This window comes from Lynx canadensis, chromosome B1, assembly GCF_007474595.2.
Source record: "Lynx canadensis isolate LIC74 chromosome B1, mLynCan4.pri.v2, whole genome shotgun sequence".
Classification (NCBI taxonomy): Eukaryota; Metazoa; Chordata; class Mammalia; order Carnivora; family Felidae; genus Lynx; species Lynx canadensis.
Window position 1 is genome coordinate 133,978,225 of NC_044306.2, and position 121,896 is coordinate 134,100,120.

Below are 121,896 nucleotides of genomic sequence, written 5' to 3' on the forward strand. Positions count from 1 at the left end.
ACCTCTCTGCCCTTCCTATCGTCTTCTGTGGGCCTCTTGTCTATACTTGGCTCCAGAAAGTCCGTTCTGCTAGTCTTCTGGCAGTTTTCTGGGTTATTTAGGCCGATGTGGGTGGAATCTAAGCGATCAGCAGGACACGTGGTGAGCCCAGCGTCCTCCTACACCACCATCTTCTGAACCTCTCCTCCAAGGGGCATACATTTTTAGTCGTCTTTAGCACTACTTGACTTTTAGTATATGTGTATATATCAACTATTTTTAAGTAAATTGTCTTTAAACATTTGTTTATTTTGAGAAAGAGAGAGAGAGTGAGGGAGGGGCAGAGAGAGAGAATCCCAAGCAGTCTCCACTCAGGGCTCAATCCCATGAGATCATGACCTGAGCTGAAATCAAGAGTCAGACCCTGAACCCACTGAGCCACCCAGGCACCCCTTAAGTAAACTGTTTTTAAAATGACAGACTCCTGCTGTAGACATTGGGTGCTTTAGATTATTGAGAGAAACCAAGATTTTATCTTGACTTTATAATCTGTACTTCCAGGAGATGATCAGTCTTTACACGGACTCCTTTCACTTTCCTTTGGATATCAGTGGTTTCCGGTTGATTCATTAAACTCCTTGCAGACAGCTCCACCAAAAGGGAGCAAATGAAGCTGCCATCTAAAGGCCTATGCTGGAATGCAAGCATATTGACAATGTCCTTGAGTTGTTGTTTCTAGGTTTAATATACATGGAAGAATAATTTTTAGAGACGCTATTTTTTCCCTCTTCTCCTCCCTATTTTGGGTAGACAAATGTTTAGTATTACCTTGCCTTGGGATTTTTCCAAATGTCATCAAAAGTAGCATGCATCCTCAAAAATTTCACTAGAACTTTTAAATAAAATCCAGGAGAGTAATTTTACACTTACAAAAAAATATTTTATATGCCAGGACAATTTATTAAAACATTATATTTTATTATCTAAAAATAATAATAACTCCACTCCCCGTTTTGGGGATAAAGATTATTTTCCCATGCTTTGCTCAAGTCTTTATAAAAACATTACCTAAGCCTAATCCTTTAAGTTTTCACTGAAAATGTAGTGGGGAGTTCAAGTGAAATTAACAGATTGAAACATAAACTTACAACTATTCCTTTTCATAATTTCTCAAAAATGGCAATTAGGGAACCTTTAAAAAGTATAAAGTGACAGGATTTTTTTTTTTAAAGACTACAACAGAGAAGAGAATGTAGAAAGCAGATGGAGGAGTGGTAAATAACTTAGGAGAACAGAGAAAGCTGAAGCCTAACCCCCCAGAGGGATAAACCAAAAAGAAGCAAACTAATCTTCTTGGCACCTAAGTTTTAAGTAAATTAAAGTGAAAAAAGCAAACAAGCATGATATCCTCAAGATTTAAGATACATATAAGATATCAGATATTTCTAGAACAAGAAAAATGTGCTATTTTATAAAAGGAACATTTTGAAAACAAAAGGGGTAACTTGGAAGTTAAATATATTATGGACATTAGAAATGCCAAAAAAGGGGGGGAGCGGGTCAGGTTAGAAGATAAAGTGAAGGAAATTTCACAGAAATTAAAATAAATACAAAGAGATTTAAAATAAAAGGAAAGACAGATAAGAAAACCCATGCACCTGGGTGGCTCAGTCGATTAAGCATCTGACTTCAGCTCAGGTCATGATCTCCAGTTTGTGAGTTAGAGCCCTGCGTCAGGCTCTGTGCTGACAGCTCAGAGCCTATAGCCTGCTTTGGATTCTGTGTCTTCCTCTCTCTATGCCCCTCCCCCACTCATGCTCTGTGTCTCTCTTTCTCTCAAAAATAAACATTTAAAAAAAGAAAAGAAAGAAAGAAAACAAGAAAACCAGAGGAGTTCTAGAGAACAGAAGAAAGAGAGGAAGAAAATTAACAAAGAACTATCACCAAAAAATTCTCCTATTCATTTAGTCATGAATTCACTTATTCACTTTTTAGTGAGTACCTAATATGTGCCAGACCCTGTACTAAGTGATGAGAATTCAGCAGTAAACAATAAAGCAGTTAATTTCCTGACGTCATGGAACTTTCTCGGAAATGAAGGTTATAACTCTTTAGATAAAAAGAGCCCACTGAATACCATTGGCAATAAATTTTAAAATATTGGCAATAAAGCACATCGTCATGAATTTTCAGAACACCAGGGTGACGAAAACCTCCTAAAATCTTCCAGAAAGAGAAGACTTTATATTTAAAAAATCTTGTGAATGAAAAAAATCGGCTTATTAATTCATACAAGAAGCTAGAAGACGATGGGATGATGTCTTCACAATACCAGAAGAAATTATATTCTACCAAGAATTAAATTCCCAGCCAAACTATTAATCAACGTGAGGATAGAATATAGTCATCTTCAAACATTCCAAGTTTTCAAAACTTTTATCTTTATCATGTATCTCTTATTGGGAAGCTACTTAGAAGAGATTCTCTACACAATGGAAAGTTAACTAAAGAAGATGAAGGATCTAGGAAACAGGGAGTCCAACACAAGAGAGGCAAAGGAAGTTCCAGAATGACAGTTGTGCATCAGACCTAGAGAGAAACCAATCCCAATTGGAACAAAAGACCAGGGAGATCCAAGGGGTGGCTGTTTGCAGAAAGAGCAAGAGTAAGAGAGAAAGGGCTTGTGGGGCACAGATAGCTTACTTGATACATATGTGTGACTTAAGAGGACATTTATCCTACGGGCGCCTGGATGGCTCAGTCGGTTAAGCGGCGGACTTCGGCTCAGGTCATGATCTTGCAGTCCGTGAGTTCGAGCCCGTGTTGGGCTCTGTGCTGACAGCTCAGAGCCTGGAGCCTGCTTCGGATTCTGTGTCTCCCTCTCTCTCTGACCCTCCCTTGTTCATGCTCTGTCTCTCTCTGTCTCAAAAATAAATAAACATTAGAAAAAAATTTTTAAAAAAAGAGGACATTTATCCTATTATCAAACATTATGAATAAATGAATAAAGAATGGGTGAATAAGAAAAGAATAAACCAGGGGCACCTTGGTGGTTAAGCGCTGACATCGAGGAGTCTGCTTGGGATTCTCTCCCTCCGTCTCTCTCTGCCCCTCCCCTGCCCATGTGTGTGCTCTCTTTCTCCCTCTCTCTCTCAAAATAAATTTAAAAACTTTTAAAAAAGAATAAGCTAAAAACAAAAAAGGTAAGTTGTTGAGGTGTAAGATAACTAATTTGTAGAAAGCAATTAAGAATAGGTAAAATTGACAGCTCAGAGCCTGGAGCCTGCTTCAGATTCTGTATCTCTCTCTCCCTCCCCCTCCCCTGCTCATGCTGTGCCTCTCTCCGTCTCTCGAAAATAAATAAATGTTAAAAAAAAAAAAAAAGAATATGTAAAATTGGAGGGGCACCTGAGTGCTTCAGTGGCGGAGTCAGTTGAGCGGCTCAGGTCATGATCTTGAGGTTCATGAGTTCAAGCCCCATGTCGGGCATTGTGCTAACAGCTCAGAGCCTGGAGCCTGCTTCGGATTTTGTGTTTCCCTCTCTCTCTGCTCCTCCCTTGCTCATGCTCTGTCCCTCTCTCTCTCCCTCTCTCTCTCAAAAATAAATTTTAAAACATTAAAAAAAAGTATGTGAAATTGGAGAAAAAATAGTAGGGTGAACTTGATATTTATCAGGAAATAAATACCTGACAGCCAGTTAAAAATAAGTAAATGATTTTTTTTCTTTGTTTCCATTGCCTCAGGAGACATATCTAGAAAAATGTTGTGATGGCCATTGTCAGAGACATTACTGGCTCTGCTCTTTTCTAGGATTTTTATGGTTTCAGGTCTTACCTTTAAATCCTTAATCCATTTTGAGTTTATTTTTGTGCATGGTGTAAGAAAGTGGTCCAGTTTCATTCTTTTGCATGTGGCTGTTCAGTATTCCTAACTCCATTTGTTGAAGGGACTGTCTTTTTCCCATTGCATATCCTTGCCTGTTCTGTATTGGGACTACATCAAAATAAAAAGCTTATGCACAGCAAATGAAATTGTCAACAAAACTAAAAGACGACCTACAAAATGGGAGAAGATATTTACAAACAACATACCCAATAAAGGGTTAGCATCCAAAATAAATAAAGAACTTACAACTCAACACCCAAAAAACAAATAATCCAGTTAAAAAATGGGCAGAAGACATGAATATGTATCTCTCCAAAGAAGACAAAGATGGCTAACAGACACATGAAAGGATGTTTGACATCACTAACCATCAGGGAAATGCAAATCAAAACTACAATGATATATCACCTCACACCTCTCAGAATGGCTAAAATAAGAAACATAAGAAACAACAAGTGTTGGTAAGGATGTGGAGAAAAAGGAACACTTGTACTCTGTTAGTGGGAATACCAACTAGTACAGGCAACTCTGGAAGGGAGTATGAAGTTTCCTTTAAAAAATTAAAAATATAACTACCCTAAGATTCAGTAATTACATTACTGGATATTTACCAAAAAAATACAAAAACATTAATTCAAAGGGATAAATGCACCCCTATGTTTATAGCAGCTTTATTTACAGTAGCTAACATGGAAGCAGCCTAAGTGTCCATTGACTGATGAATGGATAAGGAAGATGTGAGATAGATATAGATAGATATAGATACAGATATAGATATAGATATAGAGATTGAGATATAGATATATAGATATACATATCACAAGGATTAAGAGTACACTTACCTTTTTTTTTATTTTTTTCAATGTTTAGAAACATAACTTTTATTTTTGAGAGCAACAGAGTGTGAGCAGCTTAGGGGCAGAGAGAGAGGAAAACACAGAATCCAAAGCAGGCTCCAGGCTCTGAGCTGTCAGCACGGAGCCCAATGCAGGGCTTGAACTCACAAACTGTGAGATCATGACCTGAGCCGAAGTCAGGTGCTTAACCGACTGAGCCACCCAGGGGCCCCTAAGAGTACATTTATCTTGATGAGCACTGAGTACCATATGGAATTGTTGAATCACTATATTGTATACCTGAAACTAATATAACACAGTATGTTAACTACTGAAGTTAAAAGTCAAACAAAAGAAACAAACAAAAAAGCATCTTCATAGATTCACATAGATCAGTAGGGATGGTTATGGTAGTGAGGACAGGAGAGGAGGCAGACTTGGGCTTTTTGTTTGTTTGTTTTGTTTTGTTTTGTTTTGTTTTTCTGGTAATTCCAATAGGTTACACATCTTGGGGTCAGTTTCTATTAACTCCTGTTTTTCTTGATTTTGTGTTCACTCTTTTCCACTTCTTGGCATGTCTAGAAATCTTTTTGTTTTGTGTAGAACATTGTGAATAACACACTGTTTACAATTGTTTTAATAAGTAAATGTTTCTTCTGGTGAGAAGGGTGATGGTTGGATGAGTGTGGCAGAGGATGTCGCTTTTCATTACAAGCCTTGCTAAAATCTGGGGGCACCTGGGTGGCTCAGTCGGTTAAGCGTCTGACTCTTAAATTTCAGCTCAGGTCATGATCTCATGGTTCATGAGATTGAGCCCTGTGTCAAGCTCTGTGCTGACAGTATGGAGCCTACTTAGGATTCTCTTTCTCCCTCTCTCTCTCTGCCCCTCCCTGGCCCATGCTCAGTCTCTATCTCTCTCTCTCCCAAAATAAATGAATAAACTTAGAAAAAAATCTGAGTACGTGTATTTAAATTAAATTATAAGAAAGGCAGATGGTTAAAAATTGACACTACTTGGAGCAGTATCAAACAGTATATAATAAAATGAAAAATGATGACTTTATAAATCTGTTTTATTTAACATATTTTTAAAGAGTGGTCTATTCTGGCTAGTGCAGGTCCTCTCTGAATCCGAAGAAAGAGCAAAGTAATTAGTCATCCATGAAAATAAGTCCTGGTCCATGACCCTGGAACAAAGAGAAATTAGGTAACTACACTTATCGTGTGAGCATTGCATAATGTATAGAATTATTGAATCACTCACTGTGCTGTGCTCCTGAACCTAATATAACATTATAGGTCAACTATAGTTCAATAGTAAAAAAATATATTTTTAATCAGGAAAGGCCTAAAGCAATTTAGGCAGTGGGTCAACAATGGATCATTAAATAGGCACAAGCTTCTGATCTGCCTTCCATTCACCATTTCTCATTTTTCATAGAAGCCATGTTTGTAAGGAACACTGAGTCATTTTGCAGCCTGATTATATGCATATTCTCCTTTCTTCTGAAAAGGGAAGTGGTATACAATTCTCAGTGTCAAAAGAAGAAAGAGGGAACAATGTTAAATATTTGTAAAGTATTATAAACAGAATAAAACTGGAAAAGAAAGGGAGAGCACAAGTGCATTGAATGAAATTTTATAACTTGGCTATTTTTATTATTATATAAACCTTGGGCAAAGACTCTGAAGTCTCAGCTGGGATGGATTTAATACTGAACCAGGAAAATAGCTCTGTAAATTCTCCAAGCACTTAAAATTTTTAAAAAGTTGGGGCACCTGGGTGGCTCAGTGGGTTAAGCTTCTGACTTCAGCTCAGGTCATGATCTTATAGTCTGTGAGTTTGAGCCCCACGTCGGGTTCTGTGCTGACAGCTCAGAACCTACAGCCTGCTTCAGATTCTGTGTCTCCCTCTCTCTCTGCCCCTCCCCTGCTCTCTCTCCCTCTCTCTCTCTCAAAAATACATAAACATTAAAAAATATTTTTAAATAAACATTTAAAAAATTAAAATTTTTAAAAAAGTATTCTTTAAATTCCTTCATGTAAGTTTTAACTAAATAAGTAAAATGCAGAGATTCCCCAAGAAAGAGAAATAATGGAATAAACAAAAGGATGAAACCTCCTATCCTCCCCTCAATGATTGATGATACATAATGTGAAAAAAAGGCATTTCCTTATAATCCATTCTTGGTCAAATACTCCATTAATAGTTTGTTCTCCCCATCACCTACTAATATCATGCTTAATGATGTATATCAAATGGACTGGAGACTGTATAGCACATAAGGGAAAACAGCAACAATGATTAAGTAGCCCTTCACCTCCCTTCTTCCTTTCATTCTTCCTCTAACTTTTCCTTCTTCTTTTCAAACAGTCTGTTTAAATAGGGACAAGTAGATAAGCAGAATAAGGAGAATGGCAAGGGACAAGGGTACGGAGGATCTCAGCTTTACTTTTGGCAGCAATATAGAGAAATCGGGTAATTACAATAGCAGCGATTCTGCATCACATTAGAGTCTTAAGGAAAAGTGATAAAATAGAAAGCATTATCAAATCAACAATATCTGGGTCAAAGGTGAAGTATTCCTCTATCTATGGAGCCTGTAAAAATTATTCCAGCTGGTGCTACTTGAAGCTATTTGGCAAAACAAACTAAAAAAAAAAAAAATAGACCACAAAAGTAAAGATGAAATATTACCTCCTCCTCCAAATGTGGCACTAAGTAGTTCTGGCCATAGCATGACCTTTCCAAATCTATTTTCCTAGTGCATTGAAGTGGAAAAATTGAATTCACCAGAATTCCCTTCAGGGAGAGGGCTGTATTAGTACAGAAGACAAGCTTTGTCAAACCTGCGTATGTTGGAAGCTGAGAAATTGAGAGTGTCTGAGTGTGGGTAGAATGCCCTATGGAGGACAAGGGGATGAATTTTGTGGTGGTTTCAGGAAAGGAAGAGAGAGAGGCAGAGAGGTGGTAGAAGGTGGATAATAGAAGCCACAATGTGACAGCTCTTTAGGACTACCAACCCATTCTTCTTGCAGATCTACAGGAAAAAAATCATGGCAGGCTTGAGGTTAGTGAGTAGGAAATGGTGAATGTACAGATTTCATCTCCAGGGTGTCGTGGGGGCTGATCAGAGATGTATCCAAAGGAAAGAGGAATTAGTAAAGGCAGAGGAAAGCATGAGGAATCAAGAGGACATCAGACCCTCACAAGCCATGATATTAGGGTTTTGAATCAAGTTTAGCCAACTCTTTGAAGGACCACGTGCCCAAAGGACATACAGGTAACCAGTTATTTGTTTGTGAACTGAGAAAAGAGACAGAGCAGATTAAACAAAAGCATTTATTTGCATCAATACTTACTGCATATCAGAATTGCAATTCAGGGAGCATAAACATGAGTATAAACCCAAATTGTGTCCCCACAGGGAACAAAAATCAAGGGTTTTAAAAGATGAAAGGGAATGCTCGTACAATTGTTTACAAAGAATTTTGACTGATGTTGTCAGCAGAAAAATTAACCTTGGCTGAATATAATCGGTTGGTAAGGCTATCACTAAGCAAAGCAGCAAGTTGCAGGTGCTTTTGCAGAGTCTTTGGAATATTTGCAGCTTGGCCTAGTTCAAAAATTCATGGTTCCATCTGCTCAGGACACGCACAAGGCCCACTTCCTTGATGGTCTCCTGGGGAGCTCCATTTTAAAACCCCTTGACATAAGTGACTCCATTTCATTTTACCTTTCACAGTTTTATTTTGTGGTTTTTGTTTTTCAACTTTTCCAGGCTGCTTTGAATGAAGGTAGAAAGTCCAGTTTGATCTCAGATGAAATCATTTTAGAACCAGGCACGCCCCTCACAGTTACTGCCAAACTGTTAGACTCATGTGGAGGAAGGGGGCATGAGCTGTAAGAGCCTTTGGAATTCAAACTGTGTCACAGGGGAATTAAGGAGACTGCTGGGGTAGTGATTACAGACTGGGATGGGGGGTATTGAGAGTTACGGGAGGTGCAATTTAAGAGAATATTTCAGACAGAGGCCCAGGCATACCCAGTGAAGTATGAGCTTCCTGGAATGCAAAAATCCAAGAAAGTCTTGATGACCTGGGGGGCTGGATGTTGATATCCCCCACCCTAGCCCTTATCCTACTTTACCTACCTAAAAAGGATTTTCAAAAGACTGAATGGCTTCTGTGGAGACGGTGATCAAGCAGATACAGGGAACCCTCCTCTAGACTCCAGTTATTAGAGACAATTTGAAAGAGGGCAAGGATAGGACAGGAGGACTTGGAGTTATAAGCCAAACGTACCACTGACACAAAGAAAAAATGGCTATTAATGTAAAATGAGCAAGGTCCAGCACTGGGCAAAGGCATCAGTGCATTTATATTGGTGACAAAATGCTTGCCAGACCTCAAGAAAAAATTGCTACAAGTCATACGTCAATTTTGAGGCTATTGCAAAATGCAAATTTGGAAAGATCTCTCTATATATGTGAATATTCAAAGGACTTTTGCATGAAAGATGCAACAAGGTGGCAGGGAACACAATTTGGAAAACAGGACCAGTTGGAAGACATTGCTCTAATAGTGATTTAAGCAAAAAAATATTATAAAAAGTCAAGTTCAAGGATCTCCTTCTCTCCCTCACCCAGGGTGAAAAGGTATACCACTTCAGATTCGGGAGTGCTGTAGAGGTAACTTAGTCCCCTTTGTTCACTCTGGTCCCTTAAATAGCTGATTATACATCCACATATTATACTCTCTCTAATCAGGAAATGGTGTTCCCATATACAAGCCATTCACCTAAGAAACCCCACATCTTCCTAGCTTTGATTATTGGCTCTCTCTGCATATTCAGCAAACTGCATATGTTCTTACTCCTGGTATCTCCTCTGGTACTCTGTGCTAGCACCAGGATCTTGCTTAATTTGTACAGTTCCCTGGAAGAAGCAGCAATTATTATCTTAGGTGGGGATTCCACATCCTTGCCCCTGGACCCAAGATATAAAGAGAGGGCGTCCAGATGAAAATCAATATTTATGGCCTTAAAGCCCCAAATAACAACATTAAATAAACATAAGCAATATGCAAAATATAACAAGTCTTTCTCCAAGGTTCCAACACCTGAAAAAATAAAAATCCAAGGAATACACCTAAAACAAAAACACTAGCTACAAAATATTCTAGAATATTCTCAACCTGTGTCTGGCAAGTGCAATTACTTGAATCCCAGCCTCTTCTAATTTTTTTTCTGTCCTTGAAACAGTTTCAAGATCATTTCCAAAAGGGCCCTGCTATGGCAGGCCAGATGAAAAAAAAAAAAAAAAAAAGAATAAGGAAGCTGCCTTCTTAATGCAAATTACAAAATTGCTATACTTGAATCAGCTGAAGAGCAATGATCTGAAAATGTCCTGATTTGCCTGACAGTTTTATCATATAGAGGAAGTGACTAGGGGAATTGCTACTCTGTGGCAAACTCTAACCAGTAAACAAGCCTTTGCTGGTGAAGTGGAAATGACTAGAATCTCAGGAGAGGGGTGCCTGGGTGGCTCAGTCAGTTAAGCAGCCAACTCTTGATTTCAGCTCAGCTCACGATCTCATGGTCAGTGGTTGGAGCACTGCATCAGGCTCTGCACTGACAGAGTGCAAGCTGCTTGGGATTCTCTCTCCCTCTCTCTCTCTCTCTCTCTCTCTCTCTCTTCCCCTCATCTGCTCGTGCTCTCTCTGTCTCTCTCAAAATAAATAAATAAACATTAAAAAAAAAAAAAGAATCTCTGGGGCGCCTGGGTGGCTCAGTCGGTTAAGCAGCCGACTTCAGCTCAGGTCATGATCTCGCAGTCTGTGAGTTCGAGCCCCGCATCGGGCTCTGTGCTGACTGCTCAGAGCCTGGAGCCTGTTTCAGATTCTGTGTCTCCCTCTCTCACTGACCCTCCCCCGTTCATGCTCTGTCTCTCTCTGTCTCAAAAATAAATAAACGTTAAAAAAAAATTTAAAAAAAAAAAGAATCTCAGGAGAAAGGTATATGTCAGTTAGAATTGGAAATATTTAGCATGAAGAAGCAGATAGTCATGAAGCACACAATTGCTACCTTCACGTACTTGAAAAGCATCCATGTGGAAGAGAGACTTAGATTATTTTATTTATCCCTAAGAAGTAGAACCAAGTCCAATGAATAGAAACTACAGGGTAATAGATTTCAGTTATTATAAAAAAAATAACTTTCAAATATATTCAGTTCTACTTAAAGATTTGATAACTATAAATATCAGAGCCACCTTTTGCGGGAGGGGTTGTTTTGTTTTTAATCTCATATTATACAAAAGTAGAGAAGGTTACTATTAAAGGTGGGGAGTTCTCTGTTGCTGGGGGTGTCAAAGCCATGGCTAGAAGGTCAGAATTGGTCCTACAAGCATTGGGAAGAATATGAATTAGATATTGCTACATAACAAACCACTCCAAAGTTTAACGGCTTAAAACAAACCTATTTAAATCTGGGGGTCAATACTTCGAGGTAATTTAGCTGGATAATTCTCCTGATCTTGGCTTAGTTCAGTCATGTGTCTACAACTGATGGGTCAACTGGCAACTGGTACGTTCATCCTGAAGCAGGCTAGCTTCCCACTGCAGAGAGGAAGTTCCCAACAGAGTAAGAGGAAGTGTGCTAAGCACTGGCACATCATCACTGCACCCTATTGGCCAAAGCAAGACACAAGGCCAACAGAGATCCAAGGAGTGGGGAAAGAGACTTCGTCTCTTCATGGTGGCAGGGGGGTGGGGGGGGGGGTCGATAAAAAGTCATATTGGAGGGGCGCCTGGGTGGCTCAGTCGGTTAAGCGTCTGACTTCAGCTCAGGTCACGATCTCGCAGTCCGTGAGTTCAAGCCCCGCGTCGGGCTCTGTGCTGACTGCTCAGAGCCTGGAGCCTGTTTCAGATTCTGTGTCTCCCTCTCTCTCTCTCCCTCCCCTGTTCATGCTCTGTCTCTCTCTGTCTCAAAAATAAATAAACGTTAAAAAAAATTTTTTAATTAAAAAAAAAGTCATATTGGAAAGGGCTGAGGTACAGGGAGGAATGAAGGATTGTTGTCCTCTTTGCTATCTTGTACAGAAAGTTACTCAAGGATGTTTAGTAGAGGAATAATGTAATCAAATGGACATTCTAGAATGATCACCCTAACAGTGTATTGAGAGGCATTGCTTTAATCCCTCAAATTATACTACAGAAAACACACAAGTTATATACAGTCATCACTTTGCATGGTTCTGATATGCACAAAATTCAGTTATCATAAGTTTAAGTTAAATAGCACTATCCCTCAAGGATGCAGTTGAAATCTCTGTTATCAGGGTATAGTAACTGCATGATTATATAAGGTATCAACTTCCCTGCTTTTCCTCGGTCCACAAATCACTGTGTAAATAACAGCTGCATATCATGATCAGTGACTAATCACATCACTGTTTTCAAAGTCTGTTAGTGATTGATCACTGCACATCTGTAATTCAATTCACAGATAACAAAGGATGTAGTTGCAGATGCTTCTTGTCTCTCAGTGATAAACCCACATGACATTTTATGAAAACAGATCATTGAAAGAGGGAATTGGCCAAGAAAAATGGAAGTACAGGAAAGAAACAAAAAGTAGTAACACTAGATGTAACATAGTAACACTAGATGAAATAGCTGACCATGGGACTGGTGACATTACATATGCAGCCAGAAGAACTTAACAAAGGCAAACTTATGAACATAAAGCAGGAAAGTAGTGACTAAAAGGATAAAAATGTCCCAGGGGATGGCAACAGCAAAAAAAAACTTTGCATTAAAGCAACTCTTGGGGCGCGTGGCTAGCTTAGTCAGTTAAGCATCCAACTTTGCCTCAAGGTCGTGATCTCATGGTTTGTGAGTTTGAACCCACATGGGGCTCTCTGCTGAGTGTAAGGAGCCTGCTTCAAAACCTCTGTCCCCCTTTCTCTCTGCCCCTCTCCCACCTGTTCTCTCTCTCTCTCATTGTGTGTGTGTGCGTGTGTGTGTGTGTGTGTGTCTCTCAAAAATAAATTAAAAAAAAAATTAAATAAATAAAATAAAGCAACTCTCAGAGCTATTTTACAACACTAAAAGCACAAGGGATAAAATGTTAGAAACTGATTCAAACTTAGGAGTATAATGGGGCGCCTGGGTGGCTCAGTCGGTTAGGCATCCAACTTCAGCTCAGGTCATGATCTTGCAGTCCATGAGTTCAAGTTCTGCGTCAGGCTCTGTGCTGACAGCTCAGAGCCTGGAGCCTGCTTTAGATTCTGTGTCTTCCTCTGCTCACCCTCTGTCTCTTTCTCAAAAATAAATAAAGACAAACAAAAAAGAAATTAAAAAAAAAAAAAAGGAGTATGAGAATTAGCCAAAGCAGAAAAAGGATGCTAGCTCCACATCATAAATTATACGATGAGAAGGCAAGTGTTATTCAAACTACTTGGGATAATTGTTTTACAAATAAACATTTTAATTCTCAATCGAAGGTTTTAAATTATTTAATTATTTATTACTAAACAAATATTACTTTTACTATTCTTTTTTCTTTTTGTTATACATTTATAACCAACGATAATTATTTATTTATTACTAAACAAATATTAGTTTTACTATTCTTTTTTCTTTTTCTTATACATTTATAACCAACAATAAGACAGTTTTTAATGTTTTGACAAAGGGTCGCAGGACAACTGTAATTCTTCCCATTGATTATTAAGATTGCTTGGCATGGTTCCAGTTTGCATAGTCATTTTTATGGTCCCATAGTAGTGTGTAAACAGAGGACCGCCTGTACGGGAAACTTTCAAATCAGGCAATGAGATTGTTATTTACAGTTACCTGGTTTGGAATTGCTTTGGGAGTAGCAACTCTGTAATTAATAAGTAAATAAAACATTAGTTGTTAGGGAAACAAATTGAGTTTTAATCAGCAAAAATATTTTTAATTAGAACTAATACGATGGCTTAAAAAAAAAGATTAAACTGCTTTAAGATCTAGTGAACTACTTCAGAAGGAAAACTGGGGATATGTTTTTCCCTAAACATTACTTCAGAGACAGCAATAATGATGCATGATGAACAGCAAGTAGACCTTTATCAAGAATAAAAGCTTTCTGTTTCAAAATAAAAATCTGTTACAACATCATCAAAAATGAAAGCCTCCAATTCTTTGAAAGCTGCCAGTGTTCGGGGGGCTGGGGGCTTACTACCAATCTTGGGAACAGCATACTCTGTACTGGTCCCTCTGATCATCTGAGCTAGAGGAATAAACAAAAACACCTCAAAAGCCAATTCTTCCATTGCTTTCCTATACCCTTGGTCTGTCTGGTCCCAAAATGCCAGTTGTGAAAGCATTAAGGGTGAACACCAAATTGTGTGTCCAACAAACCAAGTTCATGCACCAAAAAGGGTTTTAAAAAGATAAGTGTTTAAATCATAGCTCTCTTCCCTCCACAATACAATGGATAAAAATACATATCGCTTTTGAGAAAAGGAAGAAGAAAAGAGACAGGGAAAATGCAAACATGGGCCGTGGGTAAGTTACAGGTATTTCTTCTGAGACTCTCTTCATACTAAATTACCCTAGCAATCTAAACATGCATTTGTTTTAAGGTATTAAGAAAACGGCCATATTTATTTATTGAACAAGTGCCTACTGTGTGCCAGGCACTGTCCTATGCACCTTATGAATATTCACTCAGAATTATCCCACTTTAGAGAAAGAAACTAAGGTACAGAGAGGCTAAGTAACTTGCCCAATATTCCAGCAAAGCTGGAATTTGAAACCAGGCAGACCGGTCAAACAGTCTGTGCTGTTTTTCACTGTACTATGACAGACATATCAATGCTTTCCACCCAGAAGTTTAGTTTGCTGTGTTTTTATTTTACTTTTCAGATCCCTCCTATTGACTTCTGCTTGTTCTGTGGAAACTTGGAAAGCATTATCCTCTTTACCCATGTATAGGAACTTGCACCTGATTCAGGATCTATGATTTTCATTCTGTGAACTTTCAATGAGATCAGATTCTACATAGAGCAGACATGTGCCTCTGTTTCTTAAACAAAGGCAGGACTATTTTTATAAAGTGATAGTCTTTGAATAAATAGTTATAGCTACTCAGCTCTAGTGTTAATATGTATCAGGCAACGTGCTAAGCACATTTATGCACAGTTCCTTCTGTGCGTTACATAATAACTCTAGAGGTAAGCACCCGTATAATGCCTATTTTAATAGATCAGAAAACAAGGTTAAAGAAGTTAAGTAAGGTTCTAGGGTGCCACCTGGGTGGGTGCACGAGAGTCCCTGATTCCAGCTCAGGCCTGTGTACTGGGTAGTGAGGAAGAGCAGGACTGGAGTTCAGGGACCTGGGCTGGAGTCCTGGCTCTATTACTACCTCACTTTGTTGCTGTCGGCTTCAGTTTTCTATTTCAGGAAATGGCCACCGTTCTCCATGCCCTTCCTTCCAAAACAGGTGGTGGTTATAAAGGCACGAAAGCTCTTCAGAAGTCGCAGTCTGCAGGCAGAGCCCCCCGCCTTAATTTTCACCCATGGGTGGCTGAGACCAGCAGAGGCTTCAGGGATCACCCTGGTTCGGAGCACAGCCCAGAAGGGCAGGTGTGTAATCACTTTGGATGGAGCTAAGGAGGGCCCTACTCATCTACCTCTTGACCAGAATTAAGGACCCTCACGTCTGAGTCCTGACTTTACAGAAGCTATGTTTGGAAGTAAGGAGTCCTTAGACCTGAGGAGGAGTGAACCTGGGTTCCCATAGCCACTCACCTGGGCCCATGGCTTTCCTTCTTTGGGTCCCGACATTTCTGAGCTGTAAGGTAAGAGTTTAGGACTTGAACCCAAAGTGTGGTTCTCAGCATTCCTAAGGCCTCCACCATTCATCTGAGAGGAGGAGCAACAAAGTGACATTCTGTTCCTTTATCTACTTACCTTTCTAAATTATAAAAGTAACACAGTGACATTTTGATTTTTTTTTTTCAACGTTTATTTATTTTTGGGACAGAGAGAGACAGAGCATGAACGGGGGAGGGGCAGAGAGAGAGGGAGACACAGAATCGGAAACAGGCTCCAGGCTCTGAGCCATCAGCCCAGAGCCCGACGCGGGGCTCGAACTCACGGACGGCGAGATCGTGACCTGGCTGAAGTCGGACGCTTAACCGACTGCGCCACCCAGGCGCCCCAGTCATTAATATTTCTTACCTAATCCAGAACATTTCTCAGAAAAAAACATAACACTTTACAAACACCTTGCCCGAGTCTTCCTGAAAACCCCTAATAGTGCTGACTTTTCCAAAATAACTATTTTTCAAAGTGCCTGGGTGGATCAGTCAGTTAAGCATCCAACTTCTGCTCAGGTCATGAACTCACAGTTCGTGGGTTCTAGCCCCATGTTGGGCTCTGTGCTGACAGCTCAGAGCCTGAAGCTTGCCTCAGATTCTGTATCTCCCTCTCTCTCAGTGCCCCCACACCCCACTCATGCTCTCTCTCTCTCTCTCTCTCTCTCTCTCTCTCTTTCTCTCAAAAATAAACATTAAAAAATTCAAAATAATTATTTTTCAGAACCTAGACAGCCTTCACGGTGTTCAACAATCCCAGCCAATGTTCCTACCACAGTTTTTTCATTGTCTCTGTCTTTCTCTATTTCCTATTATCAGTGAAGAAAGAGAACACTTTAAAATATGGCACATATCCTTTCAAACACCATTTCCTTGAAAAAGGAATATAAAGAGAAAGCAACAGGAAACAGTGTGTGCTAAATTGATTTTAGACCCAATACCTGATGTTTTCCAAGATGGATTAACTTATAATTTGGAGACCATTCTACATGCTTATTTACAACTTGGCTATTTTATTGTAAATTATTTATTTAATATTTATTTATTTATTTTTATGTTTTTATTTATTTTTGAGAGAGAGAGAGAGACTGAGTGTGAGCAGAGGAAGGGCACAGAGAGAGGGAGACACAGAATCTGAAGCAGGCTCCAGGCTCTGAGCTGTCAGCACAGAGCCCAACGTGGGGCTTGAACTCGTGAACTGAAAGATCATGCCTTGAGCTGAAGTCAGACACTTAACTGACTGAGCCACCCAGGCGCCTCTATAAATAATTTAAATGACTCTCATATTGATATCTTTCTTTTTCTAAGTTATCTTATTTTATTTTTTTCAGGATCCTAGTGTTCCCGAACAATTACCATGATTTAATGGCAGGCGGAGGAGGATAAGAGTTGCCATTTCACTTTATTCCCTCTTCAGTTACAAATGCCCCTCTTCCTACCAAACACACACACACACACACAACACACACACACGCACACACATACACATATACACACACACAGAAAAGTAAAAGCCCCATTCATTTTGGAAGAATGTGTTCAGTTATGATCTTTTTACATGAACTTTACCTGTTCCATTGGGAATCTATCAAAATACATTTAAGAAAATATAAAAGAAACCTGATTTAAAATGGGATGTTTTATTATATTTCAAATTAACCATAAGGCATCTATTTACTAATTAATCAATCCTTAATTCTCAAATTTTCCTCTGGGATAACTCCTTTTCATTTCTCCCGTAACCCCACCTTGGTCCCATTTAAAAATTTTTTGAATATTCAATAAAATATGTTTTTAAGTAATAAGGAATTTCCTCCATTTTTTAGGTGTTGGACATATTACCTGAAACTGGATTCACCTCTTATGATCTAGCCAAAAAACGCAACCAGGCCAAAGAATATAAAAGGTAAGGAGAGTGTTAGGGATGTTTCCCAAAGCAGTGTCTGTTTGAACAACAAAACTGGGTAAATTTTAGGCTACGGGTGCATACATATTCATGACTGGGCTGGAGCAATGGGGAGCTCAGCACGGAATTGAGGCATCATCAGTTCTCTGGCTCCAGTTAGTTCGGTATCTAAGTGCTCAATGGGGGTTCAGCCCTGCAAAGTTAGCACAAGAATGTGAGTCAGCTCAATCTTTACTTTTGAATAAGCACTGAGAGTTTTACCACTGATTTATTGTCTCAGGTTATCTCCTGGCATGATAATGGCTGTTTGCTCTTACATTCTTTTGTTCTTTTAAAATCATTGACTACTGAGGTCTATTCTGCAATTTCATCATACCCCAGCAAGTTCTGCAAGAAGTGTGCTTTGGACAAGTAGTGCCAGTCAGGCATAGGTCACAAGATGGCTATGGGCCTAACATGACTTTTCTTATGTCAGAAAGCTATGTCTCACCTTTCTTTTTCTGGGAATCCCTAACTCTTTCTGCCTGAAGACAGAGGGGTGTAAGAGCTAAGCACGTAATTTTCCCCTTCAAAGCCATGGGTCAAGCCTGCAAGGAGGATAGAAAAAGAAGCAAGATTCATATAGAATTTAAGAATGAAGCATTAAGCTGGAGTGAACTGAGTACTATTAACTAGAATAGGTAGAGACTAGATGAGGTAACACAGGAAGCTTCTTTGCCCTCACACAGCAGTGAGAAGGCAACAGGAAAGTCTCCGTCAGCATTCATTTACACAAAGCCACAGATAACATCCCTTTCTTTTTTTTATATTTTTATTTATTCTTCAGATAGAGAGAGACGGAATGCAAGTCCCGGAGGGGCAGAGAGCAACAGAGACACAGAATGCAAAGCAGGCTTCCAGCTCCGAGCTGTCAGCACACAGCCCGATGCAGGGCTCGAACTCACAAACGGTGAGATCATGACCTGAGCTGCAGTCAGAGGTTTAACCGACTGAGCTACCCAGGCGCCCTCATAACAGCCCTTTCCGATGCATTTCCTCCAGCCTTCACTGGCCTAGGGTGTCTAAATCAGGTGTTTTTGCTTGCATAATCTAAAAGTAGAATGAAAGGTTGAAGAATTTTTCTACACATCTCTAAAAAGCACATACAATGTGGTATCATCGTTCTCAGAGCTCATTCCTATAGTGAAATGCCCACGTGCATAAAAGGAAAGCAGCTGCCCCCTTTGTAACCAGTACCAAAGAAAAAGTGCACTTTGCCGTCTTTATTACAGCCGCCATCCGTCTTCATGCATCACTCCCTAAAGCTCTAGCATTACAGGGAGTTTCTGCTAATGCTAGATTGAACTGTTTAATGGGTGGAAGAATTAAACAAAAACAAAAACAAAAGAGCCATCACAAACTGCAAATTAAGGGATCAGCAAAACCCCTGCTGGTTTAAAAATCCCATTCGACCTTGCCAATACACTAATTAATATAATAAAACACACAAAGATCTTGCTTAAAATTAAGCTAGCAGGCTGCCCACGGCTTGCTGCCCACTCTCTGAGCAAGCATCTGCTTAGAATGTAACCAATTGTCTCCTTGGGAGGTTAAAGGAAGGGAGGGGAAAATGGCTTTGGCAGAGTCTAACAGTTAACTATGCCCTTTTTGAAAATAGAATTCTTACCCTGTTTTTAATGCCAAGCACATACAATGTCAAGTAAATTGGTCTCAATACAAAACATGACAGAACTGCAGCGAGTGCATGAAAGCACTACTATTTACATTAACAAAAATAATAGAAAAATATATATATAATCTCATAATGTTACCCAGTATTTGAAAATTTTCTTCTTGGGGCGCCTGGGTGGCTCAGTCGGTTGAGCTTCCGACTTCGGCTCGGGTCATGATCTCACAGTCTGTGAGTTCGAGCCCCGAGTCGGGCTCTGTGCTGACAGCTCAGAGCCCGGAACCTGTTTCGGATTCTGTGTCTCCCACTCTCTCTGACCCTCCTCCATTCATGCTCTGTCTCTCTCTGTCTCAAAAATAAATAAAATAAACATTAAAAAAAATTTTTTTAAAAAAAGAAAATTTTCTTCTTTCCAACTTTCAGCGTTCTCTTATGCCTAGAACAGAGCTTGGTACATGTGAATATGTATTTAAGAACTCTAGTAAAAAACCATACACCTGTTGATGTTTCACAGACATTGTTAATGTTAGTGATGCAGTGTTAGTTCTTGATGTCCAAACTCAGAAGCCAAACATCTTGTTTTGCTTTGTTCAATCACTACTCATTATGCCCATCACTGTTCCAGGCACAATAAACAATATTTAAAAAAAAAAAAAATTAAAGCTTCCAGGGGCACCTGGGTGGCTTAGTTGGTTAAGTGTCTAGCTCTTGATTTCAGCTCAGGTCATGATCTCAGAGTTCATGGGATCAAGCCCCTGTCAGCGTGGAGCCTGGTTGGGATTCTCTCTCTCCCTCTCTGCCCCTCCCCCACTCTCTCTCATACATACACACACAGTCTCTCTCTTTCTCTCAAATAAATATATATATATATATATATTTTTTTTTTTTTTTTAATTAAAGCTTCCAGGGCATCTGGTTAGCTCAGTTACTTAAGCATCTGACTCTTGATCTCAGCTCGTGTCTTGATCTCAGGGTTGTGATTTCAAATCCCATGTTAGGCTCCACACTGGATGCGAAGACTACTCTAAAAAAAAATTTTTTTTAATTTAAACCTGCCTTAAGCTGTTTCGGTCTGCAAGAAAAAAATGCACAAATAGGAAAAGTTAAATAACAGTACAGAGAAATAAGAACTGAGTGACTCATAACCAGGAGTAAACTGCTATATTTCTCTTACTGTTCCTTTTTTAAAAAATTTTTTTTCATGTTTATTTATTTTAGAGAGAGACAGACAGACAGACAGAGTGCGAGTGGGGAGGGACAGAGAAAAAGGGAGACATAGAATCCAAAGCAGGCTCCAAGCTGTCAGCACAGAGCCCAACGTGGGGCTCAAACCCACGAACCGTGAGATGGTGACCTGAGTCAAAGTCGGATGCTCAACCGACTGAGCCACCCAGAGGCCCCAGCACATTTTTTGAAAATTTACCTTTTACACCATTAAATTACCTTATCATCTTTGACCTGAGCTGAAGTCAGACATTTAACGGAGCCACCCACGTGCTCCTCTCTTACCGTTTCTTATGCCATTTATTAAATATCTTCTGCATGCTAGACACTGTAGTAAGCCACGTACCTATGTGATTTCATTGAGTTCTCACTGCTTTGCTTCAGAGTAGGTTTTATAATCCCTAGTTTTATAGAAAAGAAAATAGATACTCAGAGAGATTACTCAAGGTAATAGTAAAACACGGAGTTTAGGATTCCAGATGTCTTACCTCAAAGATTATACCTTTCCAAGATGTCATGCTGTCTCCTATTTTTAAAACTTGTAAAGTACATTTGTGCCCCTTCTCAGAGCTACAGAGGTATTTAGGAATGGTATAATAAATTGCCATGTACTCATCGTCCATCATCAGTAACTATCTCCTTGTAGCCAATCCTGTTTTATATATACTTGCACACCCCTCACCCTACTCATTACATTATTTTGAAGAAATCCCAGATACCATGTTATTTCTTTTTTTTAATTTTTTAAAATGTTTATTTATTTATTTTGAGAGACAGAGAGTGCATGCGAGCAGGAGAGGGGCAGAGAGAGAGAGAGAGAGAGAGAGAGAGAATCCTAAACAGGCTTCACACTGTCAGCACAGATCCCGACTTGGGGCTTGAACCCATGAACCATGAAATCATAACCTGAGCCAAAACCAAGAGTCAGACACGTAAACAACTGAGCCATGCAGGCACCCCAGATACCATGTTATTTCACCTGGATTTTAGTGTATCTCCAAAGACAAGGGCTTTTGTAAAGAAAAATCTATAGGGGCACCTGGGTGGCTCAGTTGGTTAAGTGCCCAACTTTGGCTCAGGTCATGCATGATCTCATGGTCCATGGGTTCTAACCCCGCAAAAGCCCAGAGCCTGGAACCTACTTCAGATTCTATGTCTCCTTCTCTCTCTGCCCCTCCCCTGCTCACGCTGCCTCTCTCTCAAAAATAAACATGAAAAAAATTTTTAAAAATCTATAATCACAATACCATTATTACACCTAAAAAATTAACTAGAATTCTTTCTTTTTTGTGGGGGGGAGAGAGACAGAGCATGAAGTTGGACGCCCAACCGACTGAGCTACCCAGGCGCCCCTTAATTAACAAGAATTCTTAATCCAAATATCCAATACATGTTCAAGTTACTCCTCTTGCCTCATAATTTTTTTATGGTTGTTTAGTTCAATTCAGAATCCAACTAGAATTCACACATTGCATGTGGCTTCTAGGTCTCTTAAGTTTCTTGAAACTTAGAGTTCTCCCTTGAACACTTTCTTTCTTGGTAGTCTGTTATTGAAAAAACCGAAAGTAGGAGACAGGCTCAGATATGCAAGCATCTAAAGGGTTTTATAGGCCATTGTGAGAACTTCAGGTTTTAAGTGCAATGGAAGGTCATTAGGAAAATAAAATGTGATCTCAATTTTTTCTAGCCTCATTCTCATGTGGACAATGGATTATGTAGTGGGCAGGAGTAGAAACAGGCAGAGTCATTGCCATCTCCAGCATTAGATACTGCCCTTAATCTTGTGTCCCTCAGCTATGACTTCACATGAAGATTTTCCTGTTTTCAAGATTATCAGTGACTACACTGGATGTAGACATTTCCTACCAAACAGTTCTATTTGGGACAGGGGACAACTTTCTTTTGGGGATTCTTGATAATTAACATGAATGAACATACAGCAGATTAATCTTGGCATGGCAGAGAATAAGCCCTCACTTGCTCTGAAGTGCTCCCCTCTGTGCAGAGACAAAGTGGACCTTGGCGAGACTTGCCAGTATGAACTAAACCCCACTGTTAGCAGCAGCTTGTAGCACAAGCCTCACTGAGCCTGCTGGAGTTGGCAGCGTTAAAAGAAACTCGGCCCTTGTTAATTATCAGAGCTAAATGCCCCATTCGGGTTTTTCCAGCTTCTACTTCAAAATAAAGTGAATATTTCTAATTCTCAAAGATTTAAAAAAACACACCTTTCAGAAAGAATTAATATGAAAGCTTTTGGGTTTGCATGCTGCCAATAATATTGAAATGTAAGTGCCAGGAACGGACCTTTCCTAAACCGGGGTAATTAAATAATAAATTATTTTATTCTTCTCTTTTAAAAGATTAAATTTCCCCAGGGCACCTGGTTGGCTCAGTCGGTTGGGCATCTGACTTTGGCTCAGGTCATGATCTGTAGTTGGTGAGTTCAAGCCCTGCATGGGGCTGACTGCTGTCACCATGGCGCCTGCTTGGGATCCTCTGTTCCCCTCTCTCTCGGTCCCTCCCCCACTTGCATGCTCTTTCTCTCTCAAAAATAAATAAACCTTAAAAAAAAAAAAAAAAAGATTAGGGGCCCCTGGGTGGCTTAGACTGTTAAGCTTCCGACTTCAGCTCAGGTCATGATCCAACGGTTAGAGCCCCGCTTCAGGCTCTGTACTGGCACCTTGGGGCCTGGAGCCTGCTTCAGATTCTGTGTCTCCCTCTCTCTGCCCCTTCCCCACTCATACTCTGACTCTCTCTCTCTCTAAAAATAATAAATAAACATTAAAAAAATTTCAAGGATTAAATTTCCCAATATTCTCTAGAAGGCACAATAATTTTTGTCACTATGAATTGTTTTTTATAAGTTACTTCCTGTTTACCAGTTCCTTTGGAACTCTGTTGCATAGTCACAGTGACAACCCAAAGGAATGTCCTGGTTGAACGTACTTCATGTCAGACTGCTTAGGTTTGAATCCCAGCTCTGCCTCTTAATTGTGTAACCTTCCCGAGATACTTAATCTCTCTGAGTTCAGGTTTTCTCCTCTAAAAAGTGGAGATGGTAATAGGAATGTGTCATAGGCTTGTACTGAGGACAAATGGGTTAATATCTATAATGGATTTTGAATACTAAAAATAGTGCTATAATATTTAGTGCTATATTATTATTATTAGCTACCTCCAAAGATTTAAAATGTTGTTGAGGTTATGATTCTTTCTTTCTTTCTTTCTTTCTTTCTTTCTTTCTTTGTGTTTAATTTTTTAAGTACATAGTTCAATGGATTTTGGTATATTCATAAAATTGTACAGCCGTCACCACTATAATTCCAGAGCATTTTCATCATTGCAAAAATAGATTTGTACATTACCAGTCACTCCCCACTCTCTGGCAACTGCTCATCTACTTTTGGATACTATGGGTTTGCCTGTTATGGATATTATACATAAATGGAATCATAGACTACATGGCCTTTTGTGTCTGATTTGTTTTTTTTTTTAATTTTAAGGATTTTTTTTTTTAATTTTTAAAATTTTTTGAGAGAGAGAAAGAGTGTGCCAGTGGGGGAGAGGGGCAGAGGAAGAGAGAGAGACAATAATAAGTAGCCTCCACACTCAGTGTGGAGCCCGATGTCGGGGTTCCCATGACCTGGGGATCATGACCCAAGCTGAATTCAAGAGATGGAGGCTCAACTGACTGAGCTACCCAGGTGCCCTAAGGTCTGACTTCTTTCACTTACTATAGTATTTTCAAGGTTCATCCATGTTGTAGCATGTATCACCAGTACTGCATTTCTTTTTGTGGCTGAATAATACTCCATTGTATGGACATACCACATTTTGTTTATCCTTTCATCAGTGGATGGACATTTACATTGTTTCCACTTCAGGGCTATTATGAATAATGCTGCTATGGATATTCATACACAAATTTTTGTACGGACATAAGTTTTCGGTTCTCTGTGGTAGATACTTAGGAATGAAATAGCTGTGTCACGTAATAAGTCTACTTTTAACTTTTTTGAGGAACTGCCAAAATGTTTTCCAAGGTGAGCACATCATTCTGTATTCCCACCAACAGTATATGAGGATTCCAATTTCTCCTGTTCCTCATCAGCACTCATTATTGTTTGCCTTTTTTAGCATAGTCATCCTAATGGGTGTGAAGTGGTATCTCACTTTGGTCTTGATTTGCAATTCTACTAATCACTAATCATGTTAAACATCTTTTCATGTGCTTATTGGCCATTTGTGTATCTTCTTTAGAGAAATGCTTACTCAAGTCCTTTGCCCATTTTAAAATTGAGATGTAAATATTCTTTATACATTCTGGTTACATGTATCTAATCAAGTATATACTTTGCATATATTTTTCCCAAGTGAGTTGTCATTTCACTTTCTTGATAGTGTCCTTTGAAGCACAAAAGTTCTTATTGTTGAGGAAGCCCACTTAAGAATTTTTAATTTTAATCTTTTATTATTTGTGCTTTTGATACCATATTTAGAAACCATCGCCCAATCCAAAGCCACAAAGGTTTATGCCTAGGTTTTCTTCTAAGAGTTTTATAGTTTAGCTTTTACATTTAGGTCTTTGATCCATTTTGAGTTAATTTTTGTATATGGTGTAAGACAGGGATCCAAACTCATTCTTTCGCATCCTGGCTAGTATGTCTATCCATCTAGCAGTACTACACTGTCTTGATTACCACACCTTTATAGTAAGTTTGAAATTGGGAAGTATAAATCCTTCAACTTTGTTCTTCTTTTTAAGATTGTTTTGGCTACTCTGTGTGCTTTGTATTTCCATGTGAATTTTAGGATCAGCTTGTTAATTTCTGCAAAAAAAAAAAGAACAGTTCGGATTATGTTGAATTTCTGGATTAATTTGGGAAGTATTGACATATTAATGATATTAAATCTTCCAACCTATGACCATGAGATGACTTTCTATTTATTTAGGTCTCCTTTTGTTTTATTCAACAACGTTTTATGGTTTTCAGTGTACGAGTCTTATATTTCTTTTGATGTTATTATAAATGGAATTATTTTCTTAATTTCATTTTCAGATTATTCATTGCTAGTGTATAGAAATACAGCTAATTTTTGTGTATTGATCTTATACCCTGCAAACTTACTGAACTCATGTATTAGCTCTAATAGTTTTGTGTGTGTGTAGATTCCTTTGGATATTCTATATATAAAATTCTGTTATCCATGGATAAAGTGACTTTTACTTCTAGCTTTCCAATTTGAGTGCATTTTATTTCTTTTTCTTGGTTAATTACCCTGGTAAACCTCCAGTACAGTGTTGAATAGAAATGGCAGGAGGGAGCATCCTTGTCTTGTTCATGATCTTAAGGGAAAGTTTTTAGTCTTCCACAGTTAAGTATGATGTTTAGCTGTGAGTTTTTCACAGATATTCTTTGTCAGGATGAGGAGGTTCTCTTCTATTTCCAGTTTGTTGTGTGTTTTTTATTATAAAATGTTGTTGGGTTCTCTCAAGTGTTTTTTTCTGCATCTATTGAAATGATCATGTAGGTTTTTTCCCCCTTTCAGTCTTTAATATGATATATTAAATTGATTGATTTTTCATAGGTTGAACTGTACTTGCATTCCTGAGATAAATCCCACTTAGTTGTGGTGTACGATCTTTTAAATGTGATGCTAGATTCAGTTCACCAGTACTTTGTTGCAGATTTTTGCATCTGTGTTCATAAAGAATATTGATCTATAGTTTTCTTGTGATGTCTTTGTTGGTAATGGAATAATGCTAACTTCACAGAATGAGCTGGGAAATTGGGACAGCTATAGGAATCTGTTCATTCATGTAGGTTATCTAGACCTTCAGTTGACATTTAATTGTTTACAGTATTCCATTGTAATCCTTTTTGTTTCTTTAAGTTGGTAGTAATTACCCTATTTCCACTTGTGATTTTAGTAATTTCAGTCTTCCTTCTTTTCTTCTTCATCAGTCTTGCTAAATCTACCCTTTTGCTACTATTTTTCAAAAAAAAACCCTTTAGGTTTCCTTAATTTTCTCTTTTGTTTTTACATTCTCCAGTTTATATAATTCCACTCATTGGGGCCTCTGGATGGCTCAGTTGGTTAAGCCTCTGACTTCAGTTCAGGTCCTGATTTTGCGGTTTGTGAGTTTGAGCCCCGCATCTGGCTCCATACAGACAGCTTGGAGCCTGCTTTGGATTCTGTCTCCCTCTCTCTCTGCCTCTTCCCTGCTTGCACACTGTCTTTCTCTTTCTCTCTTTCAAAAATAAATGAACATTAAAATTTTTTTATATAATTCCACTCATTTATTATTTCCTAACCTCTATTTGCTTTCAGTTTACTTGATTTAAGCTCTTTATTGTTTTTTTTTCTGATATAGGCAATTGCAGCTATACACTTTTTCACCCTGCTCTAAGAATATGCTTGTTGATAAGTCATTCAGGACTAAATGCATGGAATATCAGTTGTAATGCCTAGCATCCGAAGACCTAAAGGTATTAACAGGACACAGATTTGTTTTTCTGCAAGAAGAGCAAGAGCAGAGCTCATTATCAATGTTAAATTTGTATTATTATCTTCAATATACCAACTAAAAGCTATCAAGCCTAATATTATTTTCAGAAATAGGCTATAAATAATAAATGTAAAACTTAGAAACTAACACTCCATTAATTTCTCCCTGTCGATCAGCCAATATTTTCCTTATGTCCACGCTGATATATCTATCTCAAACTAATTGTTTATTTATTTAACCAATGGTTGAATCTCTATGTTGTTTGTTAAGCCTTCTGATGAAAGAAACTAGAACTAGGCTAACTCTCTGTTCTTCTAATTATGCTTTAAAAAAAATTTCTTGGAAGAGAGTTTCTACTGGGAACAGCTAAATAAACAATTTTAAGAAAGAAAAATGTACTGGCAAGTACCTCATCCCTCAAGTCCCAGTGCAAATACAACTTTTCTTTGAAGACTTTTCTGATCTTCCGGAAAAATTATGTGTTCCCATAATTTTCCAATATATTTTTGTTTTATAGGATTTGCCATGTTTTATTGTTATTATTTGTGTTATGGTGTCTTCCCTAGTAGACTGGTAGACTGTGAGTTCTGGGAGGGTGAGGAGCATGCTTTATTCATCACTGTGTCACCAGGGCCTGGTACCGTGCCTGAGACTCAACACTATATTCATCTGGGAACATGGCTACCAGCCAGTTCTGGGATTTTAGCCATGAGAATATGTGACACTTTGGAAGTTCATTTCACATCTGTTGTCTTCTCATTTATTCTCTCATTATCAAAGTGGTTGGGATTGATTTTGTCATCTTCATTTTAAAATTAGAGAGACATAGTATGGAGAAATTAAATGACTTCCCAAAAGTTACACAATGAATAAAAGTCTAAGCTTTTATGTAAATATTAAATTTTATTTAAATTTATTTGGAATAAATTCTCTATCATCAGCCTGCTAAAATGATGCCATGTGCTTCTCTGAGGCTGCCTCCCATAAGGTATCTATCTATTAACAAATCAAGTTCATGGGGTTTTTTTCCTAGTATAAGGCAAATATTCCTAAAATAGAAGGAAACATGGCAAATTTTACCAAAATCCCTAGGAGAGAGACTACTGTTGGGTTTTTTTTAAAACTTTCTCTTTAACTTGTATCAAAGCTATCAAATTTAACTTTTAGAGAGTTGTTTCCTTTTGTTTCCATTCCTTCCACCTTGAAGGTAGAGTGCTTCCTTCACTACTGCTCCTTTACCAACATGCTCCAGCAGAGGGCGCTCCAAGGGCTTTACAACCATTAGAGAGTCTCACTTCCTCCCACTCCACATATCCAAAAGACAAATTTTAATCTAATTCTGGTGCCAAATCATTGAATGGGTCTGGCTTTTCCCTGGCTCCTACATTAGGAGCTGGTAGGGTTTGAACAACTTGAAGAGAAAGACTGTATTATATCATAAATCTCCATATTCAATTAAGGTTGTATTTAAATATTCAATATGAAGTACAGAACATTTTTAACACTTGATTTGTTATAGTTAGAGATCATAACAGATGATGATTAAATGATAACAACCATGCTCCCCTGCCCCCCACCCCCAACAAAGGTGTAGCTTGTCCAGTTGTCTCAAAGGATGACACACAAAATTTTTTTCCTGGAGGAACAGTACTTTTTAACGACAATATGCTCTATGCTTCACAATCTCATCACTAGAGATGACCACTGTTCAGTGTGCCACGTAACTAACATTCCTATGCATATACAAATGTGTTTATTTTTATAAAGCAGGGATTGGACTCTATACCTTTATATCTATTTATTTGTTTGTTTGTTTGTTTATGTAATTTTTTAAGCCCAGTATAATTATATTACTTATATTACAATATAAGGATTCAACAATTCTATACATTACTCAGTGCTCATCACAGTAAGTGTCCTCTTAATTCCCTTCACCTATTTCACCCATCTCTTGTCTACCTCCCCTCTGGTAACCAGCAGTTTGTTCTCTGTATTCAAAAGTCTTGTTTTTGGTGTGTCTCTTTCTTCTTTGTTAGTTTGTTTTGTTTCTTAAATTCCACATGTCAGTGAAATTATAAGATATTTGTGTTTCTTGGACTGACTTATTTCACTTAGCATTATATCCTGTAGATCCATCCTTGTTGCAAATGGCAAGATTTCATTCTTTTTCTCGCTGAGTAATATTCCAGTGTGAGTGTGTGTGTGTGTGTGCGTGTGTGTGTGTATGTGTATAAAACATCTTCTTTATCCATTCATCTATTGATGGACACTTGGGCTGCTTCCATAATTTGGCTATTGTAAATAGAAGAATATTTTTCTATTTTCTTAGTTTAGCAGGTCAAATCCTTAAAAATATCTTTATACCTACAATATGGACCCAAAATTCATCCTAATCTAAATGTACTGATCCATCCAATAATTGAACGTTGATTATAGCAAATTGTTAGTTGGCCTGTGTTTTTGATAGTTTAAGCAATGTCTAAACAATGACAAAGAATGCACTGTGGAATGCTTCTAAAAGATACATTTGGTTTGAAATAAACACTTAAAAAATATTTATTTAAAATAGTAAATCAAGGGATACCTGGGTGGCTCAGTTGGTTGAGTGTCCGCTTTGGCTGAGGTCATGGTCTCACAGTTCATTAGTTCAAGTCCCACATCAAGCTTGCTGCTGTCAGTGCAGAGCCTGCTTCAGATTCTCTGTCTTCCTCTCTCTCTGTCCCTTCCCTGCTCATGCTCTTTTCTCAAAAAATAAATTTTTTTAATGTTTATTTTTGAGAGAGAAAGAGAGAAATACAGACAGATAGGGCCCAAGTTGGGGAGGGGAAAAAGAGAGGGAGACACAGAATCTGAAGCAGGCTGTCAGCACAGAGCTCAATGTAGGGCTGGAACTCATGAACCATGAGATCATGACCTGAGCCAAAATCAGATGCTTAACCCACAGAGCCACCCAGGTGCCCCTTCTCAAAAATAAAATTTAAAAAACCTTTAGGGACACCTGGGTGGCTCAGTGGGTTAAGCATCTGACTTTGGCTCAGGCATGTTCTCACAACTCATGAGTTCAAGCCCCTCATCCAGCTCTGTGCTGACAGCTCAGAGCCTACTTCAGATTCTGTGTCTCCCCTCCCTCTCTTCCCCTCCCCGGATCGCACTTTCTCTCTCTCTCTCTCAAAAATGAATAAAATTTTTTAAAAAAAATTTTTTTAAAATGATAAAATAATAAATCAAACAATGAAAAAAGAGATGGAAAATATTGAGTATCTTCTATAGGCTGGCTATGATGCTAAAAAATTTCATTTGTAAAAATCACTTCCAGGCAGACTAAGGATTTACATATAAAATGTAAACCTCAAACGCTTTAGAAAAAAAAACAACTTTATGTTTCATGAATAGGAAAGTTTTTTTAAGTTATGAAAACCTCAACCCATTAGATAAAGCTTGATACATTTTATTATCATTCTAATTAAGAATTTCTGATTATCAAATGTTACTATTAGAAAGTAAGAAGAGGGCACCCGGGTAGCTCAGTCCATTAAGCATCCAACTCTTGATTTCAGCCGAGGTCATGATCTCACCGTCATGAGATCCAGCCCTGTATTGAGTTTTGCACTCACAGCAGAGCCTGCTTAAGATTCTATCTCTCCCTCTTCCCCTGCCCCTCCCCTACTTGTACACACTCATTCTCTCTCAAAAAAAAAAAAGAAAAAAAAAAGGCAAGAAGACAAGCCATAAGCCAGAGAAGATATTTAGTATTCATATAATAAACAGAGAATTACTATTTAGACTATAAAAAATTACTCCTAAAAACCTATCTTGAATTTTTTTTAATTTAAAAAAATCTGAAAAAGAATGAAAATCAAATTTAAAATGGAGGGAAAATTAAACAAAAATTTTGCAGAAAAGGAAATCTGAATATGTAATATTAAAACTCATTTATAACTAGATAAATGCAAATTAGAACCAGGAAATGCTATTTTTTTAAGTAGGCTCCACACCCAATGTGGAATTTGAACTCACAACCTCAAGATCAAGAGTCACATGCTCCACCAACTGAGTCAGCTAGGGCCCCTAGGAGATACTATTTTTATCTACCAGATTGACAAAAATGAAAAAGTCTGGGAAAACTAGGTGTTGGCCAGAATGTGGAACAACTGAAATCCTCAGAAAGTTTTCTCAAAACTGTAACTGATATAACCATTTTGGAAGACAATTTGGCACTATTTAGTGACATGAAAGTCACCAACACTATGAAATCAGCAATTCTACTTCTTGAGAAACTCTTGATTTTTTTTTTAAATTTGCTCTTTTTTTATTATTATTATTTTTAATGTTTATTTTTGAGACAGAGACAGAGCGTGAATGGGGGAGGGTCAGAGAGAGGGAGACACAGAATCTGAAGCAGGCTCCAGGCTCTGAGCTGTCAGCACAGAGGCTGATGCAGGGCTTGAACTCACAGAGTGTGTGATCTGACCTAAGCTGAAGTCGGATGCTTAACCGACGAGCCACCCAGGCGCCCCGAGAAACTCTTAATTTTCTATGTAAACTTATACATGTCACAAATGTTCATAGCAGTGTTGTCTGTAATTGTAAAAAACTAGGAATGACTCAATTACCCATCAACAGAAAAGATGAGAAAAGTATGGTATATGCATTCAATGCAATACCATACAACAATAAAAAATGAATAAACCATAACCAAATACATTAACAAGGACAAATATCTCAAATACAATAGTGAGCAAAGAAAGTAAGTTGCAGAAAAATACATATGTTACCATTAATTTAAAGTTCAAAAACATGAAAAATAAATGCAAATATGATAAAACTACAAATAAATATGTGGGAATGATAAATATTACTTTCGGGATAGTGTTTATCTGTGGAAGAGAGAGAGGGATGTGTTTGGAAAGCACCCCACCAGGGTAAGTACACAGTTTATTTAATTACCCTTTCTACCTTTATTTTTTTTCCTTCTACCTTTATTTAAGTGGTACATGCACATATACCATTAAATGCCAAATAAATGTAATTATTTTAGAACATTTAAAAATTTGTATTAGACATATAATTAGCTCTGAATTGAGATAAGTCATTCTGATAGAATGTGTTAGATTTAAAGAAAAAAATTTTTTAATGTTTATTTATTTTTGAGAGAGAGAGAGAGTGAGTGTGATCAGGGGAGGGGCAGAAAGAGAGGGAGTCACAGAATCTGAAGCAGGCTCCAGGCTCTGAGCTGTCAGCACGGAGCCCAACATGGGGCTCGAATTCATGAACCATGAAATAATGACCTGAGTGAAAATCAGGCGCTTAACCGACTGAGCCACCCAGGCGCCCCCAGAATGTGATAGGTTTAAATTTGAGTCACGAATGTAGAGATAAAGTGTTAGGAGTGTGGTAGGGTCTCCTCCCTAAGGAATATGGTAAGAAAAGACCTCAAGATAGGGGAAGGCAACCTTCCTTATGTTATGTGCCATGCCTATGTGACATCCCTCAAGCCCTTGTAACATGAGACTATCCAATCAGACTGTATGTCTATACATTATCCATATATGGGGGACAAAGAAGTAGAAAATGCGTAAAAAGCCCCTGTGGTGTTCAGGGCTCAGTTTTTTTGGGTACAGACCCAACTGAGCTCGTGCCAGCACAAATAAAGTTGCTTCCTGGAAAGAAAAACCTCGGTGTCATGATTGTGCGAGAATCCTGCTGTAGGAGAAAATGAGATATTGTGAACAAAGAAACTGCAAAATCATATTTGGATTGGGGTACAAAAAAGAAAAGAGATTAAAAAGAAGTTCCTCTATTTCAAATTTTGGAGGCCAAGAGAATTTGGGTGCCACTGAGGAAGTTGGGAATAGTAACTGATTGGAAGTCAGGACTCAACATGCTGATAATATTGATAGGACATCCAGTGGAGGGATCCACTAGGTTTTTAGGAAGACTCATGTGAGGGGTGCCTGGATGGCTCAGTCAGTGAGCTTATGACTCGTGATCTTGGAGTTATGGGTTCAAGCCCCATGTTGGATATAGAGCTTACTAAAACAAAACAAAACAAAACAAAACAAAACAAAACAAAACACCTTCATGTGAGGGGTCACTGGTACAGGGGTCAAGGTAAAACTTAAATGTGAATTCGATACCTGAAGCCAGAAGATGTCAGAGGACTCTATTAGACAGGTCTGTTCTGCAAGAAGAATAACTGAGTAACAAAGAGCAATACAGCATGACCTTCAGCTAGTACTACAGCAGCATCTTCCTATAACTGTCCTTATGTATAGGAATAAGGCAATTCAGGGGCGCCTGGGTTAAGCGTCCGACTCCATTTTGGCTCAGGTCATTATCTCATGGCTCGTGAGTTTGAGCCTCTCATCCAGCTCTGGGCGGATCCTGTTTAGGATTCTCTCTCTCTCTCTCTCTCTCTCTCTCTCAATATAAATAAATAAACTTAAAAATAAAAAGAAAGAAGGCAATTCATAAAAAAAGGAAAAGAATTACCAATGGGAATATTAAAAGTTCATCCTTATTATTAATCAAAGAAATAAATATTGGCAAAGACTTTAAAAAGAAAATAGAATTGATAGAGTTGTCAGGAAATAAACAATTTTATCATTACTGGTAAGAGGATGAACCTTCCTAGGGGCTGCTTAGGTTAAGATATCACAAATCTTTTGAATTTATGTGCCCTCTGATGTTGTAGTTTCACATTTGGGGAAATATCTTGATGATTTAGCTACAAGTTATACAGCCTTTTTTGAAAACCAAAAAACTCAAAATAACCAAAAATGAAAGCTTGATTAAAGGGATAGTAATGGTAAATCCATATAGTGAAACAGGCTACAATTTTTCAATGTTGTCAAACATAAATATTTTTTAACTTGACAATTTATTCAGTATATATTCTCAAATGAGAAAAAAAAAAGAATGTTAATTCATGTAAAGAAAATGGTCCAAAGGATACACAGCAAGATATTAACTGTTGCTATTTTAGAATAATGATGCTGTTTCAACCATAAATACATGGTGCTTTTATAATAAGATAAAATTACACTAACATTTACTTCTAGTTTTAAAAATGTCTTTATAATTTTTCTGCAGTGGTTCAAAAATATGTTTAGATATCATGAAAGCAAAGAACAAGGAAAACATCAGGATAGAGAAGTTATATCCAGCAAAGCACGTCCTTTATATATTCCTGCCACAAGTAAGCTATCTTTGGTATATCTCATCATTCTACCCTAGAAGTAAAGCTGAAGAATTTAAGTTAGAATTATTTCATTTGGGAGGTGATTCCCAGAAGCAGGGGCAGCAGAGATGCAGAATGAGAAAGAGAAGGAAGCTATTAAAGGTGCGTTATCATGTAGATTACCTCTGTAGGCAATTGAGTTCAGTTCCCTGAGGAATTCTGGGAAACTGTGTGGAAGGTACCTCAGAGTTACCCCCCACCCCTGCCATGTAAGTTAGTTTGCTTTGATTTTTAGTCAACTCCCTCAGTCACTGGTTGAGAGATGCTTGTAAGAGAGAGGGAAGACAGCTAACTTCCCAGCTTCTGGCCTCCTTTGCCTTTGGGTACTCAGGAAGCCAAAAACAAAACAAACAAACAAAAAAACCACAAAAAAAACACAAAAAAACAAAAAAAAAACACCTCAGGTAAAGAGTCACAGATGTCTGCACAGGGAAGCCTAGGTTCCACCTGCCCAACTTCAGGAAAACCCCTACTGACACAGTGTGTAAAAGTCCTAACATCTGGATATCTCCCGCTTTCCAATACTGACTTTGAATGATTTTTTCCCCACTGAATGCCTACATAATAATATGAAGGTACAATATGAAGGGGTAGGTAGGTTGTGATGATGATAAAAAGAGGGAGAGGATTAAGAAGTCTACAGTTTGTTTTAACTGGTCTGTGCTGAACACTGTTAGATGCTGTGGAAATAGAAAGGAAGTGTAATTCAGGGTGCCTGGGTAGCTCAGTTGGTTGAGCATCCGACTGACTTTGGCTCAGGTCATGATCTCACAGTTTGTGAATTCAAGCCCTGCATTGGGCTCACTGCTGTCAGCGCAGAGCCTGCTTCAGATCCTCTGTCTCCCCTGCCACCGTACCTCCCTCCCCCCACCCCCATCCCCCATGGCCTCTGCCCCTCCCCCCTCTCAAAAATAAACATTAAAAAAAAATAAAAGAAGTGTAATTCATAAATTCTGGTCCACAGAGCTTACAATAGAATGGAATGTATACACATGTGAAACTTTAAAGTGATAATAAGGATGTATATAGTCAAGTGTCAGTGCCAGTGATACAGATAAAATGTTGAGGAGAGAGGCCTTTCCATACTTAAAAGTAGGTCATACACTGAATCATAGGCCAGACCAGAGGATTATATTACAATTGACAATAATGGCATTCTAGGTGATAAGCCCAGCACCAACAAAGGTGTAATAGCAGGTATGCTGAACATCTTCCTGTTGTCTCTATCCTGATTGGTGCCAGAAAATCTGACCTTTTGGACAAAATTAAAAGACTTCCTTGTCCCCTGGCTCCCAGCAGCCACTTTTGGCAGGGGCTGTGCTTGAGGTGAAAGAGAAGGACAAGGAGGTATCTATCCCAACGTCCTTCTCTCAGGGTCACTACAAGTTAGCTGCTTTCCTTTAGCAAGTCTTTACTGTAGTCAGGAGGGCCTGTACACACAGCTTTCTCTCCTCTCCCCCTTCTAGCAACTACTCTCTTGCTAGCTCAGGAATACCGCACTGTTCCTAGGAGCTTTTCCTAGAATCTAGAACCTTTTCATACCTTTATTAAATTTCAAATTGCTCCTCAAATACACCATGAGTTTTCTGTCAGCTGCCTGATTGAAAGGATGGGAAGAGGCTCTGTTGAGAGAAGAGTGAAATGTTTGACAGAACCTGATGAAAGGGTTCATGTTGCAGAGTAGAGGCAGGTAAGATGGACATTTTCTTTTGAAATTTTTTAAGTTTATTTACTTATTTTGAGAGAGAGAGAGAGAGAGAGAGAGAGAGAGAGAGCGGGTATGTAAATACATGCATGCAGGAGAGAGTCAGAGAGAGAGGGAGAGAGAGAGACACACACACACACAGAGAGAGAGAGAGAGAGAGAGAGAGAGAGAGAGAGAATCCCCAGTACCATCAGCTTAGAGCCCAACACGAGGCTCAAACTCACAAAATGCGGGATCATGACCTGAGCCAAAATCAAGAGTCAGACGCTTAACCGACTGAGCCACCCAGGTACCCCTTTAAAGAAAAATGATACTACAAATACGAAGATAATATTCTGAGTGAAGTTTAAGCATTCTTTTTTTTTGTTGAAATTTAAACATTCTTGACTGACATGTAAGTGGCTGTTTGCCAATGAGCATGCAGCAAAGGTCATCTCATATTCTCTATCCTGAGCTCTCTTTGGCCTCATTTGTTTTCTACTCAATGGTTGGGAGCATAAAGGAAGTCTTTTTGTGGGTACCTCCACGAGGTAGGCACATATCCAATTACCCGCTGGTCTTCTATGATACAAGTTTTCAGCTGATGATAAAATTAGCAGCTGAAACCTTCCAACTAGGCTGAACAACATGCTATTCTACTAGTAATCCAGTTTGCCTCTGAGGAAATTGGCTGAAAGTTTCACTTCTGGTTCTGCTTCCTTAAAAAATAAATGAACTTATAACAATTTCTCTTGTTTAATGTTGGCTTGTAAACTCCCGAAGACAATTACTTACAGAAAGGATCTGAAATTTGAGCTTCTTTCTGGACCATCTTGTGTAAGGATATTATGGGTTCAGGATGGTTACAGGACAGCCAGCAACTATTGAAGGGAAAGAATTACAACATCTACAAAAGGTTGCAACGTGATAGCCTCAAAGTATTGTCTTAAAGTTTCTATGAGAAATGGTCACTGGCTAGTGAAGTAAATTCACATCCATTGTACATCCTCTGTCTGATTACTCAATCTTGGTTTACCGCTTTTCATCAGTGGTTTTCATCTGCTCATCTCTTCTTGGCTCCTGACTGTTGAACCATCTTTCTCTACTGACCCATTGAAAAAGCAGTCTTAAATTGCTAATTAACAAGGAAAGAAAGACTGCAAGCCTGGGCAGGCCTCTGTGGCAGTTCCAAAATTTGTAAGCAGCTACATTTTCTTTATCACATATAGATATTATTCTTTTTGCAATTGGAAATTCACACTCCTCAAGGCCTATAGTGAGACTGTTTGGTGGTTCAATGGTCATCAAGGACTCAGGCTCCTCTGTCATTTGCCATCCTATTCATAACTCAAATAACCTCTTGGTCCAAGACGGCTGCTAGAACTCAGGCTATTACTACACTTGATCTTACCCAAAAGGCCGAGAAGGTATTACTTCCAGGAAGAGAGAAGATGAGAGGATCCTCCCAGCTGAATCAATTCCCTTTAAGCAGCCATCCCCAAACCTCCATGCAATGCTTTTATCTAATGCTTAGAACTTACATTTTCAGAGAGGCTGAAAGATAATTTGTTAGCTAGGTACATAGTCACCCCTCAAGAAACTGGGGTTCTTTTATTAACAAAGAAGGCAAGAAGATATTTTTTAAGCAACTAGCAGTATCTGCCATGCTGCATTTAATTAAACTAATATGAAGATGTTATCAGAAACCTAATGTAATATAGATCTAAATCTTAATGAAACGAGTACTTTTCCTTTTTTCAATGTTTTTATTCATTAATTTTTTTTACTTATCTCTACACCTAACGTGGGGCTCAAACTCATGACCCCAAGATCAAGAGGCAAATGTTCCTTCCATTGAGCCCGCCAGGTGACCTGAAACAAGTACTTTGCATACAGATCACACATTTGGAATACATGTTGGAATTGAAACACAATTGCATTTGTTACACTGTGTCAGTTTCTACCATGTATATGGATACAATTTTGCTCAGGAGTGTATTGCACATATTTCAAACATAGATATTGGAAAACAGAATTTCTCTAAATTTGTTTTTCTGATGACTGAAGTCACAATACTTATAGAGGGGGTAGGGATGGAGGCAAATTGCTCTCATCCTGTTACTTCATGGATTACTCTAGAGAGCCAAATATATAGCCTGAAAGCTCAAACATGTCTAGGCAAGTTCACAGGAAATTGACTTGGGCAGGATGGAGTAGCAAAAGTGAAATGTTAAAAATGAGGGGAATGTGGGTTAAATTATAAATTGTGAAAACTCACAAACACAAGTGATTTTCAAAAGAAAAAATTAGTGCACAAATTGAACCAGCAATGGCCATACCAAAGATGCTTTCTGTTTTAGCTCCATCCATTGACCCAGACTACCCAAAAAACTTATTACTGTAAACAAGAACTATGTATCTACTGTGTAAATATATCCTCAAGTAATGTTCTCTAGCCCAGAGTTGCCCCCACTCCTTTCACTCATTTTTTTTTAACTCAAATTCTGTCTTACAGAGATATTCTGAAGCCACCAGTGGGAATTAGCTATCATCCTTTAGAAAGCAGAGTTGAATAGTTGAGACAAGGCCTTAGAGTCTGCAAGCCTTAAATATTTACTATTTGGCCCTTTTCTGAATATATTTACTCAATTCTCCTTTATTTCACAAAGTTGATATGGATTCATTTATTGTCTGAGTGTTTATTAAACAGCTACCATAAATCAAGTACTATGCTCCTACTTTCTATTTAAGCATCCTTCGGATGAATGAAAGAGGTAGATAACTAATTAAATTTCTCACCGGTAAGTGCTACATTTGGGGCAAAAATAGGTTACAATGTGAGCATATATGTAAGAAACTAACCCAGAATTGAGGAGAGGGGACTGTAACCAGGGAAGACTTCCTCAATGAAAATAGTATCTAAGTTGATATTGGATGATGAGTGGAAGTTAGCCAGGCAAAGAGGGAGAAGGCACAGCAATTACAAAGGCCCAGAGAGAAATTAAGGAAATGCAAATATTTCAGAGACTAGAATGGAAAAAGGTTAGCGAAGGTTTAGAGATACCCATGTCTGATTATTGGCAAGGGTAACGAAGGTTAGAACAGTCATAAATTAAAATAGCATAAGCTGGGCTGCAGGGTGAAGGCCAGAAAACGTAGCCATCAGTGTGTTGTGGGGGAGAAGTCAGGAAATGACAGTTAAGGGAAGTTAACACACCACAGTAGAGTTTGGCTGTGAAAAAGGTGATAAGATGGGGTGGAGGAATGGTAAGAAAGTGCAGTCCAGTGACTCTGTAGGACTTGGACGGGCGAGGTGGTGCTGCATAGTGGTTCTCAGGCTACCAGTGTGGAGCCTGACCTGGGTCCTTGAATTCAGGAAATCAGAGATCATTATCTGAGCCGAAGCCAAGAGTCGGATACTTAATGACTGAGCCACCCAGTCGCCCCTAACAAGGTTCGTTCATATAGCTTTCTCCATCCTAAATTCCATTTCTGGTGATTAAAATGTCTTCTTTCCTCCTGGTACAGGGAAGGCAACTTTCACATGATAGTTTTATGAACTCTTTCAGGGAAGAAAGGTGAGAGGGTGAAGCGCAGAGTGACCTTCCTCCTTCTGCCATTTTTCTCAAATTCCTTTAGCTTTATTCCATATGCTAACGTGCCATATTCTGGGGTAGCATGTCTTGAACCCCCTCAAAGGTATATCTTGTTTTGTGAGATATATATATCTTTAAAATAATTGAGAGCACTGCTGTGGCTATATTATTTTTTAGGGAACGACTCTCTCCCCCCCTACTCCTAGTTTATTGACATTTGGTTTGAGAATTTAATTTTCAGGTTTTTTGTGTGATTCTCCTCTCCCAATGAAAAATTCTAGATTGGTCTACTTTATGTGTTCCCCACTCCCCTTGTCACTCTATGCATACCTTTTTATTTCTCTGTTCGTTTTCTGTTTCCTCCACTAGATCTCAGGTCTCCAGGAGTGCAGGGACTATTTAGTTTTGTTCACTGTATATTTCCCATTTCCTGGCTCAGTGCCTGGCAAATAGTAAATGCTCAATAAATATTTTTGAATAAATAAATGATGAGTATTGAAATTTTGTGTATATTTCTTTGATGTAGTTAGTGACTACAGGTAGTATATTGCTTTGTATATTCAGCAGAGAAAAAAGCAGCTCTGCTGTATAAGCATTTTTTATTTCATTTTTCTTTTAAGTAAGCTCTAAGTCTAACAGGGGTCTTGAACTCATGATCCTGCGATCAAGAGTCACATGCTCTACCAACTAAGCCAGCCAGGCCCCTCTCTATGAGATTTTTTAGGAGACATAGTACACCTGATTAAAAAAAAAAGTTCTAATTACAGAAAAAAATTCTATTAGAACACAGTTTTATTTATTTATTAAAAACATTTTTTAATGTTTATTTTTGAGAGAGAGAGAGAGAGTGAGAGAGAGAGCAAGAGCCAGGAGTGGAGGGGCAGAGAGAGAGGGAAACACAGAAACCGAAGCAGGCTCTAGGCTCCCAGCTATCAGCACGGAGCCCAGTGCAAGGTTGGAACCCATGAACCATGAGATCATGACCTGAGTGGAAGTGAGACGCTTAACCCATTGACCCACCCAGATGTCCCGGTTTTATTAAATATATATTGTATTACATCATGCTTCCAGACAAATTTTATAATTGTGTGTGTGTGTGTGTGTGTGCACACTTTGTTTATTTATTTATTTATTTATTTATTTATTTATTTATTTATGTGTATGCGTAAGAGAGTGAGAGAGAGAAAGAGAGAGAGAAAGAGAGAGAGAGAGAGAGAGAGAGAGAGACTCTGTGTGTGAGCAGGGAGGGAGCAGAGAGAATCCCAGTCAGGTTCCACACTGTCAACACAGAGCCTCAGGCATGACATCAAATGTGGTTTGCTTAACTCACTGAGCTGGAGCTCTGTGTGTGTACACTTTAAAACGGGTCTTGCTCTATTTTTCTAAGGGCATTGACATTAAATTTGTAAAATACAATGCTCTGAAGAGAAATATTTTGAAATCTTAAGGATTATTTATTTCAATTTCTGTTATGTAAAAAAAGTGATTTTTTTTCTGGAAATGAAATTTCAGATTCAAGTAGTCATTTTTTGGTTTTTAGCTAACATATTTTTTTAAAAAGCTCTTTTTCCAGCAAACCTATGTGTCAATACAAACCTATGTGTTAATATTCATAAATGTACCTAGAGTTAGATTTATTCTGAAATATATTTCTGGGGTTGTAAATGCTTGAGGTTGTCTAACAAAAGACATATTAGGAAAATATACTTAAAAATTTTTTTCTTTGCTCTCTCTTAATCTCCCACCTCTACATTCCATTGACTTTATGGAAAAATTGGTTTCTTTCAACATCATTTTTCTTTCAATGGTTTTTGGCAGCGTGTGCTTAGGTCAGTTAACTGCTTGCTTAAGTTTACAAACTGTGGGTCTATATTTATAAACACAAGCTGCTGTGTATATCCTCTGCAGAAAGCGTGGAGAAACTGTCATAGGAATAAAAACGGAAGTCCTCCCGCTCCCCCACCTTTTTTAAAAAAGAGGTATAAACCCCAAGAATACCCAACGCACAGGAGGGAAGTTGGTGGATGTAAAAAGAAACTGAATTTTGCACGACCATGGAAATGTAAGCAATGGATAACTCCAGAATTATTTATGCGGTGTCCTGTCTCGATCTGTTTTGAGGACGTCCCTTAGGCCCTGCTCAACCTTCCCCCGCCCCCCGGCAGCATCGCATCAACAGTCTCCTAAAGCCTCCCCCGCTCCTGAGCGAGAGGGGGCGGGGAGGACGCGGTGGGGGGCGGGCACCCGGCGGAGGTAACAATAAACCACACCTCCCAGAGTGCTGTGCGCGGGCCTCGGCGCGCGCTTCTCTCGCCGCGCCAGAGGCCGCCGTTCTCGGGGCTGAGCCGAGAGGAAGACTGGCGCCTGCCAGGGCTCTACGGGGCCGCGCAGGAGGGCGCGCGTCCGTCGGGTGCTCGCGCGGGTCTAGTGCGGCGCCGCTAGGTGCTGCGGGGAGACGCTGGGTTGCGGTAGCCTGGTTGCGCGTCTGCTGCTTTAGCGAGGCCGGGAGGAACCGAGCGGAGGGACAAGCGGAGGACCGAGGTAACCGCTCTTCTTCCCCCCTCATTCCTCTCTTCCTTTGTGCGGTGCTGTGGGTTCACGCCGAGCCCTCCTTTAACCCAACCCTAAATATCGTTACGCCGCTCGAGCTTTCGCTTCTGGCTCCGGGATACTCCAGCCCTACCAAGCAGTAACTAAAACTCCACAGCTGAGAGGGTTTGGGGCCCATTAAACCGCTGCACGTTTTCTGTCGCTCTGGTTGGCGGGAGGAACGGGGTCGCATTTCCTCAAGGAGATCCTCTGGCTCTGTCATCCCCGTCGGTGGCCCCTTGGCTGTCTCCTCTCGGTCTTTCGGAGACGGACAGGCAGGTGCTTGGTGGCGTGCAAGGAATGAACAGTAGCGGTGCGGCCGGCCAGGTTCGGGGCCCAGGGAGGGCGGCCGGCCTGTGGGTGCGCGGCAGGTGGGCTGTCTCCTGGCCCTGCGGCGTGGGCACTCGCAGCCCGCCGGGGACTGGCTCGCTGGAGGGGCTCGCTGCCCGTTGCGACTTGCTGGTACCGGGGGTTTGCTGCTCGCGTCAGATGTCCCTTCCGCGGGAGTATAGATCCTAATGGAAGAGTGCCTCCTGGTGTGACACCAGTAACCAAAGCCCCTTTCCGAACACGCAGCCGCTCCGTGGAGTTTGTTTTACTGCTCCACAACCAGCTCTTTCTTCCTTCCACTCACTTCTGGGCTTAGTTAACTTGCTGATTTCTTCAGGGAGGGCGATTTGTCTACATAGTTGGGAGTTTTCTAGTCCGGGGTTTACCCTTTACTGGATTTGCACAGCCGTAGCGTTTGCGCTTCTGGGTGTGAAAAGCATTTTACGTATTTTCCCACTTGGCAGTGTTGAATCCGATGACTTTACGTAGGAAATTGAACCTTTCTCAGTGATTCCCTTTTATCCATTTTAATAGCATAACTGTTTTTGGCCCTTTACCCTATGCTAATGTTACCGCCTTGGGAGGATACTTTCGGGAAAGCGTCTCGAAAAACCTGGGTTGACGAAAGTAGTTTATCTGCTGGTTGCACTTTTTCATTATTTTTGTTTTCTGTAAGTTGATAATTGACGTTTGCTGTTCTTTATTCTCACTTTATGAGGAAACCCTTTCTCCATCTCCCTTGAATCCTGACTCTGGCAGAGGGTGGTCTTGGGAGAACAGGAGGACCTCTGCTTGGCGGTTCCTTTTTTCATTGGCTGCTGCTTTTCCTTTTCCTTCCTGAACTACAACTTCCAGTCCCTTTGTATATTGCCTTTTAAAATATCAAATAATAGGAACATAAATATAAAAAGGAATCTTAAGATAACTGTACTCACATATGCACTGTTTCGTATTAACATTTAAAACATTCTTTTAGTATTTGATAAGATTACTATTACTGTGGGGTTTTTTTAATGATAATATATTCTGTAATAATTGCACATTCTGTATTCTGGCAGGAAACTTAATTCACAGTCGGGGTAATTTTTACAAAACAGTATTTCCTCATTTGTTAAGAAAGCCAGGTAAATTTTGACACACCCACCGACTCCTTTTTCAAAACAGAGTTTATATTTAGGGCAGTTTTAGGTTCATAGCAAAATTAAGTAAGGTACAGATTTCCCATATACCTTCTGCCTCCATATGCCTCCTGCCCTGCTCCACATATGCACAGCCTCCCTCACTATCAAAATTGCCACGTGGGAATGGTAGTTTTGTTAGAAAAGATGAATCTACATTGACAGATCATTATCACCCAGTCTGTAGTTTAAATAGGGTTCACTCTTGATGTTGTATATTCTATGGGGTTTAGACAAATAACACTTTTTTTTTTTAAGAGAACTTTTTTTTTTTAATTTTTTTGTTTCAACGTTTATTTATTTTTGGGACAGAGAGAGACAGAGCATGAACGGGGGAGGGGCAGAGAGAGAGGGAGACACAGAATCGGAAGCAGGCTCCAGGCTCCGAGCCATCAGCCCAGAGCCCGACGCGGCGCTCGAACTCACGGACGGCGAGATCGTGACCTGGCTGAAGTCGGACGCTTAACCGACTGCGCCACCCAGGCGCCCCTTAAGAGAACTTTTAATTAAGAGTTGTAGAGAATGGAAATGAGTATTGTTATTGAAAAAAGATTACAAGGGTGGGCGCCTGGGTGGCTTGTGGGTTAAACGTGGGACTTTCTTGATCTTGATTTTGTTCAGGTCATGGTCTTGCAAGTTGGTGGGATGGACCCCAACATGGGGCTCAGAGTTGACTTTGAAGAAGTCTGCTTGGGATTTTCTCCCCATGTCTCTGCTCCTCCCCTGCTTACACACACACACTCTCTCTAAATAAATAACCCCCCGCCCACACACAAAAAGATTACAAGATATTTTGAACATCCTAAAAATTAATTTCAGTTAGTTTTTGTGTTTTAAAAAAATTGGGTGTTTAAACTTTTGGTTTCTTATGTTTAAATTTTCAACAAAGTTATCTGTTTTTGTATATTAAGAATTAAAGAGATGAATGAGAAGAAATTCTTCATAGAATAACAAAAATAATCATTTTCTTAGCTGTAAAAGGGGTATAAAATATTGTTATAATGTGAAATCATTTTATAAACTGTCATAATACACTATAATGTTTATTGATATCATTAGTTAGATGCTGTATTTTAAAATTCTGCCAATTCATCATATTTTCAGGTGAATACGGCTTAATACCATCAAACTTTTTTTTTTGTTTGGCAGAACATGAGAGTTTATTGTCTGGTTATGAATGATTTAGTTTGATGAGTCAGAGATAAAATTATGGAAGAGAGTCAAAAATGCCTTGGGAAAATTTCTACTTCATCTCTCTGGTTCTTAACCTAGATCTATGAGGGTGTCCATAAATAGTCTTCCCAGAGTCTGTGAACTCTGTGTATCTGTACTTTCTGGGGAAAAGACCCCTAGCTTTCAGCAGATGTTCAAAAGGTGTTCATGCCACCCCCCCCCCCCCCCCCCACCAACCAAAGGTTTTAAGAACTATTAGGATCGGTTATCTAGGCAGGCTTGTTTGCTAAACATTTTGTAGATTATTTTTAATATTAGGTTTTAAAAATTTTTTTGAAGAAAGGTAATCTTTGAAGCACCATGAGTGCCTGTTTTTCTTCCAGAACTAGTAGTTGGTATTAATGATATACTATGTTCATATAAATAATAGTGCTGCTTCTTATATATGGAGATGACACCACTGATTGGTCCATTGTTGTTAGGCAGATACTGCCCATTCCTCTCTTCCCTTAATGTTTATTATTTATTTTTGAAAGAGAGAGAGAGGGGGGCGCCTGGGTGGCTCAGTGGGTTGAGTGTCCAGCTTCGGCTCAGGTCATGATCTCACAATTCGTGGGATCGAGCCCCGCATCAGGCTCTGTGCTGACTGCTTGTTAAGAGCCTGGAGCCTGCTTCAGATTCTGTGTCTTCTTCTCTCTCTGCCCCTCCCCCACTCACGCTTTGTCTCACTCTGTTTCTCAAAAATAAAGAAATGTAAAAAAAAAAAAAAAATTAAAAAAAAAAAGAGAGAGAGAGACAGCACGAGCAGGGGAGAGGCAGAGAGAGAGGGAGACACAGAATCCAAAGCAGGCTCTAGGCTCTGAGCTGTCAGCACAGAGCCAGACACAGGGCTTGGAATCCATGAACCGTGAGATCATGATTTAAGCTGAAGTTGGAACCTTAATGGACTGAGCCGCCTAGGCGCCCCTCCCCTCCACTCTTGATGGGCAATAGAATAGGTCCCAAGGAATGACACCCAAATACAATCCAGCATGTTAGAATCTTATTTTGAAATGCTTAAAGATAATTTGGTTTCCTTATTTTAAAATTTGAACATTTTTTCTTTTCTCTACAGAACACCAAATGCTAAAGAAAATTAAGTATTTTGTTTTCCAAACTAGATATTTGTTGTTATGTGATATTTCTTCTTGTATAGCACGGAGTGTAAAGTTTTATTAAATCCTAATTGATGGTTATTTTGACTTACAGTGTTGCTGGTTTGGAAAGAATTTGGGTATGATTTTTCAAGAAATTGACCACCTGCTTATATAAATTAGATTATAATTTATAATTTTAGTTTATAACATTTAAAATTAATCTTATTTGCATTTGGGGAATTTTAGAGTTAGGTTAGAGTTCTAAGTTTGGGTTCATTCTTATAATAGAGTTTGGAAGTAAGCTATATCAAACTGCCCTATTTTTCTTTTTAGTATTAGGTTGCTGGGCTCTGAGGCTTTACGGTGTGAAGCCAACTTGTTTCTGGATCAGTTTCAAGTAGCATTCACAAGGCCTGAAGAGTAGGAAGTGAGTTAAGTGTTGCAGCACAAACTTAATAACGAATGTATGCAGCAGAGTAATATCTTTTTGTCTTTTTCCTTGAGATATTTTTTACTTTTCCTTTTGATATTGGTATTTTCATATGAACTGGAAAGCTTTTCGAAGTTCAGATTCTAAGTCAATTCTTGGGAATTTATAGAGTAGTGTAACAGAACTGTGTTTGACTCACCAGGTTTGCTTCTTAATAAAATTAATCTGAGAGGTTTAGATAAATCTCAAAGATCAATTAGAGGTGGATACTAGCATTTGCATAGTACTTTGCATGTACAAGGTAAGTCACTATGCTTCATCTTTAGTTATTTTAATGCAGAGGATTGCTTATTACTTTAATAATGAAAGTTTGAGTTAAATTAATTGGATCTAAAACAAAGGGGGATCATTTCAGTAAAAATTTTACCTATGGAAAAACTATCATTTTAAGATCAGTGATTTTATGTGTATTCTCTTATCTTTGAACTTTAAAAAATTGAAAAACATTTCCTGTATGGGGAGATAATTATTAAATTTTTTTTTTTTAACGTTTATTTATTTTTGAGACAGAGAGAGACAGAGCATGAACAGGGGAGGGGCAGAGAGAGAGGGAGACACAGAATCAGAAGCAGGCTCCAGGCTCTGAGCCATCAGCCCAGAGCCCGACGCGGGGCTCGAACTCACAGACCGTGAGATCGTGACCTGAGCTGAAGTCGGACGCCTAACCTACTGAGCCACCCAGGCGCCCCGGGAGATAATTATTAATACCCCATTTTAGTTCTTATAATTTATATATACCATACAAAGATATAGTTAACGTCATCTTTGGCCTTGTGGTAAGACTTTTGGCTTTATAGTCAGGCAAGCCTATGTTGAGTCCTTGGCATTGCCACTTAATAGCTTTGTGACCTTGGGTAGCTTTCTTAGCTTCTCTGAACTTCTTTATCCACAACTGTCAGGTAGGAATAATACCTCTTTGGGTTGTCCCAAGGATTGAAATGAACAAATGTTACATATCTAGCTCAAATAATAGCAGTTACTTGTATAGTTTATGTGCTAGACAGTTTATTAACTCATTTAATTCTTATAACAGTCCTGTAAAGTTGGTACTGTTGTTTTCCACATTTTTACAGATGAAGAAACTGAGGCTAATGAAAAGTTATATAACTAAACCAAGGTCATACAGCTAGTAAGTAGATAGTAAGCACTCAAAGCTGACTGTTGTCATTGAAAGAACAACAACAATAAGGAAGACTTAGGCTAATATAACCAGTCCTTATCTTTTTCTGTAGTGACAAATGCATCTGCATGTAGATTATTATAAAGCATATTTTATTTGTTGGAAAAGATGTTGATTGGAGTATTGTGTTCCTGACTAAGGACTCGGGATCACATAATTTATAAAAGCAATAATGTTCATTTATTGAATGCCTATTGTAAACTAGATACAGGGTTAAACATTTTATATCTTATTACTTCATTTAAACTTCACAACAAACTTAAAGCTGAGGTTCAGAATGATTTTATTTTATTTAAAAACAATTGTTTTTAATGTTTATTTCTGAGACAGAGACAGAGCACGAGTGGGGAGGGGCAGAGAGGAGGACACAGAATCTGAAGCAGGCTCCAGGCTCTGAGCTGTCAGCACAGAGCCTGACGCAGGGCTCGAACTCACAGACTGCGAGATCATGACCTGAGCTGAAGTCGGATGCTCAACCGACTGAGCCACCCAGGCACCCCCAGAGTGATTTTAAGTGATGTGCCCAAGGCTAACAGCTAACAGAGAATCCCAAACTGATCATAAGGTCTGCTATTAATCATTAGTTTATGTGCCTTGTGTTAGCTATTGCTAACAGATTTTTCTAAAAATCTAAGCAACAGCTTAAGGAATTTCAAATACAAGAAAAGTACTCTCATAGTTTAGAAATAAACAGTGATTACCTAAAACTAGGGTCTTAGAGGCCAAACTCAGCTTATTCTCACTTTTGTAAATAAAGTTTTATTGGAACACAGCCACACTTAGTTCCCTTATGTATTGTCTCTTGATGCTTTCATACTGTAATGGCATACTTGAGTGGTCATGAAAGAGACCGTATGGGCCACAGCACCTAAAATATTGACTGTTTGGTCCTTTATGGAAAAAGATTGATGATCTGTGACCTGCCCAATCCTGTTCCTTTTTTTTTTTTTTTTTTTTTCAATGTTTATTTATTTTTGGGACAGAGAGAGACAGAGCATGAACGGGCGAGGGGCAGAGAGAGAGGGAGACACAGAATCGGAAACAGGCTCCAGGCTCTGAGCCATCAGCCCAGAGCCCGACGCGGGGCTCGAACTCATGGACCGCAAGATCGTGACCTGGCTGAAGTCGGAGGCTTAACCGACTGCGCCACCCAGGCGCCCCTCCTGTTCTTTTTATAAATGAAGAAACTGAGACTTGGGGAGATTAGGTAACTTACCCAAAATGTAGCTAGTTAAAATCCAATTATACTGATTAACTCACTGTTACTTCTGCTATATCATGCTACCTCTTTTTCTTTTTGTTTTTTAAAGTTTTAACTTATTTATTCATTTAAGTAATCTCTCTACCCAACATGGGGCTGGAACTCACAACCCTGAGATCAGGAATCACATGTTCTTCTGACTGAGCCAGCCAGGTGCCCCATGCTACCTCTTTTTAAGTTCTAAAAACAACTGTACCTTATGGTCATTATATGAGGGACTCTAAAGCATTGTAAAATGTTTATGACCTATAAGAATATTTCTTTTTAAAATTTATTTATTTTTGAGATTGAGAGAGAGAGTGCAGGGAAGGGACAGAGAGAGAGGGAGAGAGAGAATCTTAGGCAGACTCCACACTGTCAGTGTGGAGCCTGATGCAGGGCTCGAACCCACAAACTGTGAGATGTGATCTGAGCTGAAATCAAGAGTTGGATGTTTAACCAGCTGAGCCACCCAGGTGCCCTGACCCATAAGAATATTTAACCCAGTTAAAACAGGCATGCTAGCTGTGATAGTAAGTATTTAGTCATTTCTTTTTTATTCTTAAAATTTGAAGAAATTTTGGGAATATGCTTTGTATGTCCCATGCCATAAATTTCTGTGGCCCACTTTCAACTTATGTTTCCTTATTTTCCTTCACAGATTTTTCTATAGTAAATAGAAATTTTTGTAATCATTCCTTAATTGATTCCGAAACAGCAATTGCAGTTGGAACCTATCTTGTAGTTGGAAATCTATCACATCTCCATATTTACAAAATAGAGATTGTACATCTTGCATCCAGTTTTCTTTCCATTTACCTTTACATTATCCATGGAACCAACCTTCCTTCCTTCCTTCCTTCCTTCCTTCCTTCCTTCCTTCCTTCCTTCCTCGTGTCCAGCACATAGCGCAGTGCAAGGCTTGAACTCATGACCCTGAGATCAAGACCTGAGTTGAGATCAAGAGTTGGATGTTTAACTGACTGAGCCACCTGAGTACCTGTATCCATGGAATTAAAAAAACACATTGTTTAAAATCTTTATTTATTTTTGAGGGGGGGGGGAACAGAGTGTGAGCGGGGGAGGGGTAGGGAGAGAGGGGGACACAGAATCTAAAGCAGATTCCAGGCTCTGAGCTGTCACCACAAAGCCCCACGCAGGGCTTGAACTCACGAACCATGAGATCATGACCTGAGCTGAGGTTGAACGCCCAACTGACTGAGTCACCAAGATGCCCCTGGAATTTTTCTTTTTTTAATGTTTATTTATTTTTGAGAAAGAGAGTGTGAGCTGGGGAGGGGCAGAGACAGGGACAGAGGATCCGAATCAGGCTCTGCTGATAGCAGACAGCCCAATATGGGGCTCGAACCCACAAACAACGAGATCATGTCTTGAGCTGAAGATAGATTTAACTAACTGAGCCACCCAGGCTCCCCTTCATGGAATTTTTTAAGCATTGAGTTGATATGATCAGATTTGAATTAAGGAATGATAACTGGCAGCAGTAGGAAGGATGCGCTGGTGAGAGAAGAGGCTTTGGGAGGTTGTCATCATAGCTGTGAGATGATGGGGCCTGTGACTAAAGTGGTGTTGCCGGAGAAGAAGGGCCAACATTATATGAGAGAAATTGAGGAAACATAATGTATGAAACTTGGTTATAATTAGGTAGAGTGGAGTGGGAACTTTGAATGCATGGGAGCTTTCGCATTCAGTGGGGAACCTTGATCATCTGGGATAGTTTGTGTTCTCCCTTAATATCCAGTACGTCTCTTTACTGTTGACTTTACTACATTATTTTTATCATCTGTTTTTGTCCCATCTGGGTAATTCAGGCTCATTAATGGTAGGAATTATGTCATGTCTTATCCTTTTTCAAGGGGGACTTATTTTAGATAACTTTTTAAAAGGTTAGATTACTTTTGTGCATATGTTTTTTAAAAATTTTTTATTTAGTTTGAGAAAGAGCATGTGTGAGAGTATGAGCAGGGAGGGGCAGAGAGGAAGACGGAGAGAGCGAGAATTGCAAGCAGGCTCTGCATCCGGCTCAGCATGGGAGCCCAATGTGGGGCTCTGTCTCACAACTGTGAGATCATGACCTGAGCTGAAATCAAGAGTCAGGTGCTTAAGCGACTGAGCCACCCAGGTGCTGCCAGACTCACCTTGAATAGCACTGCTGTAAAGCACTTGGTTGTTGCTTTTCATATTCATCTTTGAATTTCCATAACCTGCAATATAACATGTGACTGGTTGACGAAATGAATAGGTTTCAAGGCAAATAAATGGTGTTTCCCCTTAACACTGATAATATTTCTATTTTTATTGGAATTCCTTGAAATGTGATTTTAAAACCATGTGACTTGCATACACAGTATGTATGTATGTGTATATATATATATATATATATATATATATATATATATATATGTATGTATGTTGGTTCCTGTGCTCACCTTGTGAAAGTAAAAGGAAGTTTCCAAACTCCTAGAAGACTGATTCTTGTATAGCCATGGTAACAATTAGTCACTTGAACCAGTTTTAAACCTGCTTACTGAATACATGACAGTTCTTTGGAATTGTTGTTTTTAAGTCACTGTGATCAATCAATAACAACCTACCTTACTGAACAGGATTTTGCAAGCCAGCTAGTCAGTGGTAGCCCTTTTAGTAGCACTGCTTCTAAACCTCTAAAAATCCACCAATCCCTGAACTCCAGATTTCCTCCTAAACCTTATATAAGATTAGCAATCTGCTCTACTCAGGTCTGTGCTTGACCAACATAGCTCTCCCTAAGTAAGTAATTATTATCTAGCTTTGTGTTCTTTATTTTGATTGGCTATTGAGTGAGAAACATCTTTTCACAGTCAGAAACAAATTATTGGTAAATTTATTTTTTGGTAGGCTTTATATTTTTATTCAGATTGTCATTTATTAATTTAAGTACAACCCTGTGACCCCTATGACCTTCTTAAAACAATTTCTTTTAAAGTTTATTTATTTATTTTAAGAGAGACAGAGACTATGAGCAGGGGAGGGGCAGAGAGAGAGAGAGAGAGAGAGAGAGAGAGAGAGAATCCCAAGCATGTTCTGTGCTGGCAGCATTCGATGTGGGGCTCAAACTCACGAACCACGAGATCTTGACCTTAGTGTAAACCGAGAGTCGGATGCTCAGCTGACTGAGCCACCCAGGCGCCCCACTCCTGTGACATTCTTAAACAAAACTAGTAATAGAGTCCCTACTTAAGAGAGAGTTCATACACATTACTCACATACTTAGGTAAAAATTCAAGTTTTTAAAAAATATTTTTGTTTCTTTTACTACTTTATATTAGACTTTCTGACTATTATGACTATAATAAATTTTGTTAGCCAGTTCAAATAAGGGAGGGGATGATTATGATAGTGAAACAATACTAGATAGCTTTCTTAATAAAACAGACCCCAAAATAGGAACATCTTACAAAGTATTCAGTGTAGTAAAAACGTTGATCATAGACTCTGGAAATGACATTAGTATTTAACGAGCAGACTTTGATAACAATTGTATCTAATATGTGGTAATGCTAAGAAAAGCATTTTTTAAAGAAAAACATTTTTTTAAGTCACAGTAGTTAATTGTTAGGAGTCATGTGTACCTTGACCAAGTAGTAACTATTGAAACTGTAATCCAGTTTGTCAAAGCAGGGGCTTCTCTTTTAATTATTGGTTCAATATATTTTCTTTTGGACTGTTTTTTTTTTATTAAATATAATTTATTGTCAAATTGGTTTCCATACAACACCCAGTGCTCATCCCAAACAGGTGCCTACCTCAATGCCCATCACCCACTTTCCCCCCTCCCCCACCCGCATCAACCCTCAGTTTGTTCTTTGTACTTAAGAGTCTCTTATGGTTTGCCTCCCTCCCTCTCTGTAACTTTTTCCCTCCGCTTCCCCTCCCCTCTGGTCTTCTGTTAAGTTTCTCAGGATCCACATATGAGTGAAAACATATGGTATCTATCTTTCTCTGCCTGACTATTTCACTTAGCATAATACGTTCCAGTTCCATCCACGTTGCTACAAATGGTCAGATTTCATTCTTTCTCATTGCCAAGTAGTATTCCATTGTATATATAAACCACATCTTCTTTATCCATTTGTCAGCTGATGGACATTTAGGCTCTTCCCATAATTTTGCTGTTGTTGAAAGTGCTGCTATAAACATTGGGGTACAAGTGCCCCTATGCATCAGCACTCCTGTATCCTTTGGGTAAAGTCCTAACAGTGCTATTGCTGGGTCATAGGGTAGATACATTTTTAATTTTTTGAAGAACCTCCACACTGTTTTTCAGAGCGGCTGCACCAGTTTGCATTCCCACCAACAGTGCAAGAGGGTTCCTGTTTCTCCACATCCTCACCAGCATCTGTAGTCTTCTGATTTGTTCATTTTAGCCACTCTGACTGGCGTGAGGTGATATCTGAGTGTGGTTTTGATTTGTATTTCCCTGATGAGGAGTGACATTGAGCAATGTTTCATGTGTCTGTTGGCCATCTGGATGTCTTCTTTAGAAAAGTGTCTATTCATGTCTTCTACCCATTTCTTCACTGGATTATTTGTTTTTTGGATGTGGAGTTTGGTGAGTTCTTTATAGATTTTGGATACTAGCCCTTTATCCAGTATGTCATTTGCAAATGTCTTTTCCCATTTCATCAGTTGCTTTTTAGTTTTGTTGATTCTGCAGTGCAGAAGCTTTTTGTCTTGATGAGGTCCCAATAGTTCATTTTTGCTTTTCATTCCCTTGCCTTTGGAGATGTGTCAAGTAAGAAATTGCTGTGGCTGAGGTCAGAGAGGTTTTTTCCTGCTTTCTCCTCTAGGGTTTTGATGGTTTCCTATCTCACATTCAGGTTCTTCATCCATTTTGAATTTATTTTTGTGAATGGTGTAAGAAAGTGATCTAGTTTCATTCTTCTGCATGTTGCTGTCCAGTTCTCCTAGCACCATTTGTTAAAGAGACTGTCTTTTTTCCATTGGATACTCCTTCCTGCTTTGTCAAAGATTAGTTGGCCATACATTTGTGGGTCCAATTCTGGGTTCTCTATTCTATCCCATTGGGCTGTGTGTCTGTTTTTGTGCCAATACCATACTGTCTTGATGATTACAGCTTTGTAATAGAGGCTAAAGTCTGGGATTATGATGCCTCCCACTTTGGTTTTCTTCTTCAGTATTACTTTGGCTATTTAGGGTCCTTTGTGGTTCCATACAAATTTTAGGATTGCTTGTTCTAGCTTCGAGAAGAATGCTGGTGCAATTTTGATAGGTATTGCATTGAATGTGTAGATTGCTTTGGGTAGTATTGACATTTTAACAATATTCTTTCTTTCTTTTGGACTGTTTGATTCAAAATTTAAAATCTCTATTCTTTGCGGGGTGCCTGGGTGGCTCAATTGGTTAAGCATCTGACTTCAGCTCAGGTCATGATCTCATGGCTCGTGAGTTTGAGCCCCACGTCAGGCTCTGTACTTAACAGCTCAGCGCCTGGAACCTGCTTTGGATTCTGTGTCTCCCTGTTTCTCTGTCCTTCCCCCTGCCCTGCTCACGCTCTGTCTCTCTCTCAAAAATAAATAAAAATTAAAAAAAATAAAAAAACCCCTCTATTGTTTTTGTAAATAAAAAGGAAATAATGAATATAGCCTAGGATGTAATATTTTGTATCATCTAAAATCTTCACATAACTGAATTATAAAGAGTACAAAGTTACTTTAAAGAAGAATGAGTCTAGGCTTTCTAGAACAGGAGCTTGTGAAGATGCCCGGGTAGGAGGATTCTAAGTGCACCTCCTCCAATGGACACACCAAGGTACAACTAAATAATGTGCAACTTACTCTGAAAATGACCTGAAGACTAACAGAAAAGCTGTTTCACAGCTGAAGACATATAGAAAAAGCCCCATTGACTAAGGTAGGGAGGGACAGAGATGTGGCTGGGAACAAAACCCCTGTACAGGGAGAGGGATCTCACAGGTCTGGAGGTCCTCCCTGGGAAGTGAAGGGATCAAGCCCCATATTGGGTACCCCACAGGAGACCTGTGCTGGGAAAATGAGCCTCAATAACATCTGGCTTTGAAAATCACCACAGCTTAACTCTAGGAGAGTTAGAGTGCTATAGGAAATGGAGACTCTGCTTAAAGGGCCCCCACACTATATCACTCTCTCTGAGACCCAGCACAGAGGCAGCACCTTGAAAAGTACCTGGCTTATATGTGGAAGAGATTTGTTGACTAATTTTAGAGCACATGCTAGAGAGGCTGAGACCTGTAGGAACTTTCTCTAGGAATAAGTGCTGGCAGGCATCATTTTTCTTGCCCTCCTTCAGCCTAACTGGCCCAAAGCTGATGGGAGCCAGTTCTGACACTCTCCATCTACCCTGTTAGTACTGCTCCCCCACCCAGCATTCTTTTGTGGATCTGACCTCAAAGCAACTCTTATCCTGACATACCCAACAGACAGCCTTGGTGTTCCCTTTCCCTCTAAAGCAATTGCTACCCCATCATACCCAGCAGGCAGCTCCTCCCAGTGACTCCTGCCCCAGGTGGGAGCAACCTTGCCCATCAGCACTCCTGCAACAGTTATGGCTAGGCCTCTCAGCCAGCTGCACCAGGGGTTAATCCCACCCACCAGCATGCCCATAATAGCTGCATCTGGGTCATTTAGCCAGCTGTGCTAGGGGCCAGCCCTGCCGTCAGTGTGCCCATGGTAGTTGAGGCTGGTCATTGCAGTTATCCTGGGTGGGTGCCAGCCCCATCAACCAGTGTACTTGCTGCAGTCATGGCCCAGTTACAATAAGAGGGCACATGCAGTCCACACAGGGGATTTCCCTGGAGCACCTGGTTCTGGTGACCAGGGAAGTATTGTGCTGCTGGGCTGCATAGGAAGTCCTCTACACAAGGCTGCTACTTTCAAGACCAGGAGACTTATCTGACCCATTTGACATAGAAACAGAGTCAAATGACAGGAGGAGAGAGAAGACTATGTTCCAAATAAAAGAATGTGATAAAACCCCAGTAAAAGAAGTAAATGAAACAGATAAGCAACTTACGCGATACAGAGTTCAAAGTAATTGTCATAAACATGTTTGCAAGACTTGAGAGAATAGATGAACTGAGTGAGAATTTCCACAAAGAGAAAATTAAAAAAAAAATCAGACCTGAAGTATATAATAACTGAAATGAAGAATACATTGAAGGGAATCAATAGCAGATTAGAAGATGCAGAAGAATGGATCAGTGATCTGGAAGGTGAGAGAGTGGAAATCAAGCTGAACAGCAAAAGGAAAAAAACGTTTAAAAAAATCAGGATTGGTTAAGAGACTTCTGGAACAATATCATACATACTAACATTTGCATTATAGGGACCCCAGAAAGCAAAGGGAAAAAGGGGCAGAGAATTTATTTGTAGAAATGATGGCTGAAAACTTCCCTAACCTAAAGAAGGAAACAGACATCCAGGTCCAGGAAGTTCCTAGACTCGATGATTCCAAAGAAATCTACACCAAGATACATACTAATTAAAATGCTAGAAATTAGAGGTGCCTGGCTGGCTCGGTTAAGCCTGTGACTTTGGCTCAGGTCGTGATCTTGTAGTTCATGGGTTTGAGCCCTGTGTTGGGCTCTGTGCTGACAGCTCAGAGCCTGGAGCCTGCTTTGGATTCTGTGTGTCTCTCTCTGCCCTTTTTCTGCTTGTGTGCTCTCTGTCTCTCAAAAATAAACAAACTTTAAAAAATTATAAAATGTAAAAAATTGGAGATTCTTAAAAGTAGCAAAAGAAAAGCAACTAGTTATATACAGGGGAAACCTCCTAAGGCCATTAGTTGAGTTTTCAGCAGAAACTTTGATGACTTTAAGGGAGAGGCATGGTATATTCAAAGTGCTGAAAGGAAAAAACCTACAACCAAGAATACTCTACCCAGCAAGATCATTCAGAGTTGAAGGAGAGTTAAAAGAGTTTCTCAGAAAAACAAAAGTTGGAATTCATCATCATTAAATAGAATTTACAGGAAATTTTAAAGGGACTTCAAGTGGAAAAGAAAAGGCCAAATTAGCAATTAGAAGATCATGAAAGGGAAAAATTTCACTGGTAAAGGCAAACATATAGTAAAGGTAGTAGACCAATCACTTAAAATGCTAGTATGAAGGTTAAAAGATAAAAGTATTAAAATTAGTTGTATCTACAGTAATCAAGAGATAACACAAAATTAAAAGATGTAAAATATAACATGAGCATAAAATATGGAAGGAGGAGTAAAAATGTAGTGCTTTTAGAACGGATTAAAACTTAAGTGACAAAATATACTGCCATATACAGAGAATGTTATATATGAACTTCATGGTAACCACAAAATCAAAGCCCTATAATGGTTACACAAAAGATAAGGGATTCCAGTCATACAACTAGAGAAAGTCATCATATCACAAGGGAAGAGAGCAAAAGAAGACTAGAACAGAGAAGAACTATAAAAACAACCAGAAAACAACGAAACAAGTACCTACCATATCAGTAGTTACTTTAATTTTTTTCAACGTTTATTTTATTTTTTGGGACAGAGAGAGACAGAGCATGAACGGGGGAGGGGCAGAGAGAGAGGGAGACACAGAATCGGAAGCAGGCTCCAGGCTCCGAGCCATCAGCCCAGAGCCTGACGCGGGGCTCGAACTCACGGAGCGTGAGATCGTGACCTGGCTGAAGTCGGACGCTTAACCGACTGCGCCACCCAGGCGCCCCATCAGTAGTTACTTTAAATGTGAATGAAATAAATGTCCCATAAAAAGACATAGGGTGACTGAATGCTTGATGAATCAAGACCCATCTTGCTTAAACTCAGACCTAAAGACACATATAGACTGAAAGTGAAAGGATGCAAAAAGATACTACATGTAAAAAAAAAAAGACATTACCTGTAAATGGAAGTGAAAGAAAAGCTGGTGTAGCAATTCTTATATTAGACAAAATAGATTTTAAAACAAAGAGTGTAACAAAAGACAGAAGGGCATTACAAAATGATAGAGATCAATCTAGTAAGAAGATATAACAATTTAAATATCTATGCACCCAATATATAAAGCAAATATTAACAGACATAAATGGAGAAGTTGACAGTAATACAGTAATAGTAGGGAACTTTAAAACCCCACTCATATCAGTGGACAGATCATCCAGATCAGGAAACAATGGGTTTGAACTATAAATCAGATGGTCTTAACAGATCTATATACAACATTCCATCCAAAAAGAGCAGAGTGCACATGGAACATTTTCCAGGATAGATCATGTTAGGCTACAAAACAAGTCTCAGTACATTTAAGAAGCAAGCATCTTTTCTCATCACAACGGTATGAAACTAGAAATCAATACAAGAAAAAAAAACCTGGAAAAAAACACAAATATGGAAGTTGAACAACATGCTACTGAACAACTAGTGGGTCAATGAAGAAATCAAAGAGGAAATAAATACGTGGAAACAAATGAGAATGGAAACACTCTGGTGTGTGGCAAAGGCTTACCTCAAGAAACAAGAAAAATCTCAAACAATTTAACCTTATACTCTAAAGGAACTAGAAAAAGAACAAAGCCCAAAATTAGTGGAAGGAAAAAGGTAACAAAGATTGGAGCAGAAATAAAATGCTCTTAAAAAATGGCAGAAATGAACAATGAAACTGAGAACTGGTTGTTTGAAAACAAAATTGATAAACCTTTAGCCAGGCTTATCAAGAAGAAAAAAAGGACTTAAATATATAAAATTAGAAATGAAAGAGAGTTACTATCAATACCACAGAAATATAAAGGATTATAATAGACTACTGTGAAAAATGATATGCCAACAAATTGGACAACTTAGATGAAATGGATAAATTTCTAGAAACATAGTCTTCCAAGACTGAATTAAGAAGAAATAGGGGCGCCTGGGTGGCTCAGTCGGTTGAGCGTCCGACTTCAGCTCAGGTCACGATCTCAAGGTTCGTGAGTTCGAGCCCCGCGTCAGACTCTGGGCTGATGGCTCAGAGCCTGGAGCCTGCTTCCGATTCTGTGTCTCCCTCTCTCTCTGCCCCTTCCCCATTCGTGCTCTGTCTCTGTCTCAAAAATAAATAAACATTAAAAAAAAATTAAAAAAAAAAGAATAGAAAATCTGAATAGACTGCTAGTAATGAACTTGAATTGATAATCAAACTGCCAACAAACAAAAGTCCAGGACCCACTGGTTTCCCAGGTGAATTCTACCATGCATTTGGAGAAGAATTAGTACCTATTCTTATTAATTATTCCAAAAAACAGGAGAGGAAGGAGTGCTTCCAAATTTATTTTACCAAGCCAGCATTACTCTGATACCAAAACCAAAGACACCAAAAAAAAAAAAAAAAAAAAAAAGGAAAATTACATATAAACCATTATCTCTGGTGAGCATAGATGTAAAAGTCCTCAACAAAATATTATTAGTTAATGAAATTCAATAATACATAAAAAGGACATTCACCACTATTAAGTGGGATTATTCCAGGGATGTGAGAATGGTTCAGTAGTCATAATTCAATGTGATATATCACATTAACAAGAGGAAAGAAAAAAAAACCCACATGAATATCTCCATAGATGTGGCAAAAACATTTAACAAAGTACAACATTCATTCATGTTAAAAACTCAACATGGGTTTAGAGGGAACATATCTCAACATAATACAGGTCAAATATGAAAAACAAGCAGAGGACCTGAATAGACATTTTCCAGAGAAAGCATTTAGATAGCCAACAGGCACATGAAAAGATGCTCAACATTACTAACCCATCAGGGAAATGCAAATCAAAACCACAATGCAGTATCACCTCACACCTGTCAGAATGCTCATTATCAAAAAGACTAGAAATAACAAGTCTTGGCAAGGATATGAGAAAAAGAGAACTCTTATGCACTGTTGGTAATGTAAATTGGTGTAGCCACTATGGAAAACAGTATGGAGTTTCCTCAAAAAATTAAAAATGGAAATTACCTATGCACCCCTATGTTTATTATAACATTACTTATATATGGAAGCAAGCCAAGTGTCCATCAATAGTGGATAAAGATGTGGTATGTAAATACAGTGGAATATTACTCAGCTATAAAAAAGAACGAAGTCTTGCTGTCTGCAACAACATGGATGGACCTAGAGGGTATTATGTTAAGTAAAATCAATCAGAGAAAGACCAATACTATATGATTTCACTTCTGTGTGGAATCTAAAAAGCAAATGAACAGACAAAAAAACTAAACAGACTCTTAAATACAGAGAACAAGTTAGTGGTTGCCAGTGGTGAGGTAGGTGGGAAACTGGTGAAATAGATTAAGGGGATCAAGAGGTATAAACTTCCAGTTATCAAGTAAATCACAGGAATGAAAAATACAGCATAGAGAATATGATCAATAACACTGTGATAATTTTGTAGGTGACATATAGTGACTACACTTACTGTGGTGATAATGCATAGAACTGTTGACTCACCGTGTTATACACTTGAAAAAATAAAATGTGTATGTCAACTATTCTTCAGTTAAAAAAGAAATAAGAGAAGAATGAGTCTAATAACACTATGTTGCCTATATAGCAGTAGTTACTATATAGTGATTCTTCAAAGTACCATTTGGAGTTCCTCTTTCTACTTAGTACTGTTCTGATTAATGTGTAGTATAGAAGTCATTCTTTGCCTATAAAGACTTTAGTTATGAGAATAATACAGTATGAATTAATGTTCTGCATAACAGTATTATATATTGATAGCACATGTAGATTATAAGTGCAAAGAAGTTAGAAAAAAGAAAATAGAGTGACCTAATGTAGTATCTTTATGCTTTTGCTGTAAGTCTTGTTTTCTATAATTCATTGTAAGTTGTGTTTACATGTAAAAACACATTAGTTTTGTTATATATTCTCTGCATCGAACCAGTAAAACCGTCTGCTTCTGTTTGAAATACATTTTCTTCAGAACTTCTTATTTTCTGGATTGATAATGATTTTACTAGCATTTAGGGAAACAAAAACATGGTCTCATTTCCTGTCTGCTTCAGTAGGATTAACACAGTACGGTGTGGTAGAAACAGACCTCTGTGGATCATCTCTTTTTTTCTTTTTCTAATCTCTTAATATATTTGAGGAAGGAGTAGTATCTTATTTTTTTCTCCCTAAGGGCCAGAATCTAAGTACATTTTTTTTTTTTTTTAACATTTTGGGTTATAGAGTTTAGGTTGAGATTTACTTTCACTTAATACTAACATACAGCCTTTATAAGTCCTAAAGTCTGCTAAGTTCCTTGGAGGAGTGAAGTGTTGTAGGGAATATTCATTTCCTGCTTTTATCTCCCATTTTATTATATATAATAGATTTTTTAAAAATTGAGGGTGCTGTGTTCTTTGAATAGACCATTTTAAAAGAATTTGATATAGAAAGTTTTTGAGCTGTTATGTTCAAATCTGATGTCAAATGTAAAAATGATTTTATAAAAATGAATATTTATAATGCCCTTTTCATAGAGCAGTCCTCTGACAAAGGAAATAGATTTGTGGCAATAATAAATTAAGCCTTTAAACAGAAGCTAGAGTGGTTTGGTACAAGGGAAAATGTGTATGATAGTTTTGAATCATGTGTACATAAACCTAGTGAACTTTAGAAGTAAGATCAGTAATACTTGCCATCATAATACTCAGACTCTTGGGCACAAAATATGGTATGATGAAAGTTCTGGATGAAGGAAGACTCACTAGCTTAACTAGCAATGAAGAGTTAGTTGACCCTGTTTTTTTATACTGGGGGAAAAACACAGCCAACAAAATCATGCTGACTCAATCACTTATGACCCAGGCTTATGTGGGCAAGATACATAGATTTTTTTTTTTTTTTTACATAGATATTTTTAAGATACTCTTCTTTAAGAGTTAACATTGTATTAAGCAGGCAAGTCTAAAACACAAAAGGAATAAAATCATTCAGAGAACTGCAATGTACTGTGTGGATTCACAGAAGGGTGATCATACCCCATTGGGAGAATTTAGAGAAGGCTTCCTACAATTCAGAAACATTGTTTAAGTTTGGCCTACACATCATTCCCTCACAAGAAATAGCTTGAGTACTTGCACATATATTTGAGAAAAATGGAATAGTGAAGTCTGATAAAGTAGAAAAAGAATGGGCTGAATTAGAGCTGAATTGAAAGCTCCCATATTCTACCTGTGTGACTTTGGGCAAGTCAGGGATGTTTAGGCCATCTATAATGTAGTTGTGGTGCTTAAATGAGAGTATGTGTAAGACTTCTGGCAAATGTGACACACAGTGGTTTAGTCAGTAGCCTTTCCCCCTCCCTTCTCCTACTTTATGTCAAAAAATAATGGAGGAAAAGACTGGAAGGTAAGTTGGAATCAGAGCAAGGAGGGGTTGGCTTTGAATGCCAGGAGAAGCAATTTGAACTATGGTTTGATCAAACAGTTTGGAATTGACACTGAGCTAGATAAATCTGGCAGCATTGCCCTTATTAGTTGTTTAGGGATGATAGGGGCATGGTGATTGGTTAATGGGAGCTATTCTAATCCAGGCAAGTTTTGTAGGTCTCAGAGTACCATAGTCTCCTACCCCCCTTATCCATGGTTTCATTTTCTGCAGTTTCAGTTTTGTGAGGTCAACTGCTGTTCAGAAGCAAATGATCTTCCTAACGTATCATTAGAAGGTCAGTAGTAGCCTAACAGTGTGTCAATGCCCATCATTCATCTCACTTCACAACTTCACTTCAACTTATCATGTAGGCATTTTGTCATCTCACATCACAAGAAGTGTGGGTACAGTACAATAAGATACTTTCAGATGGAGTACACACAACGTCTGAGACAGACACCACACTCACATGACATTTATTACCGTATATTGTTACAATTGTTCTATTATTAGTTGTTAATCTCTTACTGTGTCTAATATATAAGTTAAAGTTTATCATAAGTATGTATGTATAGGAAAAACACATAGTATGTATAGGGTTTGGTACTATCTGCAGTTTCAGGTATCCACTGGGGGTTTTGGAACATATCCCTTGCAGATAAGGGGGTCACTGTACAGTGAAAGAGAGTTGAATTCAGTGAATTCAGGAATAGGAGAGATTTTCCCAAGCAGGTTCAGGGGAATTGAAAGTGATAGGTTATGAAAGTCAGAGGAGTTAGGTATGGCTCAGGTTATGAACTAGGGCAACCTAAAAAATGACATTGCAGGGGCACCTGGGTAGCTGTTGTTTAAGTGTCTGACTCTTGGTTTTTAGCTCAGGTCATGATCTCAGAGGTTCGCGAGTTCAAGCCCTGCATTTGGCGCTGTGTTGATAGCACAGAGCCTGCTTGGAATTCTCCCTCTCCTCTCTCTCTCTGCCCCTCCCCACTTGCACTCTCTCTAAATAAATAAACTTAAAAAAAATGACATTGCCACATGCAAAAGTCGGGGAATTAGAATGGCTGGTTTTAGAGGGGAGAAGAGAGGGACCTTGATTTTTCATGTCTTTGTTGTTTTTTTCTATTTCACTTGCTAAGTGCTCTGAACAGTAGTATAGTGGATGATAGCACAGACTCTTGGAGCTGTGCTGCCTAGGTTTGAATATTGGCTCTCCCACTTACTTGGGCTGCATTCCATCTCATTGTGCCTCAGTTTCCTCATCTGTGAAAGGGGCAAGACAAAAATTGCTGCCTCACAGAGCCATAGTGGGAGCTAAATGATTTACTAGACATAAAATACTGAAAATAGTGGTAGGCAGATAGGGTTTTGGATCGTGAGGTTGATGATGGTAGTATTTCGAATGATGGTGATGGTGATGATGTCTGCCTTTATATCTTAATCTAGTGGGCTGATTTATCCCTTTAGGAAATAGACTGGCTTGTGATTATATTGCCTTTTGTGTCCTTATCATGAATATGTTGGAATGTAACTGTCTTTTTTCTATTTTATTTTAATCAGATTTTATTTTTCCATTTTATTTCTTGTCATACAGTAAATTTTTATATTTTTGGTGTTTGTGAAGTTTTAGTCTAAAACTTATATATATGTGTAGTTTCTGATCCATTTTTAGTTAATTTTTATGTGAGGTGTGAGGCTTAGGTCAAGGTTCATTATTTTGTATATGGATATCCAATTGTTTCAACATCATTTGTTGAAAAGACCATCTCTTCTCCATTGAATTGCTTTTGTACCTTTTCAGATCAATTGGCTAATTGACAGATGAAAGAATAAGGGCGTTATATATACACACAATGGAATATTAGCCATAAAAAAGAATGAAATCTTACCATTTGTGACAATATGGATGGGCCAAAAGGGTGTTATACCAAGTGAAATAAATGAGACAGAGAAAGAGAAATGCCATATGATTTCACTAATATGTGGAATCTAAAAAACAACAACAAATGAACAAACAAAAAACATAAACATTCTGATAAATACAGAGAACAAACTGGTAATTACCACAGGGGAGGAGGTTGGGAGTGGGTAAAATGGGTGAAGGGGATCAAGAGGTACAAACTTCCAGTTATAAAATAAATGTCATAGGGATGAAAAATGCAGCATAGGGAATATAGTTAATAATATTATGACAACAGTCTATGGTGATGTATGGTAACTACACTTGTTGTGGTGAGCATTGCATAATGTGTAGAATTGTTAAATCACTGTGTTATACACCTGAAACCAGTACAGCGTTGTATTTCAATTGTACTTAAATAAATAAATAAAAAAAATCAGGGGTGCCTGGCTGGCTCAGTTGGTAGAGCATGTGATTCTAGATCTTGGGGTCATGAGTTTGAGCCCCACATTTGGTGGAGATATCACTTAAAAAAATAAAGATTAAAAAAATCAATTTGCCATATTTGTGTGAGTCTGTTTCTGAACTGTGTTCTATTGATATATATGTCTGTCCATCATTATCACATTGTCATTGTTTATTTAAGCTTTTACATTTAAAATAGTTTTAGATTTCTTGGAAAATTGTGAAGATAGTACAGATAATTCCTGTATACCACCATCCACTTTCCTTTAACATTTTTCACTAAATTGGTACATTTGTTAAAGTTAATGAACCAGTATGATACATTATTAATGAAAGCCCCATACTTAATTCAGATTTTCTCATATGTTTTTGTTTGTTTTTTGATTTTTTAAATAAGCTCCATGTGGGGCGCCTGGGTGGCTCAGTTGGTTGGGCTGCCGACTTTGGCTCAGGTCATGATCTCGCAGTCCGTGAGTTCGAGCCCCGCGTCAGGCTCTGTGCTGACAGCTCAGAGCCTGGAGCCTGTTTCAGATTCTGTGTCTCCCTCTCGCTGACCCTCCCCTGTTCATTGCTCTGTCTCTCTCTGTCTCAAAAATAAATAAAACGTTAAAAAAAAAATAAAAAAAAAAAAATAAGCTCCATGCCCAGCACAGAGCCCAACACAGGACTCCAGCTCGTAACCCTGAGACCAAGACCTGAGCTGAGGTCAAGAGTTGGATGCTTCACTGACCGAGCCACCCATATTTCCTTAGTGTTAACTAATGTCCTATTTCTGTTAGAGGATCCCATTCAGGATACCACATAACAGTTAGTTGTCATGTCTTTTTAAGCTCCTCTTGGCTGTCATAATATCTCAGATTTTTCTTGTTTTTGATGACTGTATTTCTTCAACACTTGAGTAGCACACTCCACTGAGTTCTTTTGCATCTCCTCCAACATATTGGCAGTTTTGATCAAGACCTTTTAGTAGCACGTGGTTACAGAGGAGTAGGGGGTGGCCAATTGCAATGGTCTCCTGGGGTAGAGGCTGGCGACCTGGTGGGAGCTACTGTGCTATCCAAGCCCTAGCATCTAAGGAGCTCCATGCCAGCTGCTGCTGTCTAGTCTGTCTCTATGTATTTTGTGATTTCCTCTGATTTCTGGGTTAGCTCATTCATTGTTTACTAGCATGTTATTTAGCCTTCATGTGTTTGTGTTCTTTCTAGGATTTTTCTTGTCATTGCTTTCTAGTTTCATACTGTGTGATTAGAACGGATGCATGATATGATTTCAGTCTTTTTGAATTTATTGAGACTTGTTTTATGGTCTAACATGTAATCCATTCTGGGGAATGTTCCATGTACACTTGAAAAGAATGCATATTCTGAGGTGCCTGGATGGCTCAGTCTGTTAAGCGTCCAACTCTTGATTTTTGCTTAGGTTATGATCACATCATTCATGAGATGGAGCCCTGTGTCAGGCTCTGCACTGACAGCATGGAGCCTGTTTGGGATTCTCTCTCTCCCTCACTTTCTGCTCTCCCCAACTCATATTTGCACACGTTCTCTCTCTCTTAAAATAAATAAACTTAAAAAAAAAAAAAGAATGTGTGTTCACTGTTTTGGGATGGTGGGATGTTCTGAATACATCTGAATGTTTTGAGATACAGTGTTCTAAATACATCTGTCTGGTCAAGTGAGTCATTCATTCAAAGCCACTGTTGCCTTGTTGATCTTCTATCTGTATTATCTATCCCATTAAGTGGGGGGTTAAAGTCCCCTACTATTATTGTATTACTGAAATTCTTTCCTTTGTCTTTTAACAGTTACTCTATTTAAGTGCTTTCATGTTGGGTGCATAAATATTTATCATTGTTATACATTCTCTTGTTGGATTGTGCCCTTTATCATTATGTAGTTTTCTTTGTCTCTTGTCACAGTCATTGTTTTAAAATTTATTTTGTTCAATATAAATATTGCTACCCCAGCTTTCTTTTCACTTCTATTTTGTATGATTAATGTTTTGTCATCCCTTCACTTTCAGTCTGCGTGTATTTAGGTATGAAGCGAGTGACTTGTAGGCAGCATATAGATGGATCTTTTTTATGTATTCAGTCACCATATGTCTTTTGATTGCATCATTTAGTTCATTTACGTACAGAGTGATTCTAGGTGGGGGTGCCTGGGTGGCTCAGTTGGTTAAGCTTCTGACTTCAGTTTGTGATCTCGAGGTTTGTGAGTTTGAGCTCCACATCAGGCTCTCTACTGTCAGTGCAGAGCCTGCTTTGGATCCTTTGTCCCCCTCTCTCTCTGCCTCTTCCCTGCTTTCTCTCTCTCTCTCTCTCTCTCTCTCTCTCTCTCTCTCTCTCTCTTTCTCTCTCTCTCTCATAGACATACATCAAAAAAAGTAATTATCAGTAGGTATGTACTTATTGTCATTTTGTTACCTACTTTATAGTTGTTTTTGTAGTTCTCTGTTCCTTTCTTCTCTTGCTTTCTTCCCTTGCTGTTTGATGGATTTCTTTAGTGATATTCTTAGGGATTCCTTTCTGTTCATTTTTTGCATATGAATTACAGATGTTTAATTTGTTGTTACCGTTAAGTTCACATACAACATCGTATGCATATAGCCATCTTTGTTAAGTTGAAGGTCATTTACTTTAAACCCATAAACCCATTCTTCTTTTTTTTTTTTAATGTTTATTTTTGAGAGAGAGAGACACAGCGCAAGTGGGGGAGGGGCAGAGAGAGAGGGAGACACAGAATCTGACAGCTCAGCAGAGAGCCCGATGCAGGGCTCAAACCCATGAACCATGAGATCATGACCTGAGCTGATGTAGGACGCTTAACTGACTGAACCACCCAGGCGCCCCTTGATCTACTGCTTTTATTATGTTTGTATTTACCTGTGAAATTTTTTCATTTTTTAATTTTCTTACTCTTGACTACAGCCTTTTCTTTCCACTCAGAAAATTCCCTTTAGTTTTGTTGGTATGGGAAACTATTTATCTCTCCTTGTAGTTTGAATGATAGTCCTGTTGGATAGAGTATTCTTGGCTGCAGGTTTTTTTCCTTTAAGCACCCTGAGTATATCATGCCACTCCCTTTTGCCTGCAATGTTTCTGCTGAAAACTCAGCTGATAGCCCTATAAATTTTCCCTTGTATGTAACTGTTTTCTTTTCTCTTGCTGTTTTTAAAATTCTCTTGTTATTACTCCTTTTTCCACTGTGTTATGTATCATGGTGTGGACCTCCTTGTGGTGATTTTATTGGCAGTTCATTGTGCCTCCTAGATATGGGTGTCTCTTTCTTTCCCCAGAATTGGGAAGTTTTCAGCTATTCTTTCTTCACATCAGTTTTCTTTTCCCTCTTCTCTCTCTTCTCCTTCTGGGATCCCTATCATGAGAATGTTATTGCACTTGATGATGTCACTCAGTTCTTTTAACCTATTCCAATTTGTATCATTCTCTTTTTCTGTTCAGCTTGGTTGCTTTCTTTACTCTCTCTTCCAATTTCCGTATCCATTCTTTTGTGTTTTCTAGTCTGATGTTGATTCCCTCTAGTGTATACATTTTTAATTTCAGATATTGAGTTCTTCATCTCTGGTTCTTTTTTCTTTCCCTTTTGTGATAGTCTCATGGAGGTCTTTCAGTCTTTTCTCAAGTTCCATAAGTATCTTTGTGACCCTTTGAATGCTTTATCAGATATATTGCTTATCTCCATTTCATTTAGCTCTTTTGCTGTGATTTCCTATTCTTTCATTTGGGACATATTCCTATGTCTCCTCATTTTATTGAAGTCTGTGTCTTTGTTTCTATGTATTAGGAAAATCAGCTGTGTCTCCTGTTCTTGAAAGTGTGGCTTTATGAAGAAGAGTTCCAGTGGTGCCCTGTAGTACAGCGTCTCCTGTTCACCAGAACCAGGCACTTCAGGGGTGTCCCCTATGTGTGTTGCGTGCACCCTCCTATGAGTGTTGTGGCTGAGCTGTGTTTGCTTCAAGTCCAGTTGGTTGGAGTGGCCCAGCTTCTCTGTTGTTTGCAGGGTTTGGTTGCCATGCCGTTAAGTTGCTAGTCTGGGGCTACTGTGGGCTTGTAGTTGGGTGGTGTCAGCAGTCAGACCAAATGCCTGCCCTCAGCTTGTGTGCTGCAGCTGTGGTAACACTGAACTGCGGGGCACTTTTCCTGTGTTGTCCCCTGAGAGGCTTTTGTTCGTTGGCAGGTCTGATATCAGACCAGATGCCTGCCCCCAGTAAGTCTGCTGAGGCTGCAGTTGCACTGGTGTGTGTAGTTCTCTTCCCCTCTCCCCAGGCACAGGGAGTGGTGCTGTTCCCTGATTGGGCTTCTTATAGGATGTGTTGTAGCAGGAGCTGCTTTGGAGGGATGCTTGCCAAGTTGGACAGGGTTGGATGGGACAGATCCACAGGAGAACACAGGGGCAGGGTATGTGGTGTTAGCCAGTGCAGTGGAGCATAGAAATGTCCTATTGTTCCTAGAAATGTCCAGCTACCTAGGCTTGGGGGTGGGAGGAGAAATGGCACCGGCCAGATCTTTTGTTCTTAAGTCTCCTAAAGATTCCTGCCTGTCCAGCACATGTTCTGAGATTAAATAACACTTCTTCCTACGTATCCCAGGTGCTTTTCAAATTGCTGCTTTTATATTGGGTCTTTCAGGGCAAGGACTCAATTTCCTAATAACCTTCTGGCTTTCCCAGAGTCAAGCCTGCTGATTTTAAGTACCTGGAGTTAAGCCCCACCGGTTGTAAAAACTCATGTAGTTAATCCCTACTGGTTTTCAAAGCCAAATGTTATGGAAATTTGTCTTTCCAGTGCAAGTCCCGATGCCTGACGTGGGTGGGTATTGTATGGACATAATTCTTTTGTTGTCTGTACTTTTGGTGTTATATTCAAGAAATCATTGCCATATCCAATGTCATGAAGCTTTTCCTCTGTTTTCTTCTAACAGTTTTATAGTTTCAGGCTTTAAATTTAGATCCTTAATGCATTTTGAGTTAATTTATGCATATGGTATAAAGAGTCTAACTTCATTCTTTTGTGTGTTGGTTATCCGCTTTTTAGGTAATGTCTTTTTATAACTGGTAATTTTCTTGGCTTTGATGTCTGTGTTATGAGATAATGTGTCTCCTTCAGTTTACTTTTAAGTACTGTTAGCATGGTATATCTGTTTCTGTCCTTTACATTAACTTATTTGTATTTTTATACTTAAAAGTTGGTGTTGTTTCATAGGCAATTTAATGTTGAGTCACACTTCTTATGCAGTCTGACAATCTTTTTTTTTTTTTAATGCCTTTATTTGAGATAATTTTAGGTTTATTTGCAGTTGTAAGAAATAATCTTGTATACCCTTCATCCAGTTTTCCTCAATGGTAATATCTGACATAGCTTTAGTACAATATCACAACCTGGAAATTGACACTGATTCATGTGACCACATCATAGTCAAGGTCTAGTTCCATCACAAGTATCTTTTTTTCCAGTTCCATCACAAATACCTTTTACAAACCCAGGCATTCCTCACTTCTCATCTTTCCCTAACCCCTAAACCACTAATATGTTCTCCATCTCTATACTTTGGTCATTTTGAAAATGTTACATAAATGGAATCATACATTCCAAAAGCAGGTAACCCTTTGAGGTTGGCTTTTTTTTTTTTCTTCATTCAGCATGTTACATGTTTTAGTGGCTAACTTTTTAAAAAATTGCTGAGTAGTATTCCATAATCTGTGCCTTTTTTGTTTATTGGTGTTTAGGCTGTTTATATTTAACATGATTTGATATAGTTGGGTTTATATCAGTCATCCTTCTCAGGTTATTACAACTATGGCCCTGGGGCTAAATCATGCCTACCAGTTGTTTTTATAAATTTTTATTGGAACACAATTATGCTCAGTTATTTACTGTTGACTGTGGTTGCTATTGTGTTTCAGTGGCAAAGTTGAGTAGTTGTGATAGAAACCTCATGCCCCATTGAGGCTAAAGTATTTACTTTTTGGGTCATTTACAGACAAAGATTGCTGACCCTGTCCTAGACCAGTCTTGTTCTTTTATAAATGAAGAAACTGAGAATTAGAGATGTGTATGGACATGCAGTTGATTTTTGTGTGTTGACTTTGTAGTCTACTTTGCTGAATTCATTAATTCTGCAGGTTTTTTTGTGGAGTCTTTGGGATATTCTGCCTATAAGATCATATCATCTATGAGTAGAGGTAATCTTCTAATTTGCATGCCTTTTATTTCTTCTTGACTAAGTGCTCTGGCTAGAACTTGCAGTACTCTTGAATAGAAGTGGTGAAGGATGGGCATCCTTGCCTTGTTTCTGATTTTAGCAAAAATGTGTTCTTTCACCATTGAGTATGATGTTCACTGTGAGTTTTTCATGAATGGCTTTTATTATGTTGAGGTAGTTTCCTTCTGTTTGTAGTTTGTTCAGTGTTTTTATCTTGAAAGTGTGTTGAGTATTATGAAATTATTTTTCTGCATCAGTTGAGATGATCATGTGGTTTTTTTTCTTTCATTTTGATATAGTGTACTATATTTATTCATTTTTATATGTTGAACCACCTTGCATTCCAGAAATAAATCCCACTTGGTCATTGTGTATAATCCTTTTAATATGTCACCGATTTTGTTTGCTATTATTTTGTTGAGGATTTTGCGTTACTGTTCATTAAGATTTATATGTTTGTAGTTTTTTCATAGTCTTTGTTTGTCTCTGAATCAAGGTAATGCTGACCTCACAGAATGAGATGGGAAATATTCTGTCCTTGTCAATTTTTGGGAAATGTTATGAAGGAATAACATTAGTTCTTCTTTAAATAAAATGCTTGGTAGAATTCACCAGTGAAGCCGTTAGGTCCAGGTCTTTAATTTTGGGGGAGATTTTTGATTATTGATGTAATCATTGACTCTTTTTTTTTAAGTTTATTAATTTATTTTGAGAGAGAGAGCATGAGTGAGGAGGAGCAGAGGGAGAGGGAGAGAGAATCCCAAGCAGGCCCCACAGTCTCAGTGCAGAGCCCAATGTGGGGCTCAGTCTCACAAACTGTGAGATCATGGACCTGAGCTGAAATCAAGAGTCGATCACTCAACCAATTAAGCCTCTGAGACACCCCAATAATTGATTCTTAGTAGTTGTAAGTCTCTATATTTTCTATTTCTTTGTGATTTAGGTTTTATTTCCTAGGAACTTGTCTATTTCATATTCAATTTGTTGATGTATAATTGTTTATAGTATTCTTTTATAATTATTTTTATTTTTGTAGAGTCAGAAGTAATGTCCCCATTTTCATTTCTAATTTTACTAATTTGAGCCTTCTCTCTTTTTGTCTTAGTTGATTTACCTGAAATTTTGTCAATTGTATTGATTTCTTCAAAGAACCAACTTTTGGGTTGTTTTCTTCTGCCGTTTATCTGTTTTCTGTTTTATTTATTTTTTACTCTATATTTCATTTCTTCTGCTAGTTTTGGGTTTAGTTTTCCTTTTCTGGTTTCTTAATTTGTAAAGCTAGGTTATTGATTTGAGATTTTTAAAAAATGTGTTTATAATCGTAAGTTTCCTACTTAGCACTGCTTTTGCTGTGGCTCCTGTAAGTTTTGGTATATTGTGTTTTTATTTTCCTTTGCTTCTAAGTATTTTCTTTGTTTTTTTCCCCTAATGTTTACTTTTGAGAGAGAGAGAGAGGGTGCAAGCAGGGGAGGGACAGAGAAAGAGGGGAACAGAGGATCCAAAGCAGGCTCTATGTTGACAACAGACAGCCTGATGTGGGGCTCGAACTCACAAACCATGGGACCATGACCTGAGCCGAAGCCAGATGCTTAACCAACTGAGCCACACAGGTGTCCCATGCTTCTAAGTGTTTTCTAATTTCCCTTGTGATTACCTCTGTGATGCATTGGTTGTTTTTGAAAGGGTATTAATTTTCCCATTTCTTCCAATTTTCCATTGTTCTTTTATCATTGATTTCTAACTTCATCCTGATGTGATTCAAGAGGATACTTGGGGGAGGGGCCAACATGGCAGAGAAGTAAGGGGATCTGAACTTCCTGCGTCTCTCAAACAAAGAAGTGTTGAAGCCAAAGGACTTTGAGCCCCAAGAGTTTGGGAGGAAAAGAGACTGGGTTGCTACCAGGAGTACACCGGGACAACCTGCCGGGCCATAGGTGTGTGATTGTGAACTGGCAGAGATAAAACAAATGGAGGGGAGGGATCGCCTTCTGTGGAGAGACAAAGGGAAAGAAAGAGCGGCGGGGGAAGCATAAGACTGTATCTGGACAAGAGAAGAACCATGACGGGGATGGAGAAAGATCCAATCTCTAATTGTGGGCCTTTCTCCGGATTGGGGCCAGCTGCCCTGTTTGTGCACCTGGGGAGGAGGGGAGCCAGCCCTGGGCTCGGTGGCTAGGTCAGGGGTGCAGTCTGCAGTAGGAGAAAGTGATCCCCTCCCTTGGAGTGCTGTGGGACAGGACAAAGCCTGTCGGGGGACCACATATGGGGTGGCGAAGAGCTGTGCTTCCCCAATACCAAGGAGCATGGAGCGGGAGTTTGAATCCCAGCCAAGTGCTGGGGCATGGGAGTCGGTGGAATGAAACGAACTGCCTCGTTTGTGCCTGCGGCACAGTGAGGACGGCTTTTACAGAGTGGTTTGGGTCACTGGTCTGTGGAGGAGAGACTGGCGGGGAGGAGGGTGTCGTCATTTTTCTCCCCACCACCACCAAGGTGGGACCTCAGGGATCAGACAGTAGGGCCCACGTTGGAGGCGGAACCCCCCTACATCAAACCACACCACTCTGCGCCTGGTAACTGCGTATCTACTAGAGCGGCATAGATGCTGAGGAACTAGATGGCCCCTCCTTCAGACCAGTGCTGCTGCATTGCCTGGATTAATTCGCAGACAATTCTAATTATATAGATATATTTTTCCTTCCTTTTCTCCTTATCTCTTCCCTCCTGTAGTCTGGGTATGCTGGTTTTTGGTTTGTTTAAGCAGACATACTTAATCCATTCTCTTGATACATGTCTGTACCTCCTTCTTTACTTTCTCTCTGGAATAATTAAGCTGTATAGTTTCTCTGTCTGGACAACCTTACCTTCTTTTATTTTTCCCCCGGCCTGCTCCTTTACTTTCCTTTCTGTCTTTCTGGATTAAGCCATTTAGTCTCTCTGCCTCGTCAGTGTTTTTCTTTTTCCCTACCCTTGTCATTTCTCTCTTTGTATGTGCTCTTCCATCAGCACCACCTCTACCCTGTTCTTTACTTGCAGCTGGTATTTCTGGTTTTTTGCTTTTGGGTTGTTTTTTTCCTTTCCTTTTCTTTTTTTATTTGTGTGTTTCTGTGTTTTGTTTTCTGTTTGTTTTCCTTTCCAGGGCTACTTCAAGGAACAAATCAAAGCACATCTGGTGGAGGGTCCAAAGCATCACTACGAGTAGGGAAATGTAATAACCAAAGTCACAACAACACAAAGCAAGTAACACTCTCCAAAAAACACCTCCTGAAGGGCCAGGCCCTGGACAGTGTATGACCCCTCTTTAATATAGCAGTGCTCACAGGTGCAGAGCACATAACAAACTTTTAAAACACATAAGGTACAGAAAACTAGCCAAAATGATGAAACAGAAGAATTCTCCTCAAAAGATATTCCAGGAAGAAATGACAGCTAAAGTATTGATCAAAACAGATATAAGATTAATTGGGCTTGAAAAAAGCATAGAAGACACTAGAGAATCTATTGCTGCAGAGATCAAGGAACTAAAAAATAGTAATGTTGAATTAAAAAATGCTATAAATGAGGTGCAAAATAAAATAGAGGTGGTAACAGCAGGGATTGAAGAGGCAGAGGGGACAATAGGTGAATTAGAAGATAAAGTTATGGAAAAAGAGGAAGCTGAGAAAAAGATAAAAAAATTCTGGATCACAAGGGGAGAATTAGAGAACTAAGTGATTCAATGAAAGGTAACAATAGCCATATCATAGGAGTTCCAGAAGAAGAAGAAAAGAGACAGAAAGGGGCCAAAGGTGTACTTGAACATATCTGAGAACTTCCCCAAACAGACATTCACATCCAGGGGGCACAGAGAACTCCCTTCAGGTGTAACTTGAATTGATCTTCTGTATGACATATCATAGTGAAACTGGCAAAATGCGAAGATAGAGAATTCTGAAAGCAGTTAGGGATAAACGGGCCTTAACATACATAAGGGTAGTAGCAGACCTATCTACTGAAACTTGGCGGGGCAGAAAAGAATGGTGGGCGACCTTCAATGTGATGAACAGGAAAAATATGCAGCCAAGAATCCTTTATCCAGCAAGCCTGTCATTCAGAATAGGAGAGATAAAGGTTTTCCCAGACAAAAAAAAAACAAAAAACAAAAAACTGAAGGAATTCATCACCACTAAACCAGTCCTACAGGAGATCCTAAGGGGGACTCTGTGAGTGAAATGTTGCAAGGACCACAACGTACCAGAGATATCACTACAAGCATGAAACCTACAGATGACACAATGACTCTAAATCCCTATCTTTCAATAATAACACTGAATGTCAATGGACTAAATGCTCCAATCAAAAGACATAGGGTATCAGAATGGATAAAAAAACAAGACCCATCTATTTGCTGTCTACAAGAGACCCATTTTAGACCTGAGGACACCTTCAGATTGAAAGTGAGTGGATGGAGAACCATCTCTCAGGCTACTGGAAGTCAAAAGAAAGCTGGAGTAGCCATACCTTCATCAGACAAACTAGATTTTAAACTTAAGGCTGTAACAAAAGATGAAGAAGGGCATTATATAATAATTGTGGGGGTCTATCCATCAGGAAGAGCTAACAGTTATAAATGTCTATGCACTGAATTCGGAAGCACCCAAATACATAAAACAATCACAGACATAAGCAATCTTATTGGTTAGAATGTGGTAATTGTAGGGGGCTTTAATACTCCACTTACAATAATGGACAGATCATCTAGACAAAATCAGTAAAGAAACAAGGGCCTGAATGATACACTGGACCAGATGGACTTGACAGATATATTTAGAACTATTCATCCTGAAGCAGCAGAATATACTTTCTTCTTGAGTACACATGGAACATTCTCCAATATCACATACTGGGTCACAAAACAGCACTCAATAAATATAAAAGAATTGAGATCATACCATGCACACTTTCAGATCACAATGCTATGAAACTTGAAATCCACCACAGGAAAAAGCTTGGAAAACCTCCAAATACATGGAGGTTAAAGGACATTCTTTTAAAGAACTAATGGGTCAACCAGGCAATTAAAGAAGAAGCTAAAAAAATATACAGAAACAAATGAAAATGAAAACACAACAGTCCAAACCCTTTGGAATGCAGCAAAGACAGTTCTACGTGGAAAATACATTGCAATTCAGGCCTGTCTCAAGAAACAAGAGAAATCCCCAATACAAAATCTAACAGCACACCTAAAGGAACTAGAAGCAGAACAACAAAGAAACCCAAACCCAGTAGAAGAAAAGAAATAAAGATCATAGAAGAAATAAACAATACAAAATAAAAAAAAATCAGGATAACAGATTAATGAAACTAAGAGTTGGTTTTTTGAAAAAATAAAATTGATAAACCTCTAGCTAGGTTTCTCAAAAAGAGAGAAGAGACGGGGCGCCTGGGTGGCGCAGTCGGTTAAGCGTCCGACTTCAGCCAGGTCACGATCTCACGGTCCGTGAGTTCGAGCCCCGCGTCAGGCTCTGGGCTGATGGCTCGGAGCCTGGAGCCTGTTTCAGATTCTGTGTCTCCCTCTCTCTCTGCCCCTCCCCCGTTCATGCTCTGTCTCTCTCTGTCCCGAAAATAAATAAACGTTGAAAAAAAATTAAAAAAAAAAAAGAGAGAAGAGAGGACCCAAATAGATAAAATCACGCATGAAAATGGATTTATTACAATCAATCCCTCAGAAATACAAGCAATTATCAGTGAATACTGTGAAAAATTATATGTCAACAAACTGGACAACCTGGAAGAAATGGACAAATTTCTAAACACCCACACACAACCAAAACTCAAACAGGAAGAAATAGAAAATCTGAACAGACCCATAACTAGTGAAGAAATTGAATCAGTTATCAAAAATCTCCCAACAAATAAAGAGTCCAGGACCAGATGGCTTCCCTGGGGAATTCTACCAGACATTTAAAGCGAGATAATACTTATCCTTCTCAAGCTGTTCCAAAAAATAGAAATGGAAGGAAAACTTCCAGACTCATTCTACGAAGCCAGCATAATTTTGATTCCCAAACCAGACAGAGACCCAGCAAAAAAAAGAGAACTACAGGCCAGTATCCCTGATGAATATGGATGCAAAAATTCTCAACAAGATTCGAGCAAGTCATATTCAACAGCATATAAAAAGAACTACTATGATCAAGTGGGATTCATTCCTGGGCTGCAGGGCTGGTTCAATATTCACAAATCAATCAATGTGATACATCACATTAATTAAGAACCATATGATCCTGTCAACCGATGCATAAAAGCATTTGACAAAATTCAGCATCCTTTCTTATATTTCTTTTTATTTTTTATTTTTTAACATTTATTATTGAGGGACAGAGAGACACAGAGCATGAGCAGGGGAAGGGCAGAGAGAGGGGGAGACACAGAATCTGAAGCAGACCGCAGGCTCTGAGTTGTCAGCACAGAGCCCGATGCAGGGCTCGAACTCACAAACTGCGAGATCATGACCCGAGCTGAAGTCGGTTGCCCAACTGATGGAGCCACCCAGGTGCCCCTCAGCATCCTTTTTTAATAAAGACCCTCAGGAAAGTTGGGATAGAAGGAACATACTTAAACATCGTAAAATCCATTTATGAAAAGCCCACAGCTAATATCCTCAATGGGGAAAAACTGAGAGCTTTCCCCCTGAGATCAGGAACACAACAGGATGTCCACTCTCACCACTGTTGTTTAACATAGTGTTGGAAGTCTAGCATCAGCAGTCAGACAACAAAATGAATTAAGAGGCATCAAAATTGGCAAAGATGATGTCAAACTTTCACTTTTTGCAGACGACATGATACTCTACGTGGAAAACCCGACAGACTCCACCAAAAGTCTGCTAGAACTGATACATGAACTCAGCAAAGTCTCAAAGTACAAAATCCAGGTACAGAAATTGGTTGCATTTTTATACACCAATAATGAAGCAACAGAAAGAGATATCAAGAAATTGATCCCATTTATAGTTACACCAAGAACCATAAAACAACTAGGAATAAACTTAACCAAAGATGTGAAAGATCTGTATGCTGAAAACTATAGAAAGCTTATGAAGGAAATTGAAGAAGATACAAAGAAATGGTAAAACATTCTGTGCTCATGGATTGGAAGAATAAATATTGTTAAAATGTCAATACTACCTAAAGCAGTCTACACATTCAATGCAATACCTATCAAAATTGCACCAGCATTCTTCTCAAAGCTAAAACAAACAATTCTAAAATTTGTATAGAACCACAAAGGACCCTGAATAGCTAAAGTAATACTGAAGAAGAAAACTAAAGCAGGAGGCATCACAATCCCAGACTTTAGTCTCTACTACAAAGCTGTAATCATCAAGACAGTATGGTATTGGCACAAAAACAGACACACAGAATTGGACCCACAAATATATGGCCAACTAATCTTTGACAAAGCAAGAAAGAGTATCCAGTGGAAAAAAGACAGTCTATTTAACAAATGGTGCTGGGAGAACTGGACAGCAACATGCAGAAGAATGAAACTAGATCACTTTCTTACACCATTCACAAAAATAAACTCAAAATGGATGAAGAACCTGCATGTGAGACAGGAAACCATCAAAACCCTAGAGAAGAAAGCAGGAAAAAACCTCTCTGACCTCAGCCGCAGCAATTTCTTACTTGACACATCTTCAAAGGCAAGGGAATTAAAAGCAAAAATGAACTATTGGAACCTCATGAAGATAAAAATCTTCTGTACTGCAAAGGAAACAATCAGCAAAACTAAAAGGCAACCAGTGGACTGGAAAAAGATATTTGCAAATGACATATTGGATAAAGGGCTAGTATCCAAAATCTATAAAGAGCTCACCAAACTCCACACCTGAAAAACAAATAATTCAGTGAAGAAATGGGTAGAAGACATGAATAGACACTTCTCTAAAGAAGACATCCAGATGGCCAACGGACACATGAAACGTTGCTCAACATCACTCATCAGGGAAATACAAATCAAAACCACACTGAGATACCACCTCATGATGGTCAGAGTGGCTAAAGTGAACAAATCAGGAGACTATAGATGCTGGAGAGGATGTGGAGAAATGGGAACCCTCTTGCACTGTTGGTGGGAATGCAAACTGTTGCAGCCGCTCTGAAAAACAGTGTGGAGGTTCTTCAAAAAATTAAAAATAGAACTACCCTGTGATCCAGCAATAGCACTGCTAGGAATTACCCAAGGAATACAGGAGTGCTGATTCATAGGGGCACATGTACCCCAATGTTTATAGCAGCGCTTTCAACAGTAGTCAAATTTGGAAAGAGACTAAATGTCCAACAACTGATGAGTAGATAAAGAAGATTTGGTTTATATATACAGTGGAATACTACTTGGCAATGAGAAGGAATGAAATCTGGCTGTTTGCAGCAACGTGGATGGAACTGGAAGGTATTCTGCTAAGTGAAATAATTCAGTCAGAGAAAGACAGATATCATAGGTTTTCACCCATATGTGGATCTTGAGAAACTTAATAGATGACCATGGGGAAAAGAAGGGGAAAAAAATAGTTAAAAACAGAGAGGGAGGGAGGCAAACCATAAAAGACTCTTAACTACAGAGAACAAACTGAGGGTTGATGGGGGGTTGGGGAGAGGGGAAAGTGGGTGATAGCCATTAAGGAGGGCATTTGTTGGGACAAGCACTGGGTGTTGTATGGAAGCTGGTTTGAGAATAAATTATATTAAAAAATAAACATCAAAAAATTTTTTAAAAAGTATACTTGGTATGCTGTGTATTTTTTTAAATCTGTGAGACTTAAATAGTGGCCTAATGTATTGTCTATCCTGAAAAATGTTCCACATGCACTTGAGAAGAATATGTATTATGTTGGTGGACTGTTCTTTATATGTCTTAGATCTAGTTGGCTTACTGTGTTATTTAAGTCCTCTATTTCTTCTGTTTATCCTTTATTGTCAATGGAGTATGAAGTCTCCAATTATTATTATGGAACTATTTATTTTTCACTTGAGTTCTGTTAGTTTTTGCTTTGTATATTTTCATGATCTGTCATTATATGCATAAATTCATAATTGTTATATTTTCTTGCTGTATTGATCCTTTTGTTAATACATAATATCCTTTTGTTTTTGTAACATTTTTTGACTTAGTCTGTTTTATCTGATATGCCATATTTGTTCTCTTTTGGTTACTTTTGGCATGGAAAATCTTTTTTTCCATCCTTTCCATTCTAACTTACTTGTGTCTTTGGACACAGCTAGTAATTATTAAATTTTGGTTTAAATTTTTAAATTTTAATTAAAAGGTTTTTTAATGTTTACTTATTTTTGAAGGAGAGAGAGACAGAGTGCTAGCACGAGAGGGGCAGAGAGAGAGGGAGACAGAATCTGAAGCAGGCCCCAGGCTCCAGGGTGTCAGCACAGAGCCTAATGCAGGACTCAAAGTCATGAACCGGGAGATTGTGACCTGAGCCAAAGTCAGATGCTTAATCGACTGAGTCACACAGGCACTCCTAATTTTATTTTTTAAATTTATTTTAAATTATTCCCTTGAATTGTAGAGGAAACAAGATTTGGTGTTGGAAACCAAAGTTATAGTAATAGCAGCTTTTACATTAATAATTGCTTTTTCTTCTTTAAATGTAGTAGTCTCTTAAACCTGTTGGAAACAAAAAGTATAGTTACCAACCATTGCTACAGTAATACTAGGTTTTGTAGTCATACATGTGTTTACTTTCTTGAGCTCTTTATTTTTCCATATGGCTTTGAGTTACTGTTAAGTGTTCTTTCATTTCACCTTGTAGGACTCTCTTGAATATTTCTTGCATGACAGGTCTAATGGTCACAAACTCTCCCAGCTTTTGTTTATCTAGGAATGTCTTATTTTCTCCTTCACTTTTGAAGGTCAGTATTGCCAGATATAATATCTTTGATTTGTCTTTTAGTACCTTAAACATATCTGCCTATTCTATCTGGCTTCTGAAGTTTCTGATAAAAAAATCTGCTAAAACTCTTATTGAGGATTCCTGTGTCTGACAATTCACTTTTCTCTTGTTGTTTTCAGGAATCTCTTTTTATCTTTGGGTTTTGAAGGTTTGATTATGTCTTGATGTGGTTTCCTTTGAGTTCCTCTTTCTTAGAACTTATTGAATGCTTATATTGATGCTTTTAATCAAATTTGGGAAGTTTTCGGTTATTATTGCTTTAAATATTTTCTCTTCCCCTTTGTCTTACTCTTCTAGGATTCTCATAATGTGCATGTTGGTCTGTTTGCTGGTTCATAGGTCTTTTAGGTTTTGTTCATGTTTTTTCAGTCTTTTTCTTTTTTTCTTCTGTATTTACCTGAGAGTTGATATTTCCCATTGTCTTGTCTTCAAGTTTGATAATTCTTTTTTTTTTTTTTTGCCTGTTCATATCTGTCACTGAGTGTCTCTAGTGACTTTTTCATTTCAATTATTGCACTTGTCACTTCCAGAAACTCTTTTCAGTCTCTATTTAGTTTTTCTTTTTCTTTTTTGAATGTATTGGTTATTTTCCTGATTTTCTTTATATCTTTAGTTCTTTGAGCATCTTTAAAAGAGTTTTCTTTAAGTCTTTACTATAAAATACTCCATTAGTTCTTTTTTAGTACAGTTTGTTGTCCCTCTCCCCACCCCACCCCTTGAATGGGCCATATTTCTGTTTCATTGTATCCCTTGTAATTTTTGTTGTTGTTGTTGAACACTGGGTATTTGAATCTAATAATGTAGTAATTCTGGAAATCATTGTCCAGATTAATTCTTCTTTAAGGTCTGCTATTTTTTGTTTTTGTTATTGTTCTTTTTGTTTGTTATAAGCCATCTCTGTGCTAATGATCAGCCTGAGGTATATAATTTAAGGTCTTCTCACATCTTTTCTGAGCATTTCCCTTGGCATGCATTGTCACTTTCTAATTTTCCTTGTATATGCTCTTGTTTTTTATTGTCTTGACTGTGAAAAGGAGAAGGGGGGAACAAACAGTAAGAATGGAAAGGAAGGGCACGAGCCTTTTAAATTCCCTGCAAGGCACGTCAGCTGAGAAGGAGGGACTTATAACAGTAGGTGGAGGTGTATTACCAATGACTGTCCACCTCTTTACCTGCACTTCTGTGATCAGAAGCAGTAGTCAGTACTCAGCAGAGATCACTGATATTTGGAGGACTAGGTCCTTTTTGTCCACCCCAACTCCTGAAAATTGTGTAAGCTGCTCTAGGAACATGTACCTGGCTGCTTACTTGCGATCTGACTGAGGATGTGGGGATGGACAGGTGCTGTTGTACTTAAGAGCTGAAGTTGACAAAATTAAACATTTCAGTCTTTCCCTGAAGTTGTAAGCCTTCCACAGACTCTACAGTTTGATTCTGCCAGTACAATTTTTGCCTAGGTATGGGAGATAGATTCCTGCTGCTTCTATTCCACCATCTTTCCAGAATTTTCAAATTAGATTTTAAAGGCATTCCTTCACTGATATAATTAGCTGAGGTAATTATTATGACATTTAGCATAGAGCTGCAAAGTTACTTGTTCTTAAGTAGTAATTGATGTGGTCATTTTATATCTAGTTTTGTAAACTATAATTATTAATGATACTTTTCTTTTGGTTTTTTTTTTTATGTGTTTTACTGTTTATTTTTCAGTCTCAGCCAATTGGACAATGGCAGTTTGGGTTTTGAAAAATGTCTGAAGGTTAGTGGGCTGCATCTACCTTCTGCTTCCCCCACACCCCTTTTAAGAGAATAAATGGAATATTTGAGAAGAGAGCTATATTAAAAGAAGAGTGTTGCAAATGGCTTCAGAATCTGTGAATGCAAAACAAGCTAGGAATCACTGCACAAAGGGGAAAAGGCAACAGCACCAGCAAATAAAGAATAGGTCTTCAATTAGTGATGGTGATGGAGAAGACTCTTTTATCTTTGAAGCAAACGAAGCTTGGAAAGATTTTCATGGTTCCCTTCTTCGGTTTTATGAAAATGGAGAACTGTGTGATGTCACACTAAAGGTAAGAATTTTCTTCTTTTTCAAACTATTGTATTATGAAAAATGAGGGTTTCTATAACCATAGAGGGTGAATTTTTGGTATCATACTTGTTATAGTCAAAATGATTTTAGTCTCAATCCTTTTTTATTGAAGGTGAAAGGATATAAAGGAAGGTGAGTAAAGGAGGATTAGCACAAGGTAAACTTGTACTTATTAAGTATTAATATTCATTATTTCATAGTTAATTTAACTTCTGAGAGTTCTGGACCTTACAACAACAAATAGTTATTATTACTGAAATTAATAAATTGCTGTCGACCAGTAAGCTTTTAACTTGTGTATTTAAAAATCCTAGCATACTCACTTACTCTTAATGTAAGTTAAAAGTTAGGAATTCTTGGTTGTTTACTCAGCTGCAGTAGTATTTTAGTACATGTTCCTATTCTGGTAATTTAATCTCTACTTTAAAACAATGGTCTCTTAAGTGAGATTCTCTATACCTGATAATGAAGTAGAATCTATTTAGACTTGGATGAAAAAGTGTAGTAAGTTTTAAGTCTTTGGTCTATAGACCACATGTTGTGTTATTCTGCTGCAAAAGACAGTTTTAGTAAAATTGGAAAAGTGATAAAACAGTGTGGAAGTCTAATTGTTCCTCATTACTTGTTTAAAGTACTTTTACTATTCTTATATCTCAGTGTAATATTAAATTTTTTTTTGATGATTCATATGCATCCATGAAGCATTTTCCACATTTGATTTGCCACTTTGGGATCTCTTAAATTTTGCTTTTGCTTTTGCTTTTGATCAGACAGCTTTTTAAAGCTGAGTCATAGGGATGGAAAGCATACTTGAAGAATCAGACCAGAGAATACTCAACAGGAGTCTGTAAACTGAAAGCATAAGCTTTGAATTTTAGATCCAGAATGTCCAGGGGTATAGTATTATACTGTGGATAAATGAGCTATATTCTCTTTCCTTAAACTGTTACTGGTTTTATGTATTTCTAGGCCCTAAGATTTTGAGAAGAAAACCATTATATAATTCTAGCTCTGTGTGAAATTTAGCTATGTATATATATTTTAATGTAGAACACTTAAGTTCTTTTGTTCTGTATGTATATTGTTTAATTTTATGCCATTGCTCTAATTTTTAACTGTGGTGTGAAATTCAGTGACCCACACTGGCTTTAGCAAAAATAAAAATGTAAAATAGATTGTTGGAATTCAGTTATCATTCAGCAAATGGAAAATAATTAGAGTATTGATTTTATAAATTTTATAACTGAATTTTAGAATAATTTATATAACATATACTGCATATAGATATTAAGTGAAAAATAGGGATATAGCCACTTAAAGACAACTCATAACTTTGTTTATTGTGTAACTTTAGCAATAGATTGAAATAAAAACTCCCAAAGAGTCAGTGGTTGAAAATTAAAATACTATGTTTTAAACACTGACAGGGGCGCATAGGTGGCTCAGTTGGTTAAGTGTCCAACTCTTGATTTCTGCTCAGGTCATGAGCTCGTGGTTCATGGGATCTAGTCCCACATTGGGCTCTGCCCTGGCAGTGCAGGGTCTGCGTGGGATTCTTTCTATCCCTCTCTTTCTTCCCTTTCCCTGCGCATTCTCCCTCTCTCAAAATAAATAAACATGAAAAAAATTAAAAAAAAAAAAAGTAAACAGTGACATGAGAAACACTTCATTAGGCATGAGAATCACTTCAGTAATTTAAAGGGACCATCATTTTTATTTTTTCATCTGTAAAATTAGAGTGATGATTAGGTTTTTGTGAGGAATAAGTGAATTGGTACAAGTAACGTCCTTATGGCAGTGCTTGGTACATAATAACAAGTATCAGCTCTTTGGATCATTATGTATACTACTATAATAGTTCCAAGAGTATCAGATAATTCTCCCTATCGGTGTATTCTGTTCCTATTCATTAGAAAGTGTTACAACTTAATCTCTTAACAGGTCTCTTACTGGATTTGTTTCTTAATTCTTTTTTTTTTTAATTTTTTTAGCATTTATTCATTTTTGAGAGACCGAGAGAGACAGAGAATGAGTGGGGAAGGGGCAGAGAGAGAGAGAGAGACACACACACAGAATCCCAAGCAGGCTCCAGGCTCTGAGCTGTCAGCACAGAGCCCAACACGGGGCTCAAACTTACGAACCGTGAGTTCATGACCTGAGCTGAAGTCGGACACTCAACCGACTGAGCCACCCAGGCGCCCTGTGGATTTGTTTCTTAATTCTAATTCAACATTTCTTCAACTGTCAGAATTTAACTGTCATAGAACAATTAAGTCAAATAGGATTACAGATAATTCATAATGCCCTGTTCAACATAAATTTCACTTTTTATATTCATCTAATCTTAAGGATTATTCTGATATAAAGTCATCCCCTATTTTTTTTTTAATTAGTATGTTTCCTTTGACCATTATTGCTTTTAAGGCAAACATTTTAGAAAGACAGTTATTGGGGCACCCAGCTGGCTCAGTCAGTGGAGTGTGCAACTCTTGATCTCAGAGTTGTAAGTTTGAGCCTTTGTATGTAGAAATTACTTAAAAAGAAAATCTTTAAAAAAAAAAAAACCAATTATCCAAATATATTTTATTGTCCATATATAAGGTCATTAGCCAATTTTAAAATTCCAAAATGAGCACTTATATTGGAAACAAAAAAAAAGTTTATTTAGCAGATACTTACTAAGGTCTTACCCTAGTATATGGAGAGTATAAATAAATTTGAGTAATATTCTGTTCTTGCCTTGAGGGTATTTGAAATTTATCCAGAGAAAGGCACATACACACCTAACTATAATATAATTTAGTGATTATCATTTTTGTGTTATTTTTATGGCAGCATAGGAGAGATCTATGAATTATGCCTGAAAGGTGATTGGAAAGGCTTCACATAAGAGATTATTATCTTGAGGTCATTCCAGGGAGAGGTGAAATTTGCTTATATATTTTCTTTGTTTATTAGGGAAAAATTTTATTTTTTAATTTATTTCTTAGATGTTTATTTTAAGAGAGCACGAGCAGGGGAGGGGCAGAGAGAGAGAGAGAGAGAGGGAGAGAGAGAATCCTAAGCAGGCCCCACTCCCAGCACGGAGTCTGACATGGAACTCGATCACACGACCCTGGGATCATGACCTGAGCTGAAATCAGGAGTTCGTTGCTTAACTGACTGAGCCACCCAGGTGCCCCAGTGGAAACATTTTAAAGAATATATCCAGGGGCGCCTGGGTGGCTCAGTCGGTTAAGTGGCCGACTTCGGCTCAGGTCATGATCTCGCGGTCCGTGAGTTCGGGCCCCGTGTCGGGCTCTGTGCTGCCAGCTCAGAGCCTGGAGCCTGCTTCGGATTCTGTGTCTCCCTCTCTCTCTGACCCTCCCCCGTTCATGCTCTGTCTCTCTCTGTCTCAAAAATAAATAAACGTTAAAAAAAAAAATTAAAAAAAAAAAAAAAAGAATATATCCAGTAGCAGGTCTAAAATTATATAGGGGGAAAGCTTTCTTAAGGGCAGCAGTTTGGTGATAAAAGACAGGGGAATTTGTCTTGCAGAGGTTGCATAGCACTCATGCTTAAACCATGTGTTCTAGGTCAACAAAAGTAACGTTTACAAAGATGCTTCTACTTCTTTATGATAGTTTGAGGAAATGTAATTGTTTTTGTTAAAGATCATAGTTAAATTTTACTTGAAGAGATTAACAGAGATTATTAGAGGAAGGAAACCCCCTAACTTGTTGATGTTTCCACTGAATAGTTTTATTCATATTATTTGGCTGCTTCTTCTTTTTTTGAAAATACATGTTTCTTTGAGTTTTTAAAATAAACATTTATAGAATTTGGATAAATATTTTCAAGATTGTGTTATAATTTTTTGGTGTCAAACTTCCAAATGACCAGGTAAGAATAAGTACTCTGAAAGACTGCAGGGAAACAAAATATGTGAGCTGCATTATAGTACCATACTTCCAATAGGTAGAAATGATAAAATTATTATCCTTATAAATGTAACAGTTAACTCCTGATGGGAAGGCAGACATAATCTAATGAAATGATAAATGAGAAGGTGATTCTGTCTTTAACACTTAAGCATTCTATGTTAAGCTGTCTAATGAATGTTCATCTTTCTGACATTCAAGTAATAAATTGATATTTTAACTTTTTTCATGTTGCTCAGAAGGTGTATTTAAATACTTATATTAGTAGATTCTTGTTTATTTGACCCCTAAAATGTTATCCATTGTTTCCATTGTGCAGGTTTTTCTTTTTTTTTTAATTTTTTTTTTTCAACGTTTATTTATTTTTGGGACAGAGAGAGACAGAGCATGAACGGGGGAGGGGCAGAGAGAGAGGGAGACACAGAATCGGAAGCAGGCTCCAGGCTCCGAGCCATCAGCCCAGAGCCCGATGCGGGGCTCGAACTCCCGGACCGCGAGATCGTGACCTGGCTGAAGTCGGACGCTTAACCGACTGCGCCACCCAGGCGCCCCTGTGCAGGTTTTTCTAATGAATGTAGTAAGATTAACCAAGATTGTAGCATAGTGAATGTGGCTAGACATTATAATGTGATAATTCACTACATGTAAGCCAAACTATCTTGGTTTTGTATATCTAACCCCTTCTTGACCTTGGCTGTAAAATGCTATTTTGACTATTCAAACTGATTAAAATTGGTGGATTATCGAAAAGAGTAGCTAAGAGGTTAAAAGGACAAAATTAACAAGGGATTAAAACTGAGAAATTAGAATATAGCTTCTAAACAAACATAAAAGACGGGCATTTGGATTTTTTTCTTCCACCCTATTTCTGTCTCACTGTTTGTCTTCTGCATTTTTATTTCAGTGTAGTTCTCAAACACTTAGTTTTAATTAAATGGCATAATTATGAACATTTCAAACTAATACACTTTAGTTTTTGTTTCAATGATTTAAAAACAAGTTTAGTGTATTTGTAAATGATTTTTAACAGTCTGTATTAATGGGATTTTACAATTAATACTTAGAAGTAAAGTGAACCTATGTAATAACAACTAGTTCACAAAAGAATAGTTACCAGAATGACCAAATGTTAAAAAAGTATTAAGTATTAAGGGGGCACCTGGGTGGCTCAGTTGGTTAATAAGCATCTGACTCTTGATTTCAGCTCAGGTTATAATCTCACAGTTTGTGGGTTTGAGCCCCACATTGGGCTCTGTGCTGACAGTGCGGAGCCTGCTTGAGATTCTCTCTCTGCACCTCTCTCCCTCTCTCTCTCTCTCTCAAAAAAAAAAAAAAAAAAAAAAAAAAAAAAAAGAGTGGGTGTATTATCTTTAATCACTTTGATTGGGGGTGTGATTGTGTGTGTATTAAATATTCAAGTTTTAGTTTATTGAATCAAGAAATTAAAATAGAGTTGTTGAGGAACAAAGTCTTATGAACAGTATGAAAATAATTTGTGGACCATTGATTTGTACAGTTGGGGTGAGAAGGTAGTGTTAAAATATTGTTTATCTGGAAATCGTAGAATTATGTTTTATGTAATGGCATGTTGGCAAATTTAAGCAGATTTATGCCATGTGAGGTTTACATATATTTGCATAGAAACTAAATCTCAATGGTGGCATGTGCAGAAAATTTAAAAAAAGGATATTTTCAGCCTGTTTTTAAAATGCTTAATATCAGATTTCAGATCCCATTTTAGGGCTTAAGTGAATTTGAAAACATGCCAAACTTTCTGCTTTAGTATAGGGTGCAACTTGAGTCTCAGTAAAATCTGAATCTTACCTGTGGATTCTTTTAAAAAATTAAATACAATATAACCAACAGAGATGATAATCTTGTATTTGTTTTTTTTGTTTGTTTTGTTTTTATAATGTTTATTTATTTTTGAAAGGCAGAGACAGAGCGTGAGCAGGCAAGGGGCAGAGAGAGGGAGACACAAAATCTGAAGCATGCTCCAGGCTCTGAGCTGCCAGCACAGAGCCTGACGCCGGGCTCAAACTCACGATCCACGAGATCATGACCTAAGCTGAAGTCAGCCGCCCAACTGACTGAGCCACCCAGACGCCCCATAATCTTGTATTTGTTTTTTTTTATTTTTTATTTATTTTTTTTTTCAACGTTTATTTATTTTTGGGACAGAGAGAGACAGAGCATGAACGGGGGAGGGGCAGAGAGAGAGGGAGACACAGAATCGGAAACAGGCTCCAGGCTCTGAGCCATCAGCCCAGAGCCCGACGCGGGGCTCGAACTCCCGGACCGCGAGATCGTGACCTGGCTGAAGTCGGACGCTTAACCGACTGCGCCACCCAGGCGCCCCAATCTTGTATTTGTTGAAGGGATATTCATTCTTCCTCCACATTAGTGAGAAAAGGTCAAGAGGAACATTTATAAACAAAAGCATTTATTATACATTGTAATACTCCTCAGGCCTTTTTCTTTAGAAGTTCTCATTTTAAAATTCATTCCCAAATAATGAGACACAACTGTAAGTGTATTACATAGTCAAAATGCTACATGAAAACAGGAATATTGGTAAAACACTAGCCTACTGTATTTAATTTTCTTTTTTAATGTTTGTTTATTTTTGAGAGGGAGACAGAGCATGAGCAGGGGAGGGGCGGAAGGAGAGAGGGAGACACAGAATCCGAAGCAGGCTCCAGGCTCTGAACTGTCAGCACAGAGCCTGACATGGGGCTCGAACTCACAAACTTTAAGATCATGACCTGAGCTGAAGTTGGACCCTCAACCGACTGAGCCACCCAGGTGTCCTGTAGCCTACTGTATTTAAAGATTACCTAACACAAAGTGCTAAGAAAACTGGGTAACTACTGCTGTGTTAATAAGGAGATAACTGGTACTCAGTACCAGAACTTCCAGATGGAAATAAAGGTGTATGTATAAAACATAAAACCCTAAGAATACTAGAATACGTGAAGTTAATGTGTTTAATATTAAGCATGGCATCTAAGGCAGAAATTATAAAGACAAAGATTGGTTTGATTGTGTAAAAATCTAGAGAGGGTGACTAAAAAAGCACACTATAAAAGAGAAAATTTTGAACTAATATATGGCAAACGACTCACACTCTAAATATATGAGGAGTTCTTACAAAAACATAAGAAAAAAAACATAGAATAAGTTTATAGAAGAGGTAAAAATAGCCCAAAATTAATGAATGATTCGATGATATTAGTATAAGATAAACTAAAATAGATAATATTTTCATGCATTAAATTAATAAATACTTTTTAATAAGTTAGTACTCAAAATATGGCACAAATATTGTAGGGAGATCAGAGATGGACAATTTAGCAGTCTGTATCCCAAACTGTGTCTATCCTTTGAAATACCATTTCTTTTTAGGATTTTATCTGTAGGAAATTAAATAGAGTGGGAGTAAAGTTTCAATTACAGCAAAACTTACTACATTGTCACTTAAAATAGCAAACTATTGACAGTAGTGTAATTTTTTAGGAAATAAGGTAAAATTTTAGTGTTTAAGTTTATTTATTTAAAGCAGAGGAGGGACAGAGAAAGAGAGGGGGAAGAGCATCCCAAGCAGGCTCTACACTGTCAGCGTGGAGCCAATTCATGGCTCAAACTCACGAACTGTGAGATCATGACCTGAGCTGAAATCAAGAGTTGGACGCTTAACCAGCTGATCCATCCAGGTGTCCCTTCATTATTATTCTGTTTTTTATATTATTTCAAAATAATTTAATAAGGAATGAAAAAAACTTTATTTAAGCTCATAGTAAATACTACTAAATAGTGGTCTGTTTACTTTGTGCTTCAATTTTCTCACTGATAAACTGTGGTTATATAATAGTGCCTACTCATAGGGGCATTGGGACAATTAAGTGAGTTAAGTAATATGTGAAAAGCACTTAGAACAGTGCCTGACATGACGACTGCGGTTGATAATACTGTGTTGTATATTTGAAAGTTGCTAAGAGAGGAAATCTTAAAAGTTCTTGTTACAGGGAAAGATAAAATTCAGAATTATGTGAGGTGTTAGATGTTTACTAAACATTGTGGTAAACATTCCATAATATGTACATGCATCAAATCATTATGTTGTTTAACTTAAACTTACATAATGTTAGATGTCAATTATATCCACAAAACTGGAAAGCTTTTTTTAGAAAAGGGACTCACAGACCAAAAACAAGAATAGTGCCCAAGTAGTGCTAGATGATGTATGCTGTTCTTCTTCATTCACAGAATGCTTCTGAAATTTGAGATTAATACAGAAAATCAGCTTACCAAATATACATTGTGGATAGAAGTGTAGAAGATAAGGGGCTAATCTGGAAGAAGAAAGTTGCCTGACTTTAAGAAATTGCCCTACATTAAAATAAGTGACCAAAGGATTACACTGTTAAACAAATACACTAAATTTGTGTGAAGTTTTTGTTCCTGCTACAACAGATGCTCAATGCTGATGTAAAACTGATTTTGATATTAAACTGTCTCCTTTTGTTTGTTTGTTTTGAACAGGTTGGCTCAAAGCTAATCTCTTGTCACAAACTAGTATTGGCTTGTGTTATCCCTTACTTCAGAGCCATGTTTCTCTCTGAAATGGCTGAAGCCAAGCAAACACTGATTGAGATCAGAGATTTTGATGGTGATGCAATAGAAGACTTGGTAAAGTTTGTCTATTCTTCAAGGCTCACTTTGACTGTTGACAATGTCCAACCTCTTTTATATGCAGCCTGTATTCTACAGGTTGAACTGGTGGCTAGAGCTTGTTGTGAATACATGAAGTTACATTTTCATCCCTCCAACTGCCTGGCGGTAAGAGCCTTTGCAGAAAGTCACAATCGAATAGACTTAATGGACATGGCGGATCAGTATGCCTGTGAGCATTTTACTGAAGTAGTGGAGTGTGAAGACTTTGTGAGCGTGTCACCCCAGCATCTCCATAAGCTTTTGTCCTCCAGTGATCTAAATATTGAGAATGAAAAGCAGGTCTATAGTGCAGCCATCAAGTGGCTTCTTGCCAATCCTCAGCATCATTCCAAATGGTTGGATGAAACACTTGCACAGGTAGGGGCTGAAATAGGATTGTGTATAGAAATGAAATGATATGGAAGCAAATTAACATGTGTCATTTATCAAGAAAAGTGCAGACTACCCGAAGGAATATAGAAATCATTGTGTAATATGATGTGAAAATGGCTTTCTGTTTACTTTTCTGTTTATTCACTATGCTATTTAAGGATAAGTCTGAATTGCATTTAATTAGAAATATCATTCTTTGCTTTTTAACCTGAATGGGTTTCTTGTTTTTAAAGTTTCTTCCTTCCTTTCTTTTCTTTCTTTGTTTCTTCCTTTCTTTTGTCCTTTCCTTTCTTTCTTTCTTTTTCTTTCCTTCCTTCCTTCCTTCCTTCCTTCCTTCCTTCCTTCCTTCCTTCCTTCCTTCTTTTCTTTTCTTTTCTTTTCTTTTCTTTTTTTCCTTTCTTTCTTTCTTTCCTTCTTTCTTTCCTTCTTTCTTTCTTTCCTTCTTCCTTTCTTCCTTTCTTCCTTTCGAGAGTGAGCACAAGTTGGGGAGGGTCAGAGAGAGAGGGAAACACAGAATCTGAAGCAGGCCCCAGGCTCTGACTGTCAGCACAGAGTCTGACGCAGGGCTTGAACTCACGAGTCGTGAGATCATGACCTGAGCTGCAGTCGCAGTTTTAACCCACTGAGCCACCCAGGCACCCCTAACATGAATGTTTAAAATAGCCCTTTGAGATTGCAGTACTGAATATTTTATTTATGTTGATAGAAAATGGTTCTGAGGAAACAGCTCTAAATAACTATTGTTTTATGATGAAGTTTCTAAATTTTAGTGAATTTCTTATTTGGAAAGAACCACAAGACATCACTTTCCATTTTGTTTTCTCACCACAGTTTTACTTTTGTAACCTCAGAAACATGGCTGTTTTTTATTTATTTGTTTATTTACTTATTGTCAACAGGGTAACTTGGATCGGGAGACAATAGGCCTTAGAAATGCTTTGAATATGTTTGTTAACAAAAACAAAAAGTTTTATTATCTTGAAGCTATATCTTATTTGTGTGAATGCTTATGTACTTTTAACTCAAAATCATATTACCTGGTTTGATCATCCCCTTTATTCGCTAGAAAATCAGTGCATCTTTAAGGGAAGAATGGTGAGTGCCTCTCCTGAAAGAAGGGATGCATCCCTGATTTAGTATATAACCTTACAAGGTCATTGATTTGAAGAAAACAACGCTTGTTTAATATTATGACTGTTTCTGTTTTAGAAAGAAATCACATTTCCATTTGTTCAGTCTTAGCTTTAAAAGGCAAAAGAACAAAACATAGCGATTTTGTTTTGATTGCACCTTTTCTCTAGCAGCAGTGTGGCCTTGTGATTCTGACACAACCATTTTTGGAAGTAAGTAACTTGAATGAAGACATTGAATTATTTTATCCAGTCTACTTAAATCTGTTTTTAAAGAGGAGAAGATGCATTTAACATATAATCTGATCTCATCAGTGCACCGTACTGAAAAATCACTATAGAACTTGGCTCATTGAACTTCACTCACATGTTAGAAAGGCTTTGTGAGGTAAATGAGTTTTAAAAAGAGAACATAAACATACTACAGTTGAAGTAGAGAATGAGCTCTCTAATTACAACTTAAACTTCATATTCACAACTATTCATGATCTTAGGTTCGTCTGCCACTGTTGCCAGTTGATTTTCTTATGGGTGTTGTGGCAAAAGAACAGATTGTCAAGCAAAATCTAAAATGTAGAGATTTATTGGATGAAGCAAGAAATTACCATCTTCATCTGAGTAGCAGAGCAGTACCTGACTTTGAATATTCCATTCGGACTACTCCAAGGAAACATACTGCTGGTAATGAAATTATTCATTTTATCACCTACTTGAAGGATCTTTATGGTATCTGAATATTGGTTATGTATGCCCAAACTTAATTCTAAGGGGGCATCTGGGTGGTTCAGTCAGTTGGTTGTCTGACTCTTGGTTTTGGCTTGGGTCATGATCTCATGGTTTGTGGGTTCGAGCCCCGTGTTGGGCTCTGTGCTGACGGTGCAGAGCCTGCTTGGGATTCTCTTTTTCCCTCTCTTTCTGCCCCTTCCCCATGCTCACTCTCTCTCAAAAATAAACTTAAACAAATAAAAATATTGAATTAGTGGGGCGCTTGGGTGGCTCAGTCGGTGAAGCGTCCGACTTTGGCTCAGGTCATGATCTCACGGTTCATGAGTTCAAGCCCCATATTGGGCTCTGTGCTGACAGTTCAGAGCCTGGAGCCTGCTTCGGGTTCTGTGTCTCCCACTCTCTCTGCCTCTCCCCTGCTCACACTCTGTCTCTCTCTCTCAAAAGTAAAATAAATTTAAAAAAATTAAAAAATATTGAATTGGAAAAGATGGCAAAGCAGTTGTAGACATTTTTTTAATGTAGTCATTTGGCAAATATTTATCTAGTGCCTACCACATGCCAAGTTCTGGGGCAGGCATCAGAAATGCAGATACACATAGCCAGCCCTATTTTGAGAGAACATGCAGTCTGATCTAGGGAAATAGACATGTGAATAAAAAAATGCACTGAAGTATTAAAGGGACGTTGATATATTCATAAGTATAATGGGAAACACAAAAGAGTGGTTATTTTTACCTTGGAAGGGTCAGAAAAGGTTTTATAGAGAAAGTAAACCTTAGTTTTGAATAATAAACAGACGTTTTCCTAGGTGCCAGTTAAGGAAAGGGGTATTCGGTTCCTTTTGCATCTCTTGAATGTCTAGTACATACCAGGCACTGTGATAGCCCTGATTAGTACAAAATGTAAGTTAACATATAGTCCTAACCTATCTTGGACTCTGGAGACAGATATCAGCATAATCATTTCTAAACTGTGTTAAGTGAATGATATTACCAAAAATTGCCATTGGAACCATTGAGGATGAGCACTGTATGCATGTTGCAGAAACATGAAATTTAAGAGAAAGAGAGGGAGAAGATCAGGTTAGACAGTGCAACAAGGCCTTTATGCTGTGCTGGCTTTATCCTGTAGGGCATTGGTTCTCAAAGTATAAAGGAAGTGGTGGCCCCTGGCCCAGCAGCATCAGCATTCACTTGGGAACTTGTTAGGAATACAAATTCTTGGATCTACTCCACACCTATTGAATCAGAAACTCTGGGGGTCAGGCCCATAAATCTGGTTTATGCCTTCCAGATGATTCTGTAAACTTCACTGAAGTTTTGATATTTGTTAGATTGCAGTGAAATATGTATAAAATAAAAATTGCCATTTTAACCATTTAAAAAAAGTGTTTATCCATTTAGAGAGAGAGAGAGAAAGAGGGAGAGAGAGTGAGTGTGTGAAGCAGGAAAGGGGCAGAAAGAGGAGAGAATCCCAAGCAGGCTCTCCACTGTCAATGCAGAGCCAGAGCTGGAGACGGGGCTCCATCCCACGAACTGTGAGATCACGATTTGAGCCGAAATCAAGAGCCAGACACTTAATCTACTGAGCCATCCAGGCACCCTTAACCATTTTTAAATGCATATAGTTTAGTGACATTCGCTAAAGTTTTTAAGAACTACTGATGTAGGTAATGGAAAGCTGTTGAAAGAGTCTTGTAATTAGTTTACTCTGTTGACAGTCTGAAAGCCAAAAGACTACTACATGGGACATCAAGTAGAAATGTGGCTTAGATATCTAGCTTGGAAGGCATTGTGGTACAGATGGAATTTAAAATCAAGGAATGAATGTACTTTTCCTGTGTGATCATGAAGTATGTGAGAAGTAGGCTAAGGATGAAATATGGGAAACATGTGAAAGAGAAATTATTGGAGACAAAAGGAAACCTTGATATTATGGAAATCAGGAGAGTTAAGGAGTTTCCCCCAAAACAGGGTGATCAACATATCAAATGTGGCAGTTGTATTCAATAAGAAATTAACTTAGGAGTTTACTGGATATAGTTATGACCTTAGCAACAGAAATTTTACAGAGTGGGTGAAGATCTAAACCATACTATAATGAGATGTTTGCAAACAGAGATAGCTGATGTATCCTATTTGAGACATTCAAATTGGGAAAAAAGAAAATCAGATTTTTTAGTAACAATGACATTGAAGTTATCCAAGTAACTCATTTTTTTAGCATTTCATCAAAATTTTGACTTTCTAAGTATTTTTTCCACACTAATTTTTAAAAAATTAGGGAGCTATAATTTTGATCTCTATTTTGTGGCTTTACCTTCAGGTGTGCTATTTTGTGTAGGTGGTAGAGGTGGATCTGGTGACCCCTTTCGCAGTATTGAATGCTATTCTATCAACAAAAATAGTTGGTTTTTTGGGCCAGAAATGAATAGTCGAAGGCGACACGTCGGTGTAATCTCTGTGGAAGGTAGGTCCATTATTGTCTTAAGTCATAGCACATGATGATAACACTCTTTATAAATATGTAAACTTTGACAATTTCTTTCTGTAAGAAAATTGCTAAATTATAAAATGTTTCAATATTATCAATAAAATATTTGGGTGGTGATTATTTACTTGCCTTATGCCCATAGATGCTCAGCGAACAATCTCTTGCATGTAGATGCTTCAGTGGGAGATGAGTAGTAGGGAGAAGGGAGTTAAAATAGTTAAACTCTTTTGAGTTATATTTGCAAAATAAACCAAGGAAAAGTGTTTATTGAACTCAAATAAATATATATCAGCTTTTTTCTATATATTTATTATTGAAATTATATATATATTTTTACTGGTTACTGAAAATGAAATAATTACAGAAACATGGGTAAATTGTTAGGAGACTTGAAAAATTAACTTTTTTTCTGATTATAGAAGCTTTTTTGGGGGAAATTTGAAAACATTCTAATAAGTAAAAATCATCTATAATCTAAACACCCAGAAATAATCCTAGTTGACATTTTTGTATATAATCTTTACAGTTATTGTATGTGTATTTTTAATAATTTCATTTAGAAAAAGTTTGATCATATGTATTGAATTTTGTATTTTCTTTATATAACATACTGAGCATTTAAAAAATTTTATCAAACATTCTTTGAGAGCATGATTAGTGATTTCATCTACTAAGTAATAAGTTGGGAAACCTAAGGTAGGATAGTGTTTGAGCATTTAAGTAACTTCATATACAGCAGCACATTCCAGGCATTTTATTAAGTAGAAGCTTATAATTATTTTAATTTGACTATTTAACTGATATTAATTCATGATGTTGAACAGAAGAATAGTTTGAAATTCTCATGCTATTCTAATTATATGTTGAGTATAAATCTATATAACAGTTTACTTACTTGGAATCAAATGAAAATGCTTCTCTATTTGACAGGTAAAGTGTATGCAGTAGGTGGACATGATGGAAATGAACATTTAGGTAGCATGGAGATGTTTGATCCTCTCACTAATAAATGGATGATGAAGGCCTCAATGAACACAAAGAGGTGAATCAGCATGGAAATTTTTTTTGATTTGTTGGAAAATAAAGCTCCCAATAATTTAAAGGGCTCATTTTCTGCTTTTTACACTTTTAGAAACTTAAAATACCTTCTTAAACACATTTTGTTAAAGCATCCATTGAGAATATATTTTATATTTTTATATTTTAGAATATAGTAACAATTGATATAGTTTCCATGTAAACCTGAGCATTGACTTTTTTTTTTTTTTTACTTTTAACTCTGAAATAATTTTAGGTTTTCAGAAAAGTTGCAAAAATAGTAGAGTTCCTGTATACCAGTGGTTCTCAACTAAAGATGATTTCACTCCCATTTTGGAATGCTTGGCAATACCTGGAGACATTTTTGGTTGTCATAGTTTGGGGTCGGGGATGTTGGGGGAGTTGTTGCTGGCATCTAGTTGAGAGAGGCTAAGGATGCTGCTAAAAATCCTGTAATGCACAAGAAAGCTCCCCACAGCAAAGAATTTTCTAGCCCCAAATGTCAGTAGTGCTGAGATAGAGAAATCCTGCTGTATCTACTCTTTACCCAGTACCTATAATGTTGACATCTTACACCATTGTGGTACAATTATTTGAACCAGGTAACTAACATTAATACAAAGATATTAATTAATCCATAGACCTTATTCAACTTTTGGCAGTTTTTCCACATATTCCTATGCTTTGAATTGGTTTTTCTTATCTAGTTATATTGGCTATTAATCTAATTCAGCGTGAATAGTAGCAGAGATAGGCATTTCTATCTTATTCTTGATCTTAGTAGAAATGTCTCTGTTGTTTCCCTAGTAAATGAGATACTGGCTTTAGGACTAAGGCATAGTATTTCAACATGTTAAGAAAATATCTCTCATTTTTTACTTATTTTTTATTAGCATTAATATTTAAACTTTTCATCTACAGTAAATTGAAATATATGTTGCTAAGTGGATCAGTCTAAAGAGGAGAAAGATTTGCAGTAGCATGACTTAGTGGATGTTGACTAGCCTGTTCAGAATTTTTTTAATGACTATTCTACCAAATTTTCAGGTATCTTAAGGTGGCATCAAGGTTCAAAAGCATAGTAGACCAAACATACTCTAAATTGATAGGCAGTAATACCTAAAAATATTAAGGTTACGGGTTAAAAGCCTGCTTTAGATATTATGAAATATGAAATATACCAGTACAATATGGTGGAAAACCAGGTTTGCAATTAATTTATGTTTCTTATGGAGAAAAGTACATGAACCAATATGAAGCACAGCTCTTAAAAAAAAAAAAAAAGAAAGAAAAGGAAAATGAATACAGTGTAGTTGCCTGTCTTGAGAAGTGGAGTCTTTATATCAAGGAAGATTGTAGTGGTATTCTTTATGCTGATCTGTCTGTATCTATAGCTGGGGTCTCAGTGGGATATACAACATCATTTGGGAGATGGTAATAAAAGTTAGACTCTATACTTTTTTATTGCATCCTTTTAAATTTATTCTGATTGGATTTTTTTAATGAATTTAACCTGCTAATACAGTAATATATGTTTATCATTTGAAAATAATTATGGTAAATGGGTGCACACAAAAATTATTGTAAATGTGAGAGTTATAACCTGGGATGCATGCAAGGACTAGCAGGTTAGTAAGAAACCTGAAAACTGTGTCATATAAAAAATTGTTGAAGATTTTTGGTTTGGAGAGAGGATTTTTAAATTTTATTTTACTTCCAGTGTAGTTACCATACTGTGTTATGTTAGTTTCAGGTGTACAATATAATGATTTAACAGTCACCCGTTCCCTACCCACCTCCCCATTGGTACCATCTGTTTGTTCTCTATATTTAAGAGTCTGTTTTTTGGTTTGTTTCTCCTTTTTTTTTGTTCCTTTGTTCCTTTGTTTTATTTTCTTAAATTCCACATATGAGTGAAATCATACGGTATTTATCTTTCTCTGGCTGGCTTATTTTGCTTAGCACTGTACTCTCTAGTTCCATCTGTGTTGTTGCAGATAGCAAGATTTCATTCCTTTTTATGGTTGAGTAATATTTTTTGTATGTATATACCACATCTTCTTTATCCATTCATCTATTGATGGATACTTGGTCAGGTTCCATAGCTTGGCTATTATAAATAATGCTGCAGTAAACATAGGGATGCATATTTTCCTTCAAATTAGTGTTTTTATATCCTTTGGGTAAATACCCAGTACTGGATATTAGGGTAGTTCTATTTGTAATGTTTTGAGGAACCTCTGTACTGTCTTCCATAGTGGTTGCACCAGTTTGCATTCCCATCAATGCACAAGGATTTCTTTTATTCCGTATCCTTGCCAACATTGTTGTTTCTTCTGTTTTTGATTTTCAGCCATTCTGAGAGGCGTGAAGTGGTATCTCATTGTGGTTTTGATTTGCATTTCCCTGATGATCATTGATGTTGAGCATCTTTCCATGTGTCTTTCGGTCATCTGGATGTCTTCTTTGGAGAAATGTCTGTGTGTGTCTTCTGCCCATTTTTAAATTGAATTATTATTATTATTATTATTTTGGTGTTGTGTAAGTTCTTCATATATTTTGGATACTAGCCCTTTATTGGATATGTCATTTGCAGGTATCTTCTCCCATTCAATATATTTTAGTTTTGTTGGTTGTTTCCTTTGCTGTGCAGAAGCTTTTTATTTTGATGTAATCCCAGTAGGTTATTTTTGCTTTTGTTTCCCTTGCCTCAGGAGACATAAGTATAAAGATGTTGCTATGATCAACGTTAGAGAAAATACTGCCTTTGCTCTCTTGTAGGATTTTTATGGTTCCAGGCCTCACATGTTGGTCCAAGTCTTGGCTAAAAACCAGCTTAGCATCATGATAAAAAGGCAAGGGTATAAAAATTAAAAGTGTACTTTAGAATTTTCTCCCATGTTTTAATCTACGCATTATAATTTAAGCTATTGGTAGTTACTATGTAGCATAAATTCAGTTCTATAAAAGTATTAAAATGTTATTTCTAGGTAAGTGACAAGTAATAGTGTATTTTAAGACCAGTTTTTTTCTTCCCTAGGATTCTTTCTCCTTGTGAAGAAAAAAGAAAAGCTAAAAATCTCTTTTCAGCAGAACTCTCTTCACATTTCCATCTAATATCTCATACTATAACATGAGAAGAAAACCCAGTTAAAAACATTTTATGTTAAATTAATTAAAAATAGAAAATTAGATGGCAGTGTGATCCCCATGTGCAGTTCAGTTTAAAATTGCTCATCACGAGGCGCCTGGGTAGCTCAGTTGGTTAAGTGTCTGACTTTGGCTCAGGTCGTGATCTCATGGTTTGTGGGTTCAAGTCCCACCATCAGTGCACAGCCTGCTGTGGATCCTCTGTCTCCCTTTCTCTCTGCCCCTTCCTCACTCACTCAAAAAAACAAAAACATTAAAAAAAATAATAAAATTGTTCATTTTCATATTAGCCATTTTTAACTCTTACAGAATGTTGCTACAGTTTGCAAACCTTGATATAAACCTCAATATTTGAAGTTAGGTTTTATTAGTTTGGGTTTGTTTCTTTAAATAAAATTGCAAGATAAAATTAAGGTGTTTTGAATTTTATTCTCTGTACAAAGCTGCTCTTAGGCAAGATTTTCAGTATTTATCCAGATAACTCTTTATCTTCCATTACGTTTTCACTCTGAATCAAGAAGGCAGAATTATTCTCATATCTAGGTTTATGTGAATTATTGAGCTTTGACATCCTCACTCTATTTGCTGAATTGTGAATTTGAAAAAGGAAAAGGAAAAGGTAATCTAATTTAATCTCCCATGTGGTGCAAAATAGATATTATTTTAACAAATACACATATAATTCATGTAATTCACTGGGAGGAATTACAGAATGCTCCACTACATTTATTAGAAATATAAATAAATGTTACCATAAATCCATGGAAGGAATGAAATTACCTTGGGAGAGAAAGTAAAAGTGATAAGAGGCCTTAGGGAACTTCAGAATTTGACAATGAAGTAGAAAAGAAGGCGCTGATAAAGGAAACAGAATAGTACCAGCCAGAGATTTAGGAGGGAATTCACACGTGTGATTTCATGAAGATCAACAGAGTTTTGAGTAGTAGGAAATAGCCAATAATGTCATATGCTCTTGTGGTTTGGGATGGTGGTGGGGAGGGAGATTTATCTGGCACACATCTGCCACGATATAACACCTGTATGTCCTAGCATGCACACACATATTCACACACCTGTGAGTTTTTATTGCCACAGTATTTTGTAAGTCATTGCTTGATACTCAAGAGAAATGAGGTTAAGGGGACTGAAAATGAGTAACAACATTATCTTTAAGAATTCTTCCTAGGATTCTCTTTAATTAAAGAGTTAGAATCTCAGTTAAACAGCTGTGCTCTCCAGTAATATAGCTAATACATAGCACTAAATATGGGCCAGTTGCCATTCTAAGTGCTTTACCTATATTAACTCAATACCACCCATGTCTGCTCCTTTCTCAAATGGGTTACAGATGAAGAAGCAAGGTAGTAGATGTTTATAAAATATACTGCTTTATCCAAAGTACATACCAACTCAGGGACGGATTATAGTTTTAGAATAGTTTAAATCTTTTTTTTTTTTAACATTTATTTATTTTTGAACAGAGAGAGACAGAGCATGAATGGGGGAGGGTCAGAGAGAGGGAGACACAGAATCTGAAACAGGCTTCAGGCTCTGAGCTGTCAGCACAGAGCCCGATGCGGGGCTCGAACTCACGGACCTCAAGATCATGACCTGAGCCAAAGTTGGCCACTTAACCGACTGAGCCACCTAGGTGCCCCAGTTTTAGAATAAATTTTGATTGCTTTGAATGTGTTTTTTAAGAAATTGATGGAATTTTTTTTCTGATCACCATTACAGTGAGTTAGCTTTTAACAAGGGCTGTCTCCTTCTTTTCAAAAAGAGAAATAAATGTCCATCAGAACTAAACCAATGTGATATAAATCATGTAATATAAAAATTGATTCTTTTGTGTGGTACAGTGAAACCCTGCATCAAAACACGTGCTCTGATGGGCACCTGGGTGGCTCAGTTGGTTAAGCGTCAGACTTCGCTCAGGTCATGATCTCACACTTTGTGAGTTGGAGCCCTGCGTCAGGCTCTGTGCTGACAGCTCAGAGCCTGGAGCCTGCTTCGGATTCTGTGTTTCCCTCTCTCTCTGCCCCTCACCTGCTCACGCTTTGTCTCTCTCTCTCTCAAAAATAAATAAACATTAAAAAATTAAAAAAAAAAAACCAATAACACGTGCTCTGCAATTACATTAATTTAGAATTGAGATTGACTTCTGACCTCCCTAGCAAAATATCTGTGTCAGTTCATTAATCTCTTATTATGCAGCTGTGTGTTTTGCTAATTGAATGTTTTGGACTCCACTTATGGTATTTTGTTGGGTTTTACTTTGTTTCATTTGAGTTTAAAGTAACCTGTGTAGGCTGCATATTATAAAACTCCAGAGGGCACTGTTCATATAGAGTCACACAGTTTGGCAGCCTTGTAGTCATCTGTTTAGAAGCTTTGATAAATCTAAAAATAATGGGGAAAAAACACTGAGGTTTAACAAAGTAAACGACTTCCCGTTAGCATGATATTTTCACTACTTTTTTCCTGGAAACACAACTGGATGCTAAAGTGTGTTTTTATTGTCTTTGCAGGCGAGGCATAGCCTTGGCCTCCTTGGGAGGTCCAATTTATGCAATTGGAGGGTTAGATGACAACACTTGCTTCAATGATGTAGAGAGATACGATATAGAATCTGATCAGTGGAGTACAGTGGCACCAATGAATACTCCCCGTGGAGGAGTTGGCTCTGTGGCTCTTATAGTAAGTTATGTGGCAGTTTGCTTATTGGATTGCATCATGTCACATCCCTAACCAAATAAGGAAAAGTCTGCTATATTCATTTCTCCAGGATGCAGAGATTGATTGCACACCATATTATGTCATGAAACACTGCTTTCTTGCACAGTCCAGTCTACCATTAAGACCATATATAAATCATTTAAAAATCTAATGTCATGTGTTTTTATTTTTTCTTTATTTAGAACCATGTTTATGCAGTAGGTGGCAATGATGGAGTTGCTTCTTTATCTAGTGTGGAGAGGTATGATCCACATCTGGATAAGTGGATAGAAGTTAAAGAAATGGGTCAACGAAGAGCAGGCAATGGAGTTAGTGAGCTCCATGGTTGCTTATATGTTGTTGGTGAGTGGATGGTATTTCTCTAGTTTAATTTATTGAAGGATATACAATGATAGTGTCATAAGACAACACAATAACACAGATTATGTTGCAGTTAGGCTCAAGTGGAATTAGTCCTAAGATTAGCTTTTGAATTATTAAGGTTCACATTCATGCTTTTTTGTTTACATCTTCATCTGTCATGTTTAAAATTTCTACTTTCATATTTTTACTAGGAGTAGCAAATATATCTAGAGTAGAAGATTATACTTAAGATACATGTTTTTTAGTATAAGGACACAAATGTGCTTTGCTATAATAAATCTTTAAAGATCTAAGACATTTTTTCTCATCTTCATTTCAAGGGAATTATGTTGACTTCTTTAAGCAAATGCTTTTTGACTCACTGAACTGCAGAATTGGATGGAACCATAGGGCAGTGCTTTCTCAAACTTTGATATGCATATGAATATTCTGGAGATACTGTTAAACTGCAAGGAAGGAGCCCAGATTCTGTATTTCTTTTCTTTTTTTTTTTTTTAATTTTTTTTTCAACGTTTTTTATTTATTTTTGGGACAGAGAGAGACAGAGCATGAACGGGGGAGGGGCAGAGAGAGAGGGAGACACAGAATTGGAAACAGGCTCCAGGCTCCGAGCCATCAGCCCAGAGCCCGACGCGGGGCTCGAACTCACGGAGCGCGAGATCGTGACCTGGCTGAAGTCGGACGCTCAACCGACTGCGCCACCCAGGCGCCCCCAGATTCTGTATTTCTAAGAGCTCCCAAGTGATAATCAATGCTGCTTCTGGTCCATTCAGCACACTTTCATTAGCAGGGTTTTAAAGAACTATGAAATGGGAATAATAGAATTACTAATGAGGATTAATGAGAATTATCTTTGAGAGACTTATTCTAAGAATTAGCGATAATATATATGAAGCATCTCAAACTGCATCTGGTACTTTGTAGTTACCCAGTTAATAGATAGCAATATTGTGATTGCTAATTCCCTTCTTTACAGAGAAACATAACATAAACATAATGTGAACTTATCTTACATGATGTGTTATGTAAATGTATGTTTAGTGTTACATAACTTATAGTTCTCGATAAGGAAATGTGGGATAGTATTAGCATTGAAATATCTGCAAGTAATAGAAGTCATGTTTCTATGTGCTTATGTGTATTAAAGAAAAGAAATAACATAATTTACCTTCAGATCCTATCTGACCATCATAGCTTTGTGAGGTAGCAGAGACTCAGCATGAATAAATTACTCATAGTCACATGCCTGTACTACTGACAAAGCTGGAATTTGAACTTGAGTCTATGAGAAACCAGAGTTCTTGCAGCACACCACTGCTGTCTGTCACAGCTCCCTATTTGGGAGAGCTGTCCCTATCTTGGTCATGGTGGTAATGATACTACTGTATGCATTTGTCAATATTTATTGAATTATGCACATAAAATTGGTGAATTTTACCTCACTTAAGTTGATTTAGTAAAGTTAAATCCATTAGAGAGTTAACTGTTGGTTGTTGCTTTTTTTTTTTTTTTTTACTGACCTTGTTTCTAAATAGACTGATCATTATAGCAATACTTCCTGTCCTCAGGAAAATAGGCTTACTTGCTCAGGAGAGTTATTACTCATGTAGACTGAGATGGAGTCTAAAAAGAGGCACAGTTATCTTTAAAGGAAAAAACCCTCAGGAATATAATAAGTAACATTGTTAGAATGATATATGGAGAGGACTGTCATCATCTAGAATATGTAGCATGAAGATGTAGTTTTGGCAAAAATTGGTGGAAATTCAGTCATAGCCATCTCTGTAATTATGAAGGCCATTAACAGTATTAAGGGAAACAGTTGGAAAACTTTAACATATCTAAATGAGTGAAATGATTCAGTGGTAGTTTATTCTCAAGCCCTCTGTTTAAAAATATGATACACACTGTACACATAGAGAAGGAATCTCGGTACTATCTTCCTTACCTCTAGGAGGCTAAGGACAAATTATATAAATGTTTGTGGGGGTTTTTTCTTCTAAATTATCTGCTTAGAGACAGGGACTTCGAGTTTTTCCACTTTAAGATTTTTAATCTTAGTATTGAGGTAAAATACTATCTAAATTATCTTGAATTGTAGAAAATGTCTGATTGGACTTGGTAGTGATGATGGCCATTGGGGTGAATTTTTTCCTGGATTTTCTCTATTTTCTAAAATGTCAGAAGATTAGGTTGTAGAAGCTATTGGATTGAAATTTAATAGTTAATTTCTATGAGATGTAGTACTATTAAAAATCTTTTTTTTTTTAATATAGGTGGTTTTGATGATAATTCTCCTCTGAGTTCAGTTGAGCGGTATGATCCCCGAAGCAACAAGTGGGATTATGTAGCAGCACTTACCACTCCCAGGGGTGGCGTGGGGATCGCAACAGTGATGGGCAGAATCTTTGCAGTTGGTGGTCATAATGGCAACGCATACTTAAATACAGTGGAAGCATTTGACCCAGTGCTGAATAGGTAATTTTCATGTTTTCCATATGCTTTAATGGGATCTTCCAGTAGCAAATTACTCCAGAGTGCTAAAATACTTATAGTCATAGCTATTAATTTAAAACATTTGGGATATCTTATTGCCCTGAGGAAACTTGCTGCCTTTCAAAACCAGTCTCAATAATAGGGAGTTTTTGTTTTCAGTTAGTATTTTGAGTAAAATAAATCATGCTTTAAGATAACACACTTTTCCCTATATCTTTACAGGTGGGAGCTGGTTGGATCTGTGTCTCACTGCAGAGCTGGAGCAGGTGTAGCTGTGTGCGCCTGTCTAACTAGCCAAATTCGAGATGTAGGTCATGGATCGAATAATGTGGTGGACTGTATGTGATTTGAGGTCCAGCCACCAACAATTTAGTCATATTTCATATGCAGGAAAGACAACCAAGGTTTTGTATGATCACTTTTGAACAGTTTTCACTACTGCTAGAGTCTTATTTTAAATGGAAGCTGTTGTAGTGTGACTAAATGCAGCATTTAGATGGTAGCTGAAGAATTATTAGTAATAAAGATAAATTTGATACTTCCCACTTTAGCAAATAATGGGATAGGGAAGGAAAACAATCTAACCTGAAATCATACCTCCTCTGAAAAATGTTTAAAAAAGTACAAAAACCTTGAAATCCCTTTTTAAAAACATTTTGGATAAATCAAAATGTAAAATGGAATTATTTCCATTTTGCCTGAGTTTTATCTTTCCTTTTGCCTAAAAGTGTTGACTGTAGGCAGTGGACTTTTCCTAGAGGGGTGATTAGAACCTATTCATCAACACAAGTATATTATATCAGGATACATGAGAGACCTCCTTTTGAAGATCATTTCTACTTGGTGCTGATGAATTTATGCCTTGCTTTTTTCTAGATGTCAGTTTTTAAATTTCTTGGATATTTACAGAAGTAGAAAAAATGTTTAATCTTTCTCAGTGCCACTAGCTGAATTTTCAGAAGCTTTATGGGAGAGCTATCCAAGCGCTTAATTTCAGTTTGACTTGTTAGGGTACCAAATACCTAGCTGAACTAATTCCATCTAAATAAATCTATACCTTCATTTTTTCATCTCATATGAAAAGATTCGTTTATTAGCAAAAATTGAATCAGAGGAAATGGCTTTAGAGTTAATATTATTCTAGTGCCCAGTTGAGACACCTTGAGAAGAAATGGTGTCAATTACATGACTCACTGAGGGAAATCTGAAAATATTTCTTTAATTTAATCATTTGGTTTTGAGCCCAGGATTATTATCTTTCCATTTTGCTCTTTTTTTTAAAACAGTATCAAACATGAGTTTATTATCAGAAAATGAATGCATTTTTACAAAAATTCTTTACAGAGTGTGGTTTACAGAATGTGGTTCAAGCCCATCATTACCAATAAAAGATATTGTTGGTAAAAACAGAGAAAGATTGAAACTACTGTTTTTTTCTGTATAATTAATCCCCTCCAGTATATTTATTGAGCTTCAACTGAAAATATTTCTGTTCATTAATTTGAAGCCAGGATATTGATAAACCTATTGATTTAACAGCTCTTCATGGTTTTAACCAGTATTATAAAATGGCCTATTCATTATATGTAAATATTTATATAAATATTTATGAAGAATATTAAAATATTCTGTTTTGTATTTGTAATGCACTTTGGTACCTTTTTTCCAGGCCTTCCTAAATTTTCCTGTCATCGTGCCTCAGAATTTAGTGTAGTTTCATTGCTGGCAGTCATCTGGTTCACAAAGAATGAGGGCAGTGAGGAACATTACCCCCATCCATCCAACTCTGAAGTTCATTGCCTAGTAACTCTGATGGCCTTCATTAAAAGGCAACCTCAAGAGTACCTGGCTAGCTCAGTCAGAAGAGCATGCTACTCTTGATCTCAGGGTCATGAGAGCATGCCTCATGTGGGATATAGAGATTACTTAACATAAATTTTAAAACTTAAAAAACAAAACAAAACAACCTGGGCTTGTCAGTACAGCAGGGTAGAAAGCCACATTACAAAAGCCAGTGCCTATTTGGTATATTAGACCAAAAAAATAAAAAATAGTAAGAGGGCTAGCAGATAAAGGTCTTTCATGAGGCAGATTTAAAAGTTCCTAAATTGTGCCTTTTTTTTTTTTTTTTTTTTTTTTGCTATCAGCTCATAGGCAAGTTCATAAGTCATCGCTAGATTTGAATCAGTGTTCTCTTGTGTAACTATAACCATATTTCAGTCAGTCCCCAAAGCATTTAACTCAATAGCACTCACTGGACAGGTTATAAACTAGCTGGATATGGAGAATAAATCTCAACACCTGGCTTCAACTGTCTATTTCTTATGTCTCATGGAATTCTTGTGAATAATGCTTGTCTGGCTGTGGTTACTAGTATGTTTTATTTTGTGGGAGAGGGGATCTCATTGATCTTACTGTTTCTAAGATTATTTAAAATGCTTTTTTTCTTTAATATATTTCTGCCTAGCACATGTAGAGTTTAGGAGCATAAAGGTGTTACATTTGTTTCTGGTTTTTATTATACTATAGTCATCTAACATACTAAATTGGTACCCTGGCTACTCATAAAATAGGAACTACTCATAAGGGAAGTAAAGTGAAGTAAAGGAAACATGTAGCTGTCTGTTATATTATGTGTAGATACTTAGGAGCATAGTCTTGAAGGACCTGACAATAGTATGAAAAGATAAATAGTGGAATCAATATACGCAGTTTATTAAAGACACATTTTTGAGATAGGAAATGACAATCAGGCTGAAGGACTCCTGCAATTGAAAGACAATTATATTCATAGGAATAATGACATGACATTATCAAAACAATATGGCTACTTAACTGTGAGGCCTTTCATTTTAACCTTTGATGTTAATAGGAATACCAAACAGTGATCTGAAATAGAGATAACATTCTGAAATAAAGAAAAATTCTGGCAAAAAATTAAAAAAAGGTTCACATATTATTTTTCTTCAAGAGGAATTGTAGATGTGTGGTTCTCCCATAAAGTCATTAAAGCCACTGCTTTCCTGTATGGTACTGCCACTTTAAATTACTTGATATTGTTTTTTACTAACTTCACTGTACTCGGCATAACTGATTATTTTAAATTATTTTAAGTGTTTGAATAAACTTTGTATTGTACTCCCTCTAAGGAGTATTATTTATTCTCTTAATTCCCACACAAATTTATAATGCTCTTAAATGCCTAGATAAGAGATTGTTGAGATTACATAAACTCCTCTTGGAAATGGTAAACTTAAGAATTTTCTTTGTTCCTTTTTCTTCGTGTCTTATAGAGAATGCATTAAGAATCTAATTCATATCTTTTAAGAATGTTTCCTGTGATTTCTTACATCAGACTCCTAAAGAAATTATTATTGGTGTGTCATTGGCTATCTCTTTATGTGGAATTAAAAGTTGCAATAGTATTTTCTTAGAGCCATATATAAATTGTGTAGTAATACTCCAACAAATCAAAATAATAAATTATGATATGTACTACCAAATACTGAGATCAGAGTTGGATTCACATCAGTACAGTTGGTTCAAAATATACTGCATATATGTATTATGAATAGCAACATCTATAAGGTCTATGTAACTTTGTATCTTATTTTTTTGATGGCTTTTACAGAATCCTAGCAAAACTATATAATTGTTTATTCTCCATCCTTGAAATTGATTTAGTAGGTTGGCTGTAATACTTTTTCTTATATAAAGGATGTTTTTGTTTAACTGAAAATAGATTTTTGTTATCCTTACAAATATTAAAGGTTAAAGGCAACTAATATAAAAGGTTTCACTAAGCAAATGATGAAGAAGTGGTCTCTTCAGCAGCTGCAGACTTGTATTATCTAGAAATGAGATAAATGCATAAAGATGCGTTAGGATGAATGTTGCCCTTCTGAGTAAGTAACCTGCTTTTTTTTTTTTCCAATTATGTTGGCATTGCTAAACATTTTTCTGACAATGGCCCCAAGAGCCTACTTATAAGGCATCCAAGAGGATTAGTCTCATCATTCATCTTAGTCATATGTTGATTTGTTTTTTAATAAAAAAAAATTTTGTTTAAGATTTTATTTTTTTATTTATTTATTTTTTTTTCAACGTTTATTTATTTTTGGGACAGAGAGAGACAGAGCATGAACGGGGGAGGGGCAGAGAGAGAGGGAGACACAGAATCGGAAACATGCTCCAGGCTCTGAGCCATCAGCCCAGAGCCCGACGCGGGGCTCGAACTCACGGACCGCGAGATCGTGACCTGGCTGAAGTCGGACGCTTAACCAACTGCGCCACCCAGGCGCCCCTTAAGATTTTATTTTTAAGTGCTCTCTACACTCAATGTGGGACTCAAACTTACAACCCCAAGATCAAGAGTCACATGCTCTACTGACTGAGCCAGCCAGGCATCCCAGTCAGATGTTAATTCTGACTAGAATCTTAACTTGATTATGGCCATGTGTACTTTATTCATCAAACTTGATTAAAAATATTTTATAGTTATAACGGGAAATCTACCATCAAAAAATAAGGTTTTTTTTTTAATAGAAAATTTTTTTGCAAGTCAATGGAAGATTTCTAGTCACCTTGAGCAATAGTAACTTTAATGAAGGAACTATGTAGCTCCTTTGAGGATAACTTTATTTGATACAAAAATCTTATGGTTTTTGTTGTTTAAAAAAGTTACTTGATGGTCCATACTAAGTTCAGTCTACCTGAACAAACTCTTTAGAATATAAGGGGTTTCTTAAATTTGGATAATAGTTGAGGGGAGAATTAATGACATAATTTTTTTAAGCATGTAGTTTGTACCAGTCACTTTATAACATTTTAATCTTTCAAAAATTCTGTATTTTACAGTTAAAAAATAGATTCAAAGACATTAAGTGACTTGTCCAAGATCCATAACTAATGAGTGATTGGCCAGCTAACCTAACCAGCTGTTATGTCTGCTCTTACAGGTAGTATACATACATTTAAGGAAAGTTGATTTCCTTTTTCATAGTGTCTTAGCAATATAAAAGTATTTCTGGTCACTGTGTATCTGTTTTTTGTCCCTTTAATTTTTTAAAATCGCAATATAATTGACATACAACATTAATTTCAGGTGTACACCATAATAATTCAATGTGTGTATATGTATATATTTAAATATATACAATGTTCATTTTAAGTGAGAGAAAGAAAGGGAGAGAAGACATATGCAAATGGGAAAGGGGCAGAGAGAGAGAGAATCCCAAGCAGGCTCCACACTGTCTGTCCAGAGCCCAGTGGTGGGCTTGAACCCATGAACTGTGAGATAATGACCTGAGCCAAAATCAAGAATCAGCCACTTAACTGACTGAGCCACCCAGGAACCCCTCAGTATGTGTATGTGTATGTGTATGTATGTATGTATGTATGTATGTATATACATACACACACACACACACACACACACATATATAAATGTTTGTTTATTTTGAGAGAGAGAGAGAGTGTGTGTTTGTGAGCTAGGGAGGGGCCAAGATAGGCCAAGCAGGCTCCGAGGCGTCAGCGTGTAGCCCGATGTGAGGCTTGAACTCCCAAACTGTGAGATCATGACCTGAACCAAAATCAAGAGTCAGATGCTTAACTAACTGAGCCACCCATGCCCCTCAGTATGTGTATATTTTGTGAAACAATCACCACAATTATCTAGTTAAGATTCATCACCACACAGGGGCACCTGGGTGGCTCAGTCTGTTAAGTGTCCAACGTCGGCTCAGGCCATGATCTCATGGTTCGTGGGTTCGAGCCCCACGTTGGGCTCTGTGCTAACAGTTCAGAGCCTGGAGCCTGCTTCAGACTCTGTTCCTCCTCTCTCTGCCTCTCCCTTGCTTGCGCTCTCTCTCTCAAAATATAAACATGTTTAAAAAAATGTAACAAAAAGATTCAGCCCCACACAGTTTTTTCTTGTGAGAACTTTTAAGATCTCTCTTAGAAACTCTCAAATATACAATACAGCATTATTAACTACAGCCACCACGCTGTAGTTACATCCCCAGGACTTATTTTATAACTAGAAGTTTATAACTTTTGACTGCCTTCACCTACTTTGTCTATCTCCTACACCCAACCTCTGGTAACTACTGGTCACTATAGTTCTTTATGTAATGTTTGATTTATATATAAGAAATACATGCAACATGGAAGTAATGAAGAATAAAAATTAAATGCCTGTGTACCTACTCCTTAATTAAGAACTAGAACATTTCTGATCTATTGACTACCTTGGTGTTTAAAAAACAAACTTTTTTTTTTTTTACGTTTATTCATTTTTTGAGAGAGACAGTGAATGGGAGAGGGGCAGAGAAAGAGAGAGAGGGAGACACAGAATCTGAAAGAAGCTCCAGGCTCTTTCTGACAGCACTGAGCGCATTGCGGGTCTTGAATCCCCGAACTGTGAGGTCATGACCTGAGCCAAAGTTGGACGCTTAACAGACTGAGCCCCCCAGGTGCCCTGGTGTTTCTTTTCAATTCCAGTACCCAGCCTACCCTCCTCCCCAGAGGTAACTACTGTTCAGAATCAGTTGGTTTTTGCCTTTTGTTTTATATACACATATCCCATATAATGTTTACTTTTGTTGGTGAACTTTATACAAATTAATATTGTACTGTTATGTAGTCTTACATTAACTTTTTTTCATTCTACAAGTTCATTTTTATGACTTATAATGGGTACAGTTTTCCTTTTTTTTCTGTTTGGCTTTTACAGACAGTTTTAAAATGAACATTCATATATAGTTTCTTGGTAAAGATGTTCAAGAATTTCTTTAGAGCATATATCTAGAAGCAGAATTGGTTATAAGGTATGTACCTGATTAGCTTTGTAACAGTTTATAAGATAATGTAGTTATTTTCCAAAGTGGTTGTGCTAGTTTATAATACAGTTTATCATTTGCTTACTACTGTAAGATTTGATTCTTGCCAATCTGATAGGTGTAAAATGACATTTCATTGTACTTTAGTTTGCATTTTCCTAATAAGTTGAGCATGTTTTCATGATTAGTCATTCCTGTTTCTTCTGTGAAATACTTACTAGTGTCTTATGTCCTTTAATTTTTTTTAAAAGAGTTCTTCATAATCAATACTAATAGTTCTATTGTTAATTTTAACATATTCAAATTTAGTTATTTTAATATCTTGATATTTTTAAAATTAATCTCTACACCTAACATAGGGCTCAAACTCACAACTCCGAAATCAAGTCAGTGTTCTTCTGAATGAGCCACCGAGGTACCCCCTCTTTTTTCTTAAAGATTTTATATTTAGGTAATCTCTATACCCAATATGGGGCCCAAACCTACAACCCTGACATCAAGAGTCACATGCTGTACTGACTGAGCCAGCCAGGTGCCGTGTCTTAAGATATTTCTTATAGTCTCTTCTAAAAGTCAGAAAGTCTCATATTTGTCTTCAGTCCACTTGGAATTTATTTATGTATGTGTGAGAAATAATTTCATCTTTTTACTATGTGAATAACGAGTTTTCTTTCTACTGTTTATTGATTAATCCATCCTTTCCTCAGGGACTTTATCTACACGGCCAATTTCCATGGAAATAAATGTCTATTTTGGGACTTTCTGTGCTATTCCAATGGTCAGTTTGTCTAACCAAGAGCCAAGTGGCACCTTATTTTAATTGCTGTAACTTGATTAAAGGTCTTGATAGCTTGTAGAGCAAGTCTCGCCTTATTTTCAGAAGTATCCTTGACCTTTTGCTCTTTCATTAAATATTAGAATCATTGTCAAATTCTTTGGGAAGAAAAACAACTCCAGGAGGTTTTTTTCTTCCTTTTTAAAACTAGAATAGGGAGCCTGGGTGGCTTGGTTGGTTAAAACTAGAATCATGTATCTTATAGATTAATTAGGGAGTATTGACAGCCCTACAATACTGAATTTTATTAGGTTTTTCTATTCTTTATCAGGGAAAGGAAGTTTCTTTCTATTTTATTAAGCTTTTATTATAGGGGTTGCAGTTTATCAGTTTTTTTCCTCTTGAAGTAAATTGTGTTTATTTTACTTTAATCTGATAATGTGGCGAATTACATTTAAAAGTTTTAAAATGTTGAGCCACCTTTACATTCTTGGGCTAAAGCCAGCTTGATCATTAAAGAATGGTCATTTTTTCTAATTAAAAAATTTTTTTAATGTTGGTTTTTTTTTTATTTTTGAGAGAGCGTGAGCCGGGGAGGGGCAGAGAGAGAGGGAGACACAGAATCCAACCTGCTCCAGGATCTGAGCTGTCAGCACGAAGCCCAAAGCGGGGCTCAAACCCACAAACAGCAAGATCATGACCTGAGCTGAAATCAGGTGCTTAACCAACTGAGCCACCCAGGTGCCCCATGATCATTTTTAAAATACACTTTTGAACTTTAATTGCTAATGTTTTGCTTAGGACTCTTAACATCTGTACTCTGGAGATTGGTCTGTTATTTTGTTTTCATAGTTTTTAGCTTCATAGAATGAGTTATGGAGTATTCTCTCCTTTCTGTTCTCTGAATTACTTAACATTGAAGTAATTCACTTTTTGAACATTTGATAGAACTTAATTATAAAACCATCTGGACCTCCGGTTTATTTTTGTAGAAAAATTAACTACCAGTTCATTGTCTTATCAATGGTAGGATATTTTAGGATTTTTAAGTTGGTTTTGGTAAGTTTTGATTTTTAAAATGCCATCATTTTCTGAATCCTACAAGTTTTATTTTCATTATTTCATTAATGTTCACTTCTGAATATTTTTTTAAATGTTCATTACAAGTTTTTCTTTGAGTTTAGAAGTATATCTTTAAATTACTAAGTTAATTTCATTTGATCAGTGATCATGATCTGTTTGACTCCAGGGAAATATACTAAACTTGTTTTATGGCCAATTGTGTAGTTAAATTTTGTTATTTATGTATTCTGTTTTGGTGCAGTTTCTGTACTTGTGCAATGTATCAAACTAGCAATTTGTGTTGCTCAGTCTTCTACACGTTGCTATTTTTTTCTTTTGGCTGTTAGACTTATCAACAGAGGAAGTGTGTTGACATTCTGTATTATGATTAGTTGTGTGTGTTGAGGCTTTAGGTGTAGAGTTGAGCATTTTAAGTTGTATGTTTTCAGATGTGTATTTGATTCTGTCTCCAGGGACTTTACCCTGAAGAGAGCTTTTACTGGTTAGTTTTGAGGGTTCATGGGCCCAAAAATACTTTAGCCCATTCAGACCTGCCTCAGACCCTTTGCACTCTCACTTGCTATTGGAGAAGGCATAACCCTATCCAGTTTTAGTGCTGTTCTGGAGCTATCTAGTCCCCTGAATTTTCCAGTGAGTTTGTTTCCTGCTTTTGTGCTTCACAAACCTGGTTGCTTTCTCCTTGCTCAGTTTCTAATTTACACAGGTGTTCTATCTGCTTGAATTTGGGGTTCCTGAAACATGTAGTTTAATTAGGATGTTGTACATAGGTTTTTAATTTTGTTATCCATATTTGTCCTGTGTGTTTTTGGTGGGGGAAGTAGGGGAGTGGCAGGGAGCAGATTAAGTGGTCAGAAATTTCACCAGCACTGTAGTTTCTGTCCAGGACTTTTGCCTTCATTTCAATGATTTTTTGTGTTTCCCCTCCACACCTTTGTATTCTTTTAGTAGTTAACCTTAAATGTGTTGAAATCTTCAACATCTAACTAGTATGTTAAATGCTTTCCTGGAACACTGAGGGCCTTAGAACAGTAAAATTCATCATCTCTCTTCCAACCTTTGTTATACAGTATTTTAGTTGTTACCCAACCCACATTTAAACATTAATATTTATTTGAGTTCACTTTGATCATTTTTCTTTTGAGTATCTCAGACATGCCTTCTTAGGTAATTTGTTTTCTAAAGGATGTATTTCTAGAAGTGACTTCAAGGAAGTTCGAGTAACTGCTTGGGTTTTTGTTCATTTTACTGCCATTTTTGTATTAAAATATTGTTTTTAGCTCTGTTGTAGTTGACAAAATTGTATATTTAAACTGTAGAACATAGGGGCACCTGGCTGGCTCAGTCAGTAGACTATGTGACTCTTGGTTTTTGGGTTGTGAGTTTGAGCCCAAAGTTGGGGGGTACTTACGATCTTTTTTAAAAATTTAACATTCACATTATGAAATAATCATCAAAACCAGGCTAGTTAACACATCCATCATCTCACACCTTTATGTGTGTGTCTGGTGAGAACACTTAAGGTCCACTCTTAGCAAATTTCAAGTACACAATACTTATTGTTACTCTTGATACTTCTACTGGGTATGGTTCTAGTTAATACTTTCCTCTCAACAGTTTGAAGTTATTATTCCACTACTATCTGATTTCCTTTCTAGTTTTAACTCAACTGCTGCCCTTTCCTTCTTATGGTATCTCCTTTTACTTTCTTCTGTTAAGATCTTTTCATCTGGTCTGATCTGTAGTTTCATTAAAATGCACTGGATTATTCATCATGTAGATCTTTCTGCTCAGAAAAGTTCAACCATGGACTTTGAATATCACTTTTCTTTTTCTGGAACTTTACACAGAAGTGAAATGGAAATAAAATAATTTGCTGTTAAACCATTGAATCTCTAATTTCACTGCTATGTTTTTCATTTCCAAAAGTACTATTTCATTCCTTTTTCCATAGGCTTGGCCTAAAGCTTTTTGATTCTTTTTGCTTAATTCCTTTGTTTCTTTGAGCATTTCAAACACAGTTAACTTTGTATCCTGTGGTTGGTAGTTCCAGTATCTGAAGTCTTCGGGGGTTCTAAATCTGTTTACTGTCTTTGGGTTTTTTCCTTATGGTGCCATTCTGTGTGTGGTGAATGCTTTCTTAGTTAAACCCATGGGAATCCAGAGGTTCTAAATTGGGCGTGTTCTCTCAGAGAGGTTTTGCATTTGCTTCTCTAGGCCAGGAACTGCCCCTGGGACACTTTAGCCCTCTTCGTGGTTCCAGACCTAATATGGAGTACTCAGGCCTGGCTCCGCCCTTTACTGGTCATCCAAGGCTTAGTCTCCCAATCCTAATGCTGAGGGCATTTTTCCTCAGGGCAATGGCTTTTCTGTTTACTTACCATTCCTGCTTATAGGAGGTTTCCTTGCTTTTCTGGGAATCTAGAAAGCGTTTGAAAGTTTTTATTTTATTTTATTTTATTTTATTATTATTATTATTATTATTATTATTATTATTTTTAATCCAAGCACTAATAGTAATGGGAGAGCCCTTCAGAGGGTGTCTGACTAGCTCAGCCAGTAGAGCATGTGACTTTTGATCTCAAGGTTCAGCTCAAGCCCCAAGTTGGGCCTAGCTCTTACTTAATATTCTATTTTTTTCTTTTATTTTTTAAATTCCACACCCAAGTTAGTTAGAATTTAGTGCAACAATGATTTCAGGAGTAGATTCCTTAGTGCCCCTTACCCATTTAGCCCATCCCCCCTCCCACAACCCCTCTAGTAACCCTCAGTATGTTCTCCATATTTATGAGTCTCTTCTGTTTTGTCCCCCTCCCTGTTTTTATATTATTTTTGTTTCCCTTCCCTTATATTCATCTGTTTTGTCTCTTAAAGTCCTCATCTGAGTGAAGTCATAAGAGTTTTGTCTTTCTCTAATTTCACTTAGCATAATACCCTCCAGTTCCATCCATGTAGTTGCAAATGGCAAGATTTCATTCTTTTTTGATTGGTGGGTAATACTCCATTGTGTGTATGTATGTATATATATATACCACATCTTCTTTATCCTTTCATCCATCGATGGACATTTGGGCTCTTTCCGTACTTTGGCTATTGTTGATAGTGCTGCTATAAACATGGGGGTGCATGTGTCCCTTCGAAACAGCACACCTGTATCCCTTGGATGAATGCCTAGTAGCGCAATTGCTGGGTTGTAGGGTAATTCTATTTTTAGTTTTTTTGAGGAACCTTCATACTGTTTTCCAGAATGGCTGCACTAGCTTGTATTCCCACCAACAATGCAAAAGAGATCCTCTTTCTCCGCATCCTTGCCAACATCTGTTGTTGCCTGAGTTGTTAATATTAGCCATTCTGGCAGGTGTGAGATGGTATCTCATTATGGTTTTGATTTGTATTTCCCTGATGATGAGTGATGTTGAGCATTTTTTCATGTGTCAGCCATCTGGATGTCTTTTTTGGAGAAGTGTCTATTCATGTCTTTGGCCCATTTATTCACTGTTTTTTTGGGTGTTGAGTTTGATAAGTTCTTTATAGATTTTGGATACTAACCCTTTATCTGATATGTCGTTTGCAACTATCTTCTCCCATTCTGTCAGTTGCCTTTTAGTTTTGCTGACTGTTTCCTTCGCTGTGCAGAAGCTTTTTATTTTGATGAGGTCTCAATAGTTCATTAAGTATTCTGTTTAAAAAAAAAAAAATCTAGGGGCTCCTGACTTTGGGTCAGGTCATGATCTCATAGGTCGTGGGTTCAAGCCTCGCGTTGGACTCTGTGCTGACAGCTCTGAGCCTGGAGCCTGCTTCGGATTCTGTGTCTCCCTCTCTGCCCCTTCCCCATTCATACTCTGTGTCTCTCTCAAAAATAAACAAATTGGGGGAAAAAAATTGAAACAAAAATCTAGTCTTTAGTAACTTGCTCAAGTAGAATGTGGCCACTGCCATTCTACAGCCAAAGAAAAGGGCATAGCTTTGTCTTGATATCACTTACCTTTCTCTTATTACTGCTAGAGCCCTTTGTAAAATTTGTTGAATATCTTCGTAGACTTTAACAGATTGAGGTTTTTAGTCCCATATATTTATCATACCTGTTTTTTCGTGAATAAATATTAGTTTATAAAGGATAATTCATAATATGTAACATTACTTGGCAAAGATGTGTCTATCACTTCTTGTCTCAATTTATCACTTATTCTATATACACCAGACCCTTAAGTTAGCTTGATGTTATAAATCCCTTCATAAATGTGACTCCAGAGTACTGGTGTTCATTCAGAAAATAATTGCATTCTGCCTGAAACTTGCAACTTTTTTTTTTTTTAATGTTTCTGTTTTGGCTTCTAGCCAAAAGTAATAAAATTTTTACCTGACCATAAATTCCTTTATTTCCCCCCATTCATCTGCAAACAATGATCTTTTTTCCTGTCTGGAAACCAGAGCTCAGGACTGAATGATACAGTGGCTGTTTGTGTTATAGGCTAATAGCGCTCTAGTTTTCCTTCTCCTTGTTTCATTTCCCAGTACCTATTCTAATACAGTACTAAGTCAGTGTATTTTGGGGATCCAGCTTTATTTATTGGAGTATAATTTATCGAACCTCACCATGTTTACAGTTCATGATTTAGTAAGTTTAGAGTTGTGGCAATATCACCACAATCCAGATGTAAACATTTTCATTACCCCCAAGATTCTCATGAGCACTTCTTGCAGTCCATCTCCACTTCTCCCCAATCAGTAATGTGGTTTCTATCTATAAATTTGTATAGGTGAAATCATATTCTATATGGTGATTTTGTATCTGGCTTTTTACTTAGTATACATTTTTTGAGGTTCACCTGAAAAGTTAATCTATACTGTAGCATTTTTATTGCTGGATAGTATTCCATCTTATGCATATATCACCTGTTGTTTATCAGTTCACACAGTGGACATCTGGACTGTTTCCAACTTTTGGCTGTTATTTCTGAACTTTTGACAGCAGCATTGCACATAACAGAAGTAACACCAATCCCCAAAGTAGTAATTAGTAAAAGCTTATTGTACACACACTGGGAACATTCAAATCAAACCATGGAATGAGGCTCAGGGGTATTATTATCAAATTGATATTACTATCAAATGGCTTATGTAGTGAGAAAGCAGTGACTGTTTATTCTTCACAGTGATTGATTAGAATATTAGAATTTTCTTAAATGATAGGGAATTGGTCAGTGGTTCTGTCATATCAACTTTGGGAAACGTTTCAAATTTTGCTTATGAGCTTTAGAGGCATAAGCAAGAAATGACCTAGGTCAATTAGTCTTACAAACTAAGCTTCATTTAGTTTATTTTGCGTGACTAAACTGGTGTTATCTGTCCAGGGAATTTTTAAGGCTGGTCTCCATTTGTTTTTAATTTTAACAATTCACCCTGTTTTGGTAATTTTCTTAGCAGTCTGAGAGTATTACATTATTCTCAGTTACCACCGTTATGTAGTCAGGCCAAATAATCACATGTTCAGTGTTTTCATCCAGTTGAGTCATCAGACTAGAGGGTCATCTAGTCACCGTTTTCATCATTTATGTGGTTATTGTTGATTTCATCCAGCTGTCTGATGATAATTGTCATGTGAGTGCCTGCTGATAGGCATTTAAAACCCTCAAGAGTATACAGTGCACTGGAGAGGTGAACATGAGGACTGTAAGAACACCACCAAGGACTGAAAAATTCCCCACAGCAGAGATAACCACTTAGAATAAAAAAATGAAACCCATTTGTTTCCACAGGTACAATGTGATGTATTAGCATTCACATCCTCATGATTACTTAAAACTTCCTTATATTCATCCTGTCATGTTTTAGGTGATCTTTTACCCAAATTAGGCCTCTATATAATATGAGCAAACAGGTAATTTAATGAGATGCAGCTCTATGGAAAGAAAAGAAAGACAAAGATTAATAGTTTCAGCAAATGATAAACTTAGTTTTTGAGTTTGGAGAGCGGTCAGTTGAGAAGATTCCTAGTGTTAGGTTCAGAGCATCTGGAAGTGAGGGCAAACAGTGGCAGTCTGACAGATTTTCCTGGTTTGCAGCATGAATGTCCACAGATCAGCTAATGTGATTTCTCTGAAGTTCATGTCTAGTTGTCCAGCTTTAACTTGCATGGCTTTGGAAAAAGGGCAGTTTTAGTTTCAGGTGATTCTTAGTCAAAAGAGTGGGAGGAAACTGGAGGTGTTTGGAGAGTTCTATTGAAATATTGGAGCAAACTAGAAGAATTCAGGATCCAGTCTAGTTTATGGGTAGAAAAGAAAACCTCAAAGACAATAGCACTACAATTCAGTGTCCACAAAGGTGTAGTATTGAAATGTAATTTCCTCTCATCACCCCCATTATGACCAGAGATAACCACAGGCTAATTTGTTTGGAAATTAAATCTAATTTCAATGAGGTTGGCCTAATTACACAAGTACAACAAGAATAGTGATTGACCACATAGGCTCTTTTAAATCTGCTTTGTCAGGACTTTTCATAAAGAATCTCAGACTAGACTTTCAAAAGACTATGACTAATCCAGCTGTGTCCTGTTACAAAGAGAACAGATTCTTATTGAACTAATTAAATATTCTTATTTTTCGTGGCAGTATATCTAATGGTATAAGAGTTTCCAAATTCAGAGATCAGGTGGGGAGAAAGGGATAAATGCTTCAACCTTTGTTGCAAATGTACCCTTTACCAAATTGCTGTAAGGTATAGATAGCTTAAGAGAGGAGCAAAAGGGGTCCTTTAAATCTGGAAAACATTAAATAACCAGCAGTATTCTAAATGAAGTCATAAAAATTCTAATCATTTTCATAAGTTCATGTAGTTGTAATTGTTTTGTTTCTCCTTGGGTAAGCAGCTTTATGAATCAGTTTTCCATTAAAGCTTTAGAAATTCTTAGTTCACTGTTAGGACATTGTCAGAAGCCTGCATTTTGGAGGACTTGTCAAGGTCTTTTACATGAATTTCTTTCAAAATGAAGCATTTTTGCAGGAACACTTCTGCAAAACCATCAGAGTAAAACAACTGTCTGTAAATGTCAAAAGCCTTAAAATTAGCCACTTAAAAAGGATCTAGTGAGAGTTCTATATACAACCCCCAAATGATGCAACTGACATGTAAAATTTGGTTATTTTTGTGAAATACATTTTAAGATAATAGTTGAAATTATGACTAATAACACTATACTAGGACATACTTGAAATTTTTTTAATTTTTTTTTTTTAACATTTATTTATTATTGAGAGAGAGAGAGACACAGCATGAGCAGGCAGAGGA

General features: G+C 37.6%; 1 protein-coding gene across 3 annotated transcripts; it reads left to right on the forward strand.

The window, feature by feature from the left end:
- The first annotated feature begins 41,780 nt into the window (after positions 1 to 41,780).
- KLHL8 (kelch like family member 8) lies at positions 41,781 to 109,415 on the forward strand. Of its 3 annotated transcripts, XM_030313482.1 has the most exons (11): positions 41,855 to 41,939; positions 82,373 to 82,734; positions 91,217 to 91,363; positions 91,445 to 91,765; positions 93,405 to 93,591; positions 95,962 to 96,105; positions 97,060 to 97,171; positions 102,846 to 103,014; positions 103,236 to 103,395; positions 105,693 to 105,894; positions 106,135 to 109,415. In XM_030313482.1, the coding sequence occupies exons 2-11, from the start codon at positions 82,522 to 82,524 to the stop codon at positions 106,256 to 106,258; spliced, it is 1,779 nt and encodes a 592-aa protein (XP_030169342.1). In that variant the 5' UTR covers positions 41,855 to 41,939; positions 82,373 to 82,521; the 3' UTR covers positions 106,259 to 109,415. The 3 variants fall into 3 exon arrangements, with proteins under 3 accessions (XP_030169340.1, XP_030169342.1, XP_030169341.1); XM_030313480.2 differs by having other exon boundaries at positions 41,781 to 41,939; positions 91,217 to 91,765; XM_030313481.1 differs by having other exon boundaries at positions 91,217 to 91,765; positions 95,980 to 96,105.
- The last annotated feature ends 12,481 nt before the right edge of the window (positions 109,416 to 121,896 follow it).

Excerpts from the sequence above, each read along its gene's own strand:
- KLHL8 (XM_030313480.2), top strand. The coding sequence starts at position 82,522 with ATGGCTTCAGAATCTGTGAATGCAAAACAAGCTAGGAATCACTGCACA. Across the intron at positions 93,592-95,961 it reads TCCAAGGAAACATACTGCTG|GTGTGCTATTTTGTGTAGGT; the intron begins GTAATGAAATTA and ends CTTTACCTTCAG. Across the intron at positions 105,895-106,134 it reads TTTGACCCAGTGCTGAATAG|GTGGGAGCTGGTTGGATCTG; the intron begins GTAATTTTCATG and ends ATATCTTTACAG.